This window comes from Pongo abelii, chromosome 4 (assembly GCF_028885655.2).
Source record: "Pongo abelii isolate AG06213 chromosome 4, NHGRI_mPonAbe1-v2.0_pri, whole genome shotgun sequence".
In the NCBI taxonomy this organism is placed as follows: Eukaryota; Metazoa; Chordata; class Mammalia; order Primates; family Hominidae; genus Pongo; species Pongo abelii.
In genome coordinates, this window is record NC_071989.2 from 61,329,952 (window position 1) to 61,474,130 (window position 144,179).

At 36.0% G+C, this 144,179-nt stretch overlaps 1 long non-coding RNA gene across 2 annotated transcripts; it reads right to left on the bottom strand.

The window, feature by feature from the left end:
- Positions 1-9,083: 9,083 nt before the first annotated feature.
- Positions 9,084-119,013, bottom strand: LOC129059274 (uncharacterized). Of its 2 annotated transcripts, none has more exons than XR_008525068.1 (3): positions 118,846-119,013; positions 66,859-66,999; positions 9,084-9,253 (listed from the first exon to the last, which is right to left on the bottom strand). It is a non-coding gene; the product is annotated as an uncharacterized LOC129059274 (long non-coding RNA). The 2 variants fall into 2 exon arrangements; XR_008525067.1 differs by lacking the exon at positions 118,846-119,013 and adding an exon at positions 72,048-72,115.
- Between the last annotated feature and the right edge of the window lie 25,166 nt (positions 119,014-144,179).

A 144,179-nucleotide genomic window follows, 5' to 3' on the forward strand; every position in this document is an offset into this window, starting at 1 on the left:
GGAAAAGGAAGGAAGATGTTCATCAAAGCGTATAAAGTCTGTTAGGTTGGAGAAATAAGTTTTAGTTATTTAGAATCATTTAGAAATAATTTTAGAAAATAATTTTTAATGTTCTCATCACAAAAAATTATAAGTTGGTTAGGTGAAAAATACATCAATTAGCTTGACTGAAAAGGAAAGAAAAGAAGGAAATAAGAAAGGGAAGGAGAGAGAAAAAGAAAGTCTTAAAGATAAATCAAATCTCTATTATCACAAATTCTAAATCTATTAATTCAGTATCATTATGTCACTTTACCATACAAGGTAACATTGGAAGATGATAAACTTTGGAAAGAAGGCCATGAGTTCAATTCTCTCATGCAGAGTTTAAGTGACTTTGAGATATCCAAGTGAAGACGTAGGTAGCAAGTTGGATAGAAGTCTGGAAATCAAAGGAGAACTCAAAGCTCAAGATAGAAATTTCAGAATTATTGTCCTAGAGGCAGTAATTGAAGCCACAGGTATGGAGGAGATGGACTAAAGACAGAGTATAACATGAAAGAACAATGAAAACACTTAAGAATCAAGTAGAAAAAAATGAATTGGAAGAAGGCTGAGAAGAAATAGCCAAAAAGCATGAGAAAAGGTGGAGAACGTGTCATTGCCAATGCCCAGGGAAAGATGTTTTTGAAAAATTGAAAAATCATTTGAATGCTACTTCAGAGGATCGCTTGAGCCTAGGAGTTTGAGGCTGCAGTGAGTGATCATGCCACCACCCTTCAGCCCAAATGACAAAGCATGACACATCTCTATTTTTGTAATTCTTTAAGAGAAAAAAATGAAAAAAAAATCTCAGCCAAGCAAGTTTTGCCTCTGTCTCCACTAGTTTCTTCAAGAAGGGTAAGAAGCAATTAATTACATGCCTGTTCTTGGGAACCTTTGTTAGATTAATTTATCCAGACCTAGCACAGCCCAGGTTACCAAGTTGTTCAATGGAGACTCAAGTGTTCTCAACAGAATCATACAGCATAGAGAAAGTAGTGAAGATTCTTTTGATTTTTTACTATTTCCTCCTGATTCACAAACTTGAATCTTCATATGAGTAGTTCTCATCTCCTGCTAGCTCATTTCCCCTTTTCAAGTTTCCAAATCTGCTGCCCCATATCTGCCCTTAGGAAATCCGTTTTCCCATTAAGAGCATTGTGTTTCCCTTCCCCTACTACAATTCTCCTATACAATCTTGGTCTCCTTTTGTGTCTTACAGAGTAAAGTATTTCAACTTAGTCCAGATATCCATGAAGGATTTCTTTATATACTGCTTGTGATTCCAAATAGAAAATGTGACCTATAGGCCCAGAAGTGAGAGTAAGAGCAGATGCTCTCATTCTAGCTTTCTTCTCTACCAGGGATATTTATGACTAGGTTTTCACTTGTTTATCTAAAAATCAAGCCCCTTTTGACCAAGCAAACATGAATGTTATTCCAGGGCTAACAGAGCCTAATATCATTTTAGTAAGTTATATTTCTTATTTGAGCATGATTTTGATCTTGCCCTTTGTGGGTCAATTATGTGAAAATTATTAGCAAAGTAATATTTATGCTTTTTCTTTGGCAACACAATATAGGCACCATTATACAGTATAAACAGGTCTTTCTCCTTTGGACTTAAAAATGTCTCCATACACAGAATGAGGGCAAAGAGGCCTGTAAATCACCATCCTTCTTAATCTTGGAGAAATTCAGAATGTACAGAATCCAGGGCAATGGTGAAAAGATTGGGAAGAGAGAGGAAGATAATCTCTCTTTAAAGAAGGAAAATGAGGCTAAAATAAGCACAGGTGCCCAAAATTAAAGAGTGAGTTTTTGTTTCATGTCTTCTATTTTTTCCATGATCTTGAAAACATGCTTATTTGTTGAGAGTAACTGTGGTGGATTGGCAAAATCAGAGTTTTTTGAAGAGTACAGAAGTTTTGAAATAGCTTTTGCAGTGCATGCTTGAAGAGTCAATTGGAAAAACATAAGAGAATTTCTGTACTCATTAAAGAACATTTGAATTTGGTAATCACAATTTAACAATGGTACCAATTTATATTAATTCATAATTTTCTTGAGCAATAATCAACTGCAAGACAATAGAGAGTAAATTTTTGCTCATGAAAGGCTGATGGTTTTTCCAGATTGATTATATAAGATAAAGAAGCAAGATTGTTACTGAAATGATAGATCACGAGCCTAAGCAGGTTACTAATAAAAATTAGAAGAGGGGGCTAGAGTGATAGACAGAAGAAAATTCACAAGAGGAAGTCAGGAAAAAGTTCTCATGGAAATAGTACAGTTCCGAAATAATTTGTCAGAGGATCTCATGCTTTTTTCAAGGATTTGGAATGATAGAGTAGTTTCCGGTGGTAAAAGTGTAACTTTAGTAGTATGAATGAAGTAGAGATAAGGTATAAAAAAACTTAGAAGTCAGGAAATCCAATGAGTCAGTCATATGAATATTGACATCTCCACGGCTGATAGAGGAAACCATGAGTTACATGCGAAAGCTTACACTTTTATTATAAGGGGGAGAGAATGATTTAACTAAACGTATTAGCCCTGGTGAACAGCCAGTTTACTTTATTTTAAATAATTAAGCTACGGAATCATCGTCCAAAGAAGCAATCAAGAACAAAGAGGACATTCTTTTATGTACCCACATAAATTTAATAATAATAATAATAAATTTTTAAAAAGGATATTCTTTTATGTAACCACAAATATTAAATAATAATAATAAATTTAAAGGTTTAAAAAAAGAACAAGGACAACAATCCTAAGTTGTTAAAGAGAGGAATTGATACAAAGTAGCTGAGAAAAATTAATAACATTGACAAGAAAATTTCAAAATATTTCATAGAAAATAATATAAATAAAATATTTTTTCTTAAAAATCAGATTTCTAGTGGTTTAGATAATTACAATTTTAAATAGATAATAATATATATTGAAATGAAAAATAATTTTTAAAGTCATAGTTGTTTTGAGCATTTCTAGATGATTTTCTTTTATCCAAAGATGGGGAAAACCTCCACGCAGCCTCAAGTAATAGGTGTCATCCTGAGATACCATGTGAATAGGGTAGAAATGCCGGATAAAACCTTCCTTAGAAAGCACACGAAATGTACAGCTAAACTCCTTAAAGGAAAGACATGGTCAATTAGTTTTAATAGCATAGATATTCAGGAAGATTTGTTTAATGATGACACCCTCATTTTACTGAATCAATACCAAGGAGTGTTTTACAATGAAATCTCTCTCTCTTGCGAGTAACTTACAATAAATAAATCCATAAATCTATCAAGTCCCTTTACTAGACTGAGAATCTATAAGATATGCATGGTTAAAGATCAGCAAGAACTTTTGACACCAAACTTCCAGGTCAGCAAATAGGTCACTGGAGTTCTAGTAGTAAATTTGTGAAAGGCTATTCAAAATGATTTGCTCATTAAGGGCTGGTCTACTGAGCATGCAAAACCCATGCATAAGTTACTAAGGTATATATATCAAAAGTGGATTACATTTTTAAAGAAATAATCTGCTTGCTTGACATGCTAGCAGGTTTTGTCTTTCTTCTTAGATGTTGGTTAAGTGTGTGCTTTCTGAAGTCCAGCTGTCTGAGTCAGAGTTTAGCTACTTACTAGCAGTGTGACACTGAACAGTGTACTTACTCTATGCCTTAATTTCCTGATCTATAAAATTAGGTAACACTAACATTCACTCATATGATATTTTTCAGAATTAAATGAATTAGTCTGTCCACAGTACTTACAACCGAAAATAATTCCAAGCACAGAGTAGGCACTCAATAATTCTACCATCTTAACATTATTTTATTCTTCTTATTATTAATAGTAAGATGTCCAGAGTAGTAATATTATGTGCAGTATTTCACAAAATAAAGGGGACATAAATGTACACATTTTTTCAGGACTATACCAGATTGTGTCTTTTACTGAAATTTCTACACGTCAATATATCAGTTTTTAAATCAGAGGTATTGATCTTTGAGAAAGAATCAGAGTTACCACGTAAAAGAAAATGCTCAATTTTGTAAATAAAAAAAGTGAACAGCCTCATATACAAGAAATTGGATGGACATAGGCATTGATTCTTTACTGAAATATACAAGCTTATTGAAACTACAAATGATCCATTTACATAGACTCTTTGGGCTTTGTGTCCACTTGGGGATATTTGCCATCTTCCTCTTCCTTATTCAACATTAGGTCCTTGATTTCTGCTCTCCAAAATAACTCTTCATGCACACTTTAGCTTACCTCTGAAAAACTACAATTGCCATTTTAAAAATTTTAATCATGCTAATTCTCTTCCAGCAACCTGAAAATATTATCACACTGCAGTAGAAGTGAACATGTTTTTAGCACTTACTATATGCCAGGACTGATTTTAAGCAATCCCATTAGCAGGAGACCCAGATTTCAATCCCATATTACAAATGGGGAAATAAAGAGGTGGAATGAGTTACTCAAATCCATAAAACCAGTAAACAGTGTAGGTAAATGGCAGATTTTTTTGAATGCAGAAATTCTTGCTGTAAACAAACTGTTTAGGAGATGCAATCTATCATTGTGCCCAAGTCTCTCAACACATCTTTGCTGAGTATGCTATATTTCAAGTCTCACCATCCATTGATTCTGAACCATTTCTGTAGGTAGTTACATAGTCAATTAAATAGGTCAAGGCAACCACAGCATGACTGCCATTTGAGAGCTTGCTCTCCAAGGAAGATGGATTGGCTTACTTACAACTTTATCTATTGGTGCAATAAGCATTGAGCCCTTGCCCCTGGGTTCCTTTGTTGTAATGTAACCTACCGAGTGTGAGGCCATTATATGGCCCATTGTTCACCTGTGGTACTTAAGGGAGCCACTGCCACAATGTGGGTGCTTGTACTGTACTGTGCTGTGAGCAATAAACTGTCATATTCTGAACCACTGAGACTCATTGTATACTTTCACCACCTATGGAGTTGTGGCAAGCCAATGTGCTTGTTTTCTTAGTTATTGCCTTCAGAGTCTTGATATTCCGTGCCAACCACTATGAGGTTGAGGTTCTTCCCTGACACATAGATCCTATTCACTAATATTATTGCCTTTCAGATTTATCTGCTGGATTCTTTAGCTCATCCTCCCATTGCTAATCACCTCTGGATCCCTGGGTCAGGAAACAATGACATCCAGGATCAAATCTATAGGACTGAAAACATTACATCCCACTTATTTTTTATACATGTGTAAGATTTTTCCAGGCAAAGCCATCTATACTTTATCTTTTCAACACCATTGCCTAGTACAGTTCATGGGACATAGAAGGCACTCAATACCTGTGTGTTGAATGAATTAATATTTACACATTAAAAAAATGAACAAATAAGCAAGTGAAATATTAAATGTACCATAAGTGGTGTTTCCTACTTAGGTAATCATTCTATTATCACATTTTATATCTAGCTACCTACTGAGAGTAGTTAATATTCTTCTTCAAAATGTCTTTCTGCAGAAGGGCACTATATAGTAAAAGTCAAATCATTAGCATTCAGTGATTCTGCATGTATTCTTTTTGAAAGGCCATGTGACCTTGTATATTAATATCCCTTAACCTTCAGGATTAATCAGTAGAACTCTAACATAGATTTTCTACTAACATTTATTATGAAGTTCATTCAATTTTTCTGAACTGCAGAATTCTCATTTTTAAAACGGAGATATTAATATTTGCTTGGCTTATGTCAAGATTTTGTGAAAAGGAAAGGTGTATTAATCCATGCAAATCAGTTACAAGGCATTTTGGCAGCAAGTAATAGAAGAACCAGTTTCAAACAGCTTAAACAAGAGATTTAAGAAAAATCTCTTAGGCCGGGTGTGGTGGCTCCCACCTGTAATCCCAGCAATTTGGGAGGTTGAGGTGGGTGGATCACCTGAGGTCGGGGGTTCGAGACCAGACTGACCAACATGGTGAAACCCCATCTCTACTAAAAATACAAAATTAGCCTGGAATGGTGGTGTGTGCCTGTAATCCGAGCTACTTGTGAGGCTGGGGCAGGAAAATCTCTTGAATCCAGGAGACGGAGGTTGCGGTGGGCCAAGACCACCCCATTGCACTCTAGACTGGGCAACAAGAGCAAAACTCCCTCTCAAAAAAAAGAAAAAAAGAGATCAATTTCTCTCAAAAATTTGAGATTTATTGTCTCAAATAATGAGTTAGGAGTAGGTGTGGCTGATCCCACAGAAATACAAACTACTATCAGAGAACACTATAAACACGTCTACGCAAATAAACTTGAAAATCTAGAAGAAATGGATAAATTCCTCGACACATACACTCTCCCAAGACTAAACCAGGAAGAAGTTGAATCTCTGAATGGGCCAATAACAGGCTCTGGAATTGAGGCAATAATTAATAGCTTACCAACCAAAAAAAGTCCAGGACCAGATGGATTCACAGCCGAATTCTACCAGAGGTACAAGGAGGAGCTGGCACCATTCCTTCTGAAACTATTCCAATCAACAGAAAAAGAGGGAATCCTCCCTAACTCATTGTATAAGGCCAGCATCATCCTGATACGAAAGCCTGGCAGAGACACAACAAAAAAAGAGAATTTTAGACCAATATCCTTGATGAACATTGATGCAAAAATCCTCAGTAAAATACTGGCAAACCGAATCCAGCAACACATCAAAAAGCTTATCCACCATGATCAAGTGGGCTTGACCCCTGGGATGAAAAGCTGGTACAACATATGAAAATCAATAAACGTAATCCAGCATATAAAGAGAACCAACGACAAAAACCACATGATTATCTCAATAGATGCAGAAAAGGCCTTTGACAAAATTCAACAACCTTCATGCTAAAAACTCTGAATAAATTAGGTATTGATGGGACATATCTCAAAATAATAAGAGCTATCTATGACAAACCCACAGCCAATATCATACTGAATGGACAAAAACTGGAAGCACTCCCTTTGAAAACTGGCACAAGACAGGGATGCCCTCTCTCACCACTCCTATTCAACATAGTGTTGGAAGTTCTGGCCAGGGAAATCAGGCAGGAGTAGGAAATAAAGGGCATTCAATTAGGAAAAGAGGAAGTCAAATTTTCCCTGTTTTCAGATGACATGATTGTATATCTAGAAAACCCCATTGTCTCAACCCAAAATCTACTTAATGTGATAAGCAACTTCAGCAAAGTCTCAGGATACAATATCAATGTGCAAAAATCACAAGCGTTCTTATACAGCAATAACAGACAAACAGAGAGCTAAATCATGAGTGAACTTCCATTCATAATTGCTTCAAAGAGAATAAAATATCTAGGAATCCAACTTACAAGGGATGTGAAGGACCTCTTCAAGGAGAAATACAAACCACTGCTCAATGAAATAAAAGAGGATACAAACAAATGGAAGAACATTCCATGCTCATGGGTAGGAAGAATCAATATCATGAAAATGGCCATACTGCCCAAGGTAATTTATAGATTCAATGTCATCCCCATCAAACTACCAATGACTTTCTTCACAGAATTGGAAAAAACTACTTTAAAGTTCATATGGAACCAAAAAAGAGCCCGCATCGCCAAGTCAATCCTAAGCCAAAAGAACAAAGCTGGAGGCATCACACTACCTGACTTCAAACTATACTACAAGGCTACAGTAACCAAAACAGCATGGTACTGGTACCAAAACAGAGATATAGACCAATGGAACAGAACAGAGCCGTCAGAAATAATGCCGCATAAAAAACAAGCAATGGGGAAAGGATTCCCTACTTAATAAATGGTGCTGGGAAAACTGGCTAGCCATATGTAGAAAGCTGAAACTGGATCCCTTCCTTACACCTTATACAAAAATTAATTCAAGATAGATTAAAGACTTAAACATTAGACCTAAAACCATAAAAACCCTAGAAGAAAACCTAGACAATACCATTCAGGACATAGGCATGGGCAAGCACTTCATGTCTAAAACACCAAAAGCAGTGGCAACAAAAGCCAAAATTGACAAATGGGATCTAATTAAACTAAAGAGCTTCTGCACAGCAAAAGAAACCACCATCAGAGTGAACAGGCAACCTACAGAATGGGAGAAAATTTTCACAACCTACTTATCTGACAAAGGGCTAATATCCAGAATCTACAATGAACTCCAACAAATTTACAAGAAAAAAAACAAACAACACCATCAACAAGTGGGCGAAGGATATGAACAGACACTTCTCAAAAGAAGACATTCATGCAGCCAAAAAACACATGAGAAAATGCTCATCATCACTGGCCATCAGAGAAATGCAAATCAAAACCACAATGAGATACCATCTCACAGCAGTTAGAAAGGCAATCATTAACAAGTCAGGAAACAACAGGTGCTGGAGAGGATGTGGAGAAATAGGAACACTTTTACACTGTTGGTGGGACTGTAAACTAGTTCAACCATTGTGGAAGTCAGTGTGGCTATTCCTCAGGGATCAAGAACTAGATATACCATTTGACCCAGCCATGCCATTACTGGGTATATACCGAAAGGATTATAAATCATGATGCTATAAAGACACATGCACATGTATGTTTATTGCAGCACTATTCACAATAGCAAAGACTTGGAACCAAGCCAAATGTCCAACAATGATAGACTGGATTAAGAAAATGTGGCACATATACACCATGGAATACTATGCAGCCATAAAAAAGGATGAGTTCATGTCCTTTGTAGGGACATGGATGAAGCTGGAAACCATCATTCTCAGCAAACTATCGCAAGGACAAAAAACCAAACACTGCATGTTCTCACTCATCGGTGGGAATTGAACAATGAGAACACACAGACACAGGAAGGGGAACATCACACACCGGGGACTGTTGTGGGGTGGGGGGAGGGGGGAGGGATAGCATTAGGAGATACACTTAATGCTAAATGACGAGTTAATGGGTGCAGCACACCAACATGGCACATGTATACATATGTAACAAACCTGCACGTTGTGCACATGTACCCTAAAACTTAAAGTATAATAATAACAAAAAAAAGAAAAAAAAGAAGTAGGTGTGGCTCCAGGTTTTATTAATTCAGTGAATTGGCAATATCATTGGGTTATTGAACAATGATTGTTCCTTTTTCCTCTTTCCCATCTTGAGCATGGCTCTTTAATTCTCTTCCTGATACTAGAGTGGTTGCCGCAATTCTGTGGCTCTCACACAGATATGACAGCCTCTAGAAACAAAAGAAGGAGATTTTCATTTTTGTTGTTTCTTTCTAAGATAGAAGAAAATAAATCCGCTTAGTTGATTACCCTTCATGTTTTATTTACAAAGGAATAGGACTACCATGATTTTCTTTATAGCAGTGATTCTCAAGATGTATGTATAATGATTCAGACTATTCCTTCTCTGCAAGCTATAGAGAGATGAGCAAAAGTAGTAAATGAATGTCCACGAATTTATTTTCAGAGATTTGATCTTAGTTCAGTAGTAAAAAGTAGTACAGTATTATTTTAATATTGTTGAAGAATTTTCCACCCTTTATGACACATTGCTGAGTTAAAATTATCTTCTTATGCCAAGGGATAAATCTTCTAATCAGAATCAAAGGCTTCCATGCTGAGAACAATGAACATAATGCTGACACTAACTTCAGTTTTCACCAGTGAGCCCCACTAAACTCCCCTTCTCAATAACGTTTTTTTTCTAATGTGCAGGTAGTCTTGCTGCTCTAAACGTTGCAACAGCATCAATTAGATCTATCACTTCCACATATGTGATTTTAGTGGACAAGCTCAATCTCTGTTTTCTGTCTGATGCAGACATTTTTCACCTGCTGGCATACATTATAGGAAAATGTATCTGCTACAAAAAATTAGGTAATAGGAAATGAATTAACAAAAGTAGGCTGAGGTCTTTTACAAGGTACCCACCAATAGCATTTGCACCAACAGTGTTGGCCCAAAGCCATAAAGGTAACTGGGTCTTCATAGAGAAGTACTACAGAAATTACACATGAGCAAGTACATCACTATGATTCCTTGCAAGAAGCTCTGCAACAACATAGCAGACTGTGTCATGGGTCTCATGAAGTAGATTCAAAGAGTCTCCACGAGAGGCATCTACATTATGCTGCAGAAGGAGGAGAAGGAGAGGGAGATAATTATGTTTCTGAGGTCTCAGCCCTGGATCAAAAGATCAATGAAATAAATCTTGACACTCAGAAAATGCCAAAGTTGTTGGACTTTGGCGGTCTGTTTATCCTGCAGGTCAGTCAGCACATAGCTGGAATGAATTTTCAAACACCACTTGGAGCTATTTGAATCTTTCTGCTATGCTGTTATATTTTCAATAAAATTGAAACTGAAACCACCAGACCAAGCAGTAAATTTAGCTCTTTTTATGATATTTAGCTCTTTTTATGATATTTACCCAGCATAACTCTTCTTTTTTCAAAGAGTGAAAGAGAACCATTGTGCTTAACGAATCACAAATGTTGATGGGGACATGTGAATTCAAAAAGGACAGAAAAATTGTAGAAACACTGAAAAAGGAAGATCAAGAACTGGACCCAAAGGATAAATTGGAAAAAATATATATATTTGCTCGTGTATAATTGCATTCGTATGGGTGTATGGGTGCAATTGTATGTGAACATATATATTTACATATACACATATACAAACACATACATATGTACATATAGAAATATAAATTTATGTATGACTACTTATTTATTAAAGTCTGTGTTTGATAGAAGTGATCTGATTGTTTTCCTGAAAGGCTGAATGAGAGACATATGGAAGGTAATATCCGTTGCTGGTTAGTGGTAGAGACAAACAGGAGCTAAATCAACAAGCTCCTCATGAGTCATGAGAGAAAAGCAGTGACTCTTAAGGCTGGCCCATGGACCAGTGCCCATTTGGCTACATAAATGAAACTAGGAGAAGTTTTCAAACAATAATTCACTCATGGGCTTCATTCATGAAGAATCTGGTTCAGGAGAGAAGACAAGGAAATACTTATATGCAGCAAACCCCAATGGCCATGCCAAATATGAAACAAACTTATATATAATCCATGGCAAAAATAATAAACTGAAAGAAAACTATATTTTGAACAAAATGAAAGAAAAACCTCAACATATTAAAATATGTAAGGTGCAGCCAAAATTGTAACTAGAGGAAACTGTGTTGCTTTTAATGCTTATATTTGGGGGAAAAAAATAAAAAGTCTAAAGTTAATGACCTAAGATTTTATTTTAGGATCTCAGAAAGAAAGAAACATAGTAAGCCAAGAGTTAGTAGGAAACAACAAATATAAGAGTTGAAATCAATATAAAAGAAAGTAAACAAAATACAGGGAAAACTTACCAAATCTAACAAAGATTAAGAACATTAATTGATAAATACATATATATATATGTTTATTAAGTTTAATTAGTTTAACTTAGTTAATAAGTTTAATTAAGTTAATAAGTTTATTAAGTATTAACTCACATGATCGCAAGGTCCCACAATAGGCTGTCTGCAATCTGAGGTGGAAGGAGAGCCAGTCTGAGTTCCAAAACCGAAGGACTTGGAGTCAGACTTTTAAGCGCAAGAAGCATCCAGCAAGGGAGAGAGATGTAGGCTGGGAGGCTAGGCCCCTCTTGCCTTTTCACATTTTTCTGCCTGCTTTATATTTGCTGAAAGCTGATTAGATTCTGCCCACCAGATTAAGGGTTGATCTGCCTTCCCCAGCCCACTGACTCAAATGTTAATCTCTTTTGGGCAACACCCTCACAGACACACTGAGGATTAAAACTCTGTATCCCTCAGTCCAATCAAGTTGACACTCAGCATTAACCATCACAGAGAGGAAGGAAAGAAGGAAGGAAGGGAAGGGAAGGGAAAGGGAAAGGGAAAGATGGAGGGAAGGACAAAGAAAAGTAAAGAAAAAAGAAAACACACACTGCCAATGTCAGTAATGAAAAACCTATGATTTTAGATCCTACAGATATTTAAGAAGTTAATAAGGTTATGTTATAAACAACTTTATCATTACCAGGTAAGATGAAATAAAATATTCCATTACAATAGCAATTTACTAAAACCAACTAAAAGATAAAACAGAACATTTGAATAGTATTATTTCTATTAAAAAATTAAATTTGTCATTAATGACCTTCCATCAGGAAAACTCCAGGCAAGGATGGTCTCACTGATGAATTTTATCAAACATTTTAAGAAGGTATAACACAAATCTCAAACAATTTAACGAAATAGGGGAAAATGGAACATTACCCAATATTCTTAAGAGGTCAAGACAACCATAACAAAACTACACAAATGCTGCACCTGAAAGTAAAAATCCCACATCAAAATCTCTCTTGTATTACATATCATAAGGGTCCACTATCTCATGTGTTAAAGGCGTAGCGGCCAAATAACAATTATATGGCTGAGTAATTGAATGGGTGATGCTAACCGTTATTCATTCATGTGGAAGAAACACGATAGCCTCAAATCTATTAATCTACAAAATTTTCACATAAGGGTGAGGGCCTACTTGGCAGCATGTAAAAAGACATTTGATTCCTACAACAGAAAGTTAGAATAGTTAAAGGTATATTCTGGACTTAGTAGTAAAAGTGAAAGAAGTTCATCTTAGGCAAGTCTCCTACAAAATATCAAGGTCCTACTAGACAAAAAAAAAATTTTAAACCCTGAAATTTGAGATAGAATTATATGAGTAGTTGCACCTGAGAATTTAAATTCCCAGATTCATCCGAACCTTCTGGACCTGTAGAATAATCTTATTTTTAAAAAAGAGGCTCCTTTTATTAAAGACTATGTAGAGTCTTCAAATGAAACAGGTGTCTTATAACACAGGGCTTGTCATTTTGTGGTCTACCCCAACTTTACCCCATTCATATTTTGTCTTCTTATCCTTCAGACCCATTATTATGGTAAAACCTCAGCATAACCCAACTGGGGAAATGCTGAGCTTGGTAATAGAAGAAAAATTCCATATATCAAAGAACTTGCAGGACCCAGCTAACATGTAATTGCAGGAATGAGTTATAGTATGGCTGGGAATGTCTCCTGAGGGTAATAGATCAAAGGCTACTACCAGATAAAGCTGGATAAAGGAGAAGTTGGTGATATGGAAGTACTCTCCAATGGCATATGATTTTACACATTTTCAAGGGCCCTAACTGACAGGTTTAATACACTCCTGAGACTGATTTTGGAAATTTGAAAAAAGTGATGGTCAACAATAAAAGGAACAGAAATCTTAGATCTGCTATGGCAGACTAGGTAGGAAGAGAACAAAAGACTCAGAAAAGTGAGCATGCTATAAAAGATGTCCAATAGAAAATTAGAAAACTCACCAACTGACTATGTTCTTTTGGAGAGCCTGGAGAAAAATGTGTTTACCAAGACAATGAGAACTGCACTAATGAGGATGGGACAAGCATCTGTTAAGCTTATTAGTGCCTGTGGTCTGTCTACTGAGATTCCTGTTAGGAGATGCATAACCCAGATATCTGGTAGTAATGATGGTAATGCATTGTGGAATATCAGAGGTCAGGTTGTAGCATTTAACTGTCTGAACCAAGGTGGGTATAGTTAATGTAATGAGTAGCAAAGTTTGAAGGACACTCAGGAGTGTATGACACCCAGAATTTATTTAGATTGCTCACAGAACATTGATAAATAGCTAAGAAATAAATATAATCAATGACCATATAATATAATCAAAAAGTATTTAAAAGGGGTAAACAGATAATGAAATTTGTAATTCTAAATATGTCACAAGCTCTTGTCCAGCTATCAAACCTAAGCTAAGTTTTAGACCCAGAACCTACGAGAAGTTGGATCTCCATGAAGAAAGATCCTGCAATACTACAGCAAATATAAACCATGATGATTCCCCCAAGTCCTTCTTCCGAGAGTAAGTACACAGTAGGAAAGGACAGTCTCCAGGTCCTTTAAGGGTTGTTTAGTGAAAGATCAAATTTGATGCTGGTATTGGAGGAAGGAGTGCCATCATGCCTCCTTCTAGTAGTAGCACATACAGGTCAGGTAAAAAATGAAGCCTGTGCTCAGGTCCACCTCACAGTGGGGTCTACTTGGCCAACAGATACATCTGGTAAATAGTGTGCTGGTACATGTTTGTCAGTTAGTTCTCTGAGAACACAAAATCCTAATATGTGGCAATTTTCATATCTGTGGTGTAAATACTCCCACTATAGCTAATTCGAGCTACCAACATGATAACACTGGGCATAGAGCTGGGAGATGTGTGATTAGCTCCTGTGAACCAGTAGAAGCCAGCTCCAGTGCACCGCTGTATCCATTGGACATTTTGCCAGATCGCAAATATACAGTTGAAATGAATATACGATAAGCTTTCACTTGACATCATCAATAGCTTCTTGGAAACCACAACTTTAAGCCCAATGACAATGTATAAACAAACCAATTTTACCATAGGTTAATTGATATAAATAAGAGCTGAGTTCCTATGGCATATTTCTGGTCACAAAAAATTCACCAAATGGCTGAATAAAGACCAAAACACTTCTAATATTAAATGTTGAAGTAAATGTGACTTATACATACATTTGAGAAAGATTACCAAGAACAAGTGAAAGAATCATTCACCTAATTATTCCAGTTCAGGGAGGTAGGTGGCCAGAGCCTACCCTAGCAGCTCAGGGAACAAGACAGGAACCAGCCCTGGACAGACCCATCCCATCACAAGGCACATTCACACCTACACCTCTACCTACCCAGACTGGAACCATATAGACACACGAATTCATCTAACATGTACATCTTTGGGATGTGGGAGGAAACCAGAATACATGTAGAAAACCCATGCAGACATGAGGAGAACATGCATCTCCACACAGACAATGTCCCTGACTTGGAATCAATTATTTTTTTCTTATCAACATTATAATGCATTGACATTGGATGAAACAATGTTATTTCAGGACCTACTGTACTTAATAGTTGAAAGAACTCTCATATTTGTTCTTCATTTGTATAGTAAAAGTATTGTAGTAGGGAAGGCTTCCCATCTCCACCAGCCAGTATAGTAAATTTAAAAATAATACCTTTCCTTAGATAAGGGGTAACAGTGATTAGTGCCACGTTTAAAGACAGAGAATGAAGAGTTGATAGTTTTTATCTGAGGTAGGTTGGGTTTTCTAGAACCTGGCTAAAATAAATTTTGATGTAATATGTTTATGAGATATCAGTACCTATGAAAAGAAAGAGGATAAAGTGTATCTGGACAGAAGAGGAACTCTAAATTCAGTAAAGACTCATGAAACTTTGGCCAAGCCAGCTGGGAATTCTGGAATTAGTATGTTTGTGAAATTTTCTCCTATTGGATTAAATCATCATTACTTTATATTCTACCTTGACCAATTATTGGATGGGCATAACCTCAACAAAGCAGTTCTCTGAAACTAAGGCAGACCCTGCAGAAGCTTGAAGTTGGAGGTTATCCACTAAACATACTGCACGAAAATCTTCCCTGAAAGGGATTTTGGGTAGCCCATCTCCCTGAAAATCTATTAATTATATTTCAGTTAAATTCGCTACTCAGGAATCTGCAAAACCCACATGAATCAAGGTAGATTATAGTAGGTAATTGAAAACATAACCAACTAACTGGTAAGAAAGCATTGCAATATTTAACAGGTCTTTTTGGCAGCCATAAAAAATGTTCCTTTCAGGTTTGCTTCAGGGACCATAATTAACTAACGGCACCAGCTATTCCTCCTTTGAGTCTTCTACCATATTTGCAGAGAGTCCACACTTCCTGCATACTACTCCAGCTAGTGACTGAGAACAGCATGGGTACTGACACAGTCCAATTCCCACAAGATGCAAGATCCCTTAACAACTCTAGCTTGATACCTATCTATAATCCTAGCCCAAACATTTTGGAACAGTATTGTTGTCTGGATAATGACCCTGTTAAAGATATCTGATCCCACCCCCCAGTACCTATGAATATGTTCTTACCTGGAAAAGGAGATTTGAAGATGTGATTAAAATCGAGAAATGACCCTGGATTGTATGGGTGGACCAAACTTAATCACAAGAGTACTGAAAACTCAGAACCTTTCCCAGATAAAGTGCAGAAGGTATAACAGAAGAAAAATCAGAAGCGATACAAAGTGTGAGAAGAATTTAGCATGACACTTCTGGCTTTGAAAATGGTGGAAGAGATCCATGAGACAAGGAATAGGGGTGGCCGCTTAAAATGGGAAATGTCCCTCAGTTTACTATTAGGAAAAAAGAAAAAGACAGCTACTAGAACTGAAATATCTAAATTTTGTAAATAACCCAAGTAAGCAAGAAAACTGATTTTCCTCTAGAACTTCCAGAAAGGAATCAATCTATGGATTGATTTTAGCCTGATTTTAAATGAGTCTTGCATTGGACTTCTGAGCTATGAAACTGTGACATCACAAAGCTGCATTGTGTTAAGCCACTAAGTTTGTGGTAGCTTGTTGCAGCAATAACAGAAGAGTAATATACTACCCAATCCATTTTCTTTCCCCCTCTCTTTCACAAATGTTAGATCTCTCACAACAATCTGAAGGTCTCACCATCTTTTTTTACTCCTTCCTTTTATCTTTTATAGGCATTTCTCCTAATAGATCTAACCTCATTTTGGCATCATTTTCTCAGAGGACTTGAATAGGTTTTTATTTTGAATGTGAAAGTAGCATAGTGTGTACTAGTGAATACTGTTACACTTAATTTATTGGGCAACAAGGAAGGCTGCTAGATTTGAATAGGCCAGAGCTAGAAAAGGTTTTTCTACAGGTTCAAACTTCAGTACAAGCAGCCCTGACACCTGAGCCATAGGAACAGCAGATCCAATGCTATGAGAATATCTTGATAGAGTAGGATTCGGGGTTACCACTCTGGCAAGTGCCAATATCAGTGTCATTCCAAGGAACCCTAAAGTTCTGGAGCAAAGCTGTACTATCTACAGCAGAGAACTACACATCACTCAAAAAGCAACTGTAGGCATGCTATGGGTCCTGACAGAAAGTTCCCAAACATGGAGACTTCAAATGACCATGCAATCAGAGTCCTCCATCATGAGCTGAATAATATCAGACCTACCAAGTCATAATAATAGGTAAGTCCAACAGCAATCTATTACAAAGTACAGGTGGTACATCTGGAATCAAGCTTCAGTAGATTCACATGGTATAAGTAAGCTTGCATCAAGAGATGGCCTAGAAACCCTATCATCTGCCACAATTGAAACAATGCCACTCTCTTTGCTCATATTGATAACCTTATGGGAGAGTGCCAAGACATGCTAACAAAGAGGAAATGGCATGAGGTTTGTTCTCAGATGGTTCAACTCGGCATGGGGGAGAGCCAAATATAAACACTCATGTACCACAGCTCCACTCAAAGGTGGCTCTTATCAGAAAGGGAAAATTCTTCCCAAGCGCATAGCTTCAGAAAGTGCAACTTATCATCTTTCTGTGAAAGAGAAAAGTGGCCTAAGGTAAATATATACTGGAATAATACGCAGGGGCAAATGTTTTAGCAGTTGGGCTGAAAGAAGCAATGTTGAAAGATCCAAGACAATGAAGTCAGGGAAAGAGATATGGAGATGAGCAAAAAGTGGGAGGATGTTTGTAAAATGGCATGGTACTGCAAAAACTCAATTTTTGCTCTTTGTGATTGTTGTTAGTAATTTGTTGTTCTACTATTTCATGATAATAGGTTTACTAAGGTAGTGCTCACTAATCTTGTTAGTATTTGGTAGACCATTTCAGTTTTTAGATATCTCTCTTTAGCTTGATACATTTTCTTGGGTTATTTGAAAGTATGTTTTTTTTTTCATTTTCCATATTGAGTCTTAATAAACTCCTATTGGTCAGATTTTGGCCATCCATATTGAGTATCTGTATTCTTTTTGTTTGAGCTTTGAATTCTGTTTTCTTTTTGCTTTTCTTTAGGAATTCTCTGCAATTGTCTTTGTAACCCTTCTATTTAGTGTTATATTTGGGAGAACAATTTTAATTTTCAAAAGCTCTTTCTTGTTTTTTATTAGCTCTTTTTTATTGACATTTTATTCTGGATTTTTAGATATAATATCTTTTCAACTTTATATGAAATTCCACTTAAACATTTTGTTTTGTTTAATTTCTATACTATTCTTCAAATCGCTTCTCTTTTCTCTTAGGGTTATGTTTTTATTTATTTAAACCCTTTTTGTTTATGCTACAGGTTTTTCTCAAATTTTTGGTGTTCTGTGTACATCCCCTCATATTTACTAATGATACCCCCATGCCAAATAAAAGTTTACATGGCTCTGTGTACATTGGTGGGTTTGTTAATTTATAGGATTAATTTTAGAGTGGGAGGGTACAATGCTCACCTTGAAGCTGTCACTATATTAGTGACCTCTAAATGTCAGAACACAGAGGCCTTTACTCTAGGGATTTGTCACCTCCATTAGCTACCTAGCTCCTCTTTGATCATTTATTCACTTTGTTTAGGTAAGAATACTTGCATTTTTTAGCTTAGGAGAGAGCACTCTGCTGTTGCTGTTTTATTAGAAGGGACAGGTCAGTCTACTCATTCATACATGGACCTGTAAAATGTTCTCTAGTTTTCATTCCCAACCATTACATCTTCCTTTTTAAAATATGATATGTCCTAGTGCAGAGCCTCTGTAGAGTTAGACCAAAAGGTTGAATACACTCTCAGCTGGAATCCTCTGTTCTGCTTCATCAGTCAACAGAGTTAAATAAACAGAGTTTTTTGCTTTCAAACAGCTCAGAATCAAGAGGTATTAACAAACAGGTAATTATAATGCAATGTGGAAAAAAGTGATAAACTTATACAAATGAAATTGCATGATCATAGAGATGCACTGCCTAAACCCATTTGAAACTCAAACAGTGTAGGTCTTTTGTGGTCACGCAAAATCGCCTCATATGTCACTGCCGAGCTGTAGGAGCACAGACTTGGTTTCCTGGTTATTAATTGCAGTGTCATCATATGAAAAGGGGATAATTAGACATTCTTCATAGGGCATTAAATAAAGATGAAATGACATATTACATACAAAGCCATGCAAAACTTCCTGAAACTAAAAAGATCGTGCATACAGAATGCCCTCAGTAAATGGTAGTTACTGATTTTCTTCAATTTTGTCATACGACTTGTATCACATTTTATCTTCTCTAAAATGGGAAAGCTTCTTATGCTTCATGCAAAGAAACGTGCCATCTGTTAGGTGAAGGGTTAGATTATGATATAGCTGTCATTGCCTGCTCATGTGTGAATTTAGCAGTGCTAAGAAGGTATCTGTTTATCTTCTTGTCAGCTGAGTATTTTATTGGTAATTCTACAAACGATTAAACTTGAAAGTAAATCTTAATTGTTACTTCAAATGTCTCCAAGGAAACAATTCTATAATGCAGAGCTGAAACAAAAGTCTTATCATGTACACACAAGAAGCCTGCATGTAGTGAAATTAAATAGAGTGGAGACTGTCAGAGCTCTTGGGATAGCACTGACGTTGCCAAATTTAAGACAGTTTACTGTGGCAGTTGCATCCACAATGGGCTACAATTTAGCAGATAAAATTTTTCTGCCAAAAAGTCCTAGCTGACTTTCAAGAAAAGTTGGGTTACCCTTTGCATTAGTCTGTTCTCATGCTGCTATAAAGTACTGCCCAAGACTGGGTAATTTATAAAGGAAAGAGGTTTAATTGACTCACAGCTCTGCATTGCTGAGAAGGCCTTAGGAAACTTACAATCATGATGGAAGGCAAAGGAGAAGCAGGCACCTTCTTCACAGAGCAGCAGGATGGAGTGACTGCAAACAGGGGAAATGCCAGACACTAATAAAACCATCAGATCTCCTGAGACTCACTCACTATCATGAGAACAGCATGGGAAAAACCACTCCCATGATCCAAATACCTCCCCCTGGTCCAAAACTTGACACATAGGAATTAAAATTCAAGATGAGATTTTGGGTAGGGGAACAGCTAAACCATGTCATTCTGCCCCTGGCTCCTTCCAAATCTCACGTCTTCACATTTCAAAACCAATCATGCCTTCCCAACAGTCCTCCAAAGTCTTAACTCATTCCAGCCTTAACCTAAAAGTTCAAGTCTAAAGTATCATCTGAGACAAGGCAAGTCCCTTCTGCCTACCAGCCTATATAATCAAAAACAAGTTAGATTACTTCCTACATACAATGCGGGTACAGGTATTGAGTAAATACACCTGTCCCAAATGGGAGAAATTGGCCAAAACAAAGGGTCTACAGGCCCTATGCAAGTCCAAATTCCAATGGGGCAATCAAATCTCAGAGCTCCAAAATGATATCCTTTGACTCCGTGTCTCACATCCAGGTTACGGTGATGTAAGAGGTGGGTTCTGATGGCCTTGGGCAGTTCCACCCCTGTGGCTATGCAGGGCATAGCCCCCTCCTGGCTCTTTCCATGGGCTGGCATTGAGTGTCTGCAGCTTTTCCAGGTGCATGGTGCAACCTGTCAGTGGATTTACCATTCTTGGGTCTGGAGGACGGTGGCCCTCTTCTTACAGCTCCTCTAAACAGTGCCCTGTTTAGAGGACTCTGTGTGAGGGCTCCAAACTCCCTTCCACACTGCCCTAGCAGAGGTTCTTCATGAGGCTTCGCTCCTGCAGCAAACTTGCCTGGAAATCAACGTGTTAACATACGTCCTCTGAAATCTAGATGGAGGTTCCCAAACCTCAATTCTTGTCTTCTGTGCACCTACAGGATCAACACCACATGGAAGCTGCCAAGGCTTGAGGCTTGCATCGTCTGAAGCAATAGCCTGAGCTGTACCTTGGCCCCTTTTAGCCATGGCTGGAGCAGCTGGACACAGAGAACCAAGGGACAAGTCCCAAATCCTGAGGCTGCATTCAGCAGGGGGGCCCTGGACCCAGCACAGGAAATCACTTGCCCTCCTAGGCCCCTGGACTTGTTATGGGAAGATCTGCCAGGAACATTTCTGACATGCCCTGGAGATATTTTCCCCATTGTCTTCGTGATTAACATTTGGCTTCTTGTTACTTGTGCAAATTTCTGCAGTGGGCTTCAATTTCTCCCCAGAAAATGGGTTTTTCTTTTCTATTGCATTGTCAGGCTGCACATTTTCTAAACTTTTATGCTCTGCTTCCTCTTGAATGCTTTACCACTTAGAAATTTCTTCTGCTGATACCTAAATCATCTCTCTCAAATTCAAAGTTTCACAGATTTCTAGGGCAGGGGCAAAATGCCCTCAGTCTCTTTGCTAAAGCATAGCAAGAGTCACCTTTGCTCCAATTCCCAAGAAGTTCCTCATCTCCATCTGAGACCACCTCAGCCTGGACTTCATTATTTGTATCACTATCAGCATTTTGATCAAAGCCATTCAACAATTGTCTAGGAAGTTCCAAACTTTCCCACATTTTCCTGTCTTTTTCTGAGTCCTCCAAACTGTTCCAACCTCTGCCCATTACCCAGTTCCAAAGTCATTTCCACATTTTTGGGTATCCCTATAGCAGCTCCCCACTACCTTGGAACCAATTTACTGTATTAGTCCATTCTTATGTTGCTGTAAAGAACTGCCTGAGATTGGGTAAAGAGACTGGGAATGAGGTTTAATTGACTCACAGTTCTGCATAGCTTGGAAGGCTTCAGGGAACTTACAATCATGGTGGAAAGCAAAGGAGAAGGAGACACCTTCTTCACAGGGCTGTAGAATGGAGTGCAAGCCAGGGAAGTGCCAGATGCTTATAAAACCACCAGATCTCCCGAGACTCACTCACTACCATGAGAACAACGTAGGGGAAACTGTCTCCATGATCCGTTCACCTCTACCTGGTCCTGCCCTTGACATGGGAATTACAATTCAAGATGAGATTTTTGGTGGAGACACAGCCAAATCATACCACCCTTTAAAGTTCATATCTCAATTATGGGGGAGAAGTAAGTTTAATCTGATCTCTTCAATCTGCTTCAGAAGTACACAATGATGGTGGAGGTACAAGGCGATGGGCATGGATCAGGATGTGCAACATGTGTGTGTGTGATTACATGTGAAACTGCCAATTGCACGCTTAATTCAGAAAAGTCTTTAGTCTTCAACAATAAACTCAATGTATTATTATGCTGAGGAGGAAAATAATATGAAAGTCTTTATTAAGAGAAATGAAGAAAGCTATAATTAACTTTTTGTGTATTATAGCACATAACGATGAATGAATCAGTTTGCAATAGCTACGTAATGAACCACTCAAAACTGCATGGCTTAAAGAGGTATTTACTTATAACTTTGTAGGTATTTATGGGCAAGTCTGCTGATAAGAACCAGTTTTAGTTGGTCTTGGATAGGCTTGCTGTTGACTCTCGGGTCAGCCGACAGGTCAGGTTTGGACAAGCTGATTTAGGATGACCTCAGCTGGGTCATTTAGGATGACCTCATTTCTGTTGCATATGTTCTCCCATCTTCTAGAAGATTAGTCTGAATTTATTCTCATTTTGGAAGAGGGTGCAAAGAGAAAGATAAAGAGTGTTAAGAGGAATGTAATGCTTCTTAAAAGATAGGCTCAGAACCACATTTACCATTACTTCAGACAAATTCTATTAGCCAGTGAAATTCACACAGCAAGCCTAGATTCAAAGGAGTATGTAGAAAATCTCTAACTCTTGAAGTGAGGAGCTACAAAATCACATTTCAAATCATGCAGAAACTGGAAGGAATAATGAATTGGCAGGTTGGCATGGTTCAACCCAGTCAATCAAAATGAAGCCTTAGCAACCAGGAAATACTTTCTGCTTTAATACAATTCTTTATGCTCCAACTATTTCAGTTGCCAAGTAACTTGATGTGTGGGATGAAACACATGATTTTATTTCAACTTTAGTTTTGTTTGTTTTTCATTTGTAAAGCAAGCAGGCTAGGTAGATCCTACTTTATGTTTTCAAATAAAATCCTTCTCATCCCAAAGAGATTCTTGCATAACTCTTTGAGAGTTAAGGTGAGAGTGGTGCCTTCTTTTTCCTTCTCAAAAATCGTTGACTTAAACAATTCTAATGTCCATCTCTCTCTTTCTTTCCCTTTCTTTCTTCTTTCTTTCTTTCCTTTTTTCTTCTTTCTTTTCTTTCTTTCTCTCTTTTTCCCTCTTTCTTTCTCCCTTTCTCTCTCTTTCTTTCCTTTCTTTCTTTCTTCTTCCTTTCTTTCTTTCTTTCTTTTTTTCTTTCCCCTCCCTCCCCCCTCCCTCCCTTCCTTCCTTCTTTCCTTTCTTCCTTCCTTCTTTCCTTCCTTCCTTCCTTCCTTTCTTCTTTTTTTGAAAGGGTTTCACTCTTGTTGCCCAGGCTGGAGTGCAGTGGTGCAATCTCGGCTCACTGCAATCTCTGCCTCCCAGGTTGAGGTAATTCTCCTGTCTCAGCCTCCCAAGTAGCTGGAATTACAGGTACCCGCAATCATGTCTGGCTATTTTTTTTTTTTTTTTTTTGTATTTTTAGTAGAGACACGGTTTCACCGTGTTAGCCAGGCTGACTCCAACTCCTGACCTCAGGTGTTGCACCTGCCTCAGACTCGCAAAGTGCTGGGATTACAGGCATGAACCACCGTGCCTGGCCTCTATCTCCTTTCAAAGTCCTTATCTTTTGGGATCAAAATGGTTTAAAAACTTAAGGAAAATAATTTATGCATTTCTACCATTGGTTATACCTGTATAATTTTTCAAGTCCTTTTCCTTGTTACTAGTGCTTCTTTGGCCAATTAAATTCGATGAGAATGTTGTGTTTTAAAATATGCAACATTCTACAGGAACCAGTGAATTCCATCTTACTGGCTTTTGTTCCTTTTCTACTTATTAAATAAAGGAATTCTCTAAAGCTTAGTCCTTTTTTATTTCAGAATTCATCAATTGACATATGAAATGTTTATATATTAATCTAGAATTTTTACTCAAATTTTATTTCCTCCTCTTCAACTGAGTATCAAATTATTTGGATACTAATTTCTTGAAATTTTTCTAATTCAATTTACATTAGACCCCTTTCCTTCCTTCCAAGATGAATTAAAAGGAATTGTATTCTTTACCTCCTGCTTTAACTCCTGCCTAAAAAAGCTAAATAATAAACACAATATGTGGAAAGTTATGTTTTTTAGACACTGGACATTAATCAACAAAGCTCAGTGAAGTGATCCTCGACCTGAAAATGAAAGAGGTAATATCACTACAGATTCTATTGATAATTGTAAAATAAGCAAACAATGAACAACGTTATGCCAATAAATTAGAAAACTTAGATGAAATGGACAAATACTTCAAAAGACACAAACAACAGGAGTTCACTCAAGAAGAAATAGACAACCATAATGGCCTAACTTTTATCAGTATATGACTTGATAATTTCTTACCTCCTCATCTGAGTTTATGATGCCACCTTTATACTGGTCAGAAGCCTTTCAAGATTTGAATTAATTTTTAAGATTTATACCTCCTTTTCTTCAAATTTGTCTGCTCTTTCTTAGTCTTATTTGTAATATTTCTAACATTTTCTTCTTTCTTTTCATTTCCTTTCCTACTGTCCTTTTTACCTTAAAATTGTACTGTGGTAATACTTTGTCTCTTTACTTTTTTAAAAAAACCTAACATGTAGCGTAATTCCTAGCACTTAGTACCCAGTGGATATTTGCTAAATGAACAATGTGGTGGGGTTAAATGCATGAGCTTTGAAAATGAAGCTTCCAAAATTCGAAGCTTGATCTTTAAAATCTATCTTTTGAAAATCTTCCTGATATTTCTGCATCATAGTTTGCTCATCTTAAAAGTTAAAATAATTTTATCTTCCTCATACAGTTATGATGACTTGTATAATTAATATGTTTTAATCACTTAAAGCAGTTACTAGTACACAGTAAACTCTCCAAAAACATTTGTTACTAAAGCCATGCATCACTTAATGATGGGGATACTCTCTGAGAAAGGCATTCCTACGTGATTTCCTTATTGTACAAACATCATACAGTGTACCTTTACAAACCTAGATGGTACAGCCTACTACACACCTAGGTTATATGGTATATAGCCTCTTATCACTCCTAGGCTACAACCGTGTACACTATCCTACTGTACTGAATACTCTAGGCAATTTTAACAAAATAGTATTTGTGTATAGAAATATATCTGAACATAGAAAAGATAAAGTAAAAATACAATATGAAAGAAAAAAAGTGATTATATTTGTATAGGACACTTTACCATGAATGGAGCTTGCGGGACTGAAAGTTGCTCTGGTTGAGTCATGAGTAAGTGGGGAGAGACTGTGAAGGCCTGGGACATTACTATCCACTGCTTTAGACTTTATAAACACTGTACAATTGAGCCGAACAAATGTTAAAAAATTGTTTCTTCAATAAGAAATTACTATTAACCTTAAACTTTTTTGCTTTATAAACTTTTTATTTCCTAACTTTATTGACTCATAACACTTAGCTTAAAACACACATTGTACAGCTGTTAAATATATATATTTTTATATCCTTATTCTAAACTTTCATTTCTACTTTTTTTTTTTTTTGCTTTTTAAACTTTTTTGCTAAAAATTAAGACACAAACACACACATTAGCCTAAGCTTACAGAATGTCAGAATCCTCCATATAACTGCCTTCCACCTCCATATGTTGTCCCACTGGAAGGTCTTTAAGGACAGTAACATGCATAGATCTGTCATCTCCTGTGGTTGGGACCTGCCTGTGGCGGTTTTACAGCTAACTTTTTTTAATAAGTGGAAGCAGTGCACTTTAGAATAATGATAAAAATTATATAATAGCAAATACATAAACCAGTAACATAGTTGTTTATTACCAAGTATTATGTATTGTACATACTTGTATGTGCTTACATTTATGCCTTTGGCAGTGTAGTAGGTTTGTTTACATCAGCATCCTCATAAATATGTGAGTAATGTGTTGCACTAGGACCTTACAACAGCTACAGTGTCACCAGGTGATAGGAATTTTGCAGCTCCATTATAATCTTATGGGACCATCATCATATATGTGGTCTGTCATTGACTGAAAGTCACTATGCAGGGCATAACTGTATTATGAATGAATGCATGAATCATTGTGCTAAGAAACAATAAAAGGCTTTTAAATATGGATGTGCCAAAGTTTTAGTAGTGCTTTAAAGAATACATATGAGAGTTTTAAGGATAGATCAAGAGAGATTTGACCTAGTGTCAGGGAAGTCCATATGAAGGTAATCCATAATCCATCCCAGAGAGGCTAAGCATCTGAGTTAAGGCAGCAGTGATTATTTATCTTTAGGAAAATTCAAATTAAATCCACAATAAGATACTACCACACATCTAACAGAATGACTACTAAAAAAAGAGAGAGAGAAATTTCCAGTTGTTGTAAGTCCTCGTAACTACATATAGTTGCTGATGGAAATGCAAAATGGTACAGCCACTTTGGAAAACACTTTTATAGTTTCTTTTAAAATCACACACACACTTACCATATAACTGAACAATTCCACTTCTAGATATTTACCTTAGAGAAATAAAAACTTATGTTCACACAAAAACCCATTTGCAAATGTTTAGAGCAGCTTTACTCATAATTGTCAAAAACTGGAAACAATTTAAATGTCCTTTAACCAATGAATGGCTAATCAAACTGGTACATACATGAAATGGAATACTAATTAGCTATAAGAAGTAAACTATTGACACACAAAGCAACATGCATGAATTGCAAATATATTTTGCTAAGTGAAGGAAGCCAGTTCCAAAAGGCTACATACATTGTTATGATTTCATTTATAGGAAATTCTGGAAAAAGCGATATTATAGAGACAGAAAACAAATCAGTGTTAGCAATTGCCAAGGGGTAGTGGTGGCAGGAGGAGTTGACTATAAAAGGATAGGGGAAAGTTTGGAGGGATGATGAAAACCTTCTAAATCTTGTCTATATTAGGCTTCATAAAACTGAATATGTTTGCCAAAATTCACAAAGCTGTAAACTTTTTAAAAATCAAGGGATTATACTGCTTCTTTGAAGCAAGAGCTTGTAAAATTTCCAGGTTAAAATGTATGGTTTCACCCAGTTTTTTTTCTAAATTTCTTTTTATTTAATCAGTGGTTCTTATTTAACACTATTTTTGCAATTTAAATTACCATCTAGATGTTTGATATATAAACATTTGAGCCTGAATGAAGCGGAGAGTTCTAAAAACCAGTATGGATTTGTTATGAAGATTTTTGAATAATATAGTTTGTTCACAATAAAAATTTAAAATTAAACTTGGCATGGGCTCACCATGTTCTAAGTAAAATTAATAAAAAGATACCTGTTTAATTACAAAGACAAGGAAAAGAAATTATAATGAGCACTAGGAAGTGGGAAATAAAACTGGGGCTGCTTTGTGATAATAAAATAATTTTAGAAGATGAAGAAAAATTATCTACAAAGGGAGATGAAAATAAAGGTTGTGCTTCAATGATTCTATGTAAAATGGGATAGGTAAATGTACAGTTCTTATGGAGAAAAATTTGAAAAGCTAAAAAGTAAAACATAAGGTTTGGAGCATTTTCAGTGTAAAAGATGGAAATTTGGAGAAATTTGGGGCTCATTTGTACATTTGCAAGTTAAAGGCATTAGAGTTGACGACATCTAAGAACAAGATAATGTATAAACACAAGAGAAAAGAAGTAAAAGAAAAGGATCTTGGGGAGAAATACACGTGTGTGTGTGTGCACACGTGTGTGCGTGTGTATGTTTGTAGGCATAGGTAAAGGAAAAATGTGGCTAAAGAAGAAAAATGACAGTAAGGGTAATGAAAATATATTCAACTAAATATTAAAAATAATTTGCTTATATTGAATTTTTCATTTAATCCTTCTAAACACATATGACAGAATCAAGTGACAGAGTGTTAATGAATAGTAAATAGTAGAGGTAGGAAAGGAAGTTGTCTGTTACCCAAAATTTTATCCTCTCCTATTACCACCATTTTCCCAAGATCTGTGATGCATGGTTGGTGTTTTGTTACATTTGTTTATCAATGGATTCTTCATTAACAGTTGGAAAAAAAATAGTCTACCTGCCATAATGTAAATAATAGTGGAGAATTTACTTTTTATCAGCAGTAGAAAATTAAATATATGTAATATTTTTAGTTCTTAACCACAATTACTTATTTTCTCCTGAAATACTCAAATATTTACCTGCCTCTCAGTTCCAATTTACACAACAGCAACAAGCAACCCTCTCATCTTGTGTCACATGATTAACTAGAAATACAGACACTTCTTAAACATCTATGATATTTAAAGAATATCATCTCCTCAACCTTCCACCTCCCTCTCCTATGAGCTAGTGGATTAAGATGAATGACAGTTTTGCTGGGGTGTAAAACAACTTTTCAAAGATTCAGATTCAAGAATCATTCATGCATTCTCAATATTTTAAATACATAAAAGAATGAGTAAGGGATACAAACAGCTTGGTGAGCTTGGCTCTACATTTCAAGTTACAGAGCAAGAGATAAGGTATTCATTTTAGGTAAAATTCATCACTAAATAGTATGTCAGTTCTATTGAGGCAATTAAACCTAAGAAACCCCAGACTACTAAACCCACTGTCCACCCCCTACCTTTAGGGAAATTGAATAGAAAGAAAGATATTTTCTTTTAATGATCTTTCACTTTAACAAATGTTAATTCAATCTTTGAATATGGAGAGCACACACACTTCCTGGTCTTTGATCCTCCCCTCATTGTTAATTTTCATCAGCAAATAATCTCAACTTTGGTCTAATATAAATTTAAAATAACTTATTTGACAGTAAATAAAAAAGTTTAAAAAATAATTCTTAAATTTTGCAATTGGCATGCAACATGTAGAACACACATTTATAAAGAAATTTGAACATAAAATTCAGTTCGTAGGAATGCATAAAAGCAACAGATACAGAACTGAAATATGTATAATTAAATATATATAGGTATTTCTGTAACATTTTTCTATTCCTTACAGAAGCAATTATAAGGTGGCCATAAGTAGAGTATCAGGTGATTGTTTTTAAGGAAATCAAGAAGCCCTTAAATATAAAATTTTGTCCAATCATTTGAAAGTAAAAATCAGTGAAAAACGAGAATGAGAATGTAACTTAGAATGTTGGGAAATCAAAGTGCTTTGTTGGGATTTCTTTGCAACAACTCATTACAAATTGACTGCAAAAATAAGGACCTTGTAAAGCTGCTGTTGATAAAAATCAGGTAAGCAAACACTGGGAAAATAGGAACATATTATATGAGTATTAGGATCATGCTTTTTCAGAGGTTTCTGGGGACTTATATTCAACCATGCAATTAACTGTCTATGGTTTTAATTCCCTAAGTACAATTTTTGGTAACTCACAAGCGTCCTTGGAAGTAACTTAGTACTCACTTATAAAAAAGAAACATGAAATACTTGGATGATTTTTTTTAAGACAGAAAATATTTTGTAAATAATCTTGCACTTCAATAACCTTTATTGAATGTTTAAATATGAAAAATAACTTTGATTCCCCTCCTATTTTTTTGGGTTCCCTTTTCAATAAGTAATTAATTCTACCATAATTTGAGTTAAATAACTATAAACTATAAAATAACTATTTTAGCAAAGAGTGTAACAAATGACTTCAAATTTTTATAATTAAGGCAATTATTTATAACATATGAATACATTTATAAATAAAGAATATTAACACAAAATTATATTATAAGGCATTGCACCTACATTTACACTGCTGCAATAAAACTGGAATGCTTCCTTTAAAATCCAAATATTAATATTTGGCAATAATGCCCTGGATAACTATATATCCTTGACAATAAGCAGCATTTGATAGCTGGTCCTCAGAAGGCAGATTCACAATAACTCAAACTACCTGGAAACATTACAGGTGTAAGACATATGATAAGGACATTTTCTACATTAAAATATTTTCTATTTAATAAAATAGAGGAAATACTTCTACTATGATAGCACCTAGAATCTCAAAAGCATAGATTAAGAAACACCCTCAGAGACAGAGAGCTTGACCAGGAATTTGAAATGCAGTTAGATAGATTCTCCCAGCAATGCAAGCAGGCTTAGGAGAAATGGAGCTGTTTAGGTACATTTCTGTCCCAGAGACTGGCCTTTCAGACAGAAGCAGCTTGAGGAGTGCTGCTGAAGAGGGAAGATAGACTGTGGTAGCCTTGTATCTCTCTAATAAAGCAAGTGCGTTTAGCTACAAGAAAGTTTTGTCTTCTGATCACCTTTGCTTGCCCTCAACTCCAGTCCTCACATCTGCACTGTCAATGGGGAAGGCTGATGGGCATGTTAAAGTTTATTGCTTAAATTGGTCCTTATATATCTTCCTATCTATCTTCAGCATACATATACATTATTGTATATTTGTCTAAAATGTCTCACAAGCTACTTGCTTCTGTACTTAGTTTCATTTATCTTCAATATGAACATTGAATAACATAGAATTTTGACAGTGTAATGATTTCATCTGACTACACCCTCTTCTAAGGGTTTAAACATACCCTATCTCTTTTTTTCTGCTTCTCTATTTCAAACTATTTAAATAAATGCAATTTGAGTAGTTTAATTTGGTGCTCAATTTAGTCCTATAATATTACATGCTTGAAAGCAACCATAGAATCCTGATAATTTAAAGAAAAATAGAGTAATGAAGTCTATTTTGTTTTGATTTGCATTTCAGAAATTTGTAATAAGTTGACTACATTTAAGGTAATAATTTTTAAAAAACCTACCTGGTGGAGGTAGGAATAACTTGAGTATACCTGAGTAGGAAGGGATAATTGAGGAAAGATGGTTTTGTGTAAGGGGTTTAAGGACCAGAATTTCTGTAGAGGCATTATATTTTGACAGCAGGTAGGAAATTTCTGCTTTAGGGGAAAATGATGTTGGTAAAATCATGGTATTAATTGATTTGAAAGGGAGGATGGGAATTCAAGGGGAATTCTTTATGTATTTATTTAACTAATATTTATTAAACATCTATGTGCAAGACATGGTGATAAGTGTTAGGTCTTCAGCAAGGCACAGTCTGTATGCTCACAGAGAAGACAAGCATTAATGGTGTAATTCAAGATAAAATAATTGAGGTCTGTAGAATCAGTAGTAGTTGGCTACTTGTAGGAGAGTAGGGGAGATTAAAGTATTTCAGGCAGAAGGAAAATCTGGTATTAAGTCTTAAATTTAAAGATTATATGACAAATTTAAAATAAAAAAGAAGTTGGTTAAAGCAGTGTGCCGGGGGGAGGGGGGTGGTGGGCAAAGTCTGGGACTGGGGACTTTAGATTTGGGACAGGGTTCTAATGACCCTGCTGCTCCAAGTTTACCCACTTAATTGATAGATTTAAAAATACTCCTGGGAATTCCATGGAGTTTGGAATTTCCAGTTGTTGTAAGTTCTCACAACTACATATAGTTGCTGATGGAAATGCAAAATGGTACAGCCACTTTGGAACACATGTTTATACTTTCTTTTAAAATCACACACACACTCACCATATAACTGAACAATTCCACTTCTAGGTATTTACCTTAGGGAAATGAAAACTTATGTTCACACAAAAACCCATTTGCCAATGTTTAGAGCAGCTTTACTCATAATTGTCAAAAACTGGAAACAATTTAAATGTCCTTCAACCAGTGAATGGCTAATCAAACTGGAATATTAATTAGCTATAAGAAGAAAACGATTGACACACAGAATAACGTGCTTGAACTGCATGAACTGAAAATGTATTTTGCTAAATGAAGAAAGCCAGATAAGAGTAGCACAATCATTTGGAAGATCTGGGACACTCACTGTTTACCATCTACATACTGGTATTGCAGCATTTTATCAGTAAAAATGCACATTCCATTGTATGTCATTTGAACATTGGCCCTACTATAATGTTTAATTTATTAACATTATAGTAGTTTCCCTCTTTGTTGGGAACAAGCCCCCCAAAATCTGCCCATAAACTGGCCCCAAAACTGGCCATAAACAAAATCTCTGCAGCACTGTGACATGTTCATGACGGCCATAACACCCATGCTGGAAGGTTTTGGGTTTACCGGAATGAGGGCAAGGAACACCTGGCCTGCCCAGGGTGGAAAACCACCTAAAGGCATTCTTAAGCCACAAACAATAGCATGAGCGATCTGTGCCTTAAGGACATGCTCCTGCTGCAGTTAACTAGCCCAACCTATTCCTTTAATTCAGGCCCATCCCTTCATTTCCCATAAGGGATACTTTTAGTTAATCAAATAGCTATAGAAACAATGCTAATGACTGGCTTGCTGTTAATAAATATGTGGGTAAATCTCTGTTAGAGGCTGTCAGCTCTGAAGGCTGTGAGACCCCTGATTTCCCACTTCACACCTCTATATTTCTGTGTGTGTGTTTTTAATTCCTCTAGCACCACTGGGTTAGGATCTCCCTGACTGAGCTGGTCTCAGCAAGTGGCGCCCAACATGAGGCTTGAATCTAGGTCAAAGGGTTGCTGGAGTGATGGTTGGAGAACATGGAACTAGCTGGAGGACACCCAAATACTCTTAAAGCAATCCCCATGGTGAGTAAGAAGGGGAGCTTGGAAGCATCAGGGTAACAGTGGGACAAATGTGGGGTCTGGTTTTTTCCACCTTGGAACTTTTTCACACTGATGATGAGGAGGAAGGAGAGTATAGCAAAGCAACAGAAGAGGTTACAGAGCAGGTTTATTTACCAGCTAAGGCTAAAGCAGCAAAGGAAGGAAAGGTTCATTCATACCCTTCTGCACCCCCTCCTTATTATTTTGAAGAAAAAGACCCTCCAGATCTTTCTTTTCTGGAAGACACTGGGTGAAAAGTAGTTGCCCCAGTGACTGTTTGAGCAGAGCCTCAAGTCACCAATCTTAGTTCTATTCAGGCAGGAATTCAGCAAGCTAGATGAAAGGGTGATTTAGAGGCTTGGCAGTTCCCTGTTAGAATACACCTCCCAGATCAACAAGGAAATATTATAGCTACATTTGAGCCTTTTCCTTTTAAATTACTCAAAGAATTTAAACAAGCTATAAATCAGTATGGACCAGGTTCTCCTTTTGTAATGGGACGGTTAAAGAATGTTGCTGTCTCTAGTCTGATGATTCCTACTGACTGGGATGCTTTTACTCAAGCTTGTTTAACTCCTGCTCAGTTCTTACAATTTAAAACTTGGTGAGCAGATGAAGCTTCCATTCAGGCTGCTCACAATGCCCAGGTCCAACCTCAAATTAATATAACTGCAGACCAACTTTTGGGGGTTGCTGGCTGCGCTGGTTTAGATGCACAACTGTCCATGCAGGATGATCCCATAGAACAGCTTAGAGGAGTGTGCATTAGAGCTTGGGAAAATAATCACTTCATATGGAGAATGATATCCTTCCTTTAGTGCTATAAAACAGTGACCAAAAGAACCATACGTTGATTTTATAGCTCGGTTACAGGAGTCTCTTAAAAAGATGATTGCAGATTTGGCTACTCAGGATATAGTGTTGTAGTTATTAGCTTTCAACAATGCTAATCTGATTGCCAGGCTGCTCTGCAATCTATCAGAGGGAAATCACATTTAGTTGATTGTATCAAGGCCTGTGATGGTATTGGAGGTAATCTGCATAAAGCTACTTTGTTGGCATAGGCAGTGGCAGGACTGAGAGTAGATAAAGGAAATACTCCATTTCCTGGAGCTTGTTTTAACTGTGGGAACCATGGTCATACTAAAAAAGAATGTAGAAAAAATCAGCAAGTCAGGCTGCCAGATAGGAGAAAAAAGAAAACTGCTGAGCCCGAAATATGTATAAAATGTAAAAAAGGAAAGCATTGGGCTAATCAGTGTCACTCTAAGTTTGATAAAGAAGGGAACCCAATTTCAGGAAACATCATGAGGGGCCCATCCTGGGGCCCATTCTAAACTGGGGCATTTGCAGCTCAGGCCATTCCCTCACCATTGTACAATGTCTGTCCCCCACCACAGTTGGTAGTGCTGCAGTAGATTTATGCTGCACAAAAGCTGTGAGCCTTCTGCCTGGGGAATCCCCACAAAAGGTCCCAACAGGAGTCTGTGGACCCTTGCCAGTGGGGAAAATAGGATTACTTTTAGGAAGGTCTAGTTTAAGTTTAGAAGGGGTACAAATACATACAGGAGTCATTGATTCAGATTATAATGGGAAAATTCAAATTGTTATATCTACTTCTCTTCTCCGGAAAGCAGAGCCAGGAAACCACATAGCACAGCTCCTGATTGTGCCATATGTGGGAATGGGAAAAAGTGAAATTAAATGAACAAGAGGATTTGGAAGCACAAATAAACAAGGCAAAGAAGCTTATTTGGTAAATCAAATTACTGATAAATGCCCTATCTGTGAAATAACTATTCAGAGAAAGAAATTTAAAAATTTGGTAGATACAGGAGTGGACATTTCAGTCATTTCTCTACAGCACTGGCTGTCCACATGGCCAATTCAACCTGCTCAATTTAACATAGTTGGAGTTGGTAAAGCCCCTGAAGCATATCAAAGTAGTTATATTTTGCATTGTGAAGGGCCTGATGGACAACCTGGGGCTATTCAACCAATTATAACTTCTGTATCTATAAATTTATAGGAATGAGATTTATTACAACAATGGGGAGCACAAGTTCTAATTCCAGAACAATTATACAGCCCTCAAAATCAACATACAATGCATGAAATGGGTTTTATCCCTGGTATGGGACTAGAAAAAAAATTTGCAAGGTTTGAAAAAACCACTTCAAGTGGAAAGATAAAGTTCCTGTCAAAGATTAGGATATCATATTTGATGACAGCCATTGTTAAGCCTCCAGAACCTATACTTTTAAAATGGTTAACAGATAGGCCAATTTGGATAGAACAATGGCCACTAAGTAAAGAGAAACTGGAGGCTTTAGACAAATTAGTTACTGAACAATTGGAAAATGGGCACATAGCTCCAACATTTTCCCCTTGGAATTCTCCAGCTTTTGTAATTAAGAAAAAATCAGGTAAATGGAGAATATTAACTGACCTATAAGCCATCAATTCAGTTATGCAACCTATGGGAGCATTACAGCCAGGATTGCCTTCTCCTGCTACAATTCCAAAAAAATTGGGCTTTAATAGTCATAGATTTAAAAGCCTGTTTCTTTACCATCCCCTTAGCTAAGCAAGACTGTGAACAGTTTGCATTTACAATTTCTGTGGTAAACAACCTGCAGTCTGCTAAACATTTTCATTGTTTTACAGATGGGTCTAGTAATGGTAAAGCTTCCTATTCTGGATCAAAAGGTAAAGTTTTCCAGATGTCTTATACTTCAGCTCAAAAAGGGGAGCTTGTAGCTGTAATTGAGGTATTGACTGCTTTTGATATGCCTATTAATGTGATTTCTGATTCTTCATATGTGGTTCATTCCACACAGTTAATTGAAAATTCTCAGTTACAATTCCATACAGATGAACAACTGATGACTTTATTTACCCAATTGCAAAACAGCAGTTAGAAGTAGAATGCACCCTATTTACATCACTCACATTAGGGATCATACACCTCTTCCAGGACCTTTGACTGAAGGGAATCAAATGGCTGATCACCTAGTTGCTAATGCAATATCTAATGCTAGACATTTTCACAATTTAACCCATGTTAATGCCTCTGGTCTCAAATGCAGATACAGCATTACCTGGAAAGAAGCTAAAGCTATTATCCAACGCTGCCCAAGTTGCCAAATGGTACATTCCTCATCTTTTACAGGAGGAGTTAATCCTCAAGGATTGGAACCTAACTCTCTTTGGCAAATGGATGTCACACATATTCCCTCATTTGGGAGACCAGCCTATGTACATGTATGTGTGGACACCTTTTCTCACTTTGACTGGGCTACATGCCAATCAGGAGAGACTTCTGCCTGTGTTAAACATCACCTCTTGCAGTGTTTTGCAGTGATGGGCATTCTAGCCTCTATTAAAACAGATAATGCCCCAGGCTATACTAGCCAAGTTCTAGCTACATTTTTCTCTATGTGGAATATTAAACACATTACTGGTATCCGATGCAATTCTCAAGGACAAGCCATAGTGGAAAGAATGAATCTTTCCCTAAAACAGCAGTTGCAAAAGCACAAAGGGGAAAATAGAGAATATGGACCCCCACAGATGCAACTGAATCTAGCATAATTAACTTTAAATTTTTTGAGCCTGCCCAAAGGCCAGATGTTATTAGCAGCTGAACAGCATCTACAGAAACCAGCTGCAAAGACAGAAGCAGAACAACTGATTTGGTGGGGAGATCCAATAACAAAAAGTTAGGAAATAGGTAAAATAATAACTTGGGTAGAGGTTATGCATGTGTTTCTCCAGGCCAAAATCAAGAGCTGATTTGGATACCATCAAGACACCTGACATCTTATCATGAGCCAGGTGCCAAGGAAGAGATGCCAGGAGGATCCTGAGGACCCCCCAGTTGCAGCCATGTTGAGACTGATGCTGAGGAGGACCCCAACTGTCATGAGCAACACCATGACAGTTGTGTATCAAACACAGCCACCCTCCTAGGGACAGATCAAGAAGCTGTCACAGATGGCAGAAGAAAACCTGAGGAAAGTGGGACAACCAGTCACAATGAGCAATTTAATGGTAGCTATGATAGCGGTTATCACCACTGCTATGAGTATTCCTTCAACAAAGGCTGACACAGAGAACAATTATACTTATTGGGCATATTTATCAATCCTGACTGGTAATAATGCCTAGATATAATCACTCTTTGACACAGTTACACATGCTTTCTGATCTCAGTATCTACCATAATAAATCTGCTCTTATAATTGAGGTACACGGCCTTCAAAAACCTATTTGTAAACAAAATTGAACCTGGCCAGAAAATATGAATGTACTTGTTTAGGAAGATTGCTTTGCAGAACAGGCAGAGGTGCTGCACAACAATTCCTATGGAATCATTATTGACTGGTCCTCTGTTGAATTGCACCTCTTAGTCTGCATGCCATGGCCACACTATGTTCAGCTGTTCTGAACAAAATGGTCAGATGGTAGAAATGATAAGAAGTATGGCAAGAGTTCCTATTATCTGGAATAACGGCGGTATAGTGGCACTTCAACCTCAAATGATATGGCTCATTGTAGGAGCTAAACATAAGGATTTGTGGAAACTATTAATAGCTCTTAATAAGATCTGTTGGGAACAAGCCCCCCAAAATCTGCCCATAAACTGGCCCCAAAACTGGCCATAAATAAAATCTCTGCAGCACTGTGACATGTTCATGATGGCCATAACACCCATGCTGGAAGATTGTGGGTTTACTGGAATGAGGGCAAGGAACACCTGGCCTGCCCAGGGCAGAAAACCCCTTAAAGGCATTCTTAAGCCACAAAAAATAGCATGAGTGATCTGTGCCTTAAGGACATGCTCCTGCTGCAGTTAACTTGCCCAACCTATTCCTTTAATTTGGCCCATCCCTTCATTTCCCATAAGGGATACTTTTAGTTAATCGAATATCTATAGAAGCAATGATAATGACTGGTTTGCTGTTAATAAATACGTGGGTAAATCTCTGTTCAGGACTCTCAGCTCTGAAGGCTCTGAGACCCCTGATTTCCCACTTCACACCTCTATATTTCTGTGTGTGTGTCTTTAATTCCTCTAGCGCTGCTGAGTTAGGGTCTCCCTCACAGAGTGGGTCTCAGCACCACTTCTTTCAGTTTGAGTTATTCTTCCCACCCCTTCTTTCCACTTCTTGCATAAAATGTACTCTTTTCCCCATCTATAAAGGTGGAGGATACCATGGCTTTCCCATGTCATCTTTACTTGCTTGTTGACCTAAAATTAATGGTGGTGTCACTATGCCACTAGTGACACCTGTGCTTTGCCTTCAGTGCTAAGCAGCTACATTTCTCATAAGCCTTCTTCATTAAGAATACATTTATGTCAATGCTTTTCCACTCAAGCTTTTCCCCTTCCTTTCAAGTGGTTTATAAAAGCACAACATTTGTTATCAGTGTTTGTAGATAATGTAAATATGTAAATATGTAAAAACTTCATATTTAGAACATGAAGTTTCCTCTTTATCAAGCAGTGAATCTATAGATTCCTAAGACCTACTATCTGGGTTATTGGTTCATGACACATAAGTAATGTGACATGCTGACTGAATTATGACATAAGCTAGGAATTGTCCCATAAGGAATTCTGTTCTTCAAATCGATGTCATACATCTTCAAATTGATGTCATACAACTAAGCGTCACAATGAATAGGTGGGATAAAAAGTCATCTTTCTGATGACTAAAAATAATCATTTTACTCATTTAGCAAAGCTGTTCCGCTCTCCAACTCCATCTTGCCTCACATCTTTGCTAGCCAGACAAGCTTCCACTGATATGGATGCAAAAAGTCTCCTTATGTAAGCAGACTCGACACCAGTTAAGAGAGCTCAGTTGGATAAAGGGACAGATAGCTTTCTTACCTTGGAGTCAAGAAACCCTCTCACCACTCTCATGGGAATGTTCTATGAAGACTATAGTGTCCTTAAGGTAGCTGATTTAAAACATAGCTGAAAACTCATTCAGTAGCAGAAACATGATCACTACAGTAGTGAAAAGCACACTCTAGAGTAACACATAGTCTGAGTTTCATTTTCTTATCACTGTTCTTCAATACCTCAAATCAAGTATCTAATTTATTAGCTCTACTAAGTCTGAACAAATCATTTGCCCTTATTCTGTTTTCTCTTGGTTATATATCCATGGTATGCCATCACATTCTTAATGAAAAACAAAAACAAAAACAGATGCCCATTTAGAAAAAGAGCCTCCTTTATTGGGTGCTAATAAATTATACAAGAGTAAGACTCAAGATTAGGATCATTGAAAATGAAAACTCATCATAGAACTATAGTAATGTAAACAGGTATCTCTTGTATAAAGTGTACCAGGCGGGGATGGGGCTGTTCTCAGTGCCAAGTGAAACTTTCATGGGGCTAATCAGAATACATTCTTTGTTTTAGTCACTAAAACTTGTTTTGTAGCAGGATAAGTTTCCTGAAATAACATACAAAAGGAAAAGAAGTTATGTTATACTTAAAATTAACTCCACAAATTACTTCAGGCTTTTTGTTTTGCTACAAGGAACAAGGTATGCAGAAAACTCAGTGAAATCTAAATTGAAAAGATAAGAAAAGATTCTTGTATTGCTAAGTGTGTATTAAGAGTGTGTTACAAATCTCTCAAGAGTGCATTCTTTCATAGGACATCATGAAAGAGAAAAAAATAAAACAAAAGCATGATTGAAAAAATGTAAACCAATTGTAATGATAGCTTGCTTGAATTAATTAATAAGTGAAATAGGCATAAGTTTGAATATCAGCCTCTGTGCTTTGTGTCAGCTGTATTGACCCAAGTAAACAAACAACAACAACAACAAACTTGGCTATATGGGAGCAATGCTTGCAAGTCATTAACATTGTCCTGCGTTGGTATGAAGACATTGCTAGTCACCCAGAGGTCTTGAATCAGTCTTTACAAGTTATCTGAAACAGTTCATCTTATCTTGGCATATTTTGCACTTTTCTTATTACAATATGGGACCCAAATTACATGTCTATTCATTTTCATCTGACAAAGTGGATTGTGAGGCCTAATTTATTATTAATATATTTAGGTGAAAGTGGACCATTCATAAAGCAGAAAAAAATTATGTTAAATTGAGCAAGTTTGCATGTACTTGATCTCATTAATTTTATTTAGAATTATTCCACCTTTATTCAAAAGCATTACATTGTTGCTCTTTCTGACCTCACAAGCATTTCAGTCTCTAAATTTTTATAAATATAATTAATAATGAGCATGACTAATCAATACCTCTAATCTTCAATACTCAGAAATTAATATAAACAGGTAGAATTGTAAATACTGTTTTCTCCATTAGACAGTCTAAAAACAGGAATGAATTAGGATGGTTGTCCAAAATCAGAATTAGGAACTGAATTTAAGGGAGTTTCTAACTGTGACCAGAAGAAGGAACTTCCTCAATGAAAGAAAACTTATGGCCTGGGATTTAGTCTCTGATAATCTAAAGAAAGACCCAGATTCATAAAGCAAGTCCTTAGTGACCTACAAAGAGACTTAGACTCCCACACAATAATAATGGGAGACTTTAACACCCCACTGTCAACATTAGACAGATCAACAAGACAGAAAGTTAACAAGGATACCCAGGATTTGAACTCAGCTCTGCATCAAGTGGACCTAATAGACATCTACAGAACACTCCACCCCAAATCAACAGAATATACATTCTTTTCAGCACCACACAACACCTATTCCAAAATTGACCACATAGTTGGAAGTAAAGCACTCCTCAGCAAATGTAAAAAAACAGAAATTATAACAAACTGTCTCTCAGACCACAGTGCAATCAAACTAGAACTGAGGATTAAGAAACTCACTCAAAATCACTCAACTACATGGAAACTGAACAACCTGCTCCTGAATGACTACTGGGTACATAATGAAATGAAGGCAGAAATAAAGATGTTCTTTGAAACCAATGAGAACAAAGACACAAGATATCAGAGTCTCTGGGACACATTCAAACCAGAGTGTAGAGGGAAATTTACAGCACTAAATGCTCACAAGAGAAAGCAGGAAATGTCTAAAATTGACACCCTAACATCACAATTGAAAGAACTAGAGAAACAAGAGCAAACACATGCAAAAGCTAGCAGAAGGCAAGAAATAACTAAGATCAGAGCAGAACTAAAGGAAATAGAGACACAAAAAACCCTTCAAAAACTTATTGAATCCAGGAGCTGGTTTTTTGAAAAGATCAGCAAAATTGATAACCACTAGCAAGACTAATAAAGAAGAAAAGAGAGAAGAATCAAATAGATGCAATAAAAAATGATAAAGGGGATATCATCACCGATCCCACAGAAATAAAAACTACCATCAGAGAATACTATAAACACCTCTACGCAAATAAACTAGAAAATCTAGAAGAAATGGATAAATTCCTTGACACATACATCCTCCCAAGACTAAACCAGGAAGCAGTTGAATCTCTGAATAGACCAATAGCAGCCTCTGAAATTGAGGCAATAATCAATAGCTTACCAACTAAAAAAAGTCCAGGACCAGATGGATTCACAGCCGAATTCTACCAGAGGTACAAGGAGGAGCTGGTACCATTCCTTTTGAAACTATTCCAATCAATAGAAAAAGAGGGAACCCTCCCTAACTCATTTTATGAGGCCAGCATCATCCTGATACCAAAGCCTGGCAGAGACACAACAAAAAAAGAGAATTTTAGACCAATATCCTTGATGAACATTGATGCAAAAATCCTCAATAAAATACTGGCAAACCAAATCCAGCAGCATATCAAAAAGCTTATCCACCATGATCAAGTGGGCTTCATCCCTGGGATGCAAGGCTGGTTCAACATATGAAAATCAATAAATGTAATCCAGTATATAAACAGAACCAAAGACAAAAACCACATGATTATCTCAATAGATGCAGAAAAGGGCTTTGGCAAAATTCAACAACACTTCATGCTAAAAACTCTCAAAAAATTAGATATCAATGGGACATATCTCAAAATAATAAGAGCTATCTATGACAAACCCACAGCCAATATCATACTGAATGGGCAAAAACTGGAAGCATTCCCTTTGAAAACTGGCACAAGACAGGGATGCCCTCTCTCACTACTCCTATTCAACATAGTGTTGGAAGTTCTGGCCAGGGCAATTAGGCAGGAGAAGGAAATAAAGGGCATTCAATTAGGAAAACAGGAAGTCAAATTGTCCCTGTTTGCAGATGACATGATTGTATATCTAGAAAACCCCATCATCTCAGCCCAAAATCTCCTTAAGCTGATAAGCAACTTCAGCAAACTCACAGGATATAAAATCAATGTACAAAAATCACAGCATTCTTATACAGCAATAACAGACAAACAGAGAGCCAAATCATGAGTGAACTCCCATTCACAATTGCTTCAAAGAGAATAAAATACCTAGGAATACAACTTACAAGGGATGTGAAGGACCTCTTCAAGGAGAAATACAAACCACTGCTCAATGAAATAAAAGAGGATACAAGCAAATGGAAGAACATTCCATGCTCATGGGTAAGAAGAATCAATATCATGAAAATGGCCATACTGCCCAAGGCAATTTATAGATTCAATGCCAACCCCATCAAACTACCAATGACTTTCTTCACAGAACTGGAAAAAACTACTTTAAAGTTCATATGGAACCAAAAAAGAGCCCGCATCGCCAAGTCAATCCTAAGCCAAAAGAACAAAGCTGGAGGCATCACGCTACCTGACTTTAAACTATACTACAAGGCTATGGTAACCAAAACAGCATGGTACTGGTACCAAAACGGAGATATAGACCAATGAAACAGAACAGATCCCTCAGAAATAGTGCTGCATATCTACAACTATCTGATCTTTGACAAACCTGACAAAAACAAGTGATGGGGAAAGGATTCCCTATTTAACAAATGGTGCTGGGAAAACTGGCTAGCCATATGTAGAAAGCTGAAACTGGATCCCTTCCTTACACCTTATACAAAAATTAATTCAAGATAGATTAAAGACTTACATGTTAGACCTAAAACCATAAAAACCCTAAAAGAAAACCTAGGCAATACCATTCAGAACATAGGCATGGGCAAGGACTTCATGTCTAAAACACAAAAAGCAATGGCAACAAAAGCCAAAATTGACAAATGGGATCTAATTAAACTAAAGAGCTTCTGCACAGCAAAAGAAACTACTTTCAGAGTGAACAGGCAACCTACAGAATGGGAGAAAAGTTTTGCAATCTACTCATCTGACAAAGGGCTAATATCTAGAATCTGCAATGAACTCAAACAAGTTTACAAGAAAAAAACAAATAACCCCATCAAAAAGTAGGCAGAGGATATGAACGGACATTTGTCAAAAGAAGACATTTATGCAGCCAAAAAACACATGAAAAAATGCTCATCGTCACTGGCCATCAGAGAAATGCAAATCAAAACCACAATGAGATAACATCTCACACCAGTTAGAATGGCAATCATTAAAAAGTCAGGAAACAACAGGTGCTGGAGAGGATGTGGAGAAATAGGAACACTTTTACACTGTTGGTGGGACTGTAAACTAGTTCAACCATTGTGGAAGTCAGTGTGGCGATTCCTCAGGGATCTAGAACTAGAAATACCATTTGACCCAGCCATCCCATTACTGGGTATATACCCAAAGGACTATAAATCATGCTTCTATAAAGACACATGCACACGTATGTTTATTGTGGCATTATTCACAATAGCAAAGACTTGGAACCAAGCCAAATGTCCAACAATGATAGACTGGATTAAGAAAATGTAGCACATAGACACCATGGAATACTATGCAGCCATAAAAAATGATGAGTTCATGTCCTTCGTAAGGACATGGATGAAACTGGAAACTACCATTCTCAGCAAACTATCGCAAGGACAAAAAACCAAACACCGCATGTTCTCACTCATAGGTGGGAATTGAACAATGAGAACACATGGACACAGGAAGGGGAACATCACACACCGGGGACTGTTGTTGGGTGGGAGGAGGGGGGAGGGATAGCATTAGGAGATATACCTAATGCTAAATGACGAGTTAATGGGTGCAGCACACCAACATGGCACATGTATACATATGTAACAAACCTGCACGTTGTGCACATGTACCCTAAAACTTAAAGTATAATAATAATAAAATTAAAAAAGAAAAAGAAAAAAAAAGACTGCATGCTTTTGGGAAAAAGTATTCTCTAATTAATCACTTTCTTACATCTAAATAAAGGGAGTTCTGTTCATCAGAAGCTGTAAAAAGATAAATAAAATAACATAAAATAAAATAAAGAAGGTTGTTTTTTAAACCCCAAGATCTAAAAAACATATTATCAAATTTTTCACCATTAAAGGCAATGGCAAAAATCTCAATTACTCGTGCACCAACCTATATTTGGTTATGTAACATATTAATTTAGGCCTTCTGTGACTTTTTCTAACTTACAACAATTTATTAGTGAGTTATATTTTAATTTATGAAATACTGACCTTTGAGGTAAGACTTTTTAAAAAATAAATTCTGCAATTGTGATTTTCACCAAATCATAGATATTCTGTTTTCCAAACTTCATTCTCATTTTTAATTGGTAAAATATTGGGTAACAAAAAATTTCTTAGCACCAATCACGTGAGCAGAACTTTATATCTGCTCTGTGAGATGCAGGATTTAGTACTGAGAGCCACTGTTAGGACCTAGGTTTTCCCTAGTTCCCATCGGGAAAGTGGAACAGATGATGATAAGAGGTGCAACGGATGACTATCAACCATGAAAATTAGTCATTCCCTAAGAATGGCAAAGGAAGGAAGAAAGAGCCTGGTTCTTAAAAAGTGATATCAGCTGTGGCTTGCCTAATCCCCATCCCCTTCATGTAGGGTAAGAAAAACAAACAAGCAAACACTAATTGTATCACAGTTTCTGCTAAGTGCACCTAATGCAGTCCTAACTGTTAAAGTGATTATTCAGGTATCAGTGGAAGAAAATTGTGCTCACATGCTTCAGAGAATCAGTAGTGAGTGTGAGACAAATCTTACCATTATAGAAGAGCAGGAAAACATACAAATAAGGTTTAAAAATATTTTTGTGAAACTTTACAATTCTATATTTATGTAAAAGGAGTTTAGATTTTAGAGTCAAAAAATATATTAAGAATAGTTTCGATTTTTATTAAGTGAGGTCATATAGTTTTATAATATTAGCATTAATATAGTTCTGACTAAGGAAAATACAGTGGATAAATAACAGTATAAAATGTTCTATAAAGAATTTGATATAGACAGAAGAAATTACTTAAGATCGGAAGGCATGAAACTCACGATTTTCTTAGTGAGGGGAGTAAACAGGGACTAACAGCAGCAGAGTCAGCAAACGCATAGTGTCATCAAGACCAAGAAAATATTTTTGCCTTCTACACTTAACCCATTGATTGTCTGATAGTGGTAATTTTAAGAATAAAGTTTTGTTTCTTCAGCCTTTGACTTTATTTAAAATGGATATTAATTTAAAATTAACCTAGAAAGCTTAATATTTAAGTTTTAATGAATCCTCTTCTCTCAGTAGAAATAAGTTAAATAAGTTTATCAAAATCTCTTTAGCCGAATGGAAGAATGTGTGTGTGTGTGTGTGTGTGTGTGTGTGTACATTCATGAGCACTCGTGAGCATGTGTGTGACTACATGACTATATGTGGAGTTTGGGGTACAAGTAGGGGAAAAAGAAAAAGAGCAAATTAAGAACTGAAAGGACCAATACTTCCAAATTTTGTTTGTATGTGGTGTTTGCATTCCTAATTATGCAAGATTAAAACTCAAACTGAAGACTACATTTTACTATTTCTCAAAACAAATAATAGGAGCTCAGCCTCCCTCGAAAGATCATGGAGCAGAGCAATTCTTCATGAGAGGCTCTAGGAGCGGTCTCCAAACCAAGTATGAATACCCTGCCCTGCAGACTCCAGCAGGGTATTACGTATCAGCTGCCTCAAAGGTTGGCGCCAACCTTCTTCTTCAGTGCACCACAAACCAGAATTAATTGCAAATCAATCGAACAAAGTACAACTGATCAGTAAACCAATTAGTAATTTTAGCTGTTCATCCTGTCTTTATTTACTAGGGGGAAAAGTGGGAAATGGAAGTGCCTTTTAGACCACATATAAGATTCCTGTTTTTCCCTCACTGCCCTCTGCTTCTCTACATGCTTATGTTACAAGAACATTCATAAGGAAATGCTTCAAAAAGCTGTTGCCTAAATTTTATGCAAGTAAGCTTTTAATTTATCTACTTTATTCTGGAAATATAAGTTGGCTTTGGCAAAAAGAAACTACTTTACTGGAGAAAATAATATTAAATAATTCATTCTATACAAATATATGTTTTATTTCAAAATCACCACTTGAGACAAAATTTAATTGATACAACTTTTTTTTGCCATTTTTGTTACATTATAGTCATCCTTGTCTTAAACAATAGATACGTCAAGGTCTCTGATTTAAAGATAATTCTTAATATATATGTCAGTACCTCTCCTAAATTTCATTACATGTGCAATGACTTTTTTCACTATTCTTTGGCATGTAAATATTATAATGTAAGCAGAAATACAAAATAAATCTATATTTCTAGCCTTTTCAGTCACCTGTCAGTTGCAAAAGAATTTGTCTTTGATATTACCCCATAATATTGTCTGTTAGTGATCAGAGGTTTATATTATTTAATTTCTATTGGCCTGAGACCTGATGTTGAATAGGAATTTTTCTTTGTTACTTAGTTACAGGGAAGAATATCAATTTCCAGTGACTCACTAGGCTGAGTTTATATAAAATTACTCTACTTGAGAAAGAAATTAGATTCAAATTAGGATTGCAATTCAGAAGATTATACTTTTTTTAGTCTAGCTCAAGAGAAGATGTTTAAGAAACTACATTGTCTTATGGGCTCAGGTTATTATTAATACTGTCCTGTGAATACAAATAGTGGTAGCTATGAAAAGTAAATTTTTACATACACTAGGAAAAATATAGTTAGTTTATTTGAGAGCGCTTGAAATTTCCATGAAAATTCATTCAATTAACTGAGTTACAATACTCCTCTATATGGCTCTGCTGCTTAAAAATCAATGATAAGAGAAAATATAAATGGTCATGGTGTTGCTTTTATTGCTGGAAAGTAATCAATCTACTTAATAATCCTTATTTTATAGCAGATCTCCCAAGATAAATATATTTCAATAGAATATTTTAAGACAAACTGTAGGTTAAAAAATTCAAATAGGAGAAAATGATTGTTTTTCAATAAACACTCAAAGCTTATCACAAGATTTATTTAATATTAGCTACCCTGTCACCATTCTTTGTTAAATAGTATGCACCTTCTCTGTTATCAAAAGAGCATTTTTAGTAATTTTCTTACATTACAGGAGATAATCCAGTCCAGAAGCAGGTGTTAATAGAGCTCAGAGAAACTGTTGGTGCTATCCAAAAACCAAACAAGCATCAAGACAAGCAAAGAAATACAGGTGCCTTCTACAAACAGTATGATTGCCATTGTATGATTATATGATAAAGATATTGAGTGTTGAATGTGAAAATGAATAATGAGTAAAAGATGACTCTCATTCTATAGGGGCTTGGGAATGGAAGGCATTGTGTGGTAAGAAGCAGATATTATCTAATGTATTTAACCTAGATTGAGTAGACTTCCCTTCGTGCACTCTGTAATTCAATCGATTAAACTTGTGTGTGACTGTCCCACTGCAGACAGAACTTTAAAATGAAGACATTCTAAGATCTCACTTTTAACTGATAACCTGGAGGCAACGTCTATCAAGATGGATGGGCACATATCCAGGAGCTCTCAAAATCCAGGAACGCCGGAAGAAGTATGCATTTGCGGACACTTAAGAAATCAACTATGAGTTTGAAACCAAGTAAATAACATTTTATTTAATTGTTTCTCAGAAAGCTAATGTCCTTTCATTACTACCATTGATAAACAGTATTGCATTTAATGACCAAAACTTTATGAATAGAAAATAACTAGAAATTTGCTTTGTTTTTACCATAGCACACATTTTAGAAACTGGCTCTCTACTGATATTCTTGAAATAAATAACCACAATCAAAGCAATTCCTAAGAAAAGTAATATAATAAATTTAAAGGTACACATGTAATTTCCCATTAATTGATCCCTCCACATTTTTACTGGGTTACAAAAGAGAGAGCAACCACATTTTTCAAAGAGATTTTCTTTTGCCATGGCCCAATTCGATCTTCACAGCGGACAACACACAGCCGGGTATTGATTTTTGTACACATTCTGACAATCATATTTTAATTGGTTATTTAGACAATTTACATTTAAAGTGATACAGTTGGACTAGTATTTAGCATGTTTTAAATATTTTCTATTTCTTGTGTTTCTTCTTTGTCCTTGCTATTCCCTTCTTTTCCTTTTCTGGTTTTAATTGAAAATTTTATGTCATTCAATTTGATCAGCTCACTTACTTTTTCAGTTATACTCCTTTCAAAAACATTAGCAGTTTTCCTAGAGTTTACACTGTGCATTTTTAACTAATCTAAGTCCATCTTAAAATAATACTACGACACTTCATGCATAGTACTTGTATCTTATAAGAATATTCTTAATTCTTTCCTCCCATTCCTGGTGACATTGCTGTCATTCTTTCTACTTATTCATATACTATGGTAACCTAAAATATTACTATTAGTACTTTAACTAGTTATATTTTAGATTGGGTCAGAGTAAGAAAAGCAATATATTTCACTTTGCTTTCATTTATTTCTTCTTCTTCTTCTATTTAATGTACATCCAAGCTGCTGATTTATATTATTTTACTTCTGCCTGAAAAACTTCTTTGAACATTTCTTTTGGGGCAGGTATGCAGGCAATGAATTACCTTTAGTTTTTTGTTGTCTTAGAAAGTCCTTCACTTTTGAAGCATAATTTTACTGGATACAGAAATCTGTGTTGGCAGTTGACTTTCTTTGAATACTTTAAACATTTCATTCTACTCTCTTTTTGCTTGACGGTTTCTGATAAAAAGTTCACTCTAACTTGTATCCTTGTTCCAGTTTAGACAAGTCATTTCCCTCCCACACTCCTAGCCCCAGGGCTTTAATCAAGACTTTTCTGTCTTCGGCTTTCTTCAGTTCCTATGTGACAGGTAAGTGTATGTTTGATGCTGTTGTAGTTGTTATAATAGCTGTTGGTGGTGGGGTTTGTTTGTTCGTTTTGGTATGTATCCCACTCTTGGTGTTCTCTAAGCTTTCTGGATCTTGGAAGGGTCCTGAAGTCTGTTATTATGATGGCAAAGTTTTGATCTTTATTCATTCAAATATTTCTTTTGCCTTTTTTTTCTTCTGACATTCCAGTTACATCATTGTTATACCTTTTAAAATTATCCTGCAGTGGTTACCTGTTCTGTGCTGTTTTGTTTTTCCCTTTTTTCTCTTGTTTTTTAGTTAGGGAGGTTTCTTGTAAGTTTATAAAGTTCTCCCTCAGCTGTGTCAAGTACGTTGTTGAGTCTAAAGACATTCTTCATTTCTGTTACAGTGTCTGCTTTCTCATGTTTCGTATTTATGTTTTTTTTAAATGGGCAAGTAGTTTTAACAGACGTTTCTCTAAAGAAATGATCTAGCAAATCAAAACCATGATGAGATATCACTTTCATACCCATAGGATGGCTATACTTAAAAATATACATAATAACAAGCATTGGCAAAGATGGGGAAAAAATAGAACTTTCATATATTGCTGATGGGTATGTAAAATGATGCAATTGCTTTGGAAAATGATTAAATAGTTTTTTAGAATGTTAAACATTGAGTTGGCATATTATCTAGCAGTTCTACTCTTAAGTGCACACTCAAAAGAAATATAAACATACATCTACATAAAAACTTGTACACAAATGTTTATAGTAGCATTATACATAATAGCTTAAAACTGGAAAACAACCCAAATTTCCATCAACTGATGAATAGGTTAACAAAGTTCCATACAATGGAATATCACTTGTTAGTAAAAATAAACATTGATACGTGTTACAACATGAGTATTTTGTAGTGTCTCCATGTCTCTGCTTACATTGAGTATCCTTCTTGCTTGCTGTCTAGTTATTTGCATTAGAGCCTTAACATACAGGTTGAACCCTAATCCAAAAATCTAAAATCCAAAATTATCTGTATTGGATCACAGTCAAAAGGCATAAAAACTTTCATGTACAAAATTCTTTAAAATATAATGCAAAATTACCTTCAGGCAATGTGTATAAGGTGTATATGAAACAAATCAATTTCATATTTAGACTTGGGTCCCATCCCCCAAGGCATCTCCTTATGTATAATGCAAATATTTTAAAATCTGAAAAACTCCAAAACATTTTGGATATCAAGCATTTGGGATAGGAAATAGCTTGTATTATTCATAGTTATTTTAAATTTCCTATATAATAATTTGAACATTTATGTCTGAGTCTATTTCTGATTATTACTTTATCTCTTTAGACTGCTTTTATTTACTTGCCTTTTGGCATGTTTTGTCACTTTTGGTTGAAAATTGGACATATGCATCACACAATATGAGGGCATAAAGAGATGTTTAGTGAGATGTATGGGCTAAGACTTGGCTGTGTTTAATGTTTACTCTAGCTATAGGTGCCAGAAGCTTCAAAATTCTCTAGTTCCTTAATTTTTGTCTTTTCTCTTGAGTTTGAGCTTCCCTGTGTGTTCTTCAGAAAGCATTTATATTTTGCAGCTATTATATATCTAATTCCCTGTCATACTCAAGCACTGTTCATGTGTGAAGAATAGAGAGTTCTATAATTTTCCAGTTGAATATTATCACCTTTGGTGAACTTATGTCTTGGGGCTGTGACATTCACAAGTATATTTTTAGTGATACAACTTCTTTTTCTCCTTCTCTTATTGCAGTGTCCCCAATCTATTTCCTTGATTCCCCAATCCTTTTTGAGTATTTTTTGTTGTTGTTGTTTGATATTTGTTTATTTACTCCTTAGGTGAGATAGCAAGGCAACAAGAGGTTCTAATGGCAAGAGGAATGTCCTTCCCCAAATGGCATAAGATTTTGGTAAAGTCATTTCTGCTAGAATATAGGTCTTTTCTATGGAGAAGGTCATGAGTGTGTTTTGTGATTACTTCTCCCACGCTCTGCCAGAATCCTGAGGGCATCTTTTCCGATTTTCCCCATGAGAACTTGCAGGGGGAGAAGTTTTTCCTAGAGGTAAAATCTATGAAAATATGGTGGCTCCCCTAAAACTGTGGCCCAGAGAAATTTTATACTCTCATGCTAGTCTACACAAACACACATTTGGACTCCAACAGTTTGTCAAAATGACCATTTCAGTGTTTCTAGCAGGATATGGCTTCAACAACTTATGCTATGAACAAGCATATCAACTGTGACTCTCTGTATCAGCCTGTCTCTCCAGATTTGGAGATGGCAATTTGCCTCATAATGTCATCTCATTGACAGATTCAACAAAAGTCATTGATTTTCCTTTTGTCCAGTTTTTTCTTGTTGCAAGAAAAGGAGTGAAAAATTCCAATCTCTTTCCACATTATGGCACAAACCAGAAGTCAGTGCTATACAGCTATACATAGAGAAGCACAGGTTATTATAGCACAACATGAGGAAGGTAAAAAAAAATGTAGGAGATGGAAAAAACTTTTGCAGCTAGATCACATGGATAAATTAGCCACGTGAAGATTCAAAGAAATAATTTTTTAGACAGAATCTCACAAAGCATGTAGGTGAAAAAAAAAAAGCAGAACATCATGTGGTATAGTTTGGCAGTAGTGTAGGGTACAAAAGACAGTAAAATAAATGAGTTTTCCAAGAGAAATATACAAGGGCCTGCATAATTTTCTAATATTAGTCTAATCACCAAAGAAAAATTTTTCTGTGATAAGTGTGTCCTGCACCCCATTTTAAATATTAGATATTCAAAACATCTAACTAGTGTTAGATTTTCAAAATATCTAGCTAGTATTAGATTTTCAAAATATCTAACTGGTATTAGATAGTCAAAATTCAAACCAATTTGCATTCAGTTTACTTTAGCAGGAAGTAATGGAAAGAAATAGAACAACTGTTTTTTTTTTCCTTCTACTTTTTTTTCTTTTTTTGTAGGGATGAGATATACAGGGACCTTGAAGCAGATTGGCTAGCAAGAGCACAATTCTTTATATTCTTGCTGTAGCCACTATTCAGAGGTAAAGATTTTCACTTATTTTTTATTATCTTTAAAAAATTTTGATTGATACGTATTTGTAAATATTTGTGAAATAAGGTGTTTGAACATCTCTTTCCTCTATAGGAAAGCAGCCACTCCAACTCCTACAGAGATAGCCATAGTAGGCAATGATCTTATGTACACATACAAAACAATTTAATTTGTGCAATATTATTTCCACTCTTATAACACAAATGTGACTCTGGAATTTATACACTGACAGAAGAATGTTGTTCCCATAACTTTGAATCAAATAGTCAACAACACTGCTGCTTTTATCTTTGTCTGTAGTTTACATTTCAACTCTCTGGATTCAAGGTCTATATTCTTTTATCTTTCTTTTTCTTTCTGAAGACCCAAGGACACTGACAATGCTACTTATATTAGAAATAGAAACAGATGTAAGTTTATGATCAAGTGAGAAATTCTTGTTCATTCAATAACATAATAAATGTTTTGACTTCTAAGTGGCTTGAGGAGCTTTAAAAAACAGGAATATTGCATTAAATTTAAAAGTATGTATTTTTGATGACATTTGTTTCAAACATAAAAATAGACATTAACCACGATACTCTTTAATTATGAGATTTCAGCCTCCCTCTTGCAGTGGTTCTGAGACTGAATTTCCTGTGGGGGAAAGCGGGTTGTAACAAAAGGATAGTAAAGAGATGTGTGAACAAACAGATCAATTACTTCATAATAAACTTGAAGATGAGGGAACTCAAGAAGAGCAAGGAGTGCTCAGGGATATGCTCTGGTTCACCTTGGATATGGACTCCATGGAAACTTTTTCTTTCCCCCAACTCTGCCTCCCTGGTCTCTTTGTATTAGTCTTTAATTTCTCCTTCATTTAATTTTGTCTTCTTCTGCAAACTGTTTGGTTGCAGGTGGACCTATTTGAATTGGAGACTGTCTTTCTAAAATTAGAAAGTAGCTTCAGGTTTCTTAAATCACCTATGGGTTGAACAAAATCCTCTCAATACACTGTATCTGTACTCCTTAAAAATACCTGTGCAGGGCCTGGCATGGTGGCTCATTCCTGTAATCTCAGCACTTTGGGAGGCTGAGGTGGGAAGATGACCTGAGGTCAGGAGTTCAAGACCAGCCTGGCAAACATGGTGAAACCCTGTATCTACTAAAAATGCAAAAATTAGACAGGCGTGGTGGCGGGGGCCTGTAATCCCAACTACTCAGGAGGCTGAAGCAGGAGAATCACTTGAACCCGGGAGGCGGAGATTGCAGTGAGCCAAGACTGTGTCATTGCACTCCAGCCTGGGTGACAAGAGAGAAACTCTCCCTCAAAAAACAAAAACAAAAAAACAAAAAACAAAAAACAAAACAAAACCCTGTGCAGGTCCAAGGATTTTGGGGAACTCAGAATGTGCATTTGTATTTAGCAGCCTCAGGTTTTATAGAATTGATTTCATTAATTGGGAAATCCACCCCACCTGGTTCCTTTGTCAGCATCTTCTAGCATAGGAAAATTGAATTGTCAATCTTCATTCCTTCACTGTTCTGTGCTTTTATCCCACCTATTACAGTCAATTTTATTATCAATTTTATTCTATGTTAGTACTCATTGTATTTCTTGTCATCACCTGGAAACCCAACCTCAAGACTCCAAAAAGATGTTACTTTCCAGTGGCATCAGATAAAGAATATAGATGTGAAAAACTATACTATTTTATTATTAATCATTCCTTCAGTTAACCCAAGATATGCACCTTGGCTGGACAAATACGTGCACAGCTTTTAAATTCAAGGTTTAGGGAGCTTTATAAATAGAATTTTAGCAAACATGGTGAATGGCTAAGTCTGGTCAAAGGTACAAGGTTAATATAAATAGATTTTCCTTCAGAGTCCAAAGGACTACCAAGTAAAAGGTCAAGCTCCTCTTCACAAACGCATTACTTTTCCCATGTACTTTTAGTTCCTAATCACCTTGCTTTGCTTTCAGATTTTCACTGCCACCTAAGTGCTTCTAAATGTTCTTGCATTAAATTTCACCCTGCTCACAGGTTAGGGCCTCATCCTGGATCCCTCTCTCCTATTCCATTTGCACATTTCTCAAGTGTGAGTCATTTACTCTAGAAATTATCTCAGGATTTCAGCAACACAATAAATGTGATTATAACAGCATATGCTAAATATAGGAGAAGATGGAAAGAGCTTTTTGTGCTCCAAGTTTTGAAAGAAAATCCAGAGTGAGTAAGGACCAACTAGATTGGATTTCAACACACCTCATGCTTTAACTATTTTACTTATAGGACAGAACATTATTGCATACATCTCCCAAGGATCAATAATGTTCCAGGATAGTATAGGCTGATGCCATTAAGAAGTAGACAATATTTGCAAAAGTTCCTTTTCTATTCATGGATTTTAAAATTTACATTATGATGTTAAACAATAAGTGATTCCAGGGATCCCCAAATATTTGTACCACTCTTTTCTACCTTCACCGAATAAAGAAAGAAGTCAAAATATCTTTATGACTGCTAAAGGCCAAATTAGAGGGTGTGGCTTTTAATCTCTTTGCTATATGGGCTTACCCTACTAAATTCCAGTCATAGGTAAAGCTGACCTTGCACAGGCCTTCCCACATAGAAGGGGCCTGTGCAGGTTCTATTTATGATCTGCAAAAGCAGAAGGTAACTCATCTTTCTGCAGGCAAGCTTGCACTCAAGAGGAAGAGGACAGATAAGATCTGCATGTGCCTAGTTATTCTCAGAGAAGTCTCTCTATCTTTCTATGTTCACAGTGATTCAAGCAAAATGCTTACAGAGAGAAAATCTTTCGAGAAAACTCAGGGAGCATATAAGGTGTTTTCTTCGAATACAGCACAGTATAAGTTTATTCATAACCAGTTTATTCATAACTTCAAAATCCCAAAAGCTCCAATTCTTAAAAATTTGCAGGCAACTCATTTGGCTGCAAAACCTCAACTGAACAGAAGTAAACTATTTATTTACTGTTTCTACTTAGGGTCAATATTCATTATTTTTGTTATGGACATATTAACCTGTTGGTAAGCTGTTGTCTCATAATTCTGATCCGTCCTTCCATAATTGGCTCTGAAAAGCTGGGGCTTAGACTTATCCAAACTACATTTCTCCTCTGCCAACTGGTTTCCAGTTATATTTGTACCAGTACATGGCACAAAAAGCAAGCAGGAGGAGGGAAGAGGGGCTCGCTTCTTTGTATTTGTTAATTTTCTTAACAAAAACATTTTAACAGCTCATTTCCATTTCCAGGTAGTTTTGGTACCTCTAGAATCAGCATCATAACTTCAGTTGGGCAGTACCCTTTTCCAATCTTTTATATTCTGATAAACTCTTCTTGCTATTATTTTCTCTGAGTTTCTCAATGCTTTCTTCTTTATGCTTTCACATCGCCAACATCTGTGTAACCACTCTATGTTAAACTTTCTTTAGTGAGATTTCTCTTTTTTCAGCTTTATTAAGGTATAAGTAGCAAATAGAAATTGTACACATTTAAGGTATATAACTTGATGTTTTGATATCTGCACACATTGTGAAATGATCACCACAATGAAGTTAATGAACATATCCATCACCTCACGTAGTTACTATTGTCTTTCTTTTTTTTGTGCAGTAAAAATATTTAAGATCTATCTTCTTATCAAAATTTAAGCATACAATGCAGTATTGTTAACTATAGTCACTGTCTTAGTTTATTTGTACTATTCTAATAAAATACCTAAGACAGGATAATTTATAAAGAATAGAAATTTATTTCTCATAATTCCGGAGTGGAAAGTCCAAGATAAAGGTGCCGGTAGGTTCATTTGTTTGGTGAGGGCTGCTCTCTGCTTCCAAGATGGCACTTTGTTGCTGCATTCCTGGAAGGACAGGAATGCTGTGTCCTTACATGATGGAAGACAGAATGGCAAGATAGCCAGACAGTGTGTGAAACATCTTTTATAGGGATCTTAAGAGAGGAACCCTCATGACCTAATTACCTTTAAGGGCTTCACCTCCTCATACTATGACACAGGCCATTCAATTTCAATATCTGAATTTTAGAGGAGACACATTCAAACCACAGCACTCACAATCCTGCAGATTAGATCCCCAGAATTTATTCATCTTGCGTAAGTGAAATGTTGTACCCTTTGACAACATCTCTCCATTTCCCCCTTCCCCTCTCCCTAGCAACCACCATTGACCGTTTTAGATTCCACAGATAAATGCAATCATGTAGTATTTGACTTTCTGTATCTGGCTTCTTTTACTTAGCTGAGATTTCTTTTTTCTCAACTGAACTCTGATTAATATTGGCATGCTCCCCTAGAATCTGCTGGGTGTATTATGAAATACATGGTATATGCATAATCTATCTTTCTAAAATTCAGAATTGCAAAATATATCTCTTCCTAAAGGTTTGAATAAGGAATTGGAGAAAAGTATTTTTGTTACTGCTTTTTGAATCATTGTGTGCACATTTTCTGAGTTGGTTTCTCAAAAGACAGATTCCTGTACTACATAGAGATCTCGGAATCTGAGAATATGATTTAGTACCCAGCATTATCAAATAATCGCCCCAGATTATTCCTGTTGTTATGGTTTAAATCTTTTTATCCACTAGAAAGCAAAATGGGTTACATATACTTTAGCAGCTATTCCTTTAAGGGCAGATAGATAACCTGTGAACTGACCATTCCAAAAAGTCATTAATTTACTAAACAAAAGCCTTTGTTCTCCTAAGTCTCCACTTGAAGAATGTATTAGTCCATTTTCACACTGCTATAAAGACATACCTAAGACTGGGTAATTTATAAAGAAGAGAGGTTTAATTGACTCACAGTTTTGGAGGCCTCAGGAAACTTACGAACATGGTGGAAATGGAAGAGGCACATCTTACATGGAGACAGGCGAGAGAGAGCTTGCAAGAGCAGAGCAAACTGCCTTATAAAACCATGAGATCTCATGGGAACTCACTACCATGAGAACAGCATGGGGGAACCACACCCATGATCCAATCACCTCTCACTGGATCCTGCCCTTGACAGGTGGGGATTACAGGGATTACCATTCAAGATAAGATTTGGGTGGGGACACAGGGAAACCATATCAGGGAATAGAGAGGAGATAGTCTATTCTTATAGTTATGCTGGTGTGGCTCTGACTGAAAAAATAAAGTATGTATATTGGTTGAAGTATAATCTGGGGCTGGCTTCCATGGGTACAGTCTTTGCTACTGCAGATTAGAGTTGAGTCATTTTGCACACTTTATTCTGATATGTGGCCTCTGGTTCCACTCAGCCTCTGCAAGTGGATTCATCCAGCAGCTGTCACTTTTCATGTTGTCTCTTCCTTACTACCATTTAGGGATGCTTATAGAGATGCTAATGGATTTTTAACAACTGCCCTAATGTTCTACAGTTTCTGAGCTATGTATGCAAATGAAGCTATGCCTGTAGCCCCATAGGAAACATTCCTTCTCAATAGTGATTAAACAAGAATCATAGTGTTCAAAGGTTGAAATGAGTTATGCACCCAAATTGCCAGCAAGATAGTGAAGGTGTATGGGTACAGATTTGTATTTAATTGACTTTACTAAACAGTAAATAGAAAGCAATCCCTCCATGTGATGCAAATATAAAACTATTTAAATATTTATTCTGAATACAAACATGTAGAGTCACACCATCACATACTTAGAATCATAAATGTTTGGTTTGAAGGGACTTTGTTGATTATTGAAACATAATCATTACATAGATCAGTAGTCTCCAAATCTTTTACATTGGGCATTATTATATTCATGTATTTGTGTGTAAATATTCACATACTACTGTATTAATACAGTATGCATATTATTAATCCTACAGAAAAAAAAATGACAGAAAACACAAAATATACCAAAACGTTTCAATGTTGTCTTCCTGAATCTCAAAAGAGCATGTGGTGTGTACCATCAGGTACATGTACCTGGAGATCATCAGTCTAGCAAAAGTAATCAAATCCACATAGAAAGGAAAAACAAATACACAATACCAGAAATGGAATTTATCCATCATCAATCAGAGATCTCTGAAATAAGCATATTTACACCCTCTCTGCTGTATGTGACAGTCAATGAGAAATCTTGTGTTGTAGGCAACTGTGTCCCCTGTCTTAGCTAGCTTTCTCTTCCCACTGCCTCATGGTTTGGTTTTGTGTTACAAACAGAAAAGCTGTTGAAAGCATCTCACCCACCACATTCCTACTTTATTTGCCCCTTTCACTGTAGCCTTTTCTAACATATTCTCTGGCTTCCCTACATTACTTTTTCCCTAAAACACTATTTTTGATTATTATATAGATACGTAGTATGAATACCAGTATATGTTTCCAAAAGATGGATTTTCCACAAGTTAAAATATTCGATTTAGCTCTAAATATGGAAACTAAAAATATGCAACCCACTGTGAAATGAATTACTCATACACTGTGTGTCACATTTTAAACTAATAACTCTATAACCTTAAAATACAGCTCAATCTTAAAGTATTAATTTTGAAATGGTGCATTTGTGCTAATGATTTACTGGGAGGAAAAATCCTTTAATCTAACCCTTTTGCTTATGAACTTGAAAGTTGAACTTTATAGAAATGACTGACTGCAACAGCAGGGCTTTTCACCAGCTGATCAAAATTAACAGTTTCTTTCAATTGTTCTAATTAAGACCAAGGGGAGTTCTGGAATGTACCAATGGTATCTCAAATTGCTCCCTAGCTTAAAACTAGCTTCTGGGAAGGAATATCAGCTTTTACCTTTCCCTACAAATAGGTTAGTCTACCTTGCTATTATTACTGTTTACTAAAAGGCCTTCTATGAATATATCCCAAGAGAATGTGTTTTTTTTTCACTTTATTTCATTAGATTAGAAAGCAAAACAATTAAAGATGAGAAACATAATGATCTTGATTAGAAAGTGGTTAGAAACCAGATGCTTTATCAATGATGAGAGCACTAAAAACATGTTAGTATTTTACATAGTAATAATTTTATTTTACTTTAATTATTTCATATATATACTGGAAGTCTAAGTGGAGAAACCAGTTAACTGAATCATGATCATGGATCATAATTCATAAATTTCATAATACTATGAAAATTAAATTTATTTAAATCATAAGTAAATAAGAGTATTGCTTTAAAGTGTATAGTTTTCATACTAGCTGAATTTATCTCAAGGAAGAGTTCTACCTTTGAAAACCAATTCTTTCCTACTAAATTGTAGTTTGTTGTCATTCATCATCTAAAGTTTTTATCTAGGTTATTAATAAAACTTACATACATTCTTAAATAGTAATTTAATATTATGCATTTATAATGCTTATTTCTTTCAGGACTTTTATGTAAATGGGATTTTCTATTTAAATAAAACATATTTTATTTAAAATATGTTTTAAAATAAAATTGTCAAAGTTGTATAAATAATGAAGCGTGCATACAAGCCAATACCAATATTTTAATCATTGAAGCAAAAACAGGGAAAAGTTTTAAATCTTGACCTGTATGTATTTGCCTGGCAAATCATTTAGATGCTATCATAAAGTTATTTTAAAAATTGGATAAAGAAGTATATTCAAGATCAACCAATTAAATTCTGAGTACCAAATGCATCATGATAAGGAGTGCAGATCCCTATAATTTAACCAAACACCAGCTTGCTTAAAAGTGTGATTGTGTTATGGGTGATGAAAATATGTTGCCTTCTTCATCAGCATTTCAAACCATGTCTTCTTTGCATGTGACAATTATCAGTTTAAAGACCTTTGAAAGGGCATACTCTTTAACCTCATACACAGTCCCGAAATAAGTAATTGACTCTTTCAACTCTCATTGTGGTGTTAAGATATAAGCAATCTCTTGTTGTAATTAGCATTCTTTCTTAGGAGAAGGCTGATGGCTGGGTGGCTAAATGGGCTAGCAGTTTTCAGAGAGCATTCCCTTCCCTAGGGCTGGACACAGACTATTTAAAACCACTGTGCAAGAGTCAACAGGATTAACATGGAGTCAACTTCCTTGGGAAACGGAGCCAAAGAGATTCGAAGGAGACAGAATACTTCAAGGCAATCACACTAGTCGTGAAAATCTCCAGACTTACTGGTCCTGTCACATCTAATTTAACTGATGACATGAACGTTAAGCAGAACTACAAAGACTTTTTTTTATGAGCCTAAACTCTTTTTTTACTTCCTGAAAGCTTAGGATATTTCCTTTTTTTCTTTTTCTTTTTTTTTAACTAAAGAGAAATCCATCTTAAAAACCTGGAAAACATCTTCTGTTTATTTAGACATACATGCAAGAAGATTAGCGTCTTTACATAGACGCATTTTTACCACTAAATTTTAGACTATTTACAGGTTTTTCTTTTAATTTATAATTCTTATGATGTATCTTTTTACATTTCTAATTATAAAGAAATTACTAAAGCTTCTTGAAAGAAATTTATATTTTGTGGAACTTGTTCATGTAAATTTCATCAAGGATTTGTGTACTTTCTTGTTACGAACTCTCATAATTGAGAATTTAAATATACAGGTAGAAAACAGAACTATTTCATTATCAATACAATGACTATTTCAATGGCAAATGTGAAGTCCAAATATTCTGTTAATGTTAGGTTTTTCTTAGAAAATGTAGAAAACACAAATTTTAAGTATAAAGAGCTATCATTCTTTGTTTTATCTGTATAATTAGAAAAGCATTTTCACTATTAATAATATACAAATTATTGCGATGCATATTTAGTTTAGTAGTCAAATGGTAGGAAACGATTAGTCTCTCCCAGGAAAGCATTTACAGTGTAGTTGGCTAATCAGACATATTCATGATGAATAGGACCTATTAATTATAGACTGAAGACTATGTCTAGAATTAACCAGCTTCTAGGTTGAAACTTCAGTACTGGTAATAACCATTGGGCCAGCATTTTATTCTACCCTAGGAGAGTTGCAAATGTCAGAAACGCAGTCTGGGTCTATGGGTGGGAAAAAGCTTGGGGTGTTAATTATTTATCAAATTCAAACTAGATTGATTTGCCAAGGAATTTGTTTTTTATTTTAAGAGAAAATATAAAAATGGTGTTTTTTTATTTTTATTATACTTTAAGTTCTGGGATATGTGTGCAGAATGTGCAGGTTTGTTACATAGGTATACACATGCCATGATGGTCTGCTGCACCCATCAACCTGTCACCTACATTAGGTATTTCTCCTAATGCTATCCCTCCTCTAGCCCCCTACCCACTGAGAGGCCCCAGTGTGTGATGTTCCCCTCCCTGTGTCCATGTGTTCTCATTGTTCAACTCTACTTATGAGTGAAAACATGCAGTGTTTGGTTTTTTGTTCCTGTGTAGTTTGCTGAGAATGATGGTCTCCAGCTTCATCCACGTCCCTGCAAAGAACATGAACTCATCCTTTTTCATGTCTGCATAGTATTCCATGGTGTATATGTGCCATATTTTCTTTAACCAGTCTATCATTGATGGGCATTTGGTTTGATTCCAAGTCTTTGCTATTGAGAATAGTGCCACAATAAACATACATGTGCATTTGTCTTTATAGTAGAATGATTTATAATCCTCTGGGTATATACCCACTAATGGGATTGCTGGGTCAAGTGGTATTTCTGGTTCTAGATCCTTGAGGGATCATCACATTGCCTTCCACAATGATTGAACTAATTTACACTCCCACCAACAGTGTAATAGCATTCCCATTTCTCCATATCCTCTCCAGCATCTGTTTTTTCCTGACTTTTTAATGATCACCATTCTAACTGACATGAGATGGTATCTCATTGTGGTTTTGATTTGCATTTCTCTGATGACCAGTGATGATGAGCTTTTCTTCATATGTTTGTTGGCTGCATAAATGTCTTCTTTTGAGAAGTGTCTGTTCATATCCTTTGCCCATTTTTTGATGAGGTTGTTTGTTTTTTTTCTTGTAAATTTGTTTAAGTTCCTTGTAGATTCTGGATATTATCCCTTTGTCAGATGGATAGATTACAAAAATTTTCTTCCATTCTGTAGATTGCCTGTTCACTCTGATAATAATTTCTTTTGCTGTGCAGAAGCTCTTTAGTTTAATTAGATCCCATTTGTCAATTTTGGCTTTTGTTGCAATTACTTTTGGTGTTTTAGTCATGAAATCTTTGCCCATGCCTATATCCTGAATGGTATTGCCTAGGTTTTCTTCTAGGGTTTTTATGGCTTTAGGTCTCATTTTAAGTCTTTAATCCATCTTGAGTTAATTTTTGTATAAAGGGTAAGGAAGGGGTCCAGTTTCAGTTTTCTGCATATGGCTAGCCAGTTTTCCAAACACCATTTATTAAGCAGGGAATCCTTTCCCTGTTGCTTTTTTGGTCAGGTTTGTCAAAGATCAGTTGGTTGTAGATGTGTGGTGTTATTTCTGAGGCCTCTGTTCTGTTCCATTGGTCTATATATCTGTTTTGGTACCAGTACCATGCTGTTTTGGTTACTGTAGCCTTGTAGTATAGTCTAAAGTCAGGTAGCATAATGCCTCCAGCTTTGTTCTTTTTGCTTAAGATCGCCTTGGCTATACAGGCTCTTTTTTGGTTCCATATGAAGTTTAAAGTAGTTTTTTCTAATTCTGAGAAGAAAGTCAATGGTAGCTTGATGGGGATAGCATTGAATCTGTAAATTACTTTGGGCAGTGAGGCCATTTTCATGGTATTGATTCTTCCTATCCATTAGTATGGAAAACTTTTCCATTTGTTTGTGTCCTCTCTTATTTCCTTGAGCAGTGGTTTGTAGTTCTCCTTGAAGAGGTCCTTCACATCCCTTGTCAGTTGTATTCCTAGGTATTTTATTCTTTTTGTAGCAATTGTGAATGGGAGTTCACTCATGCTGTAGCTCTCTGTTTGTCTATTATTGGTGTATAGGAATGTTTGTGATTTTTGCACATTGATTTTATATCCTGAGACTTTGCTGAAGTTGCTTAACAGCTTAAGGAGATTTTGGGCTGAGATGGTGGGGTTTTCTAAATATACAATCATGTCATCTGGAAACAGAGACAATTTTATTTCCTCTCTTTCTATTTGAATACCTTTTATTTATTTCTCTTGCCTGATTATTTTTTATTGTTATGGTTACTTGCTGAATTACGAGTGGAGATTCAATCAGGTAAATCTCTTATGGCATTCACTTCATTGATGAATTAATGTATACATCCAATCATTTAATAACAAGTACTTACATAGTGCCTAGGAAGTGCTTAGCACTGGTCTAACCACTTTACAAAGGCAATTTCCTCCCCTTCAATATGATTTTTAATCTCTTGGTATAAGTAATTACGTGGGTTCTCCTAGACAAAGAAAGCTCACTTTGTTCATGTTGGTGGTGGAAAGGATAGTAACTAGCTTTAAGCTAATTAGCAAAAAGAACTCCAGAAAGATAATGACAGAATCTACTATTAGAGAATCTATGACTCTGGGAGAAAATTTAATATTAAAATAAGGCCGAAACAGGAAAAAAAAAAAGGAAGATTCAGTAACAAAGCATAAAAGTTAGCAGGCTGCAGTTCTCTGTGTTTTCTACATTCTCTATTTAAAGCCTTATTGAACCAGATACCCTGGGCATGTTATGCATCCTGAGACTGAAAGAGTTACTGAAGACATGTTGCAAATAAACCATCATGTTCAACTCTCATACCTTGTGCCCAAGCAATCCTGCTGTGGGACACCTATAACAGTGTGTAACATTGAGTGGAAGGAATATTTCCTCTTCTTATTTTGAAACAAATTTAGAATTGGCATGGCTCTATTGTAACCAAGAGAATCATTAGGTAAGACAACGTTTTAAGAATCTGACACCTAAAGTATGTCATAAATATACCAACCTGATTTATATTAAAAAGGAAATCTTGAAATTGATAGTGGAGATTTTGCATTGTCACAGGTGGGGGGCTGGATAGGTAGAAAAATTCATATTCTAGTGAGAACTCTTCAGATTTGCAGAGGTCATTGTTTTCTTTCAAGCAAGACCAAGAGGCCATGGAAGGTTAAATTCTAACTTTCTGATGTCCCTAAAAGTGATATCCTGGCTTGGGGGTCTTATTATTCAACTCCAGTTTTTGAAATAGTAATGGAAAAAATCGAAAGTAGTTTAACTGGTATCATTTTAGATAAAATTACACTTCATAGCCTACTTTTGTATACCATTTAAAATCTTATACAAGAACATAAAAATTAGTTATATTGTCACTCTATTAAAATCTTCACATCATAAAGGGCCATTATACCAATAAATCAAGTAAAACACTTCAATAGAATGTGAGAGGACAGAAATGTTGCTACTTGAAGATAAATCACTTGCGTTGGAAAAACAAAAAACCTAAAATTGTGGAAGTCAATATATAGAGAACCCATACTATCCTCGTAAGTTAATTTTGAAAAACAAAACATAAAACATTATTTTTAAAATGTTACTGCTAGAATTCATAGGAAAAATAATGGCTGCATAGTCAATGTATATTTGGGTATATGTGCATATGTATACAAGCATACCTCATTTTACTGCACTTTGCTTTACTGCTCTTTGTAGATATCGTGCTTTGTACAAATTGAAGTTTTGCATCAACCCTGCTTCAAGCAAGTCTATTGGCACCATTTTCCCAACAGCATGTGTTCATTTTGTGTCACTGTGTCATATTTTGGTAACTCTCATAATATTCCAAATTTTGCCATTATATCTATTGTGGTGATCTGTGATCTGTGATCACCACAATTGCTTTTATTTTTGTAACCATTGTAATTGTTTTGGGGTGCCATGCACAAACTGAACCAATATAAAAGATGGGAAAGTTAATTGATAAACGTTATGTGTGTTCTGACCGCTCCACCAACTGGCCATTCATCTCTCTCCTCCTCAGGCCTCTGTATTCTCTGAGACACAATACTAAAATTAGGTCAATTAGTAACCCCACAATGGCCTTTAGATGCTAAAGTGAAACGAAGAATTGCACATCTCTCACTTTAAACCAAAAGCTATAAATAATTAAGCTTAGTGAGGAAGGCATGTTAAAGGCCAAGACAGGCCAAAAGCTAGTCATCTTGTACCTAACAGTCAAGTTTTGAATGCAAAGGTAAAGTTTTTGAAAGGCATTAAAAACGCCACACCAGTGAGTATGAGAATGATTAGAAAACAGCCTCATTGCTGAGATGGAGTGAGCTTTAGTGGCCTGGTTAGAGGATCTAACCAGCCACAACATTTCTTTTAGCCAAAACTGAATCCAAAGAAAGGCTCTAATTCTCTTTAGTTCTTTCAAGGGTGAGAGCAGTGAGGAAACTGCAGAAGAAAAGTTCACAGCTAGCAGAAGTTGGCTCATGAGGTTTCAGAAAAAAAGCCATCTCCGTAAAACAAAATAGTGCAAGACGAAGCAGCAAGTGCTGATGGAGGAGCTGCAGCAAGTTATCCATAATATCTAGCTAAGATCATTGATGAAGGTAGCTACACTGAATAACAGATTTTCAATGTAGATAAAATAGCCTTCTATTGGAAGAAGATGCCATCTAGGATTTTCGTAGCTTGAGAGAATAAGTCAATGCCTATCTTTAAAGCTTCAAAGGACAGGCTAACTCTTGTTAGGAGCAAATGAAGCTGGTGACTTCAAGTTGAAGCCAATGCCCATTGATCATTCTGAAAATCCTAAGGCCCTTTAAAATTATGCTAAATCTGCTCTGTCTGTGTTGTATAAAGAACAGCTAACCCTGGATGACATCACACCTCTTTATAGCATGGTTTAATGTACATTTAAAACCAATTGTTCAGACCTCCTGCTCAGAAGAAAAAGATTCCTTTCCAAATAGTATTGCTCTTTGGCAATGCACCTGGTCATCCAGGAGCTCTGCTGGAGTTGTACAAGGAGATTAATGTTTTCATGCCTGCTAACACAACATCCATTCTGTAGCCCATGGATCAATGAGTAATTAAGACCTTCTAGTCTTATTATTTGAGAAATACATTTTGGAAGGATATAGCTGCTATAGATAGTGATTACTCTGATACATCTGGGCAAAGTCAATTGAAAATTTTCTTTAAATGATTCATTGTTCTAGATACTACTAAGAACACTTGTAATTTGTGATTCATGGGAGGAGGTCAAAATATCAACATTAATAGGAATTTGGGAGAAGTTGATTCTAAGCCTCAAGGATAACTTTGCAGGATTCAAGACTTCTGTGGAGGAAATAATTACAGGAGTGGTAGAAATAGCAAGAGAACTAGAATTATAAATAGAGCCTGAGGATGTGGCTGAATTGCTGCAAACTTATGATAAACCTTGAATAGATGAAGGGTTGCTTCTTACGGAAGAGCAAAGAAAGTGGTTTCTTGAGATGGAATCTACACCTTGTAAAGTTGTTGTGAACATTGTTGAAATGCCAACAAATAATTTAGAATATTATATAAACTTAGTTGATAAAGCAGTGGCAGTCTTTTAAGAAGATCAACTCCAATTTTGAAAGTTCTACTTTGGATAAAATACTATCAAACAGCATCATATGCTACAGAGAAATCTTTTGCGAAAGAGTTAATCAATGCAGCAAACTTTATTGTTGTATTATTTCAAGAAATTGCTACAACTACCACCCTGATCAGTCAACAGCCATCACACCAAAGCAACACCCTTCACCAGCAAACAGATTATGACTCCTCAAAGCCTCAGATGATCATTAGCACTTTTATCAATAAAGTATTTTAAAATTAAGGTTTTTTTAGGCATAATGCTATTGTATATGTAATACACTACAGTATAGTGTAAATATAAGTTTTCTATGCCCTAGGAAACCAAAAAATTATGTAACTCACTTTATTGCAGTGATCCGACACAATCCCTCATATCTTTGAGGTAGAGAGAGAGTGTGAAGACTGTAGCTGTAGATATTTTCTGTAGCTGGAGATATAGACATATGAATATCTCTGAGTTATAGGTCTTCAGGATGCTGACATCTGTAAGAATAGAGGTTATTTTGTAGAAACAATACTTTAATACATATTCTCAAATAAATTATAATTTATTATGTAATTTCTTCACAACAAATGGACCTAAGTTTACATAAATAAAAAGAATTCATTTGTTTTTTTCTATATATTTGGATATGCAAACCTGAACACAACTTCTTCAGTTGTAAAATGAATATAATAATTGCATTTTCTTTACCTCAAGTCCTAATGAGACGTAATAGATAAGAATGCCTGTGGGAGTGGGGAAGTTTTAATGCAATATGAACGAAAAATAAATTAACGTAAAATTGTCTAAACTGATAAACATTAATATATTATTAACCTTCTTACTACACCAATATATACCACAAGTGGGGTTATGATTTCTTCAAGTCTCTTACACATAAAGAGATGATAATAGTATCTATGTCAGCAATGACCTTACTTGCTTACAGATCCATTTTTTACCTTTCTGCTGCTCTGCTCTGTGTGGTGGGAAGGCTAACCTCTGTAAGCATCTGTCTAAGTTTGGCTCAAAGGACATACAGATGGAAACTGGAGATTGTGAGAAAGGGAGAAGGTAGGGGTAATTCACCTTCTTCTCTGGAAAGTGACTCCAGTTGCAATCGCATCGCCTCCATGACTTCAAATTCTACCAGTTTCCTGTCTGATTACAATGCTTCCTGGGTGACTTATCTCTGGACTTCATTAGCCTCACGTCCTACCCATATTCCTGAAGGCTTGGGATAAGAGCAGCACCTGCTATTCATAATCTCTATGTTGCCTCACTCTGCTACAGTTGGTTTCTTGGCTCTAAGTGTAATCAATTCTTGCCTTTAATTTCCTCTGTTTGAAACACAGTGAGTGGTGTCTCTTTCCCTGGTTGAACACTAACATATTTATAATTTTTATAATATGAAATGTCAGATTTCCTTCAAGGCGCTTCGCCTTTACTAAAACAGTTCGTCTTCACAATAACTGTATTAGGAAGGTTAATAGTGTTATCCCAATTTATACATGAAGAAGCTAACGTGCAGATATTTTGGAAAATTGCCAGTGTTTACACAGCTAGGAAGTGGTGTTGGCAAGATTTGAATACAGATAGCTTACATTCTTAACCATATGCTTACTTCTTCTCTACTCAGGCTGACCTCACTACTTATAAAAAGCTTGGCACCTATCAAACATTTGGTCAAAAACACACCACTGAGTGTCCAGAGTTCTATGCCATGTGTAAAACTAGGGTCCCAGGCAAAGTGAAAGCATTTAAGGATTCAAGAAGTTTTAGCTGTTATTATTATTAATTTAAGTGCAACATTCGAGACCCAAATTGTGTCTGACTGAAAACAAAAACACCTATCACTTTTAAATTTTATAATTAAAATTTTAAATTTTCAACAAATAGTAAAATTAGAAAATAAGAACTCTAATCACAATAATCATAACAAGAGAAATAACAAGAGAATTGCCATGTTATTACTAAATTTAATCTTTCCAAATAAATGTTTTTGTCTACAATCTGTTGTCATTTTTATCAAGAAAACATATTATAACACTACAATTTGGACAGATATTAAGAGAAAGGTAGGTCTTGACATTTAAAAAGTGTATTACTGTTAAAAATTTACCAAATTAATTTGTTTTTATTCCACAGCAGACTGATGAAACTGATCCACAGACACTATTCTTAGGAAATCATTTCTCTAAATAATAGATTGAAATAATCACAGCAATTAAAAGCACTAAAACCCAGTAAGTAAAACATTTACAGTTGAGGTAGGGGTAAATATTGTTGTTTATCAATCCAGAATCTCTTCCCTTCTTTCTTCACAGATTCTAATTTTGCACAGGAATTTTATTCATAGCATATCCACATGCCTTGACAGAAGATGGTTCATCTACAGTTACAAAGCTAAGTCCCGATGAGATGCTGCCACTTAGCAGTCCTAGTTGTCTTGATTCAGAGCTTTTAATGTTTAAGAAATGGGCTTTGGCCTGGTTCTGATCAATGAGACATGAAGGATAGTTACTGGGAGCTTCTGGAAAATAAGATCCCTGCTTTCTCAGAGAAGAATTTAAAAACTTGACTCTTTCTCTCTCTGAGGAAATGAATAAGAAAGGCTGAAGTCCAGGATTGTTCATGGCGATTCAGTGAAACCAGTAGCAGGGCAGAATGAGACAGTAGACGGCAGGATAGACAGAAACAATGTGGGTGCAGATGAAGTCATTGAGTTATTGCATCAATTAGCCCTGAAACTCACCCTACATTTGGACTTCCTGTTATTTGATCCAATAAATGTCCCATTTGCATTTCCTGTTCCATATAGCCTATACTTAGTGAAACAGTAAAAACAACTAACAGTAGATACTGCATTTTAAAAGTCTGGGTTCAAATCATATTTTTGTAAGGGTAGTTAATCTATTTGACACTTACTGGCTATATATCCTGAACAGGATTAGCTACATGACAGGTCCAGTACAAAGTAAAAATCAGAGGCCCTTCAAAAATTATTAAGTCTGCAGAAGCAGAGCACCAATTAAAACATACGCCTCCTCGAGCATGGGACCCTGCACAAGAGCAGGCCTCATGCCCATGAAGCTAACCCTGGCCCTAAAGGAAGTTCTTTGACTTCTCTACTCATTAATTGGCAGCTTTATAATAGTATCTGCATTAGTGATTTGTTGAGCCTTCTTCAAACCATCATTTATATATTAGTATAGGTTATTTAGGAGCAACCATACTTAAATGTATATGTGTATGTGACTATATCTTTAGAAATTTACATTATTCTTTTGATTAGAGATGCATTTGTAAATTTCCCAATGTGTTTCTGAGCAATAATATAGTATATTTTCTTTTCCTTGGATAGAAATATTTCTTTTTTACATGGACATTTAGATGCTAAATGTAACAGCCACAGGAATGCAAGCATCTCTCATTAAATGATCTGTAACAATAGATAAATGAATCTATATGAAAATGCAATAGTTCTAATTTGTTTCTCTACCTTCAGTCCCCCATCCACCCATTAAAAATTAGTGATCTTAAACTATTTTAAGTTATATATTTATTTGAGAAAGTGAAAGCTAAAAAATTTTTCAAGAAAATTGTGTCTATGCCTGTGTGAAATTTTCTAAAATTTTACTTTCAATTTGAAGCCCATCCATAGAACTCCTAGTTGGACTACAGAATGCAGGTTAAAAATTTCCAGTTATCTTAAAGTAATCATTCTTAAACAGAAAGTTAATATCAACTTCTGGCTTGGAATCTTTCATTGGTTTGCAATTATCATATAGGATAAATTCAATTTGCTTAGCATTGTGTTAATGAGAAATCACTTTATCCCTCATTACTCTGCTCCTTTCTAGATTAAAACATCAGCAATATTGAGCTCATATGGTTTATCCCTGTGCTTTTTTTTTTCTACCTCTAAAGCTGTGGTTCTCAGCCCTCTTTAATTAAGAATAACTTAGAGAAGTTTTTTGTTTTTGTTTTTTAATACTAAAGCCTGGGCAGCCAGCTATTTACTTAGGCTGGTGTAGAGTCCAAATGTTAGTATTCTTTTAAATATCCCAAGGTAATTAATTCTAAAGTGTTCTTTGGGCTGAGAAATATGTGAGCTGTCAAGTAAACTGATTTTTTTTAATGCTCACTTTAAATGCTGTGGATCACATGTAGGCATGTAGGCTGTAGTCACTGACAATCAGGTGAATTAGTAGAATTGTTCAAATAAAGAAGAGGAGTAAATCAGGAAGAACTTTTCTTGAGAGAAAAAATTAAGGGTAAGAATTGCCGGGCGCGGGGGCTCACACCTATAATTCCAGCACTTTGGGAGACCGAGGCAGGTGGATCGCCTGAGGTCGGGAGTTTGAGACCAGCCTGACCAACATGGAGAAATCCTGCCTCTACTAAAAATACAAAAGTAGCCGGGCATGGTGGCGCATGCCTGTATTCCCAGCTACACGGGGAGGCTGAGGCAGGAAAATCACTTGAACCCAGGAGGCGGAGGTCGCGGTGAGCCAAGATCACGCCATTGCGCTCTAGCCTAGGTGACAAGAGCAAAAACTCCATCTCAAAAATAAATACATAAATAATTAAAGTTGAGAGTCTAATAGGAGAATAATTCAGGCTGGACATGGGGTCAGCAGTCATGATAAATTAAGCACACCTTCTTCCTCCTAAACCCTTTCACCATCCCCTGCAACCTCACAGATAAACAAATGTTAAAATATGCATTAACTAGGAAATATGTAGGTATGGGGTGGATAGTCACTTGATTGTATTGTGAAGTAAAATAAAATTATAAGTGATATTCTATCTTCTTCAAGTTACAAAAATATCAAGTATAAAAATTTATGAATTAAGACAGTCAGAAAATGAGATTGTAAGTCTGTACATGGCCAAAAAATGCCCTCATTCTGCATGTTTAATGTTTTTAAAGATACAAGTAACTTATAACTACAGCAGGGATGGCTCGAGAATTAATTACGAGATCCTTGCCAGGATAACACAAATGAAACAAAAAATCATTAATAAGGAACTCAATTGGATTCTGCTGACACATCATGGTATACATCTGATTGTTTCTCTCCATGTTTAATTCTTAACTTTTAACATTTAACTTTAAATGTTAAATAAACATTTGCTTTAGTTAGCAATATTCTTTGAGGGAAATGTTAAGTATTTTCTAATCCAAAGTGGTTTACATCTCATCATTTTCACACATTCATCTAAATCCATTTTATTTTTTAACAAGTCAAAGAAAAATAAACAAAAATGATAATTTTACATCAGGGTGTGCTGGAAAAAAAGAAAAGTGGAAATATTTGTACCAAGTCCTGTCTTAATGAATAGTAAAATGAATGATAGCTGATAGAAAATTAGCGTTCTTCTAAAGAATTAGAAAATCGTTGACTCGAAGCTATAAGAAAGCAAAGCAGATTCTCTGAATCAATATGAACCTGGGAGGCATTATCAGGTGCCATTTCCCAGTGAACCTGCAGTAAAAAGACATAAGGCTTGCACCTGTCACCACTATATTGAGATTACTTACTCTGCTTGGTGTGAGATTTAAGCCTGGTGCTGAATGCTGTTTCACACCAGACGATCTGAATATGTAGCCTAGAAAAAGAATATGAAGTTTCCACTGTTATTTTTCAAGGATTTTGGTTTCTGTATTTCGGTACCAGAAATATTTTTTTACATGGAACTCTGATACATTGCCATGTACATAGATGTTTTACACAAATTACAGGCCCCTTTGATCCATTAAGATATGGCCACGTAAGACATTCATTTTCTTGAAGAAATTTTAGGCTTCTAAAAGGAATTTAGTAACAGGATCCTACTTGGGACCTCACACCACCAGAGCTGTCAGGCTCTTCCTTCTCTAAGACTGGAATACATGTAATAACAAAATGACTTAATAGCGGAAGAACACATTACCTTATAAAAGATAATTTTAACTATTTCAAACCTGGAGAACTCATGTTAGCTCTCAATAATTGCTGTTGTAATGCTAGCTACTTTAGTTTCTTCAAGAGACATTCTTTGCCTGCCCCTTCTCCCTAGTACAGGAGATGAGGTAATTCCATGTATTAGCTGCTATCGTTAGATAATTATGGCCACCACACAAACCATAATGGGTATCAGATCCAATACCTAGGTAGATGGAGGATATGACGTAAATACCCATGTTCATAAATGCCCTTGTGTTTGGGAGAAGGATGAATAAAAGACTAAATTATAATACTATCTTAAGATATCAGAACCATTATGGCTTTCTCCCTCTGCTGTCACTGGCCAGAGAGTAAACAATGACCCGAAGGGGATAGGGTTATACTGAGACTTGGCCCATGTTGGTGATCTTACTCAAGAAGTCTAATTTAAAAAACAACATAATCAGTCACATATGAGGAACTATGTTTATAGTCAGATCTACTCAAGTGCACATGCTTTCACTTTTTCAAAAAGGAAACCCTCAAGTGAGAATTATGTACCAGAGACACATGGATTTTTCCATGACTGGGAAAGTTATTACTATGATTTCTTCTACTATTAATCCAATTCCTCTCTAATGATGTAAAAATTATTAGATACTGGGGAATCTAAGACTCATTGTAAAGAGAATTGTCAAACACACAGCCAAAAATAGTTATGGTAAGTTGCATTTCCCAACACAAGGCAGACAAAATAACATCTTTAACACAGCATCTCCGATAAAAAGATTCAAAAGTGAAATGTGCATACGTAGCCTAGTTATGGTGCTTAAATTTGGAAAAAAACAAACTGTGATGCTCATTGATTGATTCATTTATTCATTCATTTATTTATTCAACATGCTTCATATTATTTGCTTCCAGAATTGATCACATGGCATCTTTACCATAGTGGCATTGAAAGAAGGAACACCCTAGGAGTTTATTAAAAGATGCTAACTTTATTTGGTTTTACTCTTCTGCTGTTGGTTCCCTGAAGATGACACTCCTTAAAATGATCTCCTAATGTATTTCTTGATTTCAGAGCAGGTCTGGCTTCTCTAATGGATTAGCTCCCCCTCACCCAGGTCCTTTCTATACCCTTTGTAAGGAAATGCCAGCCAGCTGGAACAGCAGGGCAACAAGTACAGCTGGGAATTTCTAGCCCACAGGTGTCCATTCTCGCATTTGATAGCTTGCCAATATCAAAGCTGGATTTGTTGAGGGGATCCCCACAGTTGTTTCACAGAAAGAAAATTATCCACTGGCACTAATAGTAATAATCCCCTCCTCCATATCTGACTTAGTACTTGAGCTAGAGCCACAGCCTTCTTTCCCCACCACGATTGAACCAGTATCAAGTTCTCCATCCTTTTCACAAGTGGGTGGCAGACTGTCAGGGCAGGAATTAGATGGGTACAGGTGGCACCACCTGCTTGAAATGCTTTTGAGTATTTTTTGTTTTATTATTGCTGCACACCATTGCACCAGTCTTTCTTTTCTTGCCAATAACCATGGTACCATTTGTTTGAGCTTAAAGTCTGTTTCAAATTCTGATTTTTGATAAAAAAAGAACATGAAAGAGATTTATTTTCCTAGAAAAAGTAATTACTTTGTTATTAAATTTGAAATGTAATTTACAGGTAGACTTAAAGGACTTACTAACGAGTCGAACAAAGGATGTGAGAAAAAATAAAAATCAAGGATGCCTCTTTGGAGATGGTGAAGACGGAAGAAGAGCAGTTTAAAATGGAAATCAGGAATTTAATTTTGGATATACTAATTTAGGGATAGCCATTAGATATCCAACTGGAAATGTTGAGTTGGTGATAATTGTATATGTTTATATATAGGCATGCATTATGATTATTAATATATGATCATCTCTTGTATATGAAAATTCAGAATTGAGGCCCAGTGGAGATATACATGTATGATTTGTCATCATGTGTAGATGATATATAAACTCGTTGGACATTGTTGTTGTGGAACCTCAAGTTCTTAGAGCTCATTACTTTCCATTTTTGAACCTGATGCTAACATGTTGTTTATATACTTTCATGTATGTATTCACTCAGGTATGTAAGAATGTTTGTGAGCTCATCTTTAAGGGGGCTTTAAAGAAAGTGTGTCTCAAACTTTATTTTTTTGTTTTTTTTTATTTTTTATTTCAATAGTTTTTTGGGGAGCAGGTGGTGTTTGGTTACACAAATAAGTTCTTTAGCTGTGATTTCTGAGATTTTGGTGCACCCATCACCCGAGCAATGTATACTGTACCCAATGTGCAGTCTTTTATCCCTCATCACCCCCTACACCCTTTTCCCTGAGTCCCCAAAGTCTATTGTTTCATTCTTATGCCTTCACATTCTCATAGCTCAGCTCCCACTTATTTTGAGAACATATGATGTTTGATTTTCTATTTATGAGTTACTTCACCTAGAATAAGTCTCTAATTCCATCCAGGTTGATGTAAATGCCGTTATTTCATTCCTTTAAAAGTATATGTTTTTAAGAAATATGTGTGAGTGCTTTCTAGAATGGCTTTGCCTTTTGTTTCTGCCAAGTACCCCATGGCATCATCAGCTAAAGATCAATTTTTTGTTGTTAATTTTTCATCCGGGGTTGTTAGACCAAGCAAGAAGTATAAATTTAAATCGTAAACCTATGGAAAGTATAGGCCTAGACATTTAATTGTCTAATTTATGATGCAAGAAAACAGAACTTTTACCATGTTTCCTGGAAACATAGTCCTTAGGCCCCAAGTTTAGGCAAGCATCTCAGTTTAAATTCCTTACTTCACCTGATCTTAAGGCCTTGTTCCTTTTTTATTTAGTCTTTAAGCTTAAAACTATAGATTAATGGAGGATAATAACCTTCAACTCCCTAAGAGCTATCTTAGTGCTAGGTCAGGGCTTTCCATGTGGTTTCTCACACTTTCCCCCTTGCTGATACTGTTTTGTATTTTATTATGTGTTACATTTTGTGATTTATATTTGTATTATATTTATCATAGTTTTATTATATCTATTCAATAACTCTTCAACAGGATATATTTCAAGAAGTATTAGTGTTCTGTTCTGCTTTAACTGGGAGTGTTTCTCCAGTTTCTACTCCCTTTTATCAGGTTAATTCAAATATTTTGCCATCAGGTATTTAGTTTTTAAGTTTTTATTCCTTTCCTCAAGAATATTTTAAGTATGCTATTTTTTCCGGGTCTGGATTTTTTGGGTAAATGTTTTGGGGTCTACCTTTTCTTTCATCATTTTTCCTCCCAAGTTAAAGAGCATAGTTTAACTCTCCTTTAATCTGTATATTTCTTGAGTGCAGCCACATTTTGACAGCTGTGTCAGCACCAAGCTAGAAGTACACCAGTTAACAAGATGACTGAATCTTGCTCTGATAGACCTCTTAGTCCACTGCTTCTCTCTTTTAGATCTTCACGCCTATTGTCTTTTATTTTCATTTTCTTTGTTTACACAGAGGTTAAAAAATATACATAACATTAAATCTACCCTCTTAAAAATTTTTGAGTGGGCTGGGCATGGTGGCTTACATCTGTAATCTCAGCACTTTTGGAGGCCAAGATGGGAGAACCACTTTAGCCCAGGAGGTCAAGGCTGCAATGGGCTGGGTTCACACCACTGCACTCCAGCCTGGGCAACAGAGGGAGACCCTGTCTCAAAAAATAATAATAATAATAATCAAGGCAGGTGCAGTGGCTCATGCCTGTAATCTTGTAATCTTGTAATCCCAGCACTTTGGGAGGCTGAGGCGGGCAGATCACCTGAGGTCAGGAGTTTGATACTAGCCTGGCCAACATGGTGAAACCCCATCTCTACTAAAAATACAAAAATTAGCTGGGTGTGGTGGCGCACGCCTGTAATCCCAGCTACTTGGGAGGCTGAGGCAGGAAAATCCCTTGAATCTGGGAGGCAGAGTTTGCAGTGAGCTGAGATTGCACTACTGCACTCCAGCCTGGGCAACAGAGTGAGACTCCATTGAAAAAAAAAATCAAGTGTATATTACAGTATTGTTAACTATAAGCAAAATGTTGTACAGTGGACCTCTAGAATTTTTCTTCTTTCGTGACTGAAGCTCTATACCCATTGAACGACAATGTGCCATTTCTTTCTATCCCCAGAATCTAGTGACCATCGTACTACTTTCTATTTCTGTGAGTTTGACTATTATAGACAACTCACGAATGGAATCAGATGGTCTTTGTCCTTCTGTGACTGGTTTATTTCACTTAGTGTAACGTCCTTGAGGTTCATCCATGTTGCAGCATACAAAAGAATTTCCTTCTTTTTTATAGCTGAATAATAGTCTATTGGATGTATATACTACATGTTCTTTATCCATCCTTTGATGGATATTTCTAATGTTTCCATTTCTTGCCTATTGTCAATAATAGTGCAATTAAATATCTGAGATCTTGATTTGAATTTTTTGAAAAATACTCAGAAACAGAATTGCTGGGTCATATTGTGGTTATTTTTTAATATTTTAATGAACTTCCATATGGTTTTCTATAGAGGCTGTGCCATTTAACTTCCAACGCTTGCTATTTTCTGTTCTGTTTTGATTTGTTTTGTTTTTGCCATCCTAACGGTTGTAAATGATACCTTATAGTGGTTTTTATTTGCATTTCCCTGGTGATTAGTGATGCTGAACACCTTTTAATATACCAGTTGGCCATGTGTATGGTTTTTTTGGAGAAATGTCTATTCAAATCTGTTGCCCATTTTTTAATCTGGTTGTGCCTTTTTGCTGTAGAGTTGTAGGAGTTCCTTATATACTTTAGGTATTAATCTCTTATTAGATATATGGTTTGAAGATATTTTCTGCATATTCCGTAGGTTGCCATTCACTCTGTTGATTATTTGCTTTTCTATGCAAAATCTTTTTAACTTTGATGTAGTACCGTGGTCTATTTTTGCTTTGGTGCTTTGGTTGCCTGTGATTTTGGTGTCATATCCAAGAAATAACTGCTGAGACTAATGTTATAAAGTTTTCTCCTATGATTTCTTGAAGTTTTATGGTTTCACATCTTAGGTTTACGTTTTTAATATATTTTGAGTTGATATTTGTGTATGACGTAAAATAAGTGTTCAATTTTATCCTTTAGCATGTTAATATCCAGTTTTCCTACCACCATTTGTTGATTAGACTATCCTTTCCTCATTATGAAATCTTGGCATTCTTTTTAAAGGTCAGCGACTGTATGTGCATGGGTTTATTACTGGGCTCTCTAGACAAACCAAAATGATGGGATGTTACTTCCAACGTTAGATTACAAAGATCATGGCTTCCATTGTGTCAAGTTATCTCTCGCTCTCCATTTATTTGATGTAATAAAACATGTGAATGGCTGCTTCCTTATGGACAGATTCACATGGCAAGGAACTGATGGTGGCCTCTGCCAAACAGCCAGGGGAAACCTGAGGCCCTCAATCAACCTGCAAGGAATTGAATCCGACCAGCAACCATGTCTATGAGATTGGAAGTGAATCTTCCTCCAGTCTTGAGATGACTGCGGCCATGATTGGAGCCTTGTGAGATACTGTGAGCCAGAACCCAGCTAAGCCACACACAGATTCCTGACCCACAGAAACTGAGAAATTTGCCGATTTCTGCCTTGATTTTGATTATTGAATAACTACTTGAAGATTTAATTTTACATTGGTATTGGGGTTTTCTAGACCTCTAAAAACAAGCATGGTGACATGTATGTGTGTGTATAAGTGAGTGTTTTTGTCAGAGCAATTTGAAGAGGCATGGGTGTAGAGCTGGGTGTAATGTGGGCCAAAGGCAAAGTTTATTTAGTTTTTTTTAATCAAAGCAAGCAATAGAAAATCATTTTAATTCAAACATTCATTATCAAAACCACCTGATCTCTTCTGAGGTTTTGCTACATTGATATTTTCTAAGTTATCAGGCTCATCATCTAAATATCCATTTGTTAAAGGAGATTTCTATTTCTTTACCCAACCTCTGTAACAGAATTTGACACTCTTTAAATTCATATGCTATGTAGATTGGTATTCCATTGAAAAGCCATTTAGCTCTACAACATAATAAAACAGGAATGCTATCTCATGCAGATAATTATAGTAATAATTTCTACTCCTTTAAGAAAAATAAGTGTTCAAACGCCACAGTAAGGTACCTACTACATACAATCTTGTGGTCCAGGTTACATTTTGGCCTTGTCTTCCTAAACACAATGGACAAGTTTCACAGCCTTTCTGCATCCAGGACCTCTGTCTTATCTTGGCTAATTCACTATCACAATTTCAGATATCTCTCTGTAGAGAAAAATGCAAACCAATCCAAGGTGCTGTGCCATGAATTTTATAGCAACAATAAACAATTCTTACAAATAAATATCACAAGTAAATTTGGATAATGAAAATGCATTTGAGATAATTGATTTGAGAACTTGTACAGCCCAATTCTGACATTCCCAATCTTATCTTCATTTTGTTTTTAAGGAGATTTCCATTCCTTGACATGTTTATTATTTTGAAACTAAGCCAGTGTTTTCAAAGCATTTTCATGCCAAGGATTCTAAACTAAGCAAATAAATATTATGCTACTTGAAATATTCTTAGCTTTACTTAGAAAACTAGTATATTGACATGTAAGCAATTGTTCACACACTGAATCTCTCATCAAAAAACCTGCCATGTTAGTTAATAAATTTAAAACTACACTTTCAAGTCTGTCAATAGAATGAACAATCTCAATTTGTGAATCTCCAACCTTCACAAGGTGAAGGTTTTCACTACCGTCTACAAGATCTCATATGCAGATTGACCTTCAGTTGCCAAATTTTGAGAATTGGGGTTCGATTTTATTAAGAGTTTAGCTAGGAGTAATGTTCAAAATACTTAACCAAAATATAGTAGAGGCACAAACCATCTTAGAGGACATTGACTGCAGGGTTGGAATCTGCTTCTGGCCCCCAGTTATATCAGACATCATCTCTTCATCTGCTAGATTTTGAGAGGTATAGGGGTAGTCAGGACAAGATCACTTAGAGGTCTAAGTTAGCCATTATTTATCAGCTGACATGAAAATATTACAATACTTGCACGGTCAGTGAACTGGAATGCACTAACTAAATATCAAATCAAATTGCATTTGTTCTCTTGTATCTTCATGGATTAATTAGCATTAATTATAAAACTCAGTCCCTTCAAAGGACTGTGGAGGGAAATCAACAACAACCAGCATATCGTACTTTTACTGAAGATTTTTAACTCACAAGGTGGGCTAGCATATCTTAGCACATAATACTTTATTTAAAAAATATTCATAGGACTCTTCTCAAGGGCGCTCCAATCTGCTTCTGGTGAACAAATCTTTCCTAATTCTCACTGCTAAGTTCCACTTCACTTCAAAGGTAGCAGAAGGAATTCTCTTTTTTTCTGAATATTCTCCTTCCTTAGCACTATTGGCATGTTAGATTGGCAATACTTTGTTAAGGAGGAAAGGAAAGGATTTAGCAGCATCCCTGGCCTTGTCCTACTAGTTCCTAGTAGTAACCTCTCCTGCCACCCCAAGTCGTGACAACTAAAACTGTCTTCAGACATTGCCAAATACTCCCTAAAGGGCAAAAACAGTTGTTCTTATAGAAAGAAACTTCTCTAAACCTATTACTTATTTTTTAGTTAGACCAATTTAGAAGCTCTATTCAAGTGCCTGTAAACTTTCATGCAAATATCCTGGAGTAGCACAGAAAACAAAGGACACACAGTCCTAAAAAGGTAGTGAAAGGATTTTATTTCGCCATTATTTTTGGTCAAAGGGTTTCCTTATAACTACACAAAACCTTGAATCTGATAGGTGTTCAATAACACTATTAATTCATAATTACAGGTAGCTTATGTTTTATGTATTCACAATGTTGAAAAGGCTTTCAAAGGTTGAACACAACATATTGTGGTGTATATACAATATTTTTCCTGACAAGGTCTAAGTTATAATCAATCTTATACTTCATACTTTACTCTAGAATATTTATTCTTGGTTTGTAAACTCCTCAGGAATGAGAGAAGTTAGGTGATAAGCATGCCATTTGAGGGCTGCTCTTAGCCTATCTGCTTAATTTGGATATTCTTACTTCCTTGTTTAATAACCTTTTTACCGTTAGTGATCTGTCACATATATGTCATAGGTAAGTGCCATTACTTGTATATATTTTCCAGCTAAGTTTGGATCACTATAAGAAATTTGTCTTAAACTATGGTTGTACTTTTGTATAGTAAATTATCTTTGCATTGCATTATTATTTGCTTCAGTAATTTTAGCCAAATCACGTTTTCTAAGAAAATACTTTCCAAAAAAACAAACAGCAAAAAAAACAAAACAAAACAAAAAAAACAATAAAATAAAAAAATTCATCCAGTGGGAAACTTATAAAGTGGGTAAAATTTGGGTTTGGTTTCCTGGGCCTCTAACAATCACAGAAATTAGAATGTATAGAGATTACATGATTTGTTTATGATTTCATGATTAACTGAGCTATCAGAAAAATTGTTTTAACAATTATCCACAGACTTTGCTTTTATAAAGTACCTCAATGTCTTTTACCTCCTGTAAGTCTTATAAATTTGATTCTATTTCACAATAAGTAAATCTATGAAAGTTTGAGATGTATATCAGGCTTTTATACTCACAAGTATTTCAATATTATATATTGAAATGGTAAATAGAAATCCAGTTTCTGGAAAAAGCACAGAAATAAAAATTATTAAATTTCTAGCCAAAATCATGTATTAATTTTAATAGTTCATTAACATATGGCAAAAATGTTTGGTACCAGAAAAAACATAATTTCACTAATAAAATACCAACTACTTAAAATTATATGTAAAACTGCTGCTTTCAATTTTCATGGCAATGTCAGGATAAAAATCAACCTCAAAACAATACCAAAAACTACTCTGGAATAGTTTACTATTTCATACTTTATTTTTCTGTACATAAATATGGATGTATTTTCAGCCATTAATTTTTGTGAAACTGGGCCTATCCAATAAAAACTCTCTAGAACTATTCCTTGACAGAATTATATCTCTTACTACAAACTCAATTAAACATGTATAATTTTGATAAGATTCTTTTTCCCCAGGTTACTACATAGAATTGAATTGAAAGCACTTATATTAATTCTATAGACGCATCACCAGTTATATCGCTTCTTCTGGTATGTATTTACCTCTTGATTTTTCTTTTCCCTTGGCAAAACTAAAAGATAAATGTGTTTAATTCAAACCAAACCCTTTTTAATGTATATTCTTCCCCTATGGAAAATTCTAATTGGGAAGATATAGTGAAAACAACACTAATGAGAAGTGTTTATAAAATCTAAATACAAAAAATGCTGATGACAGTATAGCCAAATATTCCACAAGGAACAAAAGCTGATTTTGATAAACAAGCACAAAGAAACACATTATAACAAATGTGAGTTTAATTTCATAATGTCTTTCAGATTTGCCTTTGCTTTTGGCTAGCTATATCGCCCATTAAAGATTATTTTTTTCTTTTAACTGCTGATTTATTTTACACAAACTAGGGAAATATCGTCCCCTACTGTTCAATTCTGATAAGGTGTTTATAAGGAAACTTTTTGTTTCTATCTATCAAATTGTGGCTATACCTGAGAACTCTTTGTAGATGATGGATCACAAAGACTGAAGTTCTTTCCTGTAATATTCATCACAGTCATTAAACCATTTTCAATTTCTTCAGTTGAATTATTTTCTAAAAGAGCTAATTGCTGACATATTTGAATAAACTATAAAACTTAGAATGTATGTTATTTTACCAGTCCTTCTTAGTGTGAAGGAATACTACATTTATTCAGTAAAAAAAAGTGCATTCCTCCATTTAAAATGTAAATAACTATTTTATGTTCCCATCCATGACTACTTTACAAAATTATATGCTTTAAAAACTATGTTTTCTCTTAACAAAGCTTGTCACTCAATTATTATTTTGTCATGCATTAGAGAACAATTTTTTATTTAGAATTAGAAATGCATAATTTATTTATAAAATAAGAAACTCATTCATTCCAGGTGACTGCAATTGACACATTTTTTAAAAAGAAGAGAATTTTCAAAAATATGCACCTATATGTTTAAAATACATTTATCTTCATTTCAATCCTTATTTGGATGTGATAATTACACACTTTGGGTGGTAGACTTATAGCTATCCATATGGATTTTATACTTGTAACCTAAAGATAAATATATGAGGCAATTATATCTGTTTAAATTTAGATTAAATTCAAAAATTAACAAAGAAATACCACCTACTAATGGTTAAGGGGTTTGACCTGTTCCACTTACTTAATTACTACATTTCTTTTTCACCAGACTTTGTTACACTCAGCTGCAAGAAAGAGAACACATTTTGAACTGATTTATTTTTAAGCAAAATACCTTTAAAAATCAAGGATAATGTGTTATTTACTTCAGCTTTCGATCAACCTAAAGGGCAGTAAATCCCTATTACTTTACCTCAAAACTGACAATTGACATCTCAGTCATTATCAAAACTCTGAAGAGATATGGCTACAAGTAGCAGTGACAAAAAACCAAGATCCAATGTTGTGAGTGTCAGTTTATAATGTCTTTTGTTCCCACAGGTAGAATATTAAGGATTCAATTGAGAGCACTTTGGAAATCTAGACTAATAGTGTCGTTGTATGAAAAAAAGAAAGCAATCTCTATACGAAGAGAGTTAATAGTTAAATGGGTGAAATAATTGATAGATGCACCAACGCAAACCTCACCGAGTGGTTACCTATCTCATTTACCCTGTTGTTATAAGTTCCACAAAGATCAATGTAGACGTGGCCTGGGGAATCTGTCACTAATGCTATGGGGCCCGAATCCAGGACAGTGTTGGATGATGTGCTTGGCCCCTTAAGAACAATATTCCAAACATCAATCCTGTTCTCCATGCTGCCACCTCTCTGTTTGGGGCTAAGCCATTGTTTATTCTCTGCTGAATGTAACATCTGTATGTTGAAAAAACAATTCATCAGTTTTAGAGCATACATTACAGTACTTCAGAGCATGTGCTTTAAAAAAAAAAAAAAACATGAATACAAGGATGTTCATGGGAGCGTTACAGTTAATGAAAAAACTGAAATAGCCTGTGATTCATCCATAGGGGAATAGGGGAACTGGTTAGATAAATCCTGGAAAACACATGCAATGAATTACATAGGCAATTCCTAATGCAAGGTTCTGATTTTGCATGAATTATTTGTTTAGTATGTAATTTTCAATTAAAAAATCAGCTTTGAGAATATAGTTAGAATAATATTGAGTTCACTATATTTATATTTGTGAATATATTTTTCTATCCACACATAAAAGAAAATGTCATTGAAACATTGAAAGTCTTTTTTTTTCTTTTTTCTTGTTTTGTTTTATTTTGTTTTGTTTTTTTGAAGACAGAGTCTCGCTCTGTCACCCAGGCTGGAGTGCAGTGGCACAATCTCAGCTTGCTGCAACTTTGCCTCCCAGGTTCAAATAATTCTCGTGCCTCAGCCTCTCAAATAGCTGGGATTACAGGCACATGCCACCATGCCTGGGTGATTTTTTTGTATTTTAGTAGAGACGGGGTTTCACCACATTGCCCAGGATGGTCTCGAACTCCTGAGCTCTGGCAATCCACCTGCCTCGGCCTCCCAAAGTGCTGGGATTACAGGCATGAGCCACTGTGCCCAGCTTTTTGTTGTTGTTGTTCTTTAACATCTTGCTACCCTGCTTATCCTATCATGAGTAACGGTAAGAAAAACAATCAACACAATAAGCAAAAACAAAACAACATTGAACAAAAGACCATATTAGAATTCAAGCAACTCAAGAATGCTCTCTCTCTCATTTTAAGGTATAATTTGATGTTTATGTGCTTACACATTTTATAATAATTCTGAAGTCTTACCCAAATTCTACATTACACTTAATTTTAAAAACTGTAGACAGACTCTTTTTCCCAGCTTTACTGAGGTATGATTAACAAATAAAAATTATGCATATTTAAAGTGTACAATGTGATGATTTACTATACATCTACATTGTCAAATGATTATCAAAATCAAGCTAATTAGTACATACATCACCTTATATAGTTACCTTTTGTGTGTATGTGAGTGATAAAAACAAAATCTACTGTCTTAGCAAATCGCAAGTATACAATGCATTATTATTAGTTATAGTCACCATACTGTAAATTATATTTCCAGAATTTATTCATCTTATTACTTAAAGTTTGTACTTTTTGATCAACAACTCCCCATTTCCAAAATCTTGACTGTTGAATTACAGTGAATTTCCAAAATATAAGAAAAAATTTAGACCAAGATTCTTGGAAAAGCATCTTACTTCAGTATTAGCAAAGACTTAATAATACGTCTTTCAACACAAACTCCTCTTTCCCTCAGAGCCAGTTTATTCTCAGAATGAGTCAAGTCAGAGAAATGAGTGTATACAATGGAGAATTTTGAGGCTTAGCCTGCCACTTTGTTATTTAAAGTAAGCTAAATTCCAATAAATTATTGTCAAGTTCAAAAAGAACTGTATTTACTCCTTTGTGACCCTTAGTCAAACTGTGTATAATGCTGTTTCCTGTACAAGAACCACCTGCACAGATAAGTCTTGATATATGTTCATGATCTTTTGGCAAAATATAATTCAACTTGATTTTCAAAGCCCTGTTATATTTTCCTCATCTTATAGATAGGGACTATGTTTGTAACACTGTTCAAACTAAAGGCCTAAACAAGATTATAGCAAGAGACATATTCTCTGTTTGTGAAAGGTATATTTACATCTAGTCAACTGTATATATTTTAAAAAATGTAATTATCTTTCTCATAAAAGTAAAGGCTATAAATAGATATAATAACACTAAATCAATATTTATTATCAAATGATCATCTTAAAAGCCAGTTTCTTTTACACAAATATATTATTCTTTGGCCACAGACTTTGGCCCAAGTAAAATATTTTACCTTTGTAGGCCTCTTATTACCTAAGCGCCCAAGAGAGTGTTAATATTTTATCAAAGCTTATTATCATAACTTTTAAAAAGAACAGAAATTCTTCTGTATCATTCTCTGCATAGTTCTCTATGATATATATGAGGCTTCCAACCTCTTCAACCTCATCTAGTGTGTCCATCTCTTCAACATATCATCAAAGAATCCTTTGAGGCTTCCTGTTATACTGCTGTTCCCTCTGTTCACAGTGTCCTTGCCAAGCTCTTCACTTAGCTGGCCTCTGCTGTTCTTTCAAATAAAGGATATTCCTTCCCTGAGGCTGACCCATGCCAAGTAAAGTCTTGCCACCTGCGAGTACTTTCTTTCAAAACTCTATTACCACAACACCCTGTTTGCTTTGTATCACTCTCCAAAATCTTTAATTTGCTCATTTATCATATTATTTTCTTATTTATCACGTGTCTCCTTCACTGGAATGGATGCTCTCCGTTGTATGTCTGGATTCTATCATGATGTCTGGCAATCAGTACCTACTCAATAAATGAAAGAAACAAATTACACACTGTATTTAACAGAGAGAAACAGAAAATGGACATATAAGAGAATTACATCTAGTAATTCCCTTGAGTACTTTTTGTAACCAAAGGAGTCTGGAAGGGCAGTGTGGGGGCAGCGAAGAGAACATTTTTAAGCCTTTCATGCAGGTGAAAGGACATGGGCACTGTTAGCATGAACATGAGAGCCAGAGTAAAATGATAGACACTCAGCTGGATCCAGAAGTGTGAATGAGACAGGAATAGAGTGTGAGCTAGAATGACCTGGTGTTGATGATCTGGAAAGATAATGTAAGGGAATGATTTGAAATTCTGTATTTGAATTGGGCTTAAAGAAGTTTATGGCAGAGGCAGAAGATATGACTGAGGACTTAAAGTAAAAATAACATTTCTAAGTGAAAAGATATGATCTGTTTAGATAAAGTTTCAATTTAATTAATATTTAGATTAGGCTACCAACCTGAGAGAAATCCACAGAATTCATTTTCAGAAATGGTAGACTATGGGTTTCAAAGTGGACAGTTAGTCCCATTGTTACATGTGGTGACATTGATCATTGTGAAATTTCAGTAAAATCCTGACTTTATAAATTGTTCAGTAAAACTAGATAGAACCACAACAAAGGAGGTAAGAGAAGAGGAAATAAGATAAGATTAATCAAGCCATCAAGATTTTCTCCTCAGTGGCACCCTTAGTGAATCACACAATTGCAGACACTTAGCTCAGCTTCTTAGTTTGGCAAAGTTGTTGATGTCCTAGACTGATCCCCACAATGTAGAACAATAGTGACAATTTTGTACTTTTTTCCTTTTAAAATAGAGGATTTTCACCCATACTTGATTAGGGGAGGAAATTTATTTTATTCTATAAAAGTACCAGCAAAATGGATGTAAACAGATTTAAAATTTCAAAATATAATTTTCTAGATTGTATCTTCACTTTGTAAAATGACTGTACCCTGTGATGAAATTATAAGCCCTTGCTTTCAATTTTTTCTACTTTGAAAATAGTTACTCAGAGCTCTGCCCAATCTGGAACATAAATGCATGTATGGGTGTAAATTGTCCTTTTAATATGTGAAATTTCATATTTCTTGTGTTTATTGCCTTACTCATTCTTGACTCTAATAAAATTTCACATGCATCTGTAGCCTTTATTCACATTTAAGGTTCCTACTGGTAATTCCTCCTAGAATTCTCTGAGAAGGTTTGAAAAACTAACAAATGGCAAGAAATATTTTGCAAATAATCAGAAAATGGGTTTGTTACTTGTTACTATTATCTGTTTTTCTTTTCATATTTGTGTGACATCAAAACAAGCAGATACAACACAAATTCATTTACTTAATTGCTAGCTGGGAGCAAGTCATTGGATTCTGACTGACCTCTCTGTGCCTCAGTATTCTCATCTGTAAATTCAAAGAGTAATATCTACTTAATAAGGTTTTTATGAGCATTAAATGACTTAATCTTTGTAAAATATTTAGAATAGAGCCTAACACATAGTAAGCATTCTGTAAATATAACTTATTACATATTTATGAAGATTCATCTTAAAGGATGTTGAAAATTAATATGGCTCCTCTTTATACAATTTCTAAAATTTCCATTTGGCTTTGGCATAGGGTTGAAATAAAGTAAGATTCACAGAAACTCGCTCAGGTCAACAATCAGATTTCAGTGCTATAGTTAAAATATAAATTGGCAGTATTTGGTGCCTTCTTGTTCTGTCTAAACATGATCAAGGATTTTTATTGTTATTTAGCATACTACTGAATATAAAACAGATTAGCCTTTGACCTAGTCTATACACTGGAAATCTTCAGCTTTATGAGGGACTTCTAATGTGGTCCTATAGTCTTTTTTCAGCCTGTTAATTGACAGAGGCTGTAAAGCAGTCCCTTTATATTGATATTTCTTTCTCTCAGACATGATTCAGTGGAAGAGTTTTTCAATAATTCTTTCAAGTACTCATAATGCCCCTATCCTGGAAACTAAAAGAACTTTCCAAAAGACTTCTTAAATCACATACAAAATAGCTTTATGTTCTTAGTTTTCTTTTAACTTCAACTAGTTATATAGTATTTTTCACACTCTGATTTGATCTACAAAAATGTATTTTTCATCTGGTAATGGACATAGATTGCCTTTTTAATCCAGTCTTGTGATATCCCCAAAAATCAGCAATGAGAAAGGTCCAACTAGATTTCTTTTTCTCATACTGTATCTTCATATTGATATTCACTTTTCACAAAAATGTCCTCATTTGATTTTAGCCTGAAGAAAAAATTTAATTAAATTCATTCAGTGTTCTTTATATCCATCTTAGAGTTAAAGAAGTGGATTCTTCCTTTCAATTAAAGCGCTGGCATTAGCATGAGAACTGCTACTACAACTACTTACATGAACTGACATTTATCCATTGTTTATTAAATGTTAAGTATTTTATGTGTAGAAACTTACTGAATCCACATAACAACCCTTTAAGATATGGTTATTTTTGTACTTATTTTATACATGAGGAATTGAGACAAAGAACTATTAGGTAACTTGCTCACGATCACAAAGCAAGTATGTAGAAAGTCAGAATTTGAATACAGAGCCCAGAATTTGAATACAGAGCTCAGACTATGATTCACTTCACTGATTGAGTATTATAATACATATAATGACTGCAGAGGAAAGGTAACTATTTACTGAGCTAAGTGATTGATAGGTTTTCAGTTTCTCAGCAGTGGAATATGAGACGGAAATATGATACCAAAGTCAAGGTTATTCTTCCTGGAGCATACTATCCTCCCTCATGTATTTATTAATGTCCTTTTCAGATGTGCATTGTGTTTATGTTACATTAAATTATAGCAAATAAAAATAGAAAAAATAATGATTTATTTTTATGTAAATATTAAATTATTAGGAAGTTAAAGAGAATCAAAACATTGCCCTCCTCTCCTCCCCCCTAAACTGATTCATGCTAACATGAATCAGTAGCGTCTCACATAATTGTGCTTAAATTAATCAAGATCATAGATTGATCTGAAGTTTTTCAGATAAAAATGTAGATGTTAACCAGTATTGTCTCAGTCATAGACACCCATTTCCATACTGCTTTAAGAGTTTCCTCTAATCTAGTGTTATATCTATTAATTAGCAGAGAACACTCTAGTTTAGCTATAATTTTCCTCCAAATTCTCAACATTCTTATTGTACATTAATCTGTTTACTTCATGAAAGTTAGAATTGAGAAGTTTAAAATGTTAGCGTATTTCACTTTTTTAATATTTGTCATTATTGCAGGAGTAAGGTGGTATCTCATTGTGGTTTTAATTTGCATTTCTGTGATTATTAGTGATGTTGGGCATTTTTTTCATATGTTTGTATATCTTTTTTTGAGAAATATCTATTCATATTCGTTGCCCCCTTGTATGAGATTTTTTTTTCTTGCTGATTTGTTTGAGTTCCTTGTAGATTCCGGCATACAGAGTGATATAATAGACTTTAGAGACTCATAGTGGGAGGCTGGAGGAGAGCTGGGGGGAAAACTACACATTAGGTACAACGTACACTACTTGGGTGACGGGTGCACTAAAATCTCAAAATTCACCACTGTGTAATTCACCCATGTAACCAAGAAACACTTCTATCCCAAGAATACTGAAATAAAAATTAATAAAATAAAATAAAATAAAATATTAGTATACCCAATTTTAAAGGTTACTGTGACACATTACACTGTATCCATAAAATTGAAAGATGTTCTAAAATATAAAATAAGGAAAAATGGCAAGAATACAAAAGTTTGACTCTCATGCACTGAGCACCATCTCATTCATATGTGGAACTGTCCTCTGCATTTACTTTTTGGAAATATTAACCCAACCTCCATAGTAGAAGTAAAGAGAGAATTTCACCACAGTACAGTAGTGCTACATATTTCAGAGCCAAGATTGAAAATTCTGAGTGAAATCACACTGTAAACAGAAATTCAGCAGCTTCTGATCACTTGTGGAGCTTCATATTCACAAAGAGATAAGAGATGCCACTCCAGATCTACTGGTTTCTGAATGCTGCATTTCCCTGAAAGTAAGACTGTGAACATTATTGAAAGCTCTGTAAGAGATTATGATACATGGCCTGAATTGAGGTTTTATACTCTTGGTTCTAGAACACGGATTCTGGACAAAAGCCTGAATGCATCCGAGTTAATATATCTTTACAGTTTTGTGTTCCACTAGCTTACAGTACTCATGAAGTTGTTTGTTTCATGATAGACCTGCTGCCTTCAATTTGGATTCATTATGCTGGATATGAAGTGGTGTCTTGGTTATATTCTCATTGTCCAAACAGACTTTCAATAGCAAGTTTCACCTAACGACCTCTGCATCATTTCACTTTTGAGAAGATCTTACTTCTCCAGGGTTTGAATTTGAGAAAAAGCAATGCCTTTAATAAACGTATAAACTCAAAAATAGGTGAAAAAGTCTTTTGTATGTCTGAAATAACTCTCAATAAGCCTCTGCTTTAATGTTTTCTACTTCAATCCTAAAATTTATACTCAGTTCCTTTTTGACTCATATTTTAACTAGCTCTTTTAAAATCTTGGTTATCTTGTTTCCTTGACAACAGCAGATGAGAGGCAGTAATATAAGGGGTAGGAAGAAAGGTTGGTTAGTGTTAAAGAAACTAAGAGAAGAGGTGGAATTTGAAATGCAGAAGAATGATACTCTCATTTTGAAGGATGAAGCAGAAAAAAACTAAAAGTAAACACCAACTCTAATAATATACAGTATAATACTTATGTTCATAATGACTCCAAGTCAACAAGAAAAGGTTAAATTAACTTTAGAATTGTCCATAAAGAAAGTCATGAAATTAAACAATAATTCTGGAAAGAACTCTTAAAAATAATCTTTTGGCTGGGTGAGGTGGCTCACACCTTTAATCCCAACACTTTGGGAGGCTGAGGCGGGCGGATAATCTGAGGTCGAGAGTTTGAGACCAGCCTGGCCAATATTGTGAAACCCCATCTCTACTAAAAATACAAAAAATTAGCCTGGCTTAGTGGTGGGCGTGTGTAATCCCAGCTACTTGGGAGGCTGAGGCAGGAGAATCACCTGAATCTGGGAGGCGGAAGTTGCAGTGAGCAGAGATGGCACCACTGCACTCCAGCCTGGGCACAACAGAGCGAGACTTTGTCTCAAAAAAAAAAAAAAAAGAAAAGAAAATCTTTTAAAGCCTTGGTTCTTGAAGGAGACATTTAGTGCAACAAGCAGTTCTCATATGTAGAAATGTTTATGCATCAATAAAATAGATTAATGAAGTATTTTACTTAAATAATTTATACCTTAATAATCATTCTCTAATTCAATCACTGAGTTCTTCTTTCACAGGCATTTACTGAGCATCACCATGCGTCCAACTTTTACTTCTATTTTGAGCTATGCCAAGGTGAACACAATCTCTTAAAGAAGTAAGATATTAACCAGGAAATACAAATGGAGTATCACTACTACTGTAGTAAGTGGCATCCAAGAGAGTATATCATATTCCAAGCATTTGATAAGGAATGTCAGCTGCATTAGGAAAGTAGAAATAATTTGTACAGATACCTAGAAACTAACTATGCATGATGATAGGAATGAAGGGGAAGATTTGGAAGAATGAGTAGGGAGAAGGGACAGAGAGGAACATGTCAGCTAATCCAAGGGCCTGTGGTCAGAGGGCACAGGGCAACCAGGAAGAGACATCAACAACAGTTGAATTGTACACACATGCTACCAATAGGATACACACTTTATCAGCAGATAATAAATGTTCAAAGCACTAAATTGAGTTCTAGATTACCCTCAGCAACTGAACAACCTTGAGATTTTCATTTTTTTTGTAAAAAGAACACTTTAAATCTAAGTAAATGCAAATCTTGAACAGAAATTAGTTTTTAATTCTGTGAGTTACAACCATATCTTAACAGTTTAGCACTATAAATCAAATAGCCTAGATGATGTTGCCTACTGCATGACTTAAGCCCCTCAAACTCAAAATGTCTAAAATTGAATTGTCAATATATACCATACAAATATTACCCACTCTGCTTTTCTTTCTCAGTAAATGGTACTGCCATTTATCTAGTTTACTCAAGCCAGAAATGTAGCTATTACTTATATAAGACTCTAAGAAATGCATGGAATAATCCTATAAAGGGTAGTTTTTGTATGTCATGCCATAGGCATCTCATTTGTAAAAGAAATGTTAAAGAAAGTGCTGGCAAATGATAGTTAAAGGAATAGGTAAGTATAATACTTTAAAAACCATAAAACAGTGATGTATCTCAGGGTCCCAATCTTAACTTATATCACAAGTTAACGAACAAAAAAAGTATTTATTTTTATATATACTTCCATGTTCTTTACAGGTCATGGTTAAAGTGGAGGAAAGAACCACAGGTTTAATTCAGATTGAAATTGTCTCATCTGAAAAACTAAATATTGCCTTTAATTTTTGCTTATTCTCTCGAGAAAAAATATCTATAACCATTTCAGATTTCAAAATCTTTTCTTCTTTTCCCTCCTATAAGAGAGAAATATTTGTAGTCTCCTGGTTCCTAGTGTGGATGGATGAAACCTATTCTTTATCCGAGTGTTGTCTGTCTGTTGGTTTGCTGTAAGTCTGTTTTGGGTGTGTATCAAGGGTGTGTCTCTCTAGACTGTGTTCAACACAATGCAATGCCCCTGTGGAAGCTTCTCACATTGGTCCTCATTGACAACTGAGATAGTTCTTGGGTCTCTTTCGACTCATTTTGGCCCCAGCTTAGACGGCATAGTCCACAGATTTTACTCCCACTGCAGCACCTCCTCTGGCAAGATGTGCAGACAGATTCTCAGCCACTTCTAGGCTGTGACCTGGCAATCCCTAGGGCTTGAGGGTGATGAGGAATCCCCCCAGTATTGCTCAATATTGATAAACTAAGGCATCTTACTGTCTGTACATGTAACTCCCCATTTTCTGGGCCTTCTCCCAGAGTCTCCAGTAGGGAACAAAAGCAAGTCCCAATTTGTCAGTGTTATTATCACTTATCTGATTTATCTTCCAGTCTTGTAAGCATACTTCAAATCCAACTAAATCTCCCTTATATATATATTTTCTCTTCCCTGCTATATCCCAGAGCAAGAATGAGATGGGCTTTTGTCTTAGTGATACTTCCTCTCTGATTTATCCTGTTTATTTCCAATTGCAATACCACAGTGAAATCAAAATAGACAACAGGACTAATTTTCTCTACGCTGCTGGAGAATTCCAGGAGTGCATTCTCAAGACTTAAACTTCAATATGTTAAAGGAAAAGAAAACAGAACCTAGAATACCTCTCAATATTTTGGCCTGGCTTCTAAGAATTCTATCTTGCTGCATAAGTCTATTTTGCATGCCAGGGGTTGAAAATACATTTTTCTTATTCCTTGTATTTCTTCTGTAACAAAATTCTATTTTAATTCTGATATAGTTTGTATATTTGTCCCCTCCCAAAGCTCATGTTGAATTGTAATCCCCAATGCTGGAGGTGGAGCCTGGTGGGAGGTGTTTCGGTCATGGAGGCAGATCCCACATGGCTTAATGCTGTCTTGTGATAGTGAGTTCTCACAAGATCTAGCCATTTAAAAGTGTGTGGCACCTTCCTCCCCATTCTCCCTTTTGCTTCTGCCTTCACCACATGACATACCTGCTTCCCCTTTACCATTCATCATGACTGTGAGCTTCCTGGGGCCCTCACCAGAAGCTGATCAGATGCTGTGCCATGCTTGTCCAGCCTGAAGAACTGTGAGCCAATTAAACCTCTTTTCTTTATAAATTACCAAGTCTCAGGTATTTCTTTATACCAATGTTAAGAACCACCTGATGCACATTCCCTTACTCCTGCTGCACTCCAGGTAGATGAATACTATTCCTGTCATTGCCTAATTGTTCTTACCTTGATTCCTTCTCCCTTTTTCTACAAACTATGTTTCCTGAGCTCCTTTGCCACATTTGGCTAAGTTGAGTCAAATAGAAGCCCTGGTGGATACAAGTATCTGGGAAAAGCCAAGGTAGTTCTCAATCTTTTTCTTTCCTTTGGGGGATGCTTTTCTTGGTTTCTCCTCCTCCCTTCTGCCTCTCCTCCATGCATGGTTTTAGATTTTGCTGGGTAGACCCTACTATAGCTTTAAGTCTTACCTGAAAACCCAGGCTTCTAGATTAAGATAACACCGTCTCCAGTTTTTGTACTTGTAACCCTGGGTGGTAGAATTTGTTAATCGAATATTGCTTAACTCTTCCCTGTTTAACTTCTGTCTCTCTCGTATTAAATTTCCTAAAATTATGTATTGTCTTGCCTGGATCATGATTGACACAGATATATGAGGTCAAATAGAAACAATGCCGTGTATTTGGAAAGGAAGCAAAGGAAAGCATATCATTTTCCTCAACATATTTACATTACAATATTTTTAAATTAGTTAACAAGATGTTTTATTACTCATTTTTTTCATAAATTTTCACACTTGCCTAGGTATATAGTTCTCATTGTTCCCAAAAGACCATGCATTTCTTCAAGCTAAGGTCTTATAATTCATTTAGATTCTTCACATTTCTTAGAACATCCTATGTGGTCCCTAATAGTTAGAGAGTCCCTACAAGATAACAAGATTTTTTTGAAAAATCACTCTTCAGTTTATGGATTTGGATAAAATGTGGTTTTGGTAATGGCCGCGAACCCATATCCCTATGGATCTTCAGCAATCTCAATTCTTCCCCCCTCAGAAGAAAGAATTTGACTGAGGGGCATAAGGCAGAAGGAGAGGCAAAGGGCAGGTTTTAGAGCAGGAGTGAAAGTTTATTAAAAAGCTTTAGAGCAGGAAGGAAAAGAAGGAAGGAAAGGACACTTGGAAGAAGGCCCTGCAGGCAACTTGAAAGACAAATGCACACTTTGACATTTTGACTTGAGGGTTTTTTGTTTGTTTGTTTTTGTTTATGTTTTGAGATGGAGTCTCACTCTGTTGCCCAGGCTGGAGTGCAGTGGCGCAATCTCAGCTCACTGCAACCTCCACCTCCCACGTTCAAGCAATTCTCATGCCTCAGCCTCCTGAGTAGCTGAGATTACAGGCACCCATCACCATGCCCAGCTAAATTTTATATTTTTAGTAGAGAGAGGGTTTCATTGTGTTGACCAGGCTGGTTGCAAATGCCTGACCTCAGGTGATCCGCCTTGGCCTCCCAAAGTGCTAGGATTACAGGTGTGAGCCACTGCACCTGGCCTGACTTGAGGTTTTATATGGAGGCTGAGGTAGGAGACTTGTTTGAACCTGGGAGGCGGAGGTTGCAGTGAGCCGAGAGCGTGCCACTGAACTTCAGCCTGGGCGACAGAGCAAGACTCCATCTCAAAAAAAAAAAAAAGAAAGAAAAAGAAAACATTATATTTAGCCTATGCTAATAGCTGCCTTTCCCCCATCTCTGATATATAAGTGTGGCGGGGGGTGGGTGCAAAAAGAGACACACATGGAGAAAACCAAAGAAATGACAACTAAGAGATAAAGTTGTAATATGCATCTATACAGTGCATTTAAATAAAATTTTGCTATTTGAGTAGAATTCAAAAAGCTATTGCACCATGAGAAAGGAGATAATTCTTCTCTTACACAATTAATGATGCTGTTTCCAGACAACCATAGGATTTTTTTTCATCCTCTCATTACCAGAAAGACACAAACTAGAGGGAGTCCAAATAATTGCGAGGGCTTTGCAATCATTGACTTATTTACTAAAGAAGCTAAATACATATTGATTGTCTAAACGATAATGGAGAGACAGAACAATAACAATCCATGGATTTTGAAATGGATAAAAGCATCTATATCCTCCCTGCCATTAAAACTGAACTACAGCCCTAAAGGTCATTTCATGGGAGGATTTGGACAAGAAAGAGAAAAAATTTTCATGTCCATCTTATCTCAAATGTCAGGCCTGCACCAAAATAATTAGTAGTTAAAAGAGGTACCAGATAAAAAGATAGGAATTCCTACCATAAAAGAAAATGTATAAATCAATATTATATATATAGGTTTTATATATGTGTGTGTGTGTTATACTATATATAAACTATTAAATTATATATTTAAACTATATGGTACTTAATACGTTTATATAATTATATATAAAATGTTGGTGTATAAATATATTAATTTACACTATATATAAAGTGATATAACTTGATATATACAGTGTAAATTAATGCATAGTGCATAGTAGGCACCATCCATCACTGCTACCAAATTGCTGATAAAACAAAAACAAAACTTCGCCTGTAATCCCAGCACTTTGGGAGGCCGAGGCGGGCGGATCACGAGGTCAGGAAATCGAGACCATCCTGGCTAACACGGTGAAAACCCGTCTCTACTAAAAATACAAAAAATTAGCCGGGCATTGTGGCAGGCGCCTGTAGTCCCAGATATTTAGGAGGCTGAGGCAGGAGAATGGCTTGAACCTGGGAAGCGGAGCTTGCAGTGAGCCGATATCACGCTACTGCATTCCAGCCTGGGCGACAGAGCGAGACTCCGTCTCAAACAAAAAAAACAAAACAACAACAACAACAACAAGAAAAACTTTGCTTTCTCTCTAAAAACAAATAAAGGCGGCTCCTTCATTACGCTTCCCTAAGACATTGTCAGAAGACTAAAACCTCTATCTTCATTCACTTTTCTCTTTTAAATCCATGCTGCTAAAACTATTCTCTTTTAATTTATATTCTTTGCTATTCTCTTCTAGAATTACTGTTTTGGAAAATTATCTAATCACTTAAGTTCATCTTAATTTCTTTTGATAAATGTGATAGCTTCATATTGAGTGTTTGCTTCTTACAGAGAATTGTATGAGGTTTCTAGGCAGGTTGATTATATGCTATTACTCTGGAAGTGTTTTCACCATTTTTCAGCTATAATGACAGACTGTGAATAAATCATGTGACGTGCAGAATCAAATCACCAAAAGTCACCTAATCATGAAATCAAGTGAAAAAATTTAGGTTAGCTTCTTGTTCCCTATGCATTATCCTATCATTATTAGTTTTTTCTACCTTTCTGACCATTCATTTTTTTCTGTTTCAGTCTATGATATCTCTTTACTGGTCCTTTCCTTGCTAATATGTGTTTTATGCCATAGTTAGATCTTTACTCTTCCCTCTCCATATCCCCTTCCTCATTGGTATCTAATTTCAGTGCCATGAATACAGCATAGTACTATCTGCCTTGCCAAAATCTGGTATCTGTAGCTTAGACATTTTCTGTGTCACAGACACACCCTTGTTTTCATCTATCTACTACCTAAGAGATGGCAGAATGTAATGGATCCAAGTATGTACTCCGCAATCACAATAACTGAATTTAAATCCTGCCCTATTTAAATGTATAAGCCTGGAAAATTTACCTGTCCATTGTGTACTTCATTTTGCTTGCATACAAAATAGAAATAATAATCTGATTATGAGTACCTATGTCATTGTGCTTTGATGATGAAAAATCTAAAATAAATAATTTTTCTTTTTTCCTTTCATCCTTCCTCCCTTCCAATTCAGTAAAATAGCCATTAGCATGTCCCAGCGAGTTAAGAAAGTAGCCTGGTGGTAGCCAGGACCTATATAAATATGGCACTAGAGCAAAGTAGAAGGGAGCACAGTGGGAGCAGAGCATGGTGGTGGCCCAGTGAGGTTGGAGAATGGATCACATACAAAGAAATCGAGGGAAATGTATTGAGGATAAAGGAAAACCAGACCTGGCACAACAAAATGAAGTGCTAAAAAACACATGAAAGCAGTTTGAACAGGTTTTAACTGGTCAAATCCGGAAAAATTTGATCACCAAAATAAATCACAAAAATAAAAGATTATAATTCATTACATGAAATTTGAAATCCATGAGTACACATTGATATAAATTAATTAACAAAGAAAAGAAAAAGCTTTCCTTTATAGTAGAGTGACTATTAAATATATAGAAGGAATGATGGAATTAGAAAAGTCACTATAGTATTTAAAAATTATCATAATGATAATTCTTGCAAGAAATAGCATGGCTGCCAAAACTATTAGATGAGTGTAGGAGGAAGAACAAGATTTACATATTCTATCCTCACAAAATCCTTATTAATTATGGAGGAAAGAAAAAGTAACTTTCTAGTCTAGAAACACAGAGGACATCATCACAGGCAAATCAAAGTCACTACTGCCTATAATGGGACAAACTAATGTCATTTGATCCCCAAAAGTATACAATGATAAAAAGTACAGTGTCACTATGATATTCTGGCCAAAATGAATAACATGGATTTCATCATGAGAAAATTTTAGAAAAACCCAAATTAAGGGGTATTTTATAAAATAGGGCCCTGTAGTATCTACACATATGAAGTTCATGAAAGTAATTGAAATATGTGATTCATATATAGCTATTATACATAAACTGATCACTTTATATACTTCATTTTACTGGCTCTATACTAGACAATGAAATAGTTATGTATATATAATATATATAACATATTTAGCTATTATATAGCTATATATGAATATATATGAATCATATATATTTATACGAATATATATTCTTATATATATGAAAATGCATATAGATATATATGTATATTCAATTCATGATCAAGCTTCACCCGTTGCTCTGTCCCATCTATCAAGTATTCATATATATATTCATATATGTAAATAGTTATATAAAAATATACATAGCCATAAAATGTATATATTTATATATATATATATCTATTTACATATATATGAATATATGTATATATATATATATGGTGAAGAACTGATCATCCACTTCATTTTACTGGCTCTATACTAGGCAATGAAATAGCTATATATATTTTTTATAGCAATATATATTTGTATACATAATAGCTATAAAAATATAATTTTTATATGGCTATATATATTCACATACGTCTTATATATGATGACATATCTTATCACATATATATATCTATATATATAGAAAACATATATATCTTACAGCCATACATATGGCTATAAAAAACATAGTTGGGATGATTGCCAAAATTTGCATGGGGCCTCTGGATGAAGAATAAACAGGAGTTTGGTTGGTTTGGTTTATATTATTCATACAACTTTTCTGTAAGTTTGAAATTATTTCAAAATAAAACAAAAAATGAGTCAGTAGATATTAAGCAACTTAGGAAAATGATTGACTCATAGTAAGCACTCCATAAGATCTTTACTATTGATAAAGGATGGGTCTTTATCTCTAAAGATAGTAGTAGAGGAAATGACTTAGGATATGTAGGCAAAGCCAAAGGATGAAAAGCTTTTATCGTTGTTCTAAAATGATTGTACATTATTCTCTTGTAAAATCAAGGGAAAAAAGCTCATAAGTATGATTTTCAAATATTGCCTTTGTAACTGTGAAGAACCAATTACTTTATCTACTTTATTTTACTGGCTCTATACTAGACAATGAAAGCTCACTTGTTGTTCCCCTAATACACCATGTGATTCCATGTTTCATAATTTTCCTTAAATTATTTTTCTTACTGGAATATCTTTCTCTTGGTTGTCTAGCTGAAAAAAATTTCAACCCATCATTTAAGACAGTTTATTCATCATCCACCCTTTCACTCCTCCATACAATAGCCTCTATTGTTACACTGACCCTAAGTGTCTGTTTAGCAATCTTTCTCTTTCCTTAGATTTGAACTCCCTGAGGGCAGAAACCAGAATGTTTCATTTTATTTTCTCATCTCAAGAACACATCATGACATACACCACATGATTAATGCTCAATTATGCTTTATATTAAAATAATTAATGAATGCAGCTGTTTGTTCCATAGGGGCAATATAATGCAGTATAAAGAGTTCACGGTATTGAATAAAGAAAGATTTGATTAATGCTCAATTATGCTTTATATTGAAATAATTAATGAATGCAGCTGTTTGTTACATAGAGGCAATATAATGCAGTATAAACGGTTCAGGGTATTCAATAAAGAAAGCCCCGAATTAGACACCATCTTCTCCACTCATAGCTGTGGGCCCATTTGCAAGTTACACAATATCACAAAGCCTTAATTTCCCATTTATACAGTAGAAATAATAATGCTTACCAAGTTGTACAGTTTAATGTAAGTATGCAACTTATGTCAAATTTCTACCTTCTCTTGTGTTGTGTAGTCCTGCCTTTGGAGACTACTATTGATTGTTGGTACCTTAGGATTTTCCCAGCCTGCTCTCATCAATCTTAACATACCCAGTGACAATACTGGGGAAAAAGATATCAGGTCCCATATCATAGTAGAATATATTTTTGAATGATAATTTAAAATACATTTAACATTAATTTTCTAGCTAACAAAGTTTTTCCCCCTTCTAATGGGATCCCCATGAATTAAACTTTACTAAATGTATTTTATTGTCAAAAGAAATTATAATTTAATAATTTAATATTAAGACAATGTAAAATTTTAACTAAGTATAAATTTGTTTTCTAAATCTACGATGCTAGATTTTAAATTTGATTTTGATTATTTTGAAAAGCACCGTTTTACTTTATTTTGTTTTTGGTTTTTTTTTTTTTTTGGTTCCTTGTGATCTCCGACAATATTAATCTCAAATGAAACAAATTATTGCTTAACTTAAACTCTAAGAAATATGAATGATATTAAGCATTCTTACCTAAAGAGTATTTTGTTTGCAGAACTCTACTGTTGTAAACAAAAAGGCTATTATGTGTCAACCATGCAAGGTGATATGTGCAGACAGAGCATAGTTTTCTACCAAGTATGATGGTTAAAATAAAAGGTGCAATTTATGTGCAATCTTATGCATATACTCATTGCATTTAGTTTCTCTGCAAAAACAGTCTCTCAAAAATACCATCAGTTCTAACTTTAAATATGGTATTGCTGGAAGTAGTATATAGAAATGCCATCATGCTTATCATGGTGACATTTTTAGCCATTAAGATTTAATGTCCACCTAAATTTTAAAGTGATAAATGTAATAATGTATGAAAAAAATAACACCACAGCTTCATCAATCAACTTCTAAGTTGCCTTTGCAAACATTCCATACCAACGATAGGTGAATTGATAGAGTTTAAAGTCCATAACATATTTGTAAATAAGATCAAGGTTGAACTTCACTACAAAAGAATGTGCTTCGAAATAAGAAAGAAATGTGGTCCTAAGACTAACCCTACAGTGATGGTCCTTGCATCATGATAGTTAAGTATGTGGACTCGAGTGAAATTGCCTAGATGTGAATACTAGTTTACGACTTAAGTGTTTGACCTGGATCCAATTACTTACTCTCTCTCACTCTCAGTTTCTCTGACTATCGTAGTACTTATCTCAGAGTGTTGCAATGAATACACACATAGAAGAGTGTCTGGTACTTAATTAGCATCCAATAAATCTTAGCTATTAGTGGTGATTGATACCTAACTGAACTGTAGAATCTCAGCAAATTCATTTAATATTCTTTGTGTTCACTTTTTTCTTCTGTGTATAATGTAGATAATAACTTTTCAGTTTATATGAGGATTAAATGAGAGTATGTATTTGTATACCTAGCATATAGTAGCAAATATAGTAGGTGCTGTTAGAATTAGTACTTGAAAGGTTTAAACTTATCTTAAACCATGTCTTACTTATTCCCGGGCATCACCCTTGACTGCAAAAATCAGCACAGAAGTTTATAAACAAGACTGTGGAGTGGTGGAATGCCAAGCAAGATCAGTTAGTTAATATGAGGGCAAAACCCGTAAGGCTAGACCAGATGGGACAGTGATAAAAAGCAACTGAGACAAAGCTACCTTAGTTTATAGAAGCTTCCTCGTCCTCTCTTGGATAAGTCGGAAATAGCCCAGTGTCTTCCCTTGGCCTCGCGGTCAGATTTACTAATACACTCATTTGCTCATGAATTCGACAGTTATTGAGTGCACCCTGCATGTTGAACACTGTGCTGGATCCTGGGGTTGCCGTGGTGAGCGAGGCAGACACAACTCAAGTCTATGTGGAGCTTAAAGACTGAGCAACACATGAGCTCATCACAGTTGCCACATAAGGACTCAATTTTTTCCTAAATTTGCATATATTTTTTAAAAATAAGTAAAGAAAAGTAATATTAACAACATCTAACAACTGTTGAGCATATCTTATGTGTCAAAAATTGTCACAAACATTTTACTTGCATTACTTCTAATCCTCTCAATAATCCCACAAAGGGGGCACTGATTACACCTCTTTACAGTTGAAGCATTTGGAAGACAAACACTAAGTCATTTGTTCAAGATAATGCAGCTGATATCTGAGAGTTAGGATCCTAAGCCAGGTCTTTGGGCTCTCAACTCAATGTTCTTAACAGCAATTCTTTTATTCATTATGAATTTTGAAAAAGCTTTGTAATTTCAATGTTTATAAGGAAAGAGGAAAGAAAGAGCTTGTAAATTTTAGTCAAGCAGAAGAAAGCAGATGAATTGGTAATCATCCACCCCCACCCCCCAGAAAAATAGAAAACTGAAAAAAAAGTTTCACTTGTTTGCATAGGTTGCCAGATTATGCTGGATGTCATGGAAGATGAGGGTAGGGAATGTGTGAGTATTGATTAAAATATTTCCATATTGGTGATTTATTGCAATCTAAAACTTATAACAGCTTTAGATATATTTCTAAAAATTATGTAGAACTTGAATTGTTACTATTAAAATGTTAGTTTTATTTTAAATAAGCTCAGAATTAAAATTATTTATCAGTTTAAGAACATTTTTAAAAGTTGTATTTTCTTGTACAGGTTAATATAAAAATATACTTTGTGTCTTTGAGGTTAGAAACATATTTGCCTTTTGTGTTGTTCCCTTGCTGCAGGTGCTGAATGAACTCAAAATGACTAAGGCCAGACATTAAAATTTTAAAAAGATAAGCTTAGGTTGTTTAAAAATGTTTATCTAGGCCTGGTGTAGTGGCTCACGCCCATAATCCCAGCACTCTGGGAGGCTGAGGCAGGTGGATCACCTGAGGTCAGGAGTTCAAGACCAAGACCAGCCTGGCAAACACGGTGAAGTCCCGTCTCTACTAAAAAAAATACAAAAAATTAGCCGGGCATGGTGGCAGGCGCTTGTAATCCTAGCTACTTGGGAGGCTGAGGCAGGAGAATCTCTTGAACCTGCTAGGTGGAGGTTTCAGTGAGCCGAGATCACGCCACCGCACTCCAGCCTGGGCAACAGAACGAGACTCCATCTAAAAAAAAAAAAAATTTTTTGATCTAATAAAATATATGGTTTAAATATTACAATAATATTAAAACCACCTTATAGTCATACAGTGTTTATACTTTACACAGCATTTCATATGCATTATCTGTAGTTTTAAAATTTGAGCTAGCGTAACAAATTAATTTTAAAAGTTTCCTCCTCCCTACCCACATTCCCAATCATAAGCTTGGATGGAATGAGATCTTGTTATTTTATAGTGTTCAACAGCTAATATTTTAGGTTAGAAATAGAGCTTCAAAAAGACCTCTGTGTCACTGATAAAACTAAAGATGATAAAGACCTGTGTTCAATGTTTTATTTGTAGTAATGTTATTTAATAGCTTCTATTCATCATTTTATATCTTATAACATCCCAAAGCTTCTTTCCAACATATATTAGACTATGTCAAGAATGTAGAAGGCGAGATGAGATAAAACACATGCCAACTGTCACCAGTTTGGACCACCACCAACCAGGCAGTCAAATAGCACCTCAATGTTTATAGAGAACATCATTAGTCATGAAGTAATCTTGTATGGTAAATTATTCCCTGTGGGACCTTTTAAAACACGTACTCCTGTTAGCGTGAGCAAGGCACCTGCTTTGACAATATAAGGAAACACCAAATTGAAAAATAGATGAGAATAAGTAGGGAAGCATTTGAGAGAAAACAGACATAGAGTAATAAGCTTCTTATGCTTTGAAAAATAGGCCTTCAGTCTTTGCTTCTTGCTTTTCTTACTATGTAATACTAGAATCATATCTGTAGCACATTTTGATTAAAGATGACTGGTGATTTTTTTGTTTTGTTTTTGCTGTTCTAAATTCAGAAAACACACATAAATTTTTAAAATAAAATTTTTAGCAACACCTTTGAGTAATCAGGTAGGAAAAGAAAGTTGTCATGGAATTGCCACCTGTCTGCCTAGTTTATTGCCATGAATATCTGAGTTTGAGTATATTTGCACAGAAAATTATACATGAACACATGAACATATGAATATTCATGTACATAGATGTGTTGTGGGGGACTGATGAGGAGATTGATTTCTTTTTTTATTAGAAAAACAATATTGAGACATTTATCATTTATTCATACTATTTATTTATGTATTTTTATTTATTTTTATTACTATTATACTTTAAGTTCTAGGGTACATGTGCACAATGTGCAGGTTTGTTACATTGTATACATCTGCCATGTTGGTGTGCTGCACCCATTAACTCATCATTTACATTAGGTATGTCTCCTAATGCTATCCCTCCCTCTTCACCCCCAACCCCACAACAGGCCCCAGTGTGTGATGTTCCCCTTCCTGTGTCCAAGTGTTCTCATTGTTCAATTTGCACCTATGAGTGAGAACGTGCGGTGTTTTGTTTTTTGTCCTTGCGATAGTTTGCTGAGAATGATGGTTTCCAGCTTCATCTATGTCCCTACAAAGGACACGAACTCATCCTTTTTTATGACTGCATAGTATTCCATGGTGTATATGTGCCTCATTTTCTTAATCCAGTCTATAATTGATGGACATTTGGGTTGGTTCCAAGTCTTTGCTATTGTGAATAGTGCTGCAATAAACACGTGTGCATGTGTCTTTATAGCACCATGATTTATAATCCTTTGGGTATATACCCAGTAATGGGATGGCTGGGTCAAATGGTATTTCTAGTTCTAGATCCTTGAAAAATCGCCTCACTGACTTCCACAATGATTGAACTAGTTTACAGTGCCATCAACAGTGTAAAAGTGTTCCTATTTCTCCACATCCTCTCCAGCACCTGTTATTTCCTGACTTTTCATAGTTTAATTTCATACAGTAAGAACAAAATGATTTCTAGTATTTTTATAGCCTTGGCTTGGAATTATTATTTCATTTTCTAAGTATGACGAAGAACTGCAAGTTTTTATAAAGACTGGATCATATTAATTCCCTACCAAATATTCAGAAAAATGAAGTATGTATGGTTTCAGTAATCCTTACACATATCTAGAGAGAAATAATGTTTTGAGTTGCTGATATTATAAGTGTATACTTTTCCAACGGTATTTCTAATACCTTCTTTTTTATACAGTTTTCAGAGACAATTTACATATCACAGAATTCACCCATTTAAACTGTACAATCTCATGGTTTTTAGTATGTTCACAGAGTTGTGCAACTATAAACACAATCAATTTTACTGCATTTTCATCACCCTAGAAAGAAACTCCATAACCATTAGCAATAATTCCCAATTTCTCTTCCCATCCTCACCTAGCCTCTCCCCAGACCTCCTGGCCCCAAGCAATCACTTACCTACTGTCTATTTATTTGCCTATTCTGGACTTTTTCAGTCTCCTATCTAACTGTAATTATATGTCCTTTGACTGACATCTTTCCATTCTCCTCCTCCTAACCTTCCAAGCTCTCTGGTAACCACCATTCTACTCTGTTTGTCTATAAAATCAGACCCAGTCTGAGCAACCGCTCTGGAGCAATGCCATCATATGGTCTCCAGGTGGCTCCTTATGTTAGTCTTGGGGCCCACATGGTCAAGGGGCTCTCCCATAGCTAGAACTGCAGGAGTCTACAGCAAATATGTGGACCTCTGGTGATCATTCAATGACCCTTTTCCTGCATTGAGGAGCCTCTCCAAGTTCCCAATGGATCTCTGCCATAGAGGCTCCAACCCTCCCTCTTCTTCCTGGCCTTAAGTGTTTCCCATCACTTCTCTATTGAATTCCAGAGTTCTCTTTTAGGTAATTTATTCAAAGTTTGATTGTCTACTCATTATTTTAGTTCTTCTTTGTGGAGTAGGCGAGTACCTCTAGTCAGCCATCTTGAAGCTGTAAAAGAAAAATAGTTCTCAGGACCCCCAAATCACTAAACCAAAGGGAAAAGTCAAGCGGGAAACTGCATCAGGCAAACCTGCCTCCCATTTTATTCCTAAATAAGATAGCTACAAAGATTAAAAAGAAAGCTACATCTCTTCCTCACGATTGCCCATAAGGAAATTCCTTGTGAACCTCAAGATCTTCACCCTAAAACAGTTCTATTGACTTCCACCCTGGCAATCTTAACTGATAGCTTATCTTCACGGCAAAGGACAGACAGAACCTAAAGTCATCCCTCTGCTCACCGATTGCTTCGTCTGCCCTATTGTCTATGTAAAAATGAAGATTCACTGAATCAAACTAAGGCATAAGTGACTATTCCTCTATCCCCTCTACATGTAAATTGTGTATTCAGTGAAAGTCTGATCTAAGACTCAAAAGAATGCAACCTTTTGTCTCTGATTTCCTATAGTCTGGAAGTCTGAGTTGTCCTGCCTTTCTGGATCAAACCAATGTGTACATCTTACAAGCATTGATTGATGTCTCATGTATCCCTAAAATGTATAAAACTAAGCTGTGCACCTACCACCTTGGGCACATGTCATCAGAACCTCCTGAGGCTGTGTCATGGATGCATCCTTCACCTTGGCAAAATAAACTTTCTAAATTGATCGAGACCTGTCTCAGATATTTTTGAGTTCACAAAGCCGTAAGCAGCAATTTCTAACAGTGCTTTTCATTTCTGTCTAAATCAATAGATTTTACTAAGAGGGTCCTATGTCTCATTTGCTGTGTGTTGAACTTTTTGCAAAATGTATTCTAAAATAATATAATAGATTAATTTCATGCAGTCTTACAGTACAAATACTTCCCAGACATCTTTCTGAGGACCTTAACAACCATATGGATGAATCTCAATAGAAAAGATGTTTTCCAGCCAGATCCAACAATGGCAGCTAACACTGGAAAACACATTGCAAAGAGTAATCACCTTTAGAGCCCAAAGTTAAATATTTTAAGACCTCAGTGTTCTACAGGGAACATCTGCCGCTGATGAAATATGTAAACTTGGGCATTTAGTGCTCTACCTTCAGCTCTGTATTCTGGAAATAATCCCCCGGGGTTACCTGCAAAATTCCTGCCTTCTCCAGATACACTACCACAACCACCATCTAGAGAGTCTGCAAATTTTCCCGTCTCCATTCTGGGGCTTTCTGTCATGACAAATAGACACATTAATTATCGTTTTTATACTTAACCTCATAGGATTCATGGGACACTCAGGCAATATAATGTGTTGTTGAAAGATGCTGAAATGAAAGAAAGTGGTTGGACAAACTACAGTTCTATATCTTCTTATGCAGATGGTTAGAGACAATCATGGTTGACCAGGATTTGAGATAGTCTCTTATTTCTTGTTATCCTTTGTGCTGACCAGCTCTTCTGTTTATTGCTACCTGTTCCTGTAGAACTGGAGCCATGTGGAGCTACATGTACCTCACTTTGAATCCATTATAGCTGTGAGCCCTGGATGCGTGGTAAGGCTATGCTTGTATTCGGGATTTGAAACTAAAAGATAACCTTGACATTTCATAAAGTCAATTTCATTCATTAGGCAAATTGCCACATTTGAGAATAAGCAAATTAAGCATTTTTATCTGTCTTTTGGCTTCTCTGAGTAGTGTAATCATCATGGATTGTGTCACGGACCAGATTCAAAGCCTTGTAATTGTATGTCAGTGGGCGATATGATGCTGAGGGTTCTCCTGGGGCTCTTTACTAGACTCCCTCAGTTTCCCACTCCCCTGGGACATGCCGTGACTTCTGATATACAATAAAGATCATTTGGAAGCATTGTTCTTTCAAGCCTCTTAGACTTTATTCAATTTGGAGGATCTTGCTGTCCCCATCTTAAGCTGAAGTAATAATAATACACAGTAAAAGTAATGCCTATTGTTTGTGAGAACTGTGTGGCAAAGAAACACTCTGCCTGTGGACTCCTTCCAGGAAACTCAAACTTGTATTATTAATCCTTATTGTAGATTGCTACCATCTATGGAAATTGCTATGGTGCAAAATGCAGAAACACATTTCCTTTGTTAGAAACCTAATTGATTCATTTAGAGCTTTCTTTTGTTAATCTACCAAATCACAGCTACTAAATATTGCATGTGATAGCCATAGATACAGTCATTATTAACACGGCAGTTATCATGGGAGGGTTTTTCAGCCCACATTCACATTTATTTTTCTTTTAATATAAAATGGCCCATACTTTTGAAAAATTTCTTGCAATTGAATTTAAAGTTTATCTTTAAAGGCAAAGCATTCCAGGGAAAGAATACGACAAATCTTTCTCCACTATATGGAAACACGTGTATGTGTTTGTGTTTGTTCATATACACACACAGACACGTGTGTATATACATAATACATAAATTTCTTATTGTTTTATGAATTATATTTTATGAAAATTAAAACAACCTATTCCTGATAAATACCTCTTTCTAAAATGATGCATATTTTCAAGCTGCAGAAAACTATTTTAAATATTGTGACTCAGTGTAGACATAAGGTAAACTAAAAAATCCTTTCCTCCCCCTTAAATGTGATGTTTGTGTTAATGATTATAAGGATTCCTATGAATAATAAAACTACCAATTTATTGATTCCTTACTATGTGCTAAGCACTGTCCTTGTACACCTGCTTCTTACTTTTCCCAACAGCCCTATGAGTCAAGCACCACTACTTGCCCCATCGTAGAGAAGATTAAATGAGAGAAAAGGTTTCATAACTTCCTCCAGGGTGTAGAAGCTTGTGTTCCACCATCTTGGACTTGAACTCTGAAGCTCTCATTCTAGATCCTGAGTCCTCTACCATTACATTTTACTATCTTTCTTACAACACAATAAACTTGATATTTGTCAAATTCAATAAACTAACGACATAATTAATTAAGGAAAAATTCAACGTATTCAACCATTCCATAGACTTTTCTTTGGTTTTTGGTTCTTCCAAAAAACTGAGGCTGTCTCCAGGTGACACAAAACCTGGAGAGTCATTTAGGACAATTTCTCAGCTATATGTTCTTGTAGTATTCATTTCATCTCTCAGATTTATTTACCACACCTGAATGATGAGGCTAAATCTGAGAATGCATAATGTACTTTCCAACTCTGGTATTTATGATTTTTATTAAGTTCTCAGCACTCATTGAAATATAAGGCATTTGAGATAATCCATTACAGTACTTGAAATCATTGCTTGATAGGTGTTAATAACTCAAAACTATATTCATTCTTAATCCAATGTTTATTGAAGAGCTGCTAATGTTAAACATCACTAATATGACCTATAAATAGTCTATTTTCTATATGGCAAAAAGACTCTTAAATTCTGATATCTATTATACTAAAGTAGCAGTTTTGTTCTTTTATTCAGCTTTTGTGTATGGACCTTTGTGATTCCTAGTGAAGAAAATCAGTTTTCCTAGGGTTCAGCGCTTCTGCCATGGACCTTTATTTGTGTATGCCTTATTAGGATGACAATGTTGTCTCATGTAGCATCCTTTTGGCAACACTAGAATACTCCCTGGGTCAAATGTTACATCCGACCTTCCAATATTACAGGTGGTAGAAATCTGGATTATTTTTTCCCTCCATTGGGCGTCTATTGACATTTTATCATATCTCTTACAAATGTAAGTTTGGAGCCTAAAACCTGCATGTTTTATATGAAATGTACAAACCAATATGGATATCATTTTCTACTTCTAAAATATAAAATGCCAAATAAAAGATATTTTTATGCCCTCATTTATTCCTCTCTATATACTTTTCTGTTTTTAAGAAATCACATCTTTATTTTCATGCCCAATTGCTCTTTTGCAAAAATATATTTTAAATCTTTTAAAGTCCGCACAAACTTTTATAGCAAGTTTTAAAGCAACTTTTTAGTTGCAAATTAGAATGCAAAGTAGTTGGACTTAGATGGAGGTAAAAGGAAAATTCCTATTACAGCATCTGCAAATTACAAGTGAAAGTCACTTATAACTTATCCTGCAGTGCTTTTGAAAACCTTACCTTGTTTTCTTCAAAGAAGAAAAATGCTTCATGAAAGGTCTAATAAAACATTTAAATTACTAAGGATGATTTGAAAATTTAAGTTTTATGGAATTTAGATGATTACTGGAATCCCAGCAAGTAGCATAATGGACATAATTTTTATAACAATTGAGAATTACTGTGCACATGATACACTTGCATTGATTTGCATTTAAAACTGTACTTAACCCAAGTCACCAATCAAAAAGAATTTTTTTAGCAAAATATAATTATCTTGATAAAAATCTTAGGTTGTCCATATTATCCTATAAATTTGAATGCAATGGAATGGTACATTTATTTATGACATCAAGTCATGTAATGTTTGGACAGTTTCATATTTTTGTGAAAATCATTCTGAAAGCTAACAGAGACAGAGATATAGATACGTTCCTGTATTGGGGGGGGAGTGTATATATCTATATCAGTATTATATATATGAACCCCTATTATTAGATATTAGTATTATACATACGGGTGTGTATATATATATATGTATATGTGTGTGTGTGTGTGTGTGTGTGTGTGTTTTACTACCAAACAAATTGCTCAAGTTTGTGGTTCTCCTCTCTAACAGTGAGGGGAGTAGCTGTCTTCCTACTCAGGTCCAAGATGATGGAACACAAGCTTCCACACCCTGGAAGAAATTACAAAACTTTTCTTTCATTTTAGTAGCTGTCTTCACTAAAAAGACCAGGGAGATGATGACTGCATGCTTTTCCATGGTCTGTTCAACTACCTTCTGAAAAATGACAAAAATCGCAAGGGTAGAGTTCTCCCGAATTCACTCCAAAAAACTGTGTACTTTGAAAGGAGAAGCAGGACACCATAAAGGGCAGCAGGGAGGAAAAAGGAGAGAAAGATGGAAAGACAGCCTAGACAGAAAGGAAAGACAGTCTAGAGAGAAGGGTGAGTAGGAGGGAGAAAGAATGAAGAAGGAATTCCCCTTTCCTGTGTTTCAATCATCTTAAATCAACCTCCGGTCTTCTTGCCCCCCAGCTACCCTGAAGTCGTAATCCATTGGCAAACCTGGAAAGAAGGAGAATAGCAGGGAGAAAATCACTCATATCTAATGTGGGAGAAAAAGACCTTTAGAATCCAAATTTCTGGATCATTGTCAAAGCATGAATTAATAAGCTAACTGAAGGAAATTAAGAAGCTGCAGGTAGACCAACCTGAATCCTTTCACTTAGAATTGAGGAAAAAATAATTTATTTCAGTCTTAAAGCACAAACTGGCATTATGCTAAGCAAAATAAGCCAGTTACAGAAAGAAAAATACCACATGATCTCACTTACATGTGGAATCTAACAAACTCAAACTTCACAGAAGTAGAGTAGAGGAGTAGTTACTAGAAACTGAGGGGCTGTGAGGGGGCAGGAAAGGAAAGATGTTAATCAAAGGATACAAAGTTGTAGTTAGGAGGAATCAGTTTTTGAGATCTATTGCACAGCATGGTGATCATAGTTAATAATAAAGTATTGTACATTTCAAATTACTAAAAGACTAGATTTTAAATGTTCTCGCTACCAAAAAAATGATAAGTATGTGAGGCGATGACATGTTAATTAGCTTGATATAATCATTTCACAATATGTATATATTTCAAGACATCATATTGAACTTTATAAATATATAATTATTACTCATCTATTAAAAATAAAAATTGGAATTGAAAACAAAAGTAGAAAGCGACAGCTAATACGTGCTGCCTGTATAAACAAATATGTTACTTTAAGAAAAAAAGAATAAATTGAGTACAATGAATTACATACACTATATCTACATTATATGTATCTAGCAGATTTTGTTTCTTCAAGAAGAAAATTGATAACCATATCAAACTTGATGATACAAATATGTATAAAATGTCATACCATATAAAAAAAACTTCACAGTTTAAAATAACAAATATTTGTTATTTAAAATAATCTCTCAAGGTTGAAAACCCAGAAGCAGCTCTGCTGGATGGTTCTAGGTCAAAGTCTCTCATGATGTTGTCAGCCCTGGCTGCAGTCATCGGAAAACTCAACTAGGGATGGCACATCCACAGACAAACTCACCTATTAGTGAGTTTCAACAAACTCCTATGGTGCTTGTCGAAAATCTTCAGTTCTTCATCACAGGGCTGCTCATAACATGGTAGCTACCTTTCTCCAGATGGAGTGATTCAAAAGAAAGAGGGCATCATGATGGAAGTCACAGTCTTTCATAACCTAATCTCAGAAGTGACATACCACCACTTTTGTTGTACAGAACCCCCTGGTGCAGTATGAAAGGGGACTGCATAAGGAAGTGAATATTAGGACCCAGGGTTCATTGGAAGCCATCTTGGAGGCTGGCTACCACATCATCCTTACACACTTGTTTTCTCCCTATATCATATAAAAATAAATGAGTAGAAAAATAGCCTACAGTATTTTATTATTTTATTACTGTATTTCCTGAAATGAAAGCCATTTTCTATCATTTAACTAGAATTGAAACATATAAAAGACAAAACTGAAGAGAAAATTCTATGAATACGTAACAGTTAACATTGTTTTCTTATGCATCACTAATACAAAGGAATGACAAAAATAAACTTTTAGCTCATAGTCTGAACCGTCCCATTTAAAAACAAAACCAAACAAACAAACTTCTCTTTTGTTCAGAGTAATCTGAATACTGCAGTTTAAAACCAAAATCAACCCACTCCCACATGCCTGCTGCTTCTGTCATCCACCTAAATATTTCTTTGCTTAGTGTCTTAGTGCATGCAGGCTGCTATAACAAAATACTATAGACTGGTTGTTTATAAACAACAGAAATTTATTTCACAATCCTGGAAGCTGGGAAGTCTAAGATCAAGGCAGATTTGTTTTCTGTTGAGGCCTGGATTTCCGGCTCACATAGTCTCTTATTTTGTCCTCACCTGCTTGAAAGAGAAGGGTGTCTTTGGGATCCCTTTTAGAAGGCCGCTAATTGTGTGACCCAATCCCAGAAGCCCCACCTCTTAATAACAACACCTTGGAAGTTAGGATTTCAACATAGGAATTTTGGAGGACATAACATTTAGAAGATAGAACCTAGGCAGGTCAAGATTATTTCTTAGGTGGTACATTTCCCTAAACACCTTTTGAGCCTGAACTTCCTTGACCCCAGGTTATGGTGCTAATTGTTTCATTTTTGTTTCTGACCATTCCAATCTCCATAATCTCTATAAATATCCATTCCCTCCACTTCCCACTAAATTGTCATTCCAAAGATGGTTCTGAATAGCAAACTTGGAGCCATCTCACCCAGGTATTTCCCTGCCACTTAAAACATCACAATTCTTAAATTTCAAATTATTTTCCTAAACTGCAGACCCATATTTTAAATGGAAATCAAGATGTCTTCATTGTCATATTGCCAAACATATCAAATTCACTAAGTCTAAAGCAAACATTTTTTCTTACAACATCTACCCTTCCAGCTGATTTTCTTGTCACAGTGAATTGCATCTCAGTGATGAAGTTATTTACATCAGAAATCTAAGAATGGTCTCACTCACTATGACTGCTGTGTAAGGTTGTGCAGTTAGTGCACTGCATGAAGGTATCCCACTGGGATGACAAGTAGGAGTTGAAATTTAATCTTTTCCCTAAAGCCCTGTGCCATGAGTATATGGGGTCCATTGGGCAGAGAGAAAGGGCACCCTTCATTTTTCCAATGCTGTCTCCCATTTTCCAGCTCAGAGGAGCTACATCTGTCTAGAATAACCATTTTGTTAAAATTTGCAAAATTGCGTTGAACCCTGAGCTCCCTGATCTAATCTGCCACCAGACCAGATGATTCCGTCTCCTCTGCAGCTTAAATGAACAACCTACACTTTTGCCCCATGTCCTCCTCTTTTGTTCAAGTGATCATTCCTTGCCTGGATTATGCAACTCACTCCTAAATGGTCTTCTTTTGTGTAGAGCATCAACCCTTCTATCCGATATTTGCACTGTTAACAGACTAGTCCTTCTAAAATGCTCATCTAACCAGATGTTACCAAGAATCTAACATATTCATAAACAAATATTTTAACCACTTACTATATGAATGACACTTTATGACACCAAAATTCTCAAGCAAAAGTCTAAAGTCCAGAGCAAGGAAGCACAGATCTTCATGGTTTGACCATTGCTCAGGTATCCAGCCTTATTATTTCACATTCTGTAGAAGCCAGTCACCCTGAACTACTGAAGGAGCCAGGGCATCTCACATGTCCATGGATTGGCAGTTGCTATTTTCTCTGTGTGAAATGCTGCCAACTTTCTTTGCTCCAGTAACTTTGCTTTATATTTCAAAACTGACATAAAACATCATCTCTTCCTTTCCTAGCCTCCTAAATTAGTTATTTTGTTTCTTGTATATTCTCCCATAGCATCCTATGTCTTGGGCATTTTTCACATTGTGTTATTATATACTTACTGCTTCCTTATATACTGGTTGTAAATTTCTCAGACTCATGAAAAACAACTTATTAATGCTTGTATCTCCACAAGTAGATACTCAGTAAATCATTGTCTTTTCTCCTGAGCAAAATATCCACAATTCTCAACATTTTTCATTTTCCATCATATGAATCTTAGTGTTTATTCATAGCATCATGTTAGAAATTCCAGTTTTTCTAATTCCTTCACTATTGAAATATCAGAAAAGATGATGAATTAAAAAAAGATAAAAACAAAATAGGTTGACATTTAATTATCCCGTTTACCAGAATGGGTACAATCATTTCAACCAATCATTTTTATCATAATGTCATTTTATTTTTATTATATATCCTTCTTGCTACAAGTTTAAAATATGTTTCCAAATCTTAATACCTCTCATATATATCTGCTGTGTAGGATTAAAAGATAAAAGTAATTTCAAGATTGAAAATCACTTCAAATATAGAAGTAACATTTAAAAGAATTTTGTTACTGGAGGAATTTGTATATAGAGCATTATGTGCTTGGGTCTAGTTGAACAGACTGTGTGAAGAAAACCCTCATGACTCAGTTACTCCATGATTCTTTCTAATGCATAACCTTCATCCCATGAGCCACTCTAAGGGAAAATTCATTGTCTCTGAAGATTGCTTTCTCTAAAACTTGATACTGTCCTGCCAATTTAAACCTACCATTTGTTTAGGGCTCCTTTGAATTTTAAAAAACACTCTCAAAATATCATCAAATTTAGCTTCTAGAATAACTCTCTGATTAACTTGCACAGATTTTATTGGGCCAAGACTCACATATCCTAAATTTAATATGATAAGCATATGGGAATGGGTGTCATCTGTTATTAGAATAACCTCCTGTACTGTTTTTCTCTCCTCGTTCTATCTTCTTGACACAGAGGCAGGTGTCTCTCACAGCATTCTCCAGCTCAGGAGCTAAAGTTCACATTTACATTTGTAATGGGAACATTTCAGAACCTCTGCTGGCTCTTTACAAATTGTTTATTGCATGCTGGTGACATAACGTTATCTTTTCATTCTAATCTTCCTTGTCAATGTAACAGCTGAAGTGCAAGATACAGGATTAGCAGTGCCCACACTTAATCAGTTTATAAAAATCTCCAGAGAAAGCCACCCTTTCTTTTATACGTCACAGATGTTTTGTTTTCACTTGATTAGGCAATTGATTTGGCCCCCAGTGTCTCAAGAAAGGCAAGATGTTCTTCCTATTTATTTGTACTAAAGGATGACAAGGGAATGGGGCAGGCCATATCTAGTATAGCTGGACACAGAATTCAGCATGCTGGCTGGAAAAGGAGACAGAACAAGGCATTTGCAGACATTTGATTCTTTTCATCCCACAACCTGCTAAAGTGTGGTCGAGTGTTCTGTGATTCACAACACAGCAGGACCTTCTCTACCATAATTCATATTTTATATATAGCAGCTGTACATTGGGAAGATTACTAGGACACCATTTGGAGAGAAGTCAAGTTCAAGTTGTTTGTGCAGGTGAATGAGCAGTGCAGCTGGGGTTCACGACTTTTCCCCCTTTTCAGCCCATTACCAAATGAACCTATTAAAGGTTCATTTAAAAGAGTAGAGGTGGAACAAAGTGTCTATCTAAGCGATGTATGGAGTGATTCAGTTCCAGAACTGTTATCGACTGCTCTCCTGTCTAAATTCTGTATTTTATCTGGTGGAATCCCTGATGTAACTATTCTGCTTGTGCCTGCTCAGCTATTAAGATGATATTTTGAGTTTACTTGTTGCACTAATCAATTTATGACACGAATTTTCTTCAAATATAAATATATTTCTTAGCCCCAATACTTGAGACTTTAATTCTTGATACAACATTTTTCTCAAAGTGTTGTTTTCTGATAAGCTATTACAAGCAAAAAGTTAACACTAGTTGCTTAATTCAGTCTTAATGCTATTAGAGGAATTTAGCATATTTGATTTTTTATTTTAAATTTATTTTGAAATATTTTACTTTGTTTTTTATATATATTTTTTACTCAAATTATCATCTTAGCCCAATATATTATCACAAGAATAAGAACTTACTTTTAGCAAATAAAGTTTATCAGAAATAGTATATTGTGTTCATATGCGTTAAAGTAAGAGATTGCTGCAATTTTAATTATACATCTTATTTTCATGAATTTAAATATGACATTTCATAGATGTGGGATTTGGGTCTTCTTTTTACCATTTGAATATTTGCATGTTAAAGAATAGGGTCATTTATCATTGTGTTGTTGTTTTGAATTATCTTACTATGTAAATACTCATGATGAGGTACAAAGCACCCTTATCAAAAGAACTGGGTAATATGTTAGCTTAATTTGTCTTCACTTACATATCACATTTTATGATAGCTAAACTAGAATTACAGCATCAGCTATGAAAATCAAAAAGAGACAATCACCTCAAAGCCCATGCTTATATAGGGAAAGAGTATATACAGCAGAGTTGTGAAGAAGAGATTAAAACTTAGTCAATGAATCTCTCAACTATGTGGTCAAACACAACTTGAGGACAAAACTTTTCATAAAATTCAAAAAACACTTATTTTATATTGATCTCTTCCAGAAAACTCAGTGTTCCCCTATGGCTTCTTCTTTATGTAGGTGAAACATGAACATTGATCATGTATGGGAAAGCTACAGTAGTCTAAAAATGTGAATGGGTTGGATACATTTGTATTTATGATCAACAGTGGGAGCAGAGATCACCATGGAGATGAATAATCTTCTTAATCCATCTTAGAATATATTCCCCAAGCAAAATTTTAATCATGGCATAATGAGAGTTATGCATGTCTCATGATACAAGTAGAAGGACAAGTATGAATAATTTTAAGGAAGATCTCTTAAACTGTCCTTCACAAATAATTAGGCTCATGAGATTAAGAATGTACTCTGAAGATTAGCCAAGAGTCCCTACTGCCAAATATTGTAACATACAAAGAGCTCTTTCAGACCATATGGTGACCAAAAGCATCATGGCCTCCAGGGAACCTTGTCAAATTTTGCCGCAATCTGTCACCAGGTCCCATAGGTGAAAGCTGATTCCAGAGGAGTTTAACTCGATGAATTCTCCTGAAGACACTATCAAGATTACAAAAACACAACTACCCTGCTGCATTTCTGACTGTTAGTACATGTTTCTTTTCCTATTTGTGCTTATTGTACCATACATTCAGGGCTTTCTCTCTCTTAACTTAAAATCTTCAGAAGCATTGATGCAGAAAACACAAACTCTAAACTCAAGGAATTTCAAATTAGTCCTGTGAAGCTGTGGGGTAGAATATTCATGTTTATAAAATCTCATATTTGCCACAATTTATACATCTTTTCCTTTACATATTTTAAATAATTTACAAACTTATAATAACACAATTATTATGCTCTTTGAGGTTGAATTTTCATCCAAGGAAGACACAAAATTTTGTCACTCTAAATGCCTAGACTTCTAACATTTCAGGGGAAAAAAGAGTAAATATCAACAAAAAAACCTACCACCACAATCATAATCATAGGCCAGACATAGTAGTGCCAACTTTTATTTTGCCAAGTATTAATATGTTTCAAATGCTTCTATACTTCTTTAGTTTTAATTTTAACACTGAAATAGGGACAGACAATGTCTTAGGATAAAGGACAATCCTTAAAATTGAGTAAATTAGCAGTCTTAATTGAAATAAATTTTTGAAGTCACTTCACATATTTTTAAGGAATTTGAATCTCACACAGCTACTTGCACCAGACACCAAATTTGCCAGCACCTTAATCTCAGACTTCCCAGCCTCAGGACTGTAGGAAATAACTTTCTATTGTTTATAAGACACCCAGTCTATGGTATTTTGTTTTAGCAAATCAAATAGACTAAAACACTTAGTAAAGAGGATCTGACTGTTTCCCCAGCAGTCTTTATAAAACTTTTTCTCTTTTCATTCTGCAAACTGCAGAAATATAAGAGAATGTGCTCACTCACTGGTTTACATTCTCATTGACACATAATCATAGAAGGGTGTGGCATTGGAGGTACTACCATCTAAACATGACATGTTTTTAACAATTTAGAATTTGAAATCAAAACTTACATTCAAATCTTGGTTTGAGACTGTAAAAAATTCACCATTTCAAGCTCTTTCATAATTTTGAGACTTCTGGAGAATAAGAGAAGTTGGGAATTCCGGGGAGAACCTGGCACACCAGGGAAGAAAAAAACATTTGGAGTGGCAGCACCAAGCAGATGGTATGAGAATCATCTGCATTTCAACATTCTAGCAAATCTTATGGCGTATATTTAATGTAGGGTTCCCAGGGAAACAGAATCTGGGACAGATATTAACATGCAGGAAAAGATTAGGCAGTAGGCTCAGGAGCAATACCTATGGGAAAATAAATAAAAGAGGATTGAGTAAAGGAATGTACTGAACTGTAAAGCAGTTTCAACAAAGGTGTTAGTCTATCCCATTGGAAACTTTAGAGCTGGGGCAATCCTTCAGAATTTTCCACAATTGCCACCAGGGGAAAAGGTTTTTATACCCCACATTGACCATTTATTAGATACAGGATGCTCTAGGGAAAGGAGTGTGACCATCAGAGGTGGCTCTCTTTGAGGGGAAATCTTGGAATAAAATTCAGCTGAGCCCCAACAACTGTTAACTCTCCCATCAGTTGGGAAAAAGAGTCCTCAGCTCTGAAGGAGGGATTTGGACAGCAAACCACAGCATTTATTTCACTGTGATAGTACCATTTGTACCTGAAAAATGGCAGCTCTGTACTTCCCATTTTTGTTTATCAAACTTATCATCAACTAATGTGTTACATATTTTATTTGTATACTTCGTTTATCATATGTCTCCTAGATTACACTGGGTTACCCAAAAAAAGAAGAATCTGAGGCTAAGGCATATATGCTTTCTTAAAGAGTCGATACTAGGTAACAAACTTGGGTTCAAGGGAAAAAGAACTAAGAACTGAAGAACAGTCAGTATCGGATCAGTTACCAGGCCAGCATGCAACTGGTATCAAGCAAAACTGATTGTCGGTCCCTTGACGGTCTCTTGAGACCATCTCATAAAAGGCCATCTTAACAGCTGCTTCTCAGATTAGCCCATGCAGAGAGAAGAGACTTTTTCCATTGGCTTTCTCCTCCCACTGATAAAAGATTCATCCCACAGAATTTTAATTGTTCTGTAATCCTCAGTTAAGGATGCATAGGCACATACAAGCATGCACTTTACCCCAGGAATGTCACTTTTAGCAATTTATCAAAACAATTTAAATGCAAACAATAAACATAAGTCACGTAAATACAAAGATATTTACTTCAGCTTTGCTTGTAATTCCAAGAGATTAGGAACAACCCAATTATTGAACTGGAGTAGATTAAATGAATCATGGTAAAGTCATATTATGGGCTACTGTGTATCCACCAAAAAGAGTGATTCTATCTTTATACACTACATAAATTAAGCTTCAAGATATGTTAAGTGTAAAAGAAAAAAACAAAAACAAGGAACAGAATTTATAAACCTAAGAAAAATGTCTTTTCTTGATACATGAGAGCTAGAGATCTAAATAAGATTGGGGTCCTACTAATGAGGTGTATTCCCCAGCACCCCAGTCAGAAGCTATCTACATGGTGAAAGAAATAATCTTGTGAAACATGAATATAGCCCAAAATTACCTAGAGACTGGGAGAGATAGGATGCATCCATTATGTGGTGTGAATCCAGGCAGAGGTGCTGTGCTGTGGTCTCAGTGACTATGGATGTAACTTCATAATTGCAACTAATAGAGCTCTCCCTGGCAGTTCCAAGTCTAAGTGAGGTGTGACTTAAAGGGTATCTCTGGAATTTCAGCCTCAAGTCTGTTTCTTTAGATATGCTAATGTTTCTGTGAACTATTTATATCTTTTAATAAGTACCTTTTTCCTTAAATTGCCTAGCTAAATTCCATGATCTATAGCTCATCTTGCTGACATATAGAACATGCTACTATTTTTGCTTTAAAAATGTATTTTAAAAGGTACCTGTAAAGATAGTTTTTGTGCATGCATAAAATATCTCTGGAAGGACACATAAGAATTGATAACATTGATTGAGACCAGGAATGGAAGTTGGGAGTTGGAAACAGAGATACTTCATGATATTCCCTTACACATTTTAACCATATGCAAATATTATCTTTTAAAACAACAATCAATCAATGTAAATTCTACAAACATGGAATGAGCATAAATATGTACTTCTTGCAAATCTTTGGTTTTATAACTAATTAACAGTGATTATTGAATTCTTACTACATGACAGAGACTAAGTGCAAAAAGTAGAATGGAGAACAAGATAGTAAGTTTCCAGATTCTATAAAGACAGATGAAATTATAGATGAGCACATAAAAGTTATAAGAACATCCTAGTGTCATTTGCACAGGAGAGCAAAAAATTATCATTACTATATTGATTAAGCTAACCATTATTATTCACTACCAAAGCTTATTTTATATGTTATATAAATTATATTTATGTAAATATGTTTTATATAATAAAATATTCATATATTGTATATAACATAGTTAATACCTATTGATAAGCAACATCTTGGTTATTTTAAGGGATTAATAACGTTTCTAAATATGTTCACTTTATAAGTAAAAATAAAGTTTTGCATAATCTTTGTCAATCAAATATGTGAAGAAATATTTTGGTGATTTTTTTTTCCTCCTGTCAAATGGTGATTTAATGGCTATTAACCAGTCAGATGATGGTCATGGTCTCGAGCCTTTCAAATTTTCTCATTGTCTAGGAAAGAGAGTATCCCAGCCTTTTCAAAAATTATAAACATCTTTGTTAATTATTCAAAGTGTCAAAGGTAATCATGGATAGCATATTAAATCACTTGAAGATGGTACATTTAAAAATGCCCCCTGAGTAGATGTTATCTTTAAGCTGCCTCTAGTTGACTAATCAAAACTGAAAGTCATTTTTTGTTGTTTTGTTGTTGTTTTGTTTTTTGCTTAGAGTCAGGAAGCTGAGTAAACATCAGGTTTCTCACATATTATTATATAAAGTTAGAAAATAATGACATGGGCTGGGCACAGTGGCTCACTTTGGAGGTATTGTAATCCTAACACTTTGAGAGGCCAAAGTGATCACTTGAAGTCAGGAGTTTGAGACAAGCCTGGGCAATAGTGAGACCCTGTTTCTTCAGAAACATTTTAAAAATTAGTGGCACATGATGGTGTGTGCCTGTAGTCCTAGCTACTTGGAGGCTGAGGAGGGTGAATAGCTTGAGCCCAGGAAGCTGAGGCTGCAGTGAGCCAAAATCATGCCCCTGCACTGCAGCCTGGGTAACAGAGTGAGACTCTGTCTCAGAAAAAAAAAAAAGAAAAGAAAAGAAAAAAGAAAACAATGACATTTTTAATCTTGAGAATTCTGAAAAATAAAAAAGAAAAGAAGAAAATAATGACATATTTATCTTCAGAGTTCTGAAACCCAGTATGGACAAACGTATGAAGAACTATATTTATTATTTTGCGTATCTTGGAATAGTTATGTTCAACAAAAGGGGGCAGGATCATGTGGCTTTTAAAGCCTGAGCTACAGAGTAAGACTTAGAACAAGTGCCAGTTGGGCCCTTTATGAGCTCTGTTATTTTCAGCAAGTTAATCTCTCTAGATCTTAGTTTCTTCATCTGTAACATGAGGATGATATTAGGATGATACCACAGAAGACTGTGTAAGGCTTACAAATAATCATCTACATAAAGCACTTATCCTAGTGACAGGTGAAGCCAGCTGGGCTTCTGGGTAAGTTGGGGACAACTTTTGTGTCTAGCTAAAGGATTGTAAATGCACCAATCAGCACTCTATAAAAATGCACCAGTCAGCACTCTGTAAAATGGACCAATCAGCACTCTGTAAAATGGACCAATCAGTGCTCTGTAAAATGGACCAATTAGCAGGATGTGGGCAGGGCCAAATAAGGGAATAAAAGTTGGCCAACCAAGCCAGTGGCAGTAACCCACTCAGGTCCCCTTCCATGCTGTGGAAACTTTGTTCTTTCACTCTTAACAATAAATCTTGCTGCTGCTCACTCTTTGGGTCTGCACTACCTTTATGAGCTGTAACACTCACCGCGAGAGTCTGCAGCTTCACTCCTGAAGTCAGCAAGACCACGAACCCACCAGGAGGAACAAACAACTCCAGATGTGCCACCTTTAAGAGCTGTAACACTCAACTGAGAAGGTCTGTGGCTTCACTCCTGAAGTCAGCGAGACCATGAACCCACCAGAAGAAAGAATCTCCAGACACATCTGAACATCTGAAGGAACAAACTCCAGACACACCATCTTTAAGAACTGTAACACTCACTGTGAGGGTGCACAGCTTCATTCTTGAAGTCAGTGAGACCAAGAACCCACTGGAAGGGCTCTCTAACAACCCCTGACTCTTTGGAGTTGGAAGCGTTGATTTGTCTGGAACAAGCTTCCACCTTTCCTGTACTTCTAGGCTGAGCCAAGGGTCGACAGAGAGGAAAGCCATTCAGCTCTGGGGTCCCAACAACAAGTTCGTTGACCCTGCGGCCATGAGTGGAACTCTCTAAGTCATGTTGCCCAAGTGAGACTCGCCCATCTAACCTACCTAATCTGACCCTTGCCTTCTGGCTCCTAATGCCAGTCAGACAAACTTCCTCTTGCCTCTCTTCTCCAAGGATACTCCTGCTTCTAAAAACCACTGTCTATCTCTGGTGCTTTTCTAGTTTCTCCTATAAGAATGATTTCTAGTATAAACTCCAGGACTCTATTCCCTTATTTAGGCACCCGGGCTTACCAATCAGAAAGACATAATATTTGCCCAAAGCCCCATCAAGGGGTGACTATCTGGAATTTTAGGATCCCTCCTCAGACTAGCAGGCCTAACAAAAGCTATTCCTGAAGGTAGGATATGGGGAGCTTCAGAAATGATATCCTTCCTATTCAAGTGAGGACAAAAGGTGTCACACTTCCAACCCTGGAGATCCCTTCTGTCCCTCAGGGTATGGCCCTCCACTTCATTTTTGGGGCATAACATCTTTATAGAGCAGTGGTAAGGTCCCAATACTAACAAGAGAACACTTAAGACTCTAACAGTTTATCGAGAATGCGTCAGTAAGGGTCACTAAATCCGATTTTTCTCGGTCTCCTTTGTGGTCTAGGAGGACAGGCAAGAGTGCCGGTTTTTAAGAATGCATCAGTTAGGGCCACTAAATCAGATTTTTCTCGGTCCCCTTTGTGGTCTAGGAGGACAGACAAGAGTGCAGGTTTTCAAGAATGCATCGGCAAGGGCCACTAAATCTGACATTCCTTGGTCCTCCTTGTGGAGAGAAACTAGTGTCTCTGCTGCTGTGTTGGTGAGTGCAACTATTCCAATCAGCAGGGTCCAGGGACTGTTGTGGGTTCTTGGGCAAGGGGAGAAACAAACAAACCAAAACTGTGGGTGGTTTTGTCATTCAGATGGGAAATACTCAGGCATCAACAGGCTCACCCTTGAAATTCATCCTAAGCCATTGGGACCAATTTCACCCACAAACCCTGAAAAAGAGATTGCTCATTTTTTTCTGTACTATGGTCTGGCCCCACTATTCTCTCTCTGATGGGGAAAAATAGCCACCTGAGGGAAGTATAAATTGCAATACTATCCTGCAGCTTGACCTTTTCTGTAAGAGGGAAGGCAAATGGAGTGAAGTACCTTATGTCCAAGCTTTCTGTTCATTGAAAGTGAATCCACAACCATGCAAAGCTTGCAATTTATATCCCACAGGAGGACCTCACAGTTTACTCCCATATTCTAGTCTCCCTGTAGCTCCCCTTCCTATTAATGATAAGCCTCCTGTAATCTCCCCCACCCAGAAGGAAACAAGCAAAGAAATCTCCAAAGGACCACAAAAACCCCTGTGCTCTCAGTTATGTCCACTTAAGCTGTAGGGGGAGGGGAATTTGGCCCAACCTGGGTAAGTGTCCCCTTCTCCCTCTCTGATTTAAAGCAGATCAAGGTAGATCTGGGGAAGTTTTCAGATGATCCTGATAGGCATATAGATGTCCTACAGGGTCCAGGGCAAACCTTTGATCTCACTTGGAGAGATGTCATGCTATCATTAGATCAAACCCTGGCCTTTAATGAAAAGAATGCAGCTTTAACTGCAGCCCAAGAGTGGAGAAACCTGGTATCTTAGTCAAATAAATGATAGAATGACAGCCGAAGAAAGGGACAAATTCCCTATTGGTCAGCAAGCCATCCCCAGTATGGATCCCCACTGAGACTTTGACTCAGATCATGGGGACTGGAGTCGTAAATATCTGTTGACCTGCATTCTAGAAGGACTAAGGAGAATTAGGAAGAAGCCCATGAATTATTCAATGATGTCCACCATGACTCAGGGAAAGGAAGAAAATCCTTCTGCCTTCCTCAAGCAGCTATGGGAGGCCTTAAGAATATATACTTCCCTGTCACCCAACTCACTAGAGGGTCAATTGATCCTAAAAGATAAGTTTATTACCCAGTCAGCCACAGATATCAGAAGAAAGCTCCAAAAGTGAGCCCTGGGCCCTGAACAAAATCTGGAGGCATTATTAAACCTGGCAACGTCAGTGTTCTATAATAGGGACCAAGAGGAACAGGCTGAAAAGGAAAAGTGAGATCAGAAAAAGGCCACAGCCTTGGTCATGGCCCTCAGACAAACAAACCTTGGTGGTTTAGAGAGGACAGAAAATGGAGCAGGTCAATCACCCAGTAGGGCTTGTCACCTGTGTGGTTTACAAGGACACCTTAAAAAAGATTGTCTAGTGAGAAACAAGCTGCCCCCCCACCCATGTCCACTATGCTGAGGCAATCACTGGAAGGTGCACTGTCCCAGAGGACAAAGGTTCTCTGGGCCAGAAGCCCCCAACCAGATTATACAACAACAGGATGGAGGGTGCCTGGGGCAAGTGCCAGCTCATGTCATCACCCTCACTGAGCTCCGGGTATGTTTAACCATTGAAGGCCAGGAAATTGACTTCCTCCTGGACACTGGCACGACCTTCTCAGTGTTAATCTCCTGTCCCAGACGACTGTCCTCAAGGTCCGTTACCATCTGAGAAATCCTGGTACAGCTTGTTACTAGGTATTTCTCCCACCTCCTCAGTTGTAATTGGGAGACTTTGCTCTTTTCACATGCCTTTCTTGTTATGCCTGAAAGTCCCATACCCTTATTAGGGAAGGACGTATTAGCCAAAGCTGGAGCCATTATCTACATGAATATGGGGAACAAGTTACCTATTTGTTGTCCCCTGCTTGAGGAGGGAATCAACCTTGAAGTCTGGATGTTGGAAGGAACAAACCCAAGCTCTAGCCTTAACCCTTCCCACAAGACAAAACTTCTCTTTATCACAGAGAGAGCAGGAATAGCTCTTGGAGTCCTTATTCAGACTCGTGGGACAACCCCACAACCAGTGGCATACCTAAGTAAGGAAATTGATGTAGTAGCAAAAGGCTGGCCTCACTGTTTACAAATAGTTGTGGCAGTGGCCATCTTAGTGTCAGAGGCTATCAAAATAATACAAGGAAAGGATATCACTGTCTGGACTACTCATGATGTAAATGGCACACTAGGTGCCAAAGGAAGTTTATGGCTATCAGACAACTACCTACTTAGATACCAGGTGTTACTCATTGAGGGACCAGTGCTTCAAATACATGCATGCATGGCCTTTAACCCTGCTACTTTTCTCCCAGAAGATGGGGAACCAATCAGGCATGACTGCCAACAAATTATAGTCCACACTTATGCCACCTGAGATGATCTTTTGGCAGTCCCCTTAGCTAATCCTGACCTTAACCTTTATACGGATGGAAGTTCATTTGTGGAGAATGGGATATGAAGGGCAGGTTATGACATATTTAGTGATGTAACCATACTTGAAAGCAAGCCTCTTCCCCCAGGGATCAGCACCCAGTTAGCAGAACTAGTGGCACTGACCCAAGCCTTAGAACTGGGAAAGGGAAAAAGAATAAATGTGTATACAGATAGCAAGTATGTTTATCTAATCCTATATGCCCATGCTGCAATATGGAAAGAAAGGGAGTTCCTAACCTCTGGGGGAACCCCCATTAAATACCACAAGTAAATCATGGAGTTATTGCACGCAGTGCAAAAACCCAAGGAGGTGGAAGTCTTACACCGCCAAAGCTGTCAGAAAAGGGGAGAAGAGGGGAGAACAGCAGCATAAGTGGCTACAGAGGCAACGAAAGACTAGCAGAAAGGAAAGAGAGAAAGAGACAGAAAGTAGAGAGAGAGAGAGAGGAAGAGACAGAGAAAAAGAGGGAGTCGGAGAGAGAGAGACAGAAAGTCAAAGAGAGAAGGAAAGAGAGAGAGGAAGAGAAAAAGAAGGAGTCAAAGAGAGAGACAGAGAGTCAGAGAGTGAGAAAGAAAGAGACAAAGAGGTAGTCAGAAAGAGAGAGACAAAGAAGAAGTCAAAGAGAAAGAAAGAGAGATGGAATTAGTAAAGGAAAAACAGTGTACCCTATTCCTTTAAAAGCCAGGGTAAATTTAAAACCTATAATTGATAATTGAAGGTCTTCTCTGTAACCCTACAACACTCCAATACCATCTTGTTGTCAGTGTAAACAAGGGCATAGCCCAAAAGCACTGAGGGCACTAACAACCCATAGCCTTCCTATCAAAAATCCTTAACCCAGCAGGTTTCCTAACAGGGGATCTAAATCTTAATTAATTACCATACAATGGTCCGACCAGACCTAGGAAGAATTCCCTTCAGGACAGGAAGATAGATGCTTCCTCCCAGGCGATTAAGGGAAAAAGACACAATGGGTATTCAGTAAGTGGCAAGGGAACTCTTGTAGAAGCAAAGTTAGGAAAATTGCCTAATAATTGGTTCGCTCAAGAGTTGTTTGCACTCAGCCAAACTTTGAAGTACTTGCAGAATCAGAAAGGAGCCATCTATACCAATTCTAAGTTAATATGGACTGAAGGAGGTTTTATTAATAGCAAAGAAAAATTAAAATCCCAAACTTACAAGGTTTTCAACAAAAGTAAAGTTTGCTAAAAGTTAACAGTGTAACATGTATTATCCTACTACCACACACTCTCAAAGGATTTCTCAGACGATTTGCAAGAAATAATGATATCTATCCTTACTCTACAATCCCAAATAGACTCTTTGGCAGCAGTGACTCTCCAAAACCGCCGAGGCCTAGACCTCCTCACTGCTGAGAAGGGAGGACTCTGCACCTTCTTAGGGGAAGAGTGTTGTCTTTACACTAACCAGTCAGGGATGGTACGAGATGCTGCTCGGCATTTACAGAAAAAGGCTTCTGAAATCAGACAATGACTTTCAAATTCTTATATCAACCTCTGAAGTTGGGCAACATGGCTTCTTCCCTTTCTATGTCCCATGGCAGCCATCTTGCTATTACTCACCTTTGGGCCCTGTATTTTTAACCTCCTTGTCAAATTTGTTTCTTCTAGGATTGAGGCCATCAAGCTACAGATGGTCTTACAAATGGAACCACAAATGAGCTCAACTATCAACTTCTACTGAGGACCCCTAGACCAACCCCTTGGCCCTTTCACTGGCCTAAAGAGTTCCCCTCTGGAGGACACTACCACTGCAGGGCCCCTTCTTTGCCCCTGTCCAGAAGGAAGTAGCTAGAGCAGTCATTGCCCAATTCCCAACAGCAGTTGGGGTGTCCTGTTTACAGCAGAGATTGAGAGGTGAAGCCAGCTGGACTTCTGGGTTGGGTGGGGACTTGGAGAACTTTTGTGTCTAGCTAAAGGATTGTAAATGCAACAATCCGTGCTCTGTGTCTAGCTAAAGGATTGTAGATGCACCAATTAGCACTCTAAAAATGCACCAATCAGTGCTCTGTGAAATGGACCAATTAGCAGGATGTGGGTGGGGCCAAATAAAGGAATAAAAGCTGGCCACCCGAGCCAGCAGCAGCAACCTGCTCAGGTCCCCTTCTATGCTGTGGAAGCTTTGTTCTTTCACTCTTCACAATAAATCTTGCTGCTGCTCACTCTTTGGGTCCACACCACCTTTATGAGCTGTAACACTCACCACGAGGGTCTGAGGCTTCACTCCTGAAGTCAGTAAGACCACGAACCCACTGGAAGGATGAAACTCTAGACACATCTGAACATCTGAAGGAACAAACTCCGGACACACCATCTTTAAGAACTGTAACACTCACTGCGAGGGTCTGCAGCTTCATTCTTGAAGTCAGCAGACCAAGAACCCACCAGAAGGAACCAATTCCGGACACACTAGTGCCTCCAAGAGGCATTAATAGATTTGCTATTTTAAAAAATAATGAATAATTGAGGACCTCTTTATTACATGGTGTCTGACTTAACCACTAGTCTCTTCTTATTTCCTGGTACACATCCAATAAATTACATCAAAGTTTCACCTCCCTAAAACATGGGAAAATAGTTTTGACTGTACTATAGAGAATTTCCTACTAACAAGATGTGTAGCTGTAAGTTGAGAATCTCCATTTGTGGCTTATATGTGTTTATTTTTTTCTCCATTCTGAATTGAAGTAAATCTATAGTTCTTAGGAAAGGCTATTTTCTTGACTCAGTGAGGCAACAAAGTATGAAAGAGTTGTTCCTTAAGTGTCCTGGACCTGTTTTTAGAAGCTCCTCTAAATATAGTCAGTCATTTTGGAATGCAGTCATACCAGAGTAAGAACTATAGGGGCTAGAGGGCAGGGAGGAAGAAGTACTATCGAGTTCCCACTAAATTTTGGAGATATTGCTCAAATAATTCAAATACTATTGGTGGATTTAGAAAAACCTCTTGTGGAATTGTTCACTGATTACAGCAGTCACGTACACCTTGTTTGGGTCATCTTAACAAATGCCACCTAGATCATAAAAACCGGGCCTGTAGTTTGAAGACATTAATTATGTCTTCTTAGAAAGTAATTTTTCTGAATGGGAAGGGTTGGGATGATGGGTAGTCCTTTACTCTTTCTCTTGGACGACATTCATTCTTATAAAAATAATGTGACATAGAAAGCTGTTTATTTTAAAACCTGTTTTTTACTTTTGCTCTGGTAATAGGACTCCAATATTTACCTAGAGAATGAATCAAGAGCATTTGTCTGTCTTTTTTGCAGCAAGTAAGAACAAATTCTAGTCAATAATACATAGATCAAAGTGTTATTTGGCCACTTTTGTGAACTTCTCTTATAAAATTACTGGTGTATGCCCGAAATGGTTTGGCTGTGTCCCCACCCAAATCTCATCTTCAATTGTAGTTCCCATAATCCCCATGAATCATGGCAGAGATCAGGTGGAGATAATTGAGTCATGGGGGCTGTTTATCCCATCCTGTTCTCATGATAGTGAGTTAGTTGTCACACCTGATGGTTTCATGAGCAGCTTACCCCTTCACTGGGCACTCATTCTTCTTCTCCCCGATGCCATGTGAAAAAGGACATGTTTGCTTCACCTTCCTCCATGATTGTAGGTTTCCTGAGGCCTCCCCAACCATGTGGAACTGTGAGTCAATTTAACCTTTTTCCTTTATAAATTACCCCGTCTTGGGTGTATCTTTATCAGCAGCAAGAGAACGGACTAACACAATGTCTTTTCTACATTATAAAAGTTATTTGTCCCTTATTCTGTCCTATAACCTAACACTGGAATTGGTAGCTGAAGCAGTAGCTACTATCATATGCCAGAAGTGATGAACTGCCAGAAATACAGGCTCTTGGAAGAGACATATTATATCATGCAAGCCTAGACTATCCACTTTACACCTTAACAGAAGAGAGAAACATTATCTCATTTAAAGTACTGTTATTTTACACTTTTGTTACTCCCAATCAACATAATACTAATTTCAATTTCTTTAAGTGAGACTTAAAGGAAATGAGTCAGTGTCTTGAAATCTTAAAGAATGTTCTATTAGAAAAAGAAAAAAAGATGAAGATACAAAATAACATGACAAAGGTTATAAAACAATAAATCTAAACAAAAACAAGAACCCAAAATCCAGGGATGGGGGAAAGCCTGAGATGAAACTGTGATGGGAGATCTCATTCCTACCACTATGGCAGGCTACATAGTCTGTAAAATCTTCCAGCTCTCAAACATGTTAGGGGGTGCTGTATAAATTGTTACAAAGATTTTTGGATGCATAGCTGAAAGCAAAACATATTGAAAGATATTCTCGGGGGCTGAAAATAAAGACAGAGGAAGACAACAAAAATAGCAACTGAAGGTGCTGTACGTGCCCCTGTAAATTTTGAGAATCTAGGATCTTGCATTTCAAATGCCATGTAGGGGGATTAGATAACTCCTAGAGCCTAGATGAGGTAGAAGGTTGAAAGAGAGACAACTGCAAAAAAAAAATGCCTCAAATTTTAAAGGCCTAAACTCAAACTTCAAAGGGCTAAAAAGATGCGGTAGCAATATTCTAGCAGAATGGTGGAAAGTAACAGACCTATTGTCATTTGTCATTTTGTTATGGCAGCCTTCAGAAGTTGACTTGGGTCTGTAGCAACCTGGCACGTAATTTACCAAGATACTTGAATACACTCAGAGGGAATAATGGGAGTAGAACCCAAAATTAAATGAGTAAACAAGCCAAACAAGATTTGGGAGGATTTTTTTCTGTCTCTTTCACAGAAAATCACATGGCCAATATCATCATGTATGAAATGAAATATTTCATTCATTGAATATGGTGAAGGCAAAGTGATGGAATCTATCTGGAAAAATATAAGGTTATCATATATTTTACCCTGACCTACCAACCAATAGAGAGCAACTTAATCCAATTTTCTATGTTTTGATTTGTTTGCTTGCAGGATACTTTAGAATGAAAGAGAAACATAAGATGCTTTGCTGATCTGTTTCTAAATCCAAGAACACAGGTCATAATAACCATGAATGGTTTAAAAAAAAAAAAAGACAAATTATAAATCGTAGTCGTGTTTGGGGACTATTTTCAACTTAAGCCAAAAGGAGAGAGATAAAGGCATATGCCATTCATATCCTATTTTTAAAAAGAACATTCTGTAAATTTAAGATATGCCCTCTTTAGGATGTTAATTTTATAGGCTTGAGGTGATTTTCACCGACAGAGAATAAAAAAGGAGCAGATTTTGGATACATGGAAAAAAATGTATTTTCATAAATACAATTACTTAGCATAAATGCTCTATGAGCATTTAAGTAAACTTATCCACTAGGCTTTAGATAGAAATCTGGTCTGGAAACATAGGTATGTGAGTCACCAGAATATAGATGGCAATTTTGGGCCAGAAAACTGAATCCTGCCACCTTCATGCTTAGTCCAAGCTGTGTCTTATGTCCACTCCAAACTAGACGCACAAATATTTGAGACCTTTTATTCTGCTACTTACCCTTGCTCAACTGGATTCTTATCACCAAATTAATGCAAGCTTTTTTATGAATTCCTAAGAAGGAAGTAACCATTGTTAATTTTCTTAAGGGAATCTTAGTATTTGACTCAGTAAAGCATGTAAAACTGACCTGCTGATTCTTTTACATGAATATCTCTTCACCACTTCAGACCCAACACGCTCCTCATCTAAGTGTATAATTTTCCGTAAACCCAGGGTCCTCTTCTGGATGCCTTGTCTCTGTTTATATTCTCACGCTATCCTCTGTCTCACCCATACTTGAAACCTTTGAGTTTTAGACAATAAAGCTTAGTCTAATCAATAATTGCAATTAAAAAGTATGGCGAAAGAATGGCAGATTATTTTATTTAACCCTATCAAAGTGTTCTATAAAATATGAAAGAGCATTTCTAATAATACTGTTGTTCTCTGAATTAAAAATTTCACCAGTTTTCACTGATTGCAAAAGTCCATAATGACTCTATGAAATGCTAAACTGCATGGGACAAAATGACAGCTAATGGCTAAAGAATATTGAATGTATAAACAAGGAATTTTGGAGCCTCATAAAAGCATGATTATAAAACATGAGCCAATTGACTTCATCTACCCACTCCCATGCAAAGAGTTGTTAATCATTAAACTATGAAAATAATATCATTGTCATTTTCAATTAAAAGTGTATCCATTATTTTGGACCCTGCAGTGTCTGTAAGATGTAATTTTATTTTTCTCTAAGTGTATGCACAGTCCAAATATATTTTGTCTGATTCAGCCTTCTTAAGTGAGATAATATTTCTTACTTAACTACTTGAAGACCTTCTGGGGGTCTGAAAACTCATTATGATAAATTAACATAAGTGGCTCATGGCTAAGGTAAGGCAAACATAAAAATCTATGTGTATGTACATATATGTATAAATTCATGCACACACACATACATATATGTGAACACTACATATTGAATGATAAAGGCTAAATTAAATATTCCGCTTCAAAGTGTATCTCCTAGAAACTCTCCTGGAACCTAGTATTTCAGTCTTTATAATGGTGTCATGGCTCAGAAACTGATTATAAAGATATGATAATTCAGGAAATTAAGGAATGCATGTCAGCTACACTCTCAGCAGGTATTCCTTCCAAAAGAACAACTAGCACAGCTGGTCTGCTCAGCCCAAGTGCAGACACAGCACCGGGTCCCACTTCAAAATCACTCCTCAGCATATCAGCGATTTCACATTTCAATCTTAGCAAAATAGTCTTTTAAGAAAAGTGTTCCTTTTAAGGTATTGTTTCAACTCTGTGCTGGAATATGGAAGGGTCTTATAAGAAATATAATGACTTATCATTTCACAATATGAATTAAACAACTAACTGTTTAATTCATATTGTGAAATTTTCAACTAACTGTTTTTAGTTCAAGATGATTAGTCAGTAAGTTCAAGCTTATAATAGGATTTCTTTTATTGTATCAATTTTCTTCTTTGCAAAACGAACATAATAATTTTTTTACCAAAATTTGCCCCCCAAAAATCATTAGATGCTAATGACTGCTTATTTCTCTACTCTTCTGGCTTTCATTAGCTTCAAAAATAATTTTATTGTTCACTTTAGCTGTGTTCTTAAACATTTTGACAATAAACAACTTACCCATTAGGAACTAAGCCAATCAGATGATGTTTAAGGCAATATTTTTTCTGAAATGTTATGATTCAAAGATTATTTAATTAAATAACTCATCCCATATAATCTTCAAGTATTTTTCCCATCAAACTGAGATAGTAGCTATTCATAAGTTAAAAAACTCACCTAGACCTGAATTTCACCACCAATCTTAGATAGAGGAACTATTTGATGGTGAGATGGCAATAGAAAGGATATTTTTTAAAAAGGCTTAGGTCAGCTACACATAGCCTAATCCACAAATAACTGGGTTGACTCTAAGGAGTAGAAATCTAAATTGGCATTTCTTATAATTTTTAATAAATAAATATGTAATTTTTTTTAATTCTTAGTATTTGAAAGTATACAAACCTGCCACTGTTCCTATAAAGTATTTAAACTCAAAAACTTAAACTCTGAGGATATATGTCTTCTTTCTTACCACCACTCAGATTTATCTCCACTGAGGTAAAGATAGCTATAGCAAAAGAATACTTAGTTTTAAAATATGACTGCCTCTTGGTGTGATACTGTGCATCTTAATTTTAATTAATCTCTTCAGTTATCAATTTCTGTAAAATGGGCATAGTAATACTTCAAAGGGTTTTTATGAAAGTTAATGAAATAAGCATGTAAAGAACCTGGAGCAATGCCTAAAACCTGATATTAATGACTAACGTTTATTGAGCACATACTGTGTCATTTGGATTTACCAATTGTAGCAGATGGCTAGGATGAGTCCCTTTACATACTTCCGGCACCCTGATTTTAGCTCAGCTTTCAATTGACAGTTCTATACACGCTGCCAGGACCCCTATCAAGTTGCCATGATGTTTTTGCTTTGCACCACAAGACTTTCCCTAGAGCCAAGGAAGACAGATCAGCCATTTAGAGGCACAGCCCAGATGTGAGAGAAAGTTACCTCCCTGGGAAAACTTTCAACCAATGAGAAACGTAACTTACTGGATGAAATCCCCAGCCTCCACTTTCTCTGGTGCAGTGGTCCCCAACCTTTTTGGCACCAAAGACCGGTTTTGTGGAAGACAATTTTTCCATGGATGAGGTCAGTGGGAGATGGTTTTGGGATGATTCAAGTGCATTACATTTATTATGTACTTTACTTCTATTATTACTATATTATAACATACAATGAAATAATTCTACAACTCACAATTTAGAATCAGTGGGAGCCCTGAGTTTGTTTTCCTGCAACTAGACAGTCCCATCTGGGGGTGATGGGAGATAGTGACAGATCATCAGGCGTTAGATTCTCATAAGGAGCTCACAACTGAGGTCCCTGGCATGTGCAGTTAATAATAGAGTTCGAGCTCCTATAGAATCTAATGACGCCACTGATCTGACAGGAGGTGGAGCTCAGGTAGCAATGGGAGTGATGGAGAGCGACTGTAAATCCAGATGAAGCTTCACTGGCCTGGCGGCTGCTCACCTCCTACTGTGAAGCCCAGCCCGATTCCTAACAAGACTTGGACAAGTATCAGTCCACAGCCTGGAGGTGGGAGACCCCTGCACTGGTGGGACAATTCTGAAGTACCTCTTAGAAGGCCACCTGGTATTATCAGTTGCTCATAGTAGCAAACATTTTATTAATTCATCATTCTCTACTGGCTTTTCTCCCTTCCCTCTCTCCTTCTTCATTCTTTTCTTTAGTTTTCTAAGATCATCTCTCAAATAAGCAAATACAGCCAGATTCCTAGGCTTTACCTTCTAAGTAACTCAACCTAAGACAAGTACTTAGCATGTGCCAGATACTATTCTAAGTACTTTATATGATTAACACATTTAGCCCTCACAATAAAACTAAGATGTAGCTACTATTTTGAGTCTTATTTTATACATATGGAAACTTAAGATTAAGTACATTCCCTAAGGTTTCACAGCTAAAAAGTGACAAAGCTAGGATTCATATCCTGTATACCCCGTTACTTCATCATTTTGTCACTACACCTCTTGCACTAATTGCTCCATATTGTTAGAATTATGTTGGTGGCTTCTTAATAACTAAGATAACTGAGTGCCAAACAAGACATACTGAATCAGAAACTGACAGCACAGGCTGAGATTAAAGTGCTTATTAAGCTCCCCAAATGATTCTTATTCACACTAAAGGTGCACAGACTGGCTAATGTAAGCTATTATTTTGAAGGTACAGGTGAACATTCTTAACATCAACCAGAAGTGGCAATGAGCAGATTTGCCTGGCTTCCACTACATATATTTAATATATAGCTGTATTAAAAGTTTGCATAAAGAAGCTACCTGTAACCCCAAACTTAAGCCGTATCATAAGAAAAAGAAAAGGCAGTGGCCCCATAACAGATTAAAACAACCAATTAGCCATTGTTTGGGGCAGAAGGGAATAATTGTTAGTCACAAGCATCCTGACCACAACTTGAAATCACCATGGGCTACCAGGGAGAGAAGATGAGAGGAAACACTCAAGAAACAGACCCAATAAATTAAGGAACGTAGAAGATGATAGCGTCTGGAAAATGCCCTAGTGTAGACCCATCATTCCCCGATGATGCTCAATGAAGGTAGTAATTAGATTAGGTAATAACCACAGTTCTCTGCGTCTTTAGCTACTTGAATTGCTTTAGGAATAACTTTATGCTACCTAGATTTGCCACCTTTATTTTAAGTTAGGAATCAGAAACTCATTTTTTCTTGATTACAGTGAATGTCAAGGAGGTTACAAAGATATCATAAACCCAACCAGAGTCCTCCTCTGCCCTTGCTGAAATGTCCATAATTGAACATGTGTATGCTAAGCACTAGGCAAACACCGTCTTATTTAAATTAGACCTGTGAAGTTGGTAATGTTCTCTAGACTATATGGATAGTGGGATTTTAAATAACTTGCCCAGCTGCAGTGTAGTATACAAAAGTAGAGCCAAGATTTACATTCAAAGCTAGTAAGTGAATTTTACTTCTCCTGCTCCTTTAGCAGAATTTGACATTAAAATTTTTTGAGGCACTCTGTTCCCTTGGCTGTTGTGATTACATCTTTTCTTGTTTCCTCCTACCTTGCCAGCTTCTCCATTACAGTTTAAGATCTGGATAGTGTTCAAAATAAACTGTCTCCCTTTCAGGCCTCTTCCTGTCTCACCCTACTGCACATTCTCAGCTATGCCATCAAAATCAATTACAATCTGCATCACAATGATATATGAGATTTATATCTCTAAACCCTACCTATTCTTCAATACCTAGGCTCATAAATATTCAGGTGCCTACCTGGCATCTCTGTTTGGGTATTTCAATCACAATTGAAACTCAGTGTGCTCTTGGCTGGGTGCGGTAGCTCACGCCTGTAATCCCAGCACTTTGGGAGGTCGAGGTGGGTGAATAACTTGAGGTCAGGAATTCGAGACCAACCTGGCCAATATGGTGAAACCCAGTCTCTACTAAAAATACAAAAATTAGCTGGGCATGGTAGCACATTCCTGTAATCCCAGCTACTAGGGAGGCTGAGGCAGGAGAATCACTTAAACTCGGGAGGCGGAGGTTGTAGTGGGCCGAGATTGAACCATTGCACTCCAGCATGGGCAACAGAGTGAGACTCCAGAGCAAGATTCTGTCTCAAAAAAATAAAAAATAAAAATAAGGGAACTCAGTGTGCCCAAAACCAAACTTAAGATTCACCTGAAATGATAGTTATCCTCTGGTTTCCCTGCCTCAGTATATGTTACTACCACCATCTATCCAGTTACACCAGCCACAAAACCAGCAGTCATTCTCTACTTGTTTCTGTTTCTCTCAACCTGTATTCATTAGTTCTGACTCCTGTCTCTCTCTTGAAACTGCATCTTTATGTTCAGATCCATGACTATTTCTCTAGTCCAAGCTACCATTATTTTCCTTTGAATAGTCATTGCTAAAACTTCCTAATTGCTTTATAGCATTAACTGTGGCTTTTTCCTTCTGTTCTCTACATTGCAACCACAATCATCTGTTCAAAAAAATGAATTTGGTCAATTAGTAATTCTTTCATCTGTGCTTTCTCAGTTAAAAATCTTTCTCTATTAATCTTTCACATAGCCCAAATGTTACTTCTTCACATACTCTTCCCTAAGCCCTCTAAATAGTTGAAGTCTCCATGTTATATGCCTTTATAGTTTAATGAACCAGTGTAATTTTACAAGTATTTTCATGATCTTTGTATCAGTGTCATTATTGCATACATCTGTTGTCACATCATTGCGTCTCTAGCATGGTGACTGACGGTACTCAACAAGCGTTTGTTGACAAAATGAATGAGTATTTTCTCAACTTTATCTAAGACTCATATTGATGCTAGTTTACTAATTATCTTCAATTTTCAGTAGTTTGGTGGCATAAACTTTTTTAATCTAAGTATGCTGAAAAAATTACAGTTAAACTACATTTGTTGAACATAATCAGGAAATAACGTAATCTACATTCGAGCATTTTTCAGATGCTACCCCTATGAGTACCGCATTAAAACCAATTAACAATTTAGATATTTTTTCCCTAACCCATATTACATACTTCCTTACCTTCTTAAGTAGTATATTAAATGCACTTCAACTTTCAGATCTCAGCCCAAATGTCACTTCCTCATGTACTCTTCCCTGAGCCCTCTGTAGAAGTCCCTGTTATATGCCTTTATAGTTTAACATATTGTTTAAAAAGGGAATATTTGATCTTTGCATTAATTTTACTATGCTATAATTTATAAATGCTTTTTTGGAACCAGTGAAGACTATGCATAGATATGTCTCCCTTCCCTAAATAGTTAAATAGTTCCCTCCTACTGTTTTGCTTAAATTACTATGACTTTTTTTTTTTTTGTAATGTCTTCTTTAGAGTTGTGGTCAGGATGCTTTTGTCTAATAATCTCCTCCTTCTGCTCCCATACAATTTCTAGTTTGCTCCTTTAGTCTACGTTGCCATTACCTGTTTTGTAAAATGGCTTAAGTTTGGGGTGATGAGTAGTTTCTATATGCATATTTATTATGCAAATGTAGTAAATCAATATAGTAAAGCCAGGCAAATTTGCTGACTACCATTTCTGGTTGACATTAAGAACCTTCAAGCCTGGACAGCAAAGTGAGATCCCATCTCTACAAAAAAAATTTATAAATTAGCCAGGCATGGTGATGTGTACCTGTGGTCCTAGCTACTTGGGAGTCTGAGGTGGGTGGATTGTGTGGGCCCAGGAGGTTGAGGTTGCAGTGAGCTGCAATTGCACCACAGCACTTCTTCCTGGGCAACAAAGCAAGAGCCTGTTTCAAAAACAAAAACAAAAACAAAAATAACTTAATCTATGCCTTCAAAATGGAACAGCTTACATTAGTGGGTTCAAAACAGCTGATGATAAGTATCACATAGAGAAGGAGCAAAGATGGCTTCAGAGACCCTTCTCCCTCTGTTTTTTGATTCATATTCAACAACAATTTATATCACAAGGACATGGGTGCAGAAAAGAAAGAAAGGAATAAAAGATGAGTTAATGTGTGGGATATTGCTGTGGGTAAACGGGGCCCAGCCCACTGGGCATCATCTGAGAAATCACGTGGAGCAACTCAGAAGTCTCTTACCTGAGGATACAAAAGCTCCGGCTTTTATCTGTGGATTCCCTTGACCCACTGGAGGCTTTAACTACTTCCCACTTCTGGGTTGCCCCTGCGGTGGCTGAGTAAGCTCCTGTGAAGCTGGAGAAAACTCTCAGCCAGACAGAAGAAACATGGGGACGTTTGAGGGGGAAACTGCCTACTTTGGGAAGAGGAAAATAATATATGCATTGCAAGATAACTCAGGATGGACCTAGATACTAAATGCCAGTCGTATCTCCAATTCATTGCGACTTCAAGAAAGACGCCCACAAATTTTTAAAATACATCCTAAGTTATCACCCCCTCAGATAACCACTTGTACATGCATTTAATAAATAATTTGTTGAATAAGTTACCTAATTAGTATAAATATGAATTTTTTCTCCCCTAAATCTTTTACAATTATAGTATAAGATGTACGAGTTTAGGGGCTGAAGTTACTTTATATTTTCAATGAGCAATCATTTGAAGGAGATTTTTTCAAAGCAGGTAACTGCTTGAATTTAGAGTCCACAATTTTTCCTCAGATTTAATTTGTTAAAAAACAGACTAGAAGTAATCCTCAGCAATTATCATTCCTGGAAACTAAATCTGTATCTTTACCTGGTGTATTAAATGAATCAAAACATTATACTACCATCATTTCATATTAAATTAGGCTACTAATTTTAAAAGTCACAAACACACACAATTTTTGCTTTGTGCCAAAAAGCTAATTTTAGAGGCATAGTGGTGAGCTACGCAGTGGTTTTTTAAAGCAATAAATCTACCAGGTGCTAGAAATATATAATATAAACCCCTGTAATTTACAGGGTGCATGTAACCTTGTATAGCCATTCGTGCTGGTGGTGGATTTGAAAAGTTAGAGTAGGCCCAGGCAGTAATCGACATGATGCTTGTCAATTCACCCCTCAGTAGATAATAATTCATGTGACTTTCCAGAATGTTTTATCACTTGGCTCTTACAGAGGGAGAAATGTTTTCTGGCTTCCCTATAAAACATAAGACCCAAAGCTTCTCAGTTTCTGTTGCCTGGTTAGAAAAATAGAACGAAGCCAGGTGCAGTGGCTCACGCCTGTAATCCCAACACTTTGGGAGGCCTAGGCAGGTGGATCACCTGAGGTCAGGAATTCGAGACCAGCCTGGCCAACGTGGTGAAAACCAGTCTCTATTAAAAATACAAAAATTAGCTGGGTGTGATGGTGGGCACCTGTAATCCCAGCTACTTGGGAGGCTGAGGCAGGGGAATCGCTTTAACCGGGGAGGTGGAAGTTGAGGTGAGCTGAGATGAGATCACGCCACTGCACTCTAGCCTGAGCAACAAGAATGAAACCCCGTCTCAAAAAAAAAAAAAAAAAAGAAAGAGAGGAAAGAAAGAAAGAAAGAAAAGAAAAGAAAGAAAAACAGAGTAAATCAAAGCCAATGAGTTTATTTTTTATTCCAAACCATACCGTGAATACCTAGATTCTGGTAGCACATTTTCTGAGGCAAACAGAGCCCTTGAGTCTAGGGTTGTGCTTTTCTTAAAAGAGTGTTTGTTACCTCTAATACCTGAACTCAGCATTACCTTTAAGCCAGTCACCGTGCCAGTTTCCAGTTGTGACTAATCTTTACTTGCTGGAACTTTAAACTGTTACAAATGCGCCATATATGTATGTTTTAATTATGGTAATCATTGAGCCCTGACAGTCACTCAAAGAGGGCATTCTATATTCCCAGGCAGCACAAGAGGTGTCAGAACAGCATGCCCTTAGTTGGCTACCTTCTTAATAGCACATTTGCTTCAGTCACAGACTCAGTGTCCTGTACCCATGTGGTCTGACTAATCTTACTGGTCCTACAATTATTTTGTCACTGTGATGGCTGAAGGGTAATCTAAGAAAGGTAGTGTTTGTTTTTTGTTGTGTGTTTTTTTTCTTTTTTATATTGATGGTTCTATCTGGCAGAATCTAAAGTACTACTAGTGGCAGATATTCTATTTTTTGTGTGTATTGTACAATTCTTCAAAAGCAGAATTGTAGACGAAGGACAAAAAAATAGAACTTGCTATAAGACGATGTTCTGGACAGAAGCTATGCACTTTTTGTTATGCCTACTTGCGTAAAAGAAAAGGAATAAAGAAAGAAGGACGGAGGTAATTGATAACATTTTAAATGTGATATTTTAGTAAATTAACCCAAGGGTAATATTCATCCACTATATTCAGAAAATGTCATTTGTGCAAAAATATCAACATGTTAAAATATGCAGAAAGGAATCCTTTCCTTTTTAAGTTTTCTTAAAGCTACTAAATAGATTTTTTAAATACCTAAAATGTCTACAGTTTCCCATGTTGTTAGAGTGAAATCATTTATCTGTGATGTAACTTCAGAAGTTATTTTTTTAATATGAGAAATAAACCATCAAGGTACATAGTAAAATGAATCTGGAAATATGTTAATCCCCTACTTATTCAACTTTACTAGAGATTTAATATTGATATTGCTGGGAGCTGAACACGAGCCAAACTAATTCCACAAAAGTGCTCTATCTGCATATTAACTACTGAAAATGCACAGAGATACAATCCTATTTATGCTACTCCACAGCATTTGATGTGATTTAGTTTTGCAATCTCTTCAGCTTTTTAAATGTGCTGCTATACCTCCTCCCACTTAACCTGGAGAGGGATGCTCCTTTAAGTCAAACTTTAGAACACCCTACATTATACATTTTGAAAATGTAAATATTTACAGAAAACAGAATTCATTCCATCTCACGGCCTTATACATTTCTTTTATCCCAATGTATAATACATTGGGATAATTCAGTGGGTGTCCACTGAATTATGAATTTTCTTGAGAAAATAAATAAATAAATAAGTTGCTTCCTTTATCCAGTCAAGTATGGCTGGATCATCTTTTTGACACACAGAGTCACTAGCAGCCTTCTTGAGATAAAAATACAGATTTCAGATTATAGTCTGCAATAAAAGTTGACATGACGTCAAAATTTAATCAGCAGCAAATAAAAGATAAATTACTTTTCTCATTTTGTAATTTCCGAGATTGGGTATGACGCACCATAGAAAGGAAGTTTAATTTCTGTGTAATAGCAATTTCCAGAATTGATCTTAAAAGTCTCAACTTCTCTTTGAAAATGTTTATTTACATCATAAATTAAATGACAATTTTTAAAAATGACTTTGCAAAATAAGCCATAAGAAGATTACCTTAGTTCACAGATTCGCAATGGAAGTTTTAGAGAAGATATAAAAGAATTTTCCTAGAAAGACAAGTAATATCTTCTAGAAGAAAGAGGGCATGCTAGGGCATTTCCAGCATTATATTTTAGTAAAAACGTATATATATACACACACACGTATATAATAGTTTTCATAATACTATCTCAATACAGGAAAGCTTGACACAATCTTGGGTGAAGGTACTACTATGTAACACTTTGAGGGGGCACAGCCCAAAGAGCATAGTACAAAACTCTGAGATTGAAAGATTCACGTGTATTGAAAGGAAAAATACCTTTTAAGTAATAGTGAAACTTATCTTTCAATCATATATTTTACTGGTGCCTATAAAAGTAACTTTGATTTACTGAGACTCAGATATGCACACAATGTTTAAGAATTGAATTTAGCTATTGAATAAGTGAAGTGTAACAGTATATGGGAATCTCCTGGAATCAGGAAGGAAGAAAATCTCCCATCCACCTGTGTCCTCTATTTCTCATTTTCTCAGGTGTAAAAATGTTGTCACAATACCCTTTAGCCATAGTTATGCTGTTAATCTTTTTCTTGTTTGCTTGTTTTGGTTTTTGTTTTCTTTTCTCCAGCGAATACCTAAGTAAAGGAATTGCTTTTGATTGGGACCAAGGAAAAGATTAATTGGCTGCCCTGTTATGTTCTTTTAACCAATAAAATCTTTGTTCTTTTTCATATTTTAGGCGAACTGCCTATCAATCAATGCTTTTATTTTCATCCAAAAAAGAAAATATTGCAAACAAGAAATTGCATTCCTGGCTCACATAACTCCAGATAGTGTTTTTCTTTCTCAGTTTATACTACCCCTCATAGACCAGGGAGCTAAAAGCTGACTTAATCAGACTGAGTCTAAACCTGAGATACGTGAGAAAGAAGCTTCTTGAAATATAAGATTTCTCCCCTTCCACAATTTTCCAAAGTCATTGCAGCATGGGAAACCTCAACACACACTCTGCAGAAGATTCAGTAATTTTTTTCGATGTGTACAAATACACATTTAGATTTTTTCAATATTATTATCAGAGACAATGCTTCAATTCTGAAATAATGCTTATACCCAAGAATGGTAAAATAACAGAACTGCATTTCAAGTGCAAATATTGATAATAAAGAGTGAACACTTGCAAAATTAAAGTAAATCAAGATAATTTGAATACCCCTGAAGGACAGGGATCCAGAAACTAATGTTTAAGGTGGCTCTGCAGTATTTGGAATCTCTGCATAATGAATAATATGGGCAATTTCCTTTGCATATTGTTTTGTCTCTTTTCATTTATTCATCATACAATGCATATGTATCAATGTGACTAGGTTACAGCTTTTCCAGAATTGTACACCAGCTTGCTATAATTACGTTGTAATATAAATGGCTGAAAAGACTTTGCCTCAGTCAATTGGTGACCTTGATTTATTTTTCCAGGTCATGAAGATCCATCTTTGAACCTCATCAAAAATTCTGACTTAATGGCAGGTGTCAGCCTTTAATATTCC